This window comes from Corvus moneduloides, chromosome 5 (assembly GCF_009650955.1).
Source record: "Corvus moneduloides isolate bCorMon1 chromosome 5, bCorMon1.pri, whole genome shotgun sequence".
Lineage (NCBI taxonomy): Eukaryota > Metazoa > Chordata > Aves > Passeriformes > Corvidae > Corvus > Corvus moneduloides.
The window spans coordinates 8,874,491-8,980,223 of record NC_045480.1 but is presented as its reverse complement, the minus strand read 5'-3'; the positions used below and the strand labels follow the sequence as shown (position 1 = coordinate 8,980,223).

The following is a 105,733-nucleotide window of genomic DNA, read 5'->3' as shown; positions in this document are numbered from 1 at the left end:
GTGTCCCTACTATCTTTCCCAGACTCTCCCTCTCCCACCCTCCAGGCGTATCACACGAGCTATCTCTGAAGTACCTGTACACAAAAAATGCTGCAGAAAGGAAGAAATTGAAAATCCATGTGCAGGTACAAAGCTGTGATGTTTTTAGGAGTTGAGATATAGCGGGATAGTTTACATGATTGCACTGCTGAGATGGATGGATGGATGGACAGATGGATGGGTCTTCAGGAAGGTAAAAAGAGAAAAGTGAGACCTTGGGGCCATGTTCTTTGCAAAGACGTGACCTTAATGTGCAGAGCTTTGCAAAGCAATAGGTGACAGTTTGATCAAAAGCTTCAGAGTCAGGATTAGAGAGGAGACCAACAAGCATAATAGCGTGACTGGAGTCTGCTACAGGCCACCAAAATCAGGAGAAAGTTGATTAAATCAGCTGTCATCAGCTGGGAGGAGAAGCCTTTTGACTGCAGGCCCTGTTTCTCTCAGAGACAGGATAAGTGGACAGAACCTCAAGGTGTGCCAGGGAGGCTCAGGTGGGACATCAGGAAGAGTTTTGTCACTGGAAGGGTGGTTAAGCATTAGAACAGGCTGCCCAGGGAGGTGGTGGTGTCACCATTTGTGAAAGTGTTCATGAAATGATGGGTTGTGGCACTCAGTGCTGTGGCTTAGTTGATGGTGGTGTTCAGTTAGAAGTTGAACTCCATGATCCTGGAGGTCTTTTCCAACCTTAATGATTCTAAGGGGTTTCACCACGCCAGTATCTGCCTGGGAGGGCAACAATGAAGGGTGCAAGCAATCCCAGAGAGCTATCCTGAAGGGCACCTTTTTTCACAAAAGTTATAGACAAGTCGATTAGTACAGACACTCCCTGCTCAATCTGCTACTCATTAATGAAGATGAACTCGTTGAAGCTGTGGAAGTTGATCACAGCCTTGGCCACAGCAATCCTGAGGGTCATTTAAAAATCCTGAAAGAAGCGAGGTAGGTGGGTAGCAGAATAGAGATCTTGCACTTCAGAACAGCAGATCTACACTTGTGCAGGGAACTGGCAGGCAGGATTCCACTGGAGCTAAGGCAAAGGGACCTAGGAGGCCAGCTGATCTCCAAGAACAGCCACGTAAAGCAGAACAGACCATCAGGACGTACAGGAAGTCAAGAAAATCTGGCAGGGGGCCAGCTCCGCCCAAGGGGGAATTCCTGACTGAGCTCAAACACTAATAGGAAGTGTACAGGAGGTGGAAGTGGGGACAGGCTACTTAGAAGGAGTATGGACACAATGCCTGAGCACATAGGAAGGCAGGAAAATAAAAGCTTCTCTGGAGTGAAACATGGAAGCTGTGCAGAATGCAACAAAAAGTATTTCAGCTGCAAGGAAAACACTGATCCATGGGCAAAGAACACAAAAAACCCCACCAAGGTATAAAACATCTACCTGGCTGGGAAAGTGCTCTCAGATCTCCCTGAAGGTAGGGGCAGAGTCTATGCAAGTGCAGCATGAGCCGAAGTAGAGAAAAAGCGAATTAGGGGCCACTTCAGCCAAGGAAGCATCACGCAAGGTAGCAAGAGGCTGGACTAGATGGCCTGCAGAGGTCCCTTCTAACCTGAATTAGTCATGATTAAAATTCTGAGGGATCACCATTAACTCTTTGGCTATCCAAAGAAAAAACAAGGTAGAAGCATTATGTCAGTCTATTATCTTAACCACAACTATGCCAAAGCCAAAAAGCTGCTATATTTCAAGACAGAAGACATAACAGTGCATACCCAAAATGGTGATTTTAATTTCACTAACAGTTCTTATCCATATACACTACTCTGTCAGATGCTGACATCTCTAGAGTTATGTTTTCAGACACCAGTATCTTGGGTGAGAACAAGATGGGGCCAAACATAGTGCTGCCCTCTAAATCGGATCAGAAAAGCTGAGAGCATCATTGCTTCCCCCATTACCAAGGAGTTGACATCAGAGATTTGATGGCTGAAATGTAATCCTATAATACTCAATAAAGTCCCCAAGCACTTAGAGCATGTCAAAGCAGCCATTAGAGCAAAATAGAGGGGGAAAAGCCCCTACAGGGGCACCTTCCAGTGGAGCATAGCAACAGCCAATTAGAAGAAAAAGTACAAACAGGTATATTAGCTGTGTGAAGACAACAAACCAGACAAATATTATGAAAATAAGTAAAACATCAGTATATTATCAGGTCTCTGTAAAGGTCCCTTCACTGAACTATCAGCCAGGCAAGTTCTTTCAGACGTTCCAAATTCATGGTTACCTTGCAAACACAGAAAGCCACTGTTTTAATTATGATTTTTAAATAAAGCAAGGTCAAGCACTATGGCAAGACTGCTGAAACAATCAAACACCAACTACACACTTATTCCCAGAGCTACAGCAGGAGGGAGCTGAGCAGTAACAGTCTGTGCCTCTGGACAATAAAGCTTTTGAAGTTCAAGTCTTTTTCAGACCCTTCTTAGAAGCTGAAACATTCTCAGCTGAGCACATGCACTCATAGATGTTTGCTTTAATGAACTGAAAGTGTCAACTTCCCATTGGTGCGTCAGATGGACTTTTTCTCAAGCAGTGGAAACAATTGTCTAGGCAGCACTTGCGTGGGGCTGCAGACACCACCGAGCTGCTAAAGTACCTTTTATAATAAATTTGAAACTATGAGGAGAGACCATTCATTCTTTACCTCTGAATCAGGAAGTCCATTCATTCAAGCAATCACCAGCTCCTGTAGCAAAATACATAACATTCACACCATCTCCACCACTCCTCCTCCGGATGTTAACTCACAAAAAGCCACTCAGAGGCTTCCTCAAGCCCACCTGGAAAACGAGCAGGGGCTTTTTGCAGATGTAGTTTATGGTACTCTAAGGTCAACAGCTAACTTCAGTTAGGGGAAGCCCATTGCCATTTATTTATTATTTCCTTAATGTAACTTACACAGAGTGAGTAGGTTATAAAGGGAAAGGCATGCCACAGCTATGATGCAGCCAAAATGAAACAAGGCTCCCCATCAACAAGCCAGCCTGAGACAGTATTAACAAATGTATCACATCACATGCCAGGTTAATACAATATTCCACCACAAACAATCACTACTGCCGCAATGCCTACACCACTATTGTCACACAGTGGAAAAATCTGCCACAAGAACATGATCTCTAGGCTGATGTAAGGCAGGTGCTTCACAATGGCAATGCTGTTTTGTTTCACTTTGAAACTCTTGAAATGCATGGGTTAATCCCCACTCCTTCCCCAGAACTTCCTTAGAAGCCATAAATAAGCTTTCTGTCTCTATCGGTAAAAACAGAGACATGAAAGATGAGCCTAAAGGCTAGAAAGTAAATTAACAATAATAACAAATAGAAGGCAAATTTATTACAACCGATAAATCAATTAACAGATTGCCCAGACATGCTCCACTCTCTGTCCTAAAAGGTTTTCAAGGCCAAACTAGATAAAGACTGGAGTAACCTGATGCCATCTCAAAGCTGATCCTGCTTAGAGCAGGTGGTTGGACTGGAGAATTTCCCAAGTTCCTTCTGCCCTGAATTATTGTTTTGTATTCCTGCTACACAGCCTTTCCTTTCTGGGTTTAGCCTCTGACTAAAGAGACAATTTCTTCAAGCCTGGCAACACAGACATGTTCACATACAACCTTCAGAACTAAAACTCCCCTTGCAGGCATCCCAGCCTTAAAGTATTCAAGTGAGAAAGTTATTAACCCTCCAGCCCAGTAAAATCAAACCATCAGTTCCATGATCACCTATTGCCAGGTGGTGCAGCAGCTTTGAGAGCACAACAGCTAGCTGGGCAACAGCCCTTGAAACAACACAGGGAGGGTGCTAGAGAGTATCGAGAAGGAGGGCCAGGCTGTAACACACGTGCTAGACTTCACTACCCTGCCAGATTTCAGGGCTCACTAGAAACCACAATCCCTGTGAAGTCTGCAGCCCACACTTCATGTCTGCTGTTGGGCTGATGTACCAGCACAGCAAGCAGGGCAGCAGCAGGTGGCATCTTGCAACTGGTGTGGCCTCAGCCCGTCTCCTGGAAGTGTCAAACTAGACTGAGTCAGACAGAATCAAAATTTGAAAGAAAAGCCAAAAACCTCTGCAAAATGCCAGTTTTCTGATTACTGGTGGCTAGCCCTCCACTGGGTGCAGACCTTCCCTGACTGCCACCTCGTGTCTTCTGAAAGCACTGCCAGTGGGAGCAGGATGCTGCACTAGGACTTTTTCTCTAGAGCTATCAGTCTTTACTCTGATTAACCAACACAGGAAGCAGTGCAATTAAAATTTAAGCCAAACTTGTAAAACGAATCTCTGATATCTGGGTTTTTTTATCAGTTCCTGTTTAGCAGCACCCCAGGCTAACTGCCTTAATGAGTTGGAACTCTCTTTGAGGACCCATTGGTTGTCACATTTCTTTTGACAAGAAGAATATTTAAACTACACCTGCATCTTTATTGTTACGTGAAAATTCACCACTTTTTTTTTTTTTTTTTTTTTCTGGAGAGTGCAGCTAAATTCTGCTCAAAAACCTCCTCTGTCCTTTGAGGTGTGTCCACTGAAACACCACACATGGCATACCAGGCACAAAGAACTGGAAATTACTTAAAATTTGGATAATGTTTAAGATATTCCTGATGCTGATCCCTAAACATCTAGTATTGGCAATGGAAAACAGCAGTGGAGGATTACAGTGAACAAAAAAACAGGAAGTCCACTTGGCCACAAAGCACAAATTTCTGTACTGGCCACACCACTCTCACTTATAGGCAGAGCATTTCCTTTCCTGGGTGGCTTCTCCAACAAGGGACTGCCAGAATGCCACCATAAAAGGGAGCAGGAGTGTTTTAGTGACTCATCCTAGAGGAAAAGCAGGCCATAACTTCCACACTCCAAAAGAACAAGAACCACACAAATTATTTGTGTTTCCAACCAGTGAAATTTGGATGTAGTATGTTTTGAAAGCTGGGCTTTCAAAGTAACCAGGCTTCTGCCTTGGTTACACAGAAAAAGGCAACCAAATTCCACCTAGGTGAACATTACCCTGAAAAGGCACTTTAATCTTTCAGGTTAAACTTCGGGTCTCATCACCACTAAAAACAGTTACCCCTTTTACAACTCTGGCAAAGTCCACTTTAGCTGAAACACAGCAACTGATATGACTGATGATCTGCATAGATAATGGCAAGTCTTAAGTGATACAAAAGTACCACACACTCCTTACAAAATCTAGCATCCAATATCCTGTCTTGTTGGTTATAAGGAAGACTATTTTCTCACCTGAAGACCAAGACATGGGAAAGCTGGTTATTTTTTTTTTCCAGACAATGTCAAATTTCATAGTGAATTCTCATTAAACAGCTTTAAGAGGCAACTTTTCATTCTATCAGAAGTTATCCCACCAGACCAAGATGCTTAAACATACTCAGCCAAGCTCTCCACATATACCTGTTGTCCTTCCTCTGTATTTGCACAGCAGATAATTTCAGCTCCTTCTACACTTCTCAGCAGGAAATGGCATGTAGTACCTCAATTAGCTGAACCCATTCTGAGCTGATCATTGGAAATTAGCTCACTCCCATGCAAATAAGTACATCTGCTATGAGACAAGGATCCTCACTCAATGCAAAACTTGCTGTTACTGACGAAAGCTCTCAGTTTCTTTCTATCAGCAAAAGTAAAGTGAACCAAGTAAGTCATGTGCTTTCCTGGAAATTAATTCCTAGTGGGTAGAAACCATTGCAATTCTACAAAGTCCACAATCACTGCTGCAGATCACATTTATACCATAGCTGAACTACTTGAGGTCTTTCATATTTAGAGTTTCTTAAGCATTAAACGTGTAAGCCAGATAATTAACTTCCTCATACCCTGGACGGTGATACTGCACCGGGTAGCCAGTCCATGCAATACTGACCTCAAAATGCAACCTACACCATTAATTAGCATTTAATGTTTCCATCACCTCACTTATTAAATGTTTCTGCTAAACTTCTATACAGCACCTTTCAGATGAAAATTCTCCCCATCAGCCTGTTCCATGATCTAAAGACCAAACACCCTTCAGGGGTATAAAAGAAGTATTTAGCAACAACTGCCATATTTTAGAAGTACAAAAGTGATACCCAGTTTTAGGGTCACTCCACAGTTCTTACTCCCACCAAGAAATGTGGCCATGTATGACTGAAAACAGCAACCAGACTAACCTGATATGGTAAAACAAGACTGCTTTACTTAATCCCGGAGCAAGAGGCGAGATCAATCCATAGAAAACTGACTACTAAGGGTTTGGACTACAATCTGGCCACAGCGCGTGAGGTACACGCTTCTTGATTTATGAGAATTTACCAAAAGAGACTACTACAGACGAGGAAATCCACAGCTCCTATCCATCCCAGTGACTGCCTCCTCCAGCAGAGGACATGCTGTTATTGTGACAGGAATGAATGAGGTAAGAGAGAAACACCAGACCCCTCCTCTTTCTCTCATCCAATGCTGTTTAGAGAACAATGAGGAGTTTTACTTTGCTCTGACCCCATGGAGGTTACTCACAACATGTCTGACTACAGCACAGGGTACTCCGTCACTTTTCAGTGATGCCACTGTTCACACATGGGAAGAAACGCTATAGCACGATGCTGGCACTTCAAGCATGCATCAAGTAACACTTTAACTGAACAAATGAAGCCCCATAGCATTAACTCTGAAGTTCTGCTGTCAAAAAGCCTGAGGAGAACATTACTGCTTACACAACCCAATCCTCAGGCATTTCCAGGCAACCTCAGCCACAAGGTCTGTAGGAGCAAGAAGATTGATGTGATGATCTGGGAGGTGGTGAGAGTAAACGGACAAGGAAGAGAACATGTAGTGCAAAAATCACCACAAAGCAAGAGGATAATGCTTCACAGTGCTCCTCCTCTCTTTTATCCAGTGACAGTTCTTTTCTAAATCCTCATGACATAAGACAGGCTTGTAATTCAGCCATAGACTTAAGTCTCTGAATGTCAGTGTTCAGGTTCCAGCTCTGTTTCAGAGGTGCACTGAGCTGAGGCAGCTCTGAGGCAAAGCTGTTTCAGCTCTATGCTGACGCTTCTTCTGTAAAATGGAGTCAACCCGTGTTTGCACAATGTCTTTCCTGCCTCACCTATTCCCATTATACATCAATGTGGGACACCAGTGCCAGCCTGAAGACATCTTTACCACAGTTCAGATCCTCATCAATAACCCTCCTAGGAAAGACCAATTCTCAGTGCAGTGATGAGTTACTGGATTGCAAGGACCACAATAAACCAGAAATACTGTCAGGTGGTTAGGGCAAAAACCATTTAAGAAAGTAGTTAAATTAGAGTTCATCACCAAAAGTAAGTAACACATTTCCAAAGAGTCAAAGACACAAAACCTTGTATAAAAACTTACAACAATCTTTTCTACATGCTTTACAAAACAAGTTAAAATGCAAAAAGGAATTGCAAAAAACCTTATGATGAAAAAAACAAAATCTTTTTTTTTAAAGCTACTTTAAAATAGCTATTTTTTTCTTCTTCATTTACCCTCAGCTACCTAATTTCAGTTTTCATACAAGATACAACACCTGAAGCTGTGCAGAGCACAATACATGAAATGGCACATCTTATTAAGTTTAGGCCTATGGAACACTACCACAACACAAAAAAAAAAAATTAAAGAGGAAGTAGGTCATCTCTATGCAATGTTTAAGCCTTATGCAATTAAAACAATGTTACCTTTAAGACCAAAACTATTTTAAATCATTACACATTAAAACAGGGCATCAATATTTACATGTGTAACAGAAGTAACATGCTTGTTTTTCATACTTATGCTGCATTATCTCCTGCAATCTAACACACAAAATGCATTCCAGGCTATACCCAAAAGAATTAGGTTTTGTGGTGATGGGTTTTTTTTTTTCCCTCACAGTCATTTCAAAACACTATCACTTCCACAATTTCTCAACCAGCTGCACTGTTTCCTTATTGGGCGATTTTTGTTTGGGTGATTCTGTATTACAGCAACATTCAAGCTTGCTTAAGTTGCCAACAGCTAAACATTATGAAGTGTCCATTGACATCAAAACCAAATCCAAAGTAGAGATGGTAATCTCCCAGTCTAAATACGTAAGAGGTGCTAGGTTCACTTTTTTAAAAGACACTGTGCAATAAACAAGATCAGCCAGCCAGCCTGGAGACTGTGATCTGCAACTGTATTTGGGATCCAACCGGTTTTAATAAATACTTCACCCACATCATCAGACCATGTCATGCTGATACATTGCTGGTGTGAGAAAAGGGAACTGGCAGCAGGTCATGCCAGACTTTCTCTTTCCCTACACCACATCATTTAAAGGATTCCAACGCAAAGACAAACATACCTTTGTATGGAAATTATTTCAACATTTTAGGACTTCTCTTCCATGTTTATTCTATTTGCATGCATCATACAGATTAGCATGTCCTAGTCCAAGGCACTGCCTAAGTCTACTGCCAGTGCCTAATCCTTTCAAGTCCCTGACTCCTACACCTAAGATGTTCCAAGGCACGTAGTGATGACACTCCTGTTGCACAAGTGTAGATTAGTGTCCAAAAAGGCATCTGCATGAGGAAAGAGAAAAAAAAATAAATCCGGCTATATTGGTTAACTGTGATAAAAACAAGACACAAAGTTCAGACCACATGAGAACAAGCCAACTCTCTCCAGCAACTCAACTCTGACCAGCCTGGATTGACCAATTGTTAAGATGGGCTAAAAATGGATTTCAGAAGAGTAGTTACAGTAATGTTCACAATTGGTGGTCTTGGAGTGAACTGAAATTAAGAAATATCTTGGAAGAGATTAACAGTCCTGATGTGGCAAGATGACTGACCTGCTTAACTCCTGCGTTTCCACTTACCTCCCTATCAAGCATTACAACCCCAGCTGCAGCCCTGCAGCAAATATAATAAACATCTGAAACATCTTACAACTTTATGCATGTATTTACATAATTCTTTCACTATCTGTTATGCTTCTGTACCACTTAAAAAACCAGCAAAAGACAGTATGGAGAAGCTGAGTGATGTACTTAAAACCTTCTCTGGCAGGCTGTTCAATGAATTATTTTGCTTCATGTTAAACAAAAACTCTAAGTAAGAATAAGGAGCATCGCATAACAGACTTAAGCCTTTTACCTCATAATTCTATTCTTACCTGTACAGTTTATTAAGCCAGCTCCTCCCACAATTACACTTGAATACTGCAGGCAGTCTCAGAATTTTTTATTACTATTATTATTTTAATACCCCACCCCCCCAGTCAATACACAATTTCATGCCTTTTGACTCAAGGAGCATAACTCATGATACAGAAAGGATAGGATTTTCTGCAAGACTGCCTTCGGAAAGCTTCCCCACCTGGGGAAATATGCAAGTATGACCAATGTCAATGACAAAAAGGCTCACAAGGCAGCTGGGGAATGAATAAAAGAAAGAATTTCACTTTAGACCACAAAATGGCTTGGGCAAGTGACATGCACCACAATTACATTACTGAAAAGGTTCATTAATTCTTCAAATGGACTTTTCAAACATGAACTCAGAGTCTAAGAAGGAATGAGACATCACCTTTAAAAGCTTTTAAAATAGATTGATGGCAGAAAAAGGAAAAGGTAGAAGGCCCATATATGATAAATGCCAGCAAACTGCATTTTCATTTCGCTCTTCAAATGGAAAAGTTTTTTTACTTGCTAACTAGAAGACAAGGACTTTATCTGCAGACTGTTACAGAAAGTAAGAGTACACCCAATTAAGAAATCTCAGAGGTGACCTTGCATTAAAGGATAAAGGCGACAGTACTGTTGCTATGTTAGGTACTAGGGTATCAGGGCACTCTTCCCCTCCCACTTTCAAATACTTCTAGCCATCACATCTTTCAGTCAGCAAGACTACACAACTATGGCTCTGCTTCCAGCCTTGAAATTTCACTCCCAACAGCAAAGAGCTCATAGCCTGATACAAACAACATATGTAAGTGAAGAGGCTTAGAACTTGGCTTTCCCTGTTACTCTGTTAAGAGTGCTCCAAGACGGCCTCTCTTGCAAGCCAGTTATATCTAATTTGCCCTCAACTTAATTGATTTGAAAACAAACCATCCAAAAAACCATGAAAACCTCAATTTAACTGCCTTTAGCAATACTGTGGAATTTATTTAGTGGTCAAGCAATAGTTGGACAAAAACCAGTACCAGGTCTTGAAGACAGACTGTATGAGACAAGTATGTATGGTCAAATATCTGACTTCAAGTGACTTGATTCCTGTGTTTTTTCCCCTCTTGGTAAAAGAGGGCTTTGCTGTTTATACATTTCCAGCTGAACCACTCTCCCATGAGCTGACACAGATGAGTGGATTGAAGCATGAAGTCTGTTGAAGCAACAGCAGGCAGCAATACACTCATCTGGTCTGATGAGTTTGGCATTGCAGCTTTACTACTCTAAACCCCTGGATTCAAATCTTGTATTTCAGTCACAAGCAAAACAACCTTGTACATCATCATGTTGCTTGCATGCAACTCCCCCGCTCTCTCAAAACCAGCACAAGCCATTGTAGCAACTTGATTTGAGTGAACAGGCTGTTTAAGGGAAACCAGAATGGGACAAGTCCAGACATCTTTCCTTCAGAAAAATCAAACTTGTGTAAGCTGGTTGAGTGACATACTTGGTGTAGAATGCATGCTAGTTTATGCAGTATCAGTGACAATCATTTGTGAGTACATCGGTATAGATTTTTATTTATTCTTCCATTTAATACTATGTGTCTCTTTCTTCACAGATATTGCACCTGCCCACTGCCTCGTCTCTTCGTTGATAGCAAACTGGATGTAAGTACTATTTACAGCAAAAACATTACCTTGTCATGTGTTCCTCACCAGTCAATGAATATGAAATTTTCAGCTTATGGGTATTACAGCACTGTCCGAGATCTTCGTATTACTTTTCTGTTCAGCTTCCAGAATAAAATGGTAAAAGTAAGGGAGGTTAAGAGTTGATACGAGATTCCTGAACGCTCCTCACTGTCAGAGAGTTTGACTTTGGGCAATTTCTAGAAAACAAGTGTCCAGTAGATCCCTCTTGACACATTGCATCTATGCAGATCTGTGGACTGCTGTACTTCTGCAATACAGACAAACTGGAAGGAAAAATTAGGTTAAAGAAACATCCTCTCCTCTCCTGGCAACTCTGCCCAAGGAGCCATTAACAACACAAAAAAAGACTGCTTATTTCTTGTGAAAGAGCAAGGTTAAAGGCTATGGACCTGTGATTCAGGTGAGATCCCACTTCAAGCCACTCTAAAATGAGACATTTAAACTAGTAGGTTTAATAACAATATTTTAGAAGAACTTATCAGAGAAGACACAATCAATACAACTCCTTTGGGTTTTCACAGAGATAGAAACTGGACACCACCTGTTTTAAAATCCCATTTATACTTATCTCTATAAGCAAACCAGTAAAAAACTCAGAAGTAGTTACAGGAAAACATAGGTTTACCTGGCATGTTTTTCAACAGTGTATGTAGATCCAGAGTGCATCAATAAGTTGCTTTCACATCTCTAAGCACTGAGCTAGGAGAGGCGCAACTCTCCTAAAAGCAGCAGCAAAGCTGAAATCAAATACAGACCTGTGAAGAACAGAAATGAGGCCCACCTCCCCCCCCCAAAAAAAAGGGCTGCCATTGCTACTTCTTTGTTCATTGGGGAAAACAAAGAGAAAAACATCTCCCTTTCAAGTGATGTTCACTTATATCAGGTGCTTGTAGCAGCAGTAAAAAACATGATATTTTTATGCTTAACATTTTCAGTAAATGACAAACAAGGTAACAGCTGGCAGACAAGTTGTTGGCCAGTAGGAAGGCACTTAAAATCTGGAAAACTGGAATTCTTCTTAGAAGTCTTTTCTGGTGGGCAGGAAGAAGAAAGGAGACATCTCAAATCAACACTTCCGTGACTTCACTTCAGAGAATTCCCCTATCAAAGGTTTGAGTCTTCAGATTTCCTGGAGGTTTAAATAGAAAGAGCCAAAGATAACAAAGATACTACACTCCTAATCTTGCTCAGATGTTACAACAGAGCAAGTAGGGGTTTTGTTTTGGTGTTTTGGTTTTTTTTTTTTGATTCTGCAATTGCAAGTGGCACACCTTAATTTGTACTGGGAGATGTGTGAATATTAGTGTAAACTTTTACTCCAGAAACCATTGCATTTCTCCATTATAATACAACAGAATCCATACTAAAGTGAAGGAAAACTAATCTTTCTCTGGAACAGAAGGCAACTTGCAAAGCCTTTTTGAACAGCAGTGAGCACAACAAACACCCACACACTTAACAGTCACTATATGAATTAGTTTTTAACACATGAAATCATCTTTTTAGCCTATGGTAAGATCTGTGTTGCCAGCATGCTGAACACCTCAGCTACACAGTTTTAAGCACCAATGATGCCACACCAAAAAGACATCCTGAAGATTACTGAACTCTCAGTTACATCACCTCAGGAAGCAGCAGCAGTGAATGCCAATCAGAAATAAGACATCCCTGTTTAAGAGTTGTCTTAGAGCATCCAAAATCAACACTGTTCAAGATAGACACATTTTGTGCAGTTATGCCCTCTTCTGTCAAGTAAATGCATGACAGTACCACACCCTCAGATTCAGCAGCAGCACTGGTATGAGCAGAAAGGCATAAAATAGATATGCCACCAGCCACCTCCAGAACTTAAGACACCCATCTTTCATACAGTTTAACACGAGTAAAGAATAGGGGCATAAACTACACTACTGTCAAAGTTGGAATTATTTCCCCTTCCAAGTCTCATGAGAACTCTTAACTTACTCAGTAATGATATATTATTTACAGAGATCACCTCTACTCAAAGTTAGCTTGAAATGTATTTTATCTGAACTACACAAATACCAATAAGGAACATTTATGCTTCCAATAAGTTGTACCTCAACAGACTTCACAAAGCTACTTACTTAATTTAGGCATTAAGAAACAAGCTCATAATTCAGCAAATCCTTAATAAAACCACTTAATGAATGGAGTAACAGTAACTAATTTGCCCAAGGCCACGGTGTGCTAGAATTGAAGCCAGTACTTTTCATAGACTCATGGAATCATTTAGGTTGGAAAAGACCTCAGAGATCATTAAGTCCAACCTTGATCTAATCACTATCATGTTACCACTAAATCATGTTCCCAAGTGCCACATGCACACATTTTTTTAATACTTCTAGAGACAGTAATTCCACCATCTCCTTCACAGCCTGTTTCAATGCCTGACCACCCTTTCAGTGAATAAATTTTTCCTAGCATTGAACCTAAACCTCCCCTGGCACAACTTGAGGCTATTACCTCTTACCATGTCACTGGTTACCTGGGAGAAGAGACCAAGCCCCACCTGACTACAACCCCCCTTCAAATCTCCCAGACTAAACCATGCTTATCTTCACTGAATTATGAAATTATTATAAAAAAGTATGATTTCCCTTTAACTTCTTGTCAAGGTACACAACAGCAGATCCATGGAGACTCATTCTTGGCGCTTTCCGTTCAGAGTGTGGGAGCACATTACTTGTACCAATATACCACAGTGGAGCACATGGCACATAGCTTTGAATGATACTACAAATACATACATACATTCCTCAAACGCAAAAAGTACTTCTGTTGTCTGAAGCCAGGATTTTAAAATAAAAAGCAGTCATATTATGTATCACTCTTTAAACTGCTTTGTTAGTAGGGAATAAAGCCAACTCTCTTACCCAATTCCTAGTGAAAACAAAAGTTATGAGTTTTCTAGCACCATTAAAAGTCTCAGTACCTTCAAAGCATTCCAACTCTAGAGAAGGTGTGATCTGCACCAATATTCACCCATGTGACATCAAACAGATTTCCCAACCCAGGTCTCAATTTCTTGAGATCCTTGATGACATGCACTGCCATCTTGTGTTATGGTTTAGAACTGAAGAAGTCTGAGAAGCTGGGTTTCACACATGCATCCAGCTTCCGCTGTTTTAGCAGGAATTTTTTCCCCAGCCACTGTTCCACATGAGGAGTCTCTCCAGTAATGTTGTACATACATAACTCAGATCTAACTCAGGCTGCAACAGATGCGAGCCTCCATGATTCCAAGGAACAAAGTTCATTCCTTTCCACTAACTGTTTCAAGAGCACATAGTTTTGTAGTTTTGCCGGGACAGCTGGTGCTGAATGGCATGGATATTACCTTTTAGGTTTGAGCTGCTATTCTTCTAGCACAAGCAAACAAATCCATTGACAAACACTACATTGACAAAAAAAGTGAGTCTAAGCTATTAATTCCTTCCTCAACTTTAATCTGAATAAGAATAATAGATGTCCCTTTTATGTCCCTGAACTCTATTTTGGAAACAGGTATTGTTCTCAAAATCTCCTCTGCAAGAGGAGACTAAGGGTTCATTTACCTGCAATGTCTGGGTATTAGGTGAGCAACTGTACCAGGAGCACACACTGGGATAGGAGCTCCAGAACAAAAAAGAAGGATGTGAAGTTGTAGGTATTTCAGTGGTCTGCAGCCAACCCAATCCTGCTACATCCGTGCCTCACAGGGGACATGAAAGAAATCATTTGTTAAACTCTCCCAAGTCCAAAGCTGAGTGTAATTACACTGTGTCTTGCAATTCAGTCCCAAGCCCAGGGGGTGGATCATAGAAAAATATGTGCTAACAAGTAGAAGAAAGAAAACTGTGGAACAGTTCTGGGAAAGGACATTAATGGGCTTTGAAGCTGTATTGTACTTTTAAATATGTGCTGAGTGGAAGATCAGTTTTCTTAAAAAAAAAAAAAAAAAGGAAGACTGCCTCCTTAAATTTGGGTATGATCATCTGGAGTAAAAAAGCTTCTGTTGTCTCTGAAGAGAGTATCAGAAAGCTTCTACAAGTGTGCTACCTTTACACACCTCAAACTCCTAAATCACCCATATTTTCTCTCACTAGGCATACTCTGGAACTGTTATTGAACTGTAAACCACTACTATATTGTTAACCATTTACCTGAGAGCAGTACTGAACCTACCTACTTCACTTCTGCACTGATATTAAACTGGAAATTTTTGTATTACATTGTTTCTCACAATTATCCACTGAAATAGAAACATTACAGTAATTCACAGAAACTTAGTTCCAGCATTCAGGAGGAGTCTTTCTTGCTCTAGCAGATAGTTTTTCCTATCATGTGAGCTGGCAAACAGAGAATATATTAAAGTTGATAAGGCTTCACTGACCAATTTTGACACAAGCTGAAATTCAGTTTACAAAATTTTTTTGTATATTTCTTTCTTCCCTTTCCCCACCCAAGCAGAAAAAAGCAAGACACAAGTCATCTGCCATACTAATGTATTCCATCTTTCAAAAAGAAAGACATGATTTTAATATCACTTAACAATATGTTAAAAAAGTAGCCAGTTAGGCTTCAGTGTTAATACAATTATACACTCTATAACAGATTTGATAGTGTGAGTACTGTTCTTTTTTAAATTTTCTCATTCTGCAAGTATTCTTACACAAGCTGGCTACAAGTCAGGAAGAAAAAAATCAAAACACAAATAGCGTAACTTGTACACTCTTAAACAGTAGATTGTGAAAGAACTGAGGGAATACTTGTCCCATAAGAGCCTCTTTTTCATGAAGTCCTGTCAGGAGAATTCTGGAGCAGATGAAAGCACAACTGACTAGGTCCATTCCTTTGTCAGGAGTCAGAATGACAAAACATAGCTAGATGCAGAAGTGACAGGAGCCACTGCAGATGATGCAACCTAGTATTTTGGCCTCCACCCAAGCCTAAGCAATTTAAAGTCTCTGAGGCCAAGGCATTCAGAAGGAGATGGAAAAGAGCTATTGTTCCAACTCCAACGGCATACAGCTACAATCAAGTAAGTCTCACTCACAGACTACAAGCACACAAGCTAACAAATTCAGGTAGAAAGTGGCAATTTTTCAGTCCGCAAGAATTATCAGGCCATAGGGTTCAGTGCAGATCCACACAGCACTGGGGACAAGGCAAGGCAGCACCGGCTCAAGACCAGATAAGCTCTCAGCACAGCAGGACAGGTAAGTGGAGTTGTCATTCATTGATTCCTGCAGAGTTCCCTCCCCATATTGTGTCATTTCAATGTGCAGCAAAGGTGGTTTTTTTTAAGCTAAAATTGGACCAGTTGATGGAAAGTCTCTGCCTTGTCTGTCTGGCAGAATCCAAGCAGAATCTGAAAAGAAAAAGAGCAATAAAGTGAAACCAATATACTTAAAATCAAACCATGTGTGTTATCCCTCTTTTGGAGAGTAGCTCTCATTCAGAAAGATAAAACCTCTTAACAAAACCATACATAAAAAAAAAAATATCACTTGTCCATCACTCAAATACATCATAAACCAGTTACTTTTAACACCACTGCATTATCACAACTAAGTGAAGGAGGCAGCAAAGAATGCTGCACATTCAGCAGCACAGAATATTGAATGTTAACTAGGAACAGAAATGGCATTGCTGTATTCACCAAAAGTTCTGAAAGGGTAAGAATGAGTGGTCGATGGTGTGCAAAGCATCATCAGTAATGGCACGGGACACTGCTGCTTCTCTTCTTAATACAGCAAAGCTGCATTGGAGACAAAGACCTAGGAAAAGAAGGTCTCTTTATAGTACAGCAGATAAGTAGCCCATGTGCCTGGAAGAAACACCTCTAGAACAAAAACCCTCTTATTTGCTCTCACTGACCACAGTTTATGCAATAACTGTGGAAAAGGCTGCCACATGCAGGCTTTTCAGGGACTGTTAAACTGTGCTGAAGAACTTTATCAAGGCTTGCTTAGGCTAAAGGCTGCATGACTGCATCACAGCAGTGCAAACCTCTCTCTGGAAGGTTACAATGCTTCTGTAACAACTGAAAGCGAAAAAAGGGTGACAGACAGAAGGAGCACAATAAAACAGGTACAGTGGAAGGTTACAATCAGACTTATTTTGTTCTTTCTGTGCTAAAGTTAGAAGCAGCATACAATATTAATCATGATGTCAGGGTGTAATTAAAGTATCCATCTATTACACCACTACAAAGCAGGAAGAAAAGATGATGAATGAACTACGAGTAAAAAATATGAATTCAGTAGGCCTGGGCAGTTCACTGCCATGGAGGGTTACTAAAACAAGCCATGCTACTAGCCTTCCAAGTATTATGCTGGGAATTACCAAATGGTAGAACCTAGGCATTAAAGGAGCCTTAAAGGCATTAAGTAGCTGTTTTTCCTTCTCTAAAATAGCATCTATCAGGGCTTTTCAGACACCTTTTCTAAACAGGCATATATAAAAAAAATGAGACAGTTGCACACTCTTCCTAACAGATGACAGCAAAGGAGTACATTCTGCCAATTACTGAATGGATTACTAAATTGCATGCTTTAAAGTGCTAACTCTTCACTTGGAATCACATTTGTCAAGTTCATCTCCAGAATTCAACTGCACCTCTACAAATGTAAGACACTGTTTCATTCATCCTGTTGAGAGTAAATAACTGATGAACGTAACTTTTCTATTTACTGCAGATACTGCAAACTTGAAGGAAGCTAAGAATATTCCATAACAAAGGCTTATGCTATAGCAACACTAGCAGTACCTAACACATGCCACATTTCACCTGTAAAGCCTACATTCTGATTTAAAAAAAAAATCCTTTAATTGGCACCACTCAAAAAATAATTTTTGAGACTAGAGACCATGTACCCATGACAATTTCATAGTCTTGCACATTGTTACTCCAAAAATAACCAGATATATGCATTTTGTAGCAATAATAAGCAGCAGTTGCACTCAGTTCTTTGCAAGACCCACACACACATTACATCCCAGGCATGTAGGCTGTGAAAACTATATAAATTTAGAAAAGAAATACGTACTGAAAGCCCTTTCTTGAAACAAATGGCTTGTGTTGCTTTGTGAAATACTACTGCTGTGTCCTAAGTTATGTAATTGCTGGAAACTGAGTTACTTGTAACATTTCAGATTTGACTACCATAATGAAAGGCTCACTAGATGTATTCATGGGGCACTAGCACAACCAGACACCACTGAAGAACAAATTTCAACAGATTTCTGTACTGTGGAAGAACATGTGCTACACTATTTAAACATAAGCTCATATTTGAGGAATACAGAGGTAACTAATATCACAGAATATTCTGAGTTGGAAGGGACCCACAAGGATCATTGAGTCCAACTCTCAATATGATGCACAAATCCTAAAATCAACCAAAGAGTACAGAAGAAAAAGCTTTCACAAGCACAAGTTTATATTTTTCTTTTAGTGTCGCTGTACTAGGTCAGGTTGAATGGGGCTTTGAGCAACTTGTTCTAGTAGAGGGTGTCCCTGCCCATGGCGGGGGGGTTAGGACGAGATGGTCTTTTAACATTCCTTCCAATCCAAACCATTCCATGATTCCAGGATAAGAATCTCCTCTTAAAGACTGGCATAAGCTACTATCCCACAGTTATACACCTCTACTTCATGTGCAATATAAAATTCCCAACTAACAGTTTCTGTAAACAAGGAAGAAAACAAAATGAACAGACCTTTCTGAAATATCTGTCTGCAAACTTATACCTAATAGCTTTTTTTTTTAAACACTAATCAGTATTTGGCCTGTGTGGATAATAGAAGAAATATTCACAACAACTTTGCTTATAAATAATGGTAATTGAGAATATTCTGAAGGCCTTGATGAGAACCTGGGGGACACACAGATAATTCTGGCGCTCACTTCTGAATATGTGCTATTCAGCTATGAGCTGTGCCCACAGATCACAGCTCTGGTGATTGTTACAGTGTTCAGAATGTCAGCTGTAAAAGGATTTGCTTTGTTACAACACAGGCTTTTCTGTCAGGAGTTAGTTATTAAATTGTGGGTTGGTGTTGTTTTTCCTTGTTTTACAACCATGACATATGGAAAGAAGCAACAACAGCTTTATGTACAGGGATTACAGCACTTTACCTTTTAAAATACTCCACTTCTCGTTCTGTTTCATCCATTTCCACGCTGTCTAGATCAATGTCTTTGGGTAGAAACACATCATCTACAAAGGAAAAATGATGACATTGTGTTAGATTCCAAGGGGAAGGGGGAAGGAGAGAGGAAGAAGCTGCATTAAAGATGTCTTTGGAGAACTGACTGAACCATGTAGACTATTTATTATTCATATTTACACTGGATTAATATACACTTATAATTAAAAAGACACTTCTTAAAAACCCTATACTAGTATCTCTGCCCAGACTTGAAGGAGTCACATTGGTAAAAAGGAAGAGATGAATCAACAGTAAACTTCCTGATTGCATGGGCGGCAAAAGATACCATAAACCTGAAATACACGTAAGAGTAGCCAATATACAGAGGGCTTGATGAATCAGATAGCTGTTGAATGCCTGAAATTTTTTGGTATTACTACTGAAAAGGTAGCTCTAGAAATATTTTTAAAACAGTATTTATAAAGAAAAATACTTTGAAACTTCTGGGTTGTAGAGCTGCTGTACGCCCTCTGGGACATGATGATGAAGCTGTGTCTGCAAGAGTTTGTCATAATAGTAACCATTAGACTTTATTAAAAAAACCCCAACCCAAATATTAGCACATTAATGTATGACTTGAGTTGCATGGCCTCAGCTATCACAAAGAAGTCACTGTAGAGCCTGTTGGTATATTGTACTGCCTTGGGGTGATTGTATCCCATATCGCTGTTCTATGCCCAGAAATTAATTTTGTGCCTTTCTATACCTTTAAACTGAGCCTGAGAGGGGAGAGAGAAAAAAAAACCGAGCAAACTCTTCAAAGCAGTTTGCAGTTTGTTTTCATGTTTCAAGGACACACAGAGATCCAGACTCCTCTCTGTGTTCTGCTGCAGCAAGAGAGAGGAGCGGGAGGAAGCACTGCTTGCTTTCCAGCCAGCCTTCGGCTACTTTTTCTCCAGAGAGAGACAGAGTTGAACTTTTGTTTTCCTGGGACTTTGATTTTTTCCCTTTTTCTCTGCTGGACTGTCTTCAACATCAGAACACATCGGGAGTTTTTCCACCGAGGTGGAAGCCCTGGAGGTGGGCCCATCATGACCCCGGCTCCAAGGCGGGGGAGAGAGGCTACCTACAGAAGGACTCTGAAATTTTCCCAGGTTTTCTCTCCACAGTGAGAGGTTTTATTATTTAGCATTATTTTCCTTTTCCCGTGTGTTTGTTAAATAAATAGTTTTATCTCTTTCACTTTCCTTCGAGGAAAATTTATTTTTTCCCAAACCTGGTGGGGAGGGGTGGTTGTAACCTGCCTTCTCTCAGAGGATATTTTCCGCCAAATTTGTCCAAACTAGCACATATCTCAGCATATGGATCTCTTTGGTACTTTAAAAAGAAATGCATCAGAAAGCACACATTTTTGTAGAAACCAATTTGAACGTATTCCTCTTGAAGTTTCCTTCTCACTACATATACACTCCAATCTCATTCCTGAAGCAGCTCTACAATACATTCCAAAAAATGGGTGAGACAAAGAAAGTAACCAAAACCAACAAATACACACCTGGACTCCAGAATCCTTGAGATTAGGAGAACAGACAACTCATGGTAAAGACACTTAAGGCAGTTTAAAAGTTGCATGTATTTGCCATTCGACTTACTTCTGAAGAAGCAGAAAGTCCTACAAACACTCCTAGCGTTCTTCAGCCTCTTTATAACAAGTTAAAATACTCTTCCGGAAGAGATTTCTTTAAGAAACAGAGATTTCACCAAAAGCAGTAATATTCACTGCTTTAACACTTCATTTTAAAACTTAGCTAAAACCCCCTAGCTTTGTTTCCCTCTTTTCATGTTCTCTCAATTATCCTAGTTCTACTTGTTTTTTTCTTAGTTCAGTTTCTGTGTCTTTGCTAATTTGGTACATCAACCCTATATCTTAAAAAAATTATAACTACATGAAAAATCATGTATTACAGTATCTTTCTTGTAGCTCTCAAGTCAGAATTACTTAAAGTAAAAATCCAGTCCCAACTCTACAGAGAACAGCACAACGTTTTCTTGATAAATTTAGAAACATGTCCCTGTATTTTTTCACACTTGAACATTAACTTTTGGAAATTGTAAGTATACCTGATTAAAACAGGAGAAAAAAAATGGTGGAGGCAGGGAAGAGGACAAGATGCAGGAAGGTACCTGCATTCTCCTACAGTAAACACCCTCCACCACCTCCCTCTTCCATATTTTCTCTTTCAAATGTCTCCAGTCTTCTTTTTCTGCTCCCAGTTCTAGAGTTCTGTCTTGCTTCAATCACTGGAGTACATTCTTCTTGATAAATTAAAAGAGCCAAAACCCAAACACCACAACAGAGTATGCACAAGAACTAATATCAGAGAAAATGGTTCCCTACTGTATTGCTGCTCGACTGATATAGAATGGAAACATCAGGCATCAGATTTAAGAGCAAAGGTAGTGGGCTCACCCAACCCAACAATGAAATCACAAAAAAAAAAACCCCTTAGCACTTCCAGCAACCAGGAATTAGGTTTACATTTTTGTAACAAGGCTTAACAAATGTAAGTATTTTGAAACACTGGCAGCAACTGCCAAGGCATGAAGGTCTATCTTATTGTGCTTACCAGTCAGAACAGCAGCGTGATTTGGCGTACATTGAATTTATGCAACATTACCACTCAGCTACCAGGTGATCCCAGGGGAATGACCAGGTGCTCTGAGCAGACAAGTGTCCATTAAAAAACTGCCATCTCAACTGGTAGTCCCAGTAGGGATCAAGGATGTGCAGGAATAAAGAGGTGCCAGAGAACAGCAGTTTGATTATTGTGCTGACAAAGCCAAGGGGCCAAAACTGCACACGCTTTTCAGCTCTGGTATTAGTTGTTGGCTATGTTCAGGCAAACAAAAAAGTAAGTTGGAAATAATTTTATTCAAGTGCAACTTACTTAAGTCAATCTTCTATGGTTTTATTATTTCTGTCTGAGAAATAAAAATATGCTGTTTACTAGAACAAGCTAATATGGAGAACACACTCAATTTGATCAACTAATTAACATCCCGCTGCAACTTTTCACTCCGGCAAATAAAAAATAGTAAATTAGTTTTTTGTATTCATTTACTTAGCTGCTAATGTAATTAATATAAGAAAGGAATTATTTCCACTCAAAAAAATGCATATTTATGCATGAATGACCATTCTTTGACTGCAGAATCCCCTTACTTCCCTTGCCTAAAGACCAACTTCATACTATACTCTTAATGCTGCATAAGAAACAATCTTGCTTTTAAAGAAATTCAAAATGGATTTCAGCATACTATTGAATTAAATGATGTATTTATTTTAAGCAAGAAAAAAAAGCGAGACTCCTGGAAAGTCTAACTGACAAAACCCCCTACAAAACCTACAGCACATGCTCGTTCATTTATTTTTGAAAGCATCCTACACCTCTTTACTAGAACACTATCTCTTAATTGTTATAATTCTGATGACTTGAGTTTTCCTGGCACCAGTTTTTCAGTTTCTCTAATTTACATTGGCAGGAATGCCTAAAGATAAAGATGTCAGACTTCTGGAATTAAATGGTAACAACAGAAAATAACCCAAGTTCTTCAACTTTTTTACACACTTACCAATGGAACTGTTGACTTTGTCCCCTTTTTTCTTCTTGTTTTTCTTGTTCTTGCCTTTTGGTTGAGGAGAATCTGCAAGTATTAGCTTATTATTTTGCTGCTGTTCACTTGGTGATGGGGATTCACTTGTTACAGGTGCTTTCTCTTCCTTTACATGGTTCAACTGTTTTTTGTTGTTATTGTTTAATTTCTTCTCATCTTTTTTAGGTTCTGCAAGTGTTGGGAGCTCTGCTGCTTTTGCTTTGGATTCTATTTGGTTTCTGGTTTTAGTCTGAATCTCAGCTGCTTTGGGGGATTCAGCAGGCTTTTTCACTTGTTCAACACACTGTTTGTTCATCTGTTTTAGCTTCTGTTTGCTGTTTCCTTCTTTATGTTGATGCATAATATCAAGCAGAAAAGAGAGGGGCTCATGCTGCTTTACACTGCCCTCTTTCTGATAAAGCAGCTTTGAGTCTCTAGTGTTTACAGCATTGGACAGTTCACAGCCCGTCTCTAGAACCGGCCTCTGTTCAGTGTGGTTCACATGTCTTGACAGTGAACCGGCTGAGGTTTCCATCTTTTCTGATTGCTCAAGGGTACCATTCTGAATGTCTTCAGGTGCATTTGGGACAGGTTCCTTCACTGCCTGGCAGTTCCTAGTGAGCAGGTCCACCTTCGGACAGTCCTTACTTGTTCGCTCTTTCTTCTTTTTCTTTACAGCCCTCAACTGCTGAAGCTCTTGGAGTCGTTGTAATTCCTGTTTCAGTCTCTCTTCTTCCTCTTCCTCACGCCGCCTCTGCTCCTCAAGCAACTGGTGATGCTCCCTCTCCCTGGCTTCAGCTTCAAGTCGAGCTTTTTCCTCAAGCTGCAAAGTAGTAATAGGTTTATTGAAAGTGACAAATATTTTGGAAATTTAAGAGTCTTAGGGATTATTACTACTTTTCTTCATGAACGTTATAAATCCTAGGATGTGAACATATGAACATACTTAATCTGTAAGTCTGCAGAGCAAACAAATGAGTATACAAAGGCTGCCCTTTTAAATACATTACAATCCTTTATTCACATTTTCTATGTTTCTGTAACTCATTTGACCATTGTTAATACCAGCTGTTGATCTTTTCTTCACTACTGCTAAGCCTAACACAGTCAAAGTTTTCTATTTCCACAAAACACTCAGTTTCTTTCTCAAAGACTGTGTGTATTACTAAGGTAACTCAGGTTTGCATCAGTTGTATCATTTACCTGTTCTCTTGCTTTGGTAGCAGAGTTGCTCTGTTTCAGACTTCAGGAATGTTAGGAAGAACAATCATTAAAAACAGTCTGCACCAAAATACTAAGCAATTAATAGTTACATCAGAAGATGTCAAAAATTCTAAGGATGGCAGTTTTCTATTGTCAGCCATTAGTTCATTAACCAAAACAAAGTCACAAGGGATTTTTGCCAGCCATTGCTGCCAATGCCTAAAACTTTGCTGTGCAGCACTGATCTTGCAAGCATCATTAGCAAAATGAAACAGTCATACAATGAGAACAATCACGACCATTTATTTTCTTGCACATTTAGAGGTGCCTGTATGGCATTACTTTTTCACAGTTACGGAAGTCATTCAAAAAACCCTATGAGAATTTTCCATGTCTTATGCTCAAACTGCACTGTAAGAGCAAAGTGAATTGTGCATTGCAAATTTTACAAAGTTAGTTTTATTTATAAATAATCCACTAAACCCTCAAGATGCTCAATATTGCTACAACATGAACATAAAGAATTTAACTTGTGAACATTAGGTCTTGCAAACCCATGGAAGCATTTAAAGAATGCGAAAGTAGTGCCAGAAGAAAATCCACAAACAAGAAAATATTTACAGTGAGATCACATAACACGCTTAGCAGAAACTAAAAACATTCAGCAACCAATCTCACTGTGCCTTGAACTTTATACTTAAGGCTGATACTTGAACTGCTGTAAGAAAAGGTCTCCTGCTTGTTCCAACTCAAAAAAAAAAGGGTCTTTCCTCTATTATTCCTCTTTCATATTTTCTCTATCTTATCTTCAGCACATACCATTTCCAAAAAATAATTTCACTGTTAGACACTGGAGTTTTTTAGAAACCTTTTTTGCCAATTTTTATTTGAAAGCAACCTGTAATTTTTTCTTCCCTTACCCCCTCCCTGAAGCTTGCCACTCCAGCTTGGGATAACCCTTTGCATCATCACGTGGCACAGCACTTAACCTCTGTCAATCAGGACAGCAAGGTGCTCAGTGCAATTATTCTAAAAATACCAAATCACAACTCTTCCTCTCTCATAAAAGCACTGACCTACGTTTTCTGGCTTCCTACAGAGATACTTTACCAAAACCTATATCCCAATACAGCGACACTGACTTTCTAACTTTGCCCACTTTTACAAGTCAATGCTACAAAACTGTAAAATTTGTTACATTTCTGATACTCAGAAATAACCTTCTGAAGTGTGGAAAATTCCAATATAAAGCTGACTTGCACCAAAACACATGACAATGGCATTGTGAGGAATCCTCCCAGTCTAGTACATAACTCCTCAGGTAGCACCAGAACAGGTAAGTCAGCTGTGTAAAAACAAACTGGCAGTGTATCACAAACGACACAGAAAACAATTACAGCATTAGGATAAATCAGTATACTGTTTTATCCTAATGGCATACTTAAGGAGAGTGCACAGATTTAAAAATGTGAGGTCTAGAATAAATACATTTTTATGTCTTACCTTTCTTTGCTTATGCCTGGCTCGCTTGGCTGCACGAGAACTGCTTACTGGTTTGGTTTCAGAGCTGTTTATAAATTGTAGCAAGTCTTCCACCTTTCGATGGTCAACAACACTTTCCCTTTCAGAGATCTGATCTGGTTTCTTCGGCTGTTCCTCCTTCCTTTTTGTTAAACGTAAACGAAGCTTTTCTCTCATCTCTGCATAATTTCTACTGGTTGGTGCAGCTGGAGGCTGAAGGACACAAGAAAAAATTTAGTGACTAAATGGAAAAATTTCACTGACTTAATGCTTTTGAGATTTTGAAATTTCAGAGACCTTCAAATAACATGGGAGGTCCAAACCTGACTGCCAAACTCTTTGTTTGTATGTGAACCTAAAGTATATTTAACAGGCAACAGACCTGCCAGACTTGGTGATGGCTTCTGAACTACACTTTCCAACTGAAAGAATAGCTGATCTTGAGGAGGATGGCATGAGTGAGAAGACAAAGAAATAACCTCTAAAAGCAAGAAAAAAATACTGTGACTTATATTTCCATATTTCCATATTCTCTTGTGATTGGTATGCCGTATTTGAAAATTTCAAAGGAGCAGACATTTGCTCTGTTTTTATTTCCTATGAAATCTGTTTCAGAGGTTGGGCTACACAGGCCTCTGGGCTGTACCTGTGAAGGGCTGATTATCCTGCACTGAAGCCTGCCAGCACACCCTCCAGCAGAGTCCCATCAATAACTTAACACTGCTGCAAGTGGAATCCTTGCATCATGTTTTATATCTGTATTCCCAACCGCTGCTCCTGCCTCTCAACTTCTCATTGCTTCTCCCCTCCTGATGCCTTACCCCCTCTGCTCCTGTACCAGATCTGGTGCCCATCTGTTCGCAGCTACACCAGTTCAACTCACTAAACCAGCAAAAGAAAGCCTATTAACTTAAAAATCCTGTCGTGTTCTGCCACTTCAGCGAAATGAGTAACTTACTGTGCTGTCAGATAACTATCAAACAGATCAAGCATGGACATAGTGGGAACATGCAAGGAGAAATGGGATCCCCTCCTGGCCACTTTAAGCCACAGGGCAGGGGCTTTTATTTCACTTGAAGCATTAACATGAAACGGCACCTGATCAAATACACGGCAAAAAAACTGAGCTTTTACTTCAAATAGGAAAAATGCCAGCAACTCAAATTGTACCAGTAAACTGATTATTAAAACTGGTCATACATAGATTTACAAGTTAAGAAAAAATTAATGTGTTACATTTTAGCTAAGAATCTAGAGTTTTTTCTCCTTTTTAAAAATCATATTGAAGTGACTACTTTGAGGATTGCTATTTTTACAGATAGCAGACTAGCTCATAAATTGCCATAAAGATTTAAACTAATACCCTATATAAAGTGTACTCTTACCCAACCTCATCACATTAATTGTAACTACAGTACTACAGAGGAGCAAATGAATTTTGTGAAGTTACTTAAATGGCTCAATGCCACTGTTTGCAGTTTCAGTCAAACATGGTACCTATTATTCAAGTCAGTTGCTTCCTAAATCTTTTAGTCATTTTTATTGCTCTTAAATGCTTTGAACTGGAAACGTTTATTTCAATCCTTCATTTCAAAGAAGAAAATTACTTTTTAACTCCTTTTACAACTTCTTGAGTGAGTTCCAATGCCATTCCCTTAGATGCAGTCTGATAAATCACATGCAACTGATGACACGTAAGTGACAAAAAAGCAAACAAAAGCAATTTAAAATACAAAAACTTACTCCTCCATGGCCGAAGAACTCACAGTAACAGCAGTCACAGTATTTTCCTTCCTTCTGATTTGTAGAAGTTGAGGTACTGGAGCTATGCTCTGAACAGCTATCTTCATCCTGGCTCTCCTCTCCATCATACTGCTGATGATCGTACGTGTTACTGTTCTCACAGCGATGGCCCTCACAATCAGGATCACTATGTCAAATTAAAAAAAAAATGCTTATAAAACTCTAATGGTAATAAATAAGATATATAATGTTATAATTATATATATATATGTTAAAAAAACAATAATGAAGTTTTTTTTTAAAAAAACATATACAGTTATATCTGCATCTTCCAGGAATAATGGTTCTCATTGGTGGTGATATCAGCCACCAGTGATGTATCAAATCCTAAAGCCTTCATCCACTAGCTTGCAAATGGAGACATTCAAAACCAAGCAGTAGGATAAAATGATACACAGGAAAGTGCTTTATAGAAAACCAGTTTAGTGACTCCCTGAAAAAGCAGCCTAGAGAGTGAGTTTTGAAACTGTTTTTCCTGGCTTTAAACAGGCAAACTATTTTAGAAGTAGCAACTCTAGCTTTTTAAAATGGAATAGTTTTGAAACTGCTGCCCATCTCACCACTTATGGTGAGTTTCAAATGCAGTTGCAATTCCCTGGTTTTAGATAGATTTTCAACCTCTTGACTTAAAGAAAAAATCCAAGGTCAGCTAAAACCAAAAAGTGCCCATTATCCTGTCTGCAACTTGATTCTGAAGGGGAACTACTAGCACATCTCTTCAATAAGAAGGTACATGGCAGTTGATTCCCCCCGAACTCTGTGTAACTGTGCACACAACTTTTCCACTGTCCAGGTCTTCTAAAACTCATGCGATTTTGCTTCAAAATAAAGTATTTAAAAAAAAAACCCCTCTCATCCGTCATTAGTATTTCTTTGTTCTCATGCTAGAAAGGTGAAAACAGGCCATAGTGTCTTATCTAGCAAATATGTATAAATCTTCTCTCTAACCTCACTTCCCCTCCCCAGAATGCAATCACTGCTTCTGGGTCTCTCCCAGTTCTTTTTTTTATTTTTATTTTTTTTTAAATAAAAATATCATGTTAGAACCTGGAAAGGATGATAAAAAGTTGGATTTCTACAGTGTCCAATAGTCTATATTCAATTATTTCCCTGCGCTAGGTAAGAAAATTTCTTCACAAAATTGCAGTAATTTCTCAAGTATGAAAGAACACTTATCTCGAGATATCATCAATAAAACCAGTTGATAACATAAATAAGGGCATTTTTAAACGTATTTACCAAATTCTACCCAAATCTCACATCATCTTCTGAAAACTTACAGCAGCCAGAAGACTACATTCACAGCATCCACGATCACAGCCTTACAGGTCACAGAGGGCTCAGAGCAATGATTCAACTGCTTTTCTGTTATGCCTCCCCCCTTCAGACACATCAAAGAGCTGGCACCATTGTCAGCCTGCCACAGTACATAACACTACCAGAAGACAGCTCCAGCAAAGTCCTTCCTACCTCCAAGACCTTTGAAAACCTTCAGAAATCACAACATCCTTCCACACTATAACCACTGCATAAATGTTAGGACTGATATCCAAGAAGTCTTAGGTGGAGTCAGGAAAATGTGTCACTACGTGGCAGGTTTCAAGACCATGTATGACCTCTCTATAGTTTTAGCTAAACTGCAGACCAAGTTTTCACAGCTTTTAATTCCTGCTTGCCATGTAATGCCAAAATGATAGAAAACAGGTATGTTATAGAAGAGATTTGTGTCTCAGCAGCAGCAATCGTTACCAGCAACAAGAGTAAGAAAGATTAGTTTGACTTGTATATCCCAGGTAACATTTCTAAAAGTGAACAAATGTTTGTTTGCCTCTAAATTCAGTAACTGGACTTCACCATGGAAATCATATTTGTGAAGTCTCACACCAAGTTACATACTAAATATCTGCATTTGGTTTCATTTGCCGAACACAAACACAGCCTTTATGCTACAACCAGTGGCAAAGGAGATGAGGTATCTGTATTTTCATTTCCCTTCTATTGTAAAAAAGAATGGCAAGAATAACAACGAACTTACCTGCAGACACTTGGTGGGGCACTTACAGAGCTGTCTGTGGTTGAAGTAGGAGGTGCAACTGTAGAAGGACAAAGACCTGAATGAGGATCCACAAATCCAGGGGCTGTTGCAGCAGTTTTGGGGAAAGGAGGAGCAGCAAGATTTGGAAGATGTGGCGTAGAGGCTGGAGACAATGCAACAGGAGACAGTGAAGGGAGGGATGCTAAACTGGTAGGACTATTTCGTGGTGCAACTGGTGCAGAATGTCTATGGTCCTCTTTATTAATATTGTGGAACACTTCACCTAAATTGGGGGAAAAAAGAAACCACTTACAATTAAAAATAATTAGTAAGTCCGCATAAACTATCCATAAAATCATACAAAGTACTGTATATTCTCAGTTTCTGTAAAAATCAGTAATATTTCAACACATTTCTATTACCAATTTCAAACCCTAACATCAAGATCTTTCACAAAGTTATTTAGTTCAGGAGTACAGAGACTAACTCAGGAGTAATAACAGCAGCAATTAACCAAAATCATCAAGATACATAATATTACTAAATTAAACACTTACATAAACCCTTATGGTTAGCTAAAAGTACTTGAGCCAGTTACTGATGCTGTACGCGAGTTACAAATCCTTACCTATCGACGAAGGTCTCTTGGATGATACTTTGAACTGGTTGCTGCTTGACTGCACTGTAGTTGCTGTGCAGGAGACAGAAGAAGTGGCAGAAGAAGTTGCCATGACAACTTTATTAGCTTCCATAAAGGCATCCTGGAAATTATATAGACATTTCTTCTTTGCAGCATTTTTTTTCTCTTTGCTGTCAGTAACTGCTGTTGTTTCATTGCTAGATGTAGTAGGAAGTGCTTCGGGTCTCATTTCTGAGAGTGCTGGTGCTAATATATCACTCCCTTCAATTGAAACACACAGAGTAATTAAGAATCACATAATTACTGAAGTGTCTTTATAGGATTTAGAATTACACATTCAATAATTCAGATGCAGACATAGGATATATTGTTAATGTTGGCTTAGTAGGATTAGTGAAGGGAATCCTCCTTTCCCCCTCCATCCTCCCAAATAATGTAGTTGTAACAAAATGTGCTGGGAAGTCTCAGAGCAGAATCACAAACCCTAAAAACACAATTTTAAGGATGTTACTAAATATGTTAACAAGTAGCAAATGTGCTACAGATATCTTCATCCATTTATTATTAAAAAATTTAAATTGCACACCATTTTACATGCTATGTATATAATCTTCACTATCTGAAATCCAGGCTGGCCACAAAACAATTATAAGATGGAACAACATATCCTTTTATCAATACAAAATGATAAACCATTTATTTATTTATTTGAAATTCCAGTTAACAGAAAGACCTTTGTGATAGACCTTCCAGATGAGTCTGCCACCAACCATCTGTTGGAACAGCTACCCATAACTACATTTGTAAATGGATGAGCTGTCCTACTGGGGAAGTTTTCTGGATGTTTTTAATGCTTTTCTTTTTAAGTATCACTGTAGTAGCTTGACACAACTTAGCAGCAGATGAGTCTGAAAAAGAAAGCCAACACACAAAACCCCCAAGCCTCCTTTTTCATACAAGTCAAATAAATCAAAAAAAGCTTTTTAGTATTTGCTAGGATGTGAAGGGAAAGATCTCTCTCTCATTTTCCTTTTATTCTCTTTCACTTTAACCATTAGGATTTCCAAATGCTTCCTGGCTTAAATTAATTTTTTTCTTGACTTATACCTCTGTCTTCCTGAATGACAATTCAGTTATCTGTGTGCATTGTAAGAAGTAGGACACAGTACCACGTTACTAGTGCTCTTACTACCCTGTAGAAGTAAGTCAGGTTTTTGTGGCAGAAGTCTAGAAGCTATTTAAGTTTCCCTTTACTTGCCATTTCTCTACAATACTAAACTTCTGAAGACAAACATAACTCTACAATGACCATAGGTGAAAAGCAGCATGCTATTTGTTTGCCTTTAGCATCTTCTCCCCAGTATGTAAGAATTTATTCTTCAATTTTCAGCCCCACTGGAGTAGAAGTGGCAGCAAATCTGCCAGAATCCCATCTTTAAAAACCATGGTGATAAAACCCACCATTCCTAAAAAGAAACATAAACCAGAAGGCTTTTAACTAGTCAGTGTGAAGTAGTAACAAACCCTCACCAGGAATCGTGTCAGGCAAAAATGTAGCAGGATTCCAGTTCTTGTCATTCATCACCTCTGAACCCCAAAGACTTATAAATTTAGAGCTATTCCAATCTGGAGTGCTCCCAAAACAGCTTGGATAAATATGATCTTGGAGAGATGCATTGAATACTTGATGCTTGTTTGTATGATTCTGAACTGGAGCTGGTGGTAATGCCTACAAAAACAGAGTATTTTCTCCATTAATATTCTGTTTGCTTACACAGTCACTCCAACAGCAATATTCAAATCATAGTGTTTTAATTGCAAAAAGCATTATCAAAAGCATAATAGAGAGTATTTCCCAGAATGATAAAAAGACTGATTTGCTGATAATTAATGCAGATAATATATTACGTAGATTGCATGTACACGTATATATTTTATACTCACAAAGCATTGCTTTCAGAAGCAACGAAATGATGAATACAAATATCCAAATCTCAAAAAATATTTGTGTTAATATATAATTAAAACCAGTATTTGTATGAATTTAGAACTTGTTAGGAATTACTACTTTTCAAAGCACAAGCTACCTAAACAAACTAATCTTCTCTGACATTACAATTATTTCCACAGAAGACAGTTGTAAAAAAGGGATTACAGACACTTCATCATTGAAAATAAGGACAAGAGAAAAAGAAATAAAACACATAAACCAAAAGTTTTTCTTCTGTTTTTTTCATTTTCAAGTATTAAGTGGTTCCTTACTTAAAATCAACAGGCCAGGAATACACCCTTTCCTTTTAAGAATGAACTGGTGGAAAAAAAAAAAAAAAAAGGGAAGCAAACACTTTCTCTTGTTTTATAGAAACAAGTTGTTCTGGCTCACCCCATTTCTTCTGGCTGAAATTGTTTACACACATTCTAAAATAAACTTTCTCCCAGAGACTTCATGCAACACAAACATTATATTCAATTACTGCCACCTTTAAAAAGGCCAAGGCAAAGCAGGTTTGTTCTCTTTTTACACTAGATTTGATGCACATTAAAAGCTATGCAGAAGTATAGATATTAAAAATATCAGTTAAGTCCAGTGACATTTCAGACATGAAACTCCTGGCCAAACAACTTACATACCCAGTCTCCCTTTTTTATACAGAAGCATTTTCATTATCTGACTAATGGTGAATGTGCAAGGGGCTGGAATAACCTGCATTAAAAGAAAATTCATATACATGGGTGCAAAGAAATACTTATCATGGTTTCCAAAGGACAGCAGTGGGTTGTTGCTGGTACATTGCAGCTATAGAACAGAGGTAAGGAAGGGACACCCAAGGCAGGAAAACCCAAAGTGGACGTTAAGAAGGACAAAAAGTGCAAGGAACAGTCATCTTGGTGAACTATTCTACTCTCTTTGCAACCACAGGATCACTGGATCAGACCAGGAGATGGACAAAGATGTACCTAATGACAAAGACTTTGCCCCTCTCAGCAGCACCCACACTTCAACCACTTTAAACAGTATGGGAAACAACATCCCATTAGCAGGAATGGCTTGGTTTTGACTCGTATTTTTGAAAAGCTGTCACTTGGTCCCAATTCTTGTTCCACACCTTTCTCTCATTTATTACTTACAAGTTTAAGGTCAAAAGAATTTTGCAGAACCTGCAAAAACTCAAGTTCTTTTGAATGACAAAAACCCCTTATAACTATGAAGACTCCTATGTGTTTTCTCAAAAAAACCCCAACAAACCCCACCAAAAAGAGAGAATAAATCACTAACATTTTGAACCACAAATCTTAGAATATTATTGCCAAAATGGAATACTAAATTTTTCTTATAAGAAATGATGATTTAATTAGTCCTTTTACACTGACTGAAGTCCCATCACTGCTTCTACCACTGAAGACTCATTTCACTCAACATGCTTTCTAATCACAGTAAAGGCATTATCAGTCTTCCTGACACAAAAATACCCTCAGTCATTCTGTACGAACCTTCCAGTATTTCTGAATCTGTCTTACTCCCTACCCCTCACCGTTCCTTGCAAAAGGAATACTGTAACCAAGCCACAATTTAAAGCAACAGAATTTTTTCTGGGATGAAGATGCATCCATCTCCTTGGTCAGTCTTACCTTATTGTGTGTGAAGGGAGAAGCAGTGTACAAGGTGGGATGGATAAGTGGACGAGGCAGATGAGGAATCGTATGCAATGGTATATGTCCATGGATGTGAGGATAAAGATGAAGTGCAGGATGTGCAGGTTTTTCAGGATTCATAAACTGGTGCCCAGCAGGCAGGCGTCCAGTTGCAAGTGCAGAGGCTGCTAGTCCTGAGGCTTCTTGTTTGCAAACATGACATTCACAAGCATTTGGACCTTGGTCAGCCTGTAAAAAACCCCAACAAAACCCATTAAAAAATTCAATCTACTCAACAGACATAAAATCTTAGTAATCAGTAGTATTTGGCATATATCAATTAATACTTTCAGAGCATCCACAGAATTTTTTTCTAGTACCAATAAAAAAGCCTCATAGTGAAGCAAAAGCACTAGTGAAGAATCTTTCTTACTTAAAAGAATACCCTAAAACCTGAGAGCATTTCATACCATACAGAGACTTAATGTCCACTATCAGTGACAACAAGCAAAATACTGATACAAACCTTGACAGCATTTGATCACTACTAGACAATTACCCCAGTACAAAAAGAAAAAAATCAAACTAGCTAATATTTTCCACAGTTTTTCAAGCATATGGAAAAAAATACGTGTAGGAAGTAGTGGTAAGGGTTGATTAGCTGATAAAATTGGAAGCAGTCCTCAGCTGCATTAGGCAGAGCACAAACAGCATGTCAAGGGAGGCAATCTTTCCACTCTGCTCAGTACTGGTGAGACCAGTGCCAGGCTCAGTTCTAGGCTACCAAGTACGAGGCACATGGATGCACTGCTGTCAGTCCAGTGAAGGACCACAAAGATGGGAGCATCTGTCAAGGAGAGAATGAGAGCACTAGGACTGTTCAGCCTCAACAGAAAAGACTCAGTGGGATCTTATCAGTGTGTGTTCCCTGGGTGGGGAAGTACAGAAAGGACAGATCCAGGCTCCTCTCAGTGGTATCCCATGAAAGGATCAGAGGAAACGGGCACAGACTGAAATACAGGAAATTCCACTCAAACTTAAACCGTTCATTTGTGAGAGTGGCTGAACACTGGAATGTATCACCCACAGCAGTTCTAGAGTGCCCATCCATGGCAATATTCAAACCCCAACTGGACACTGTGCTGACCCCACCTTCTCTAGATGACCTTGCTTTGACCAGGAAAGCTGGTCTAGATTACCTGCACAAGCCCCTTCCAAACTCAACTACTCCATAAATATGTGAGGCTGACATTTCTCATAAAGATTTCATAATTGCACCAACCATGAAAAATCCACACTTTAGAAACTTGTACTGATCTCAAGGCATAATCAGCCTCTCTTGCCTCAAAAGAACTGAAGACTTTAGAAGAAAAGCAGCCTGGGAAAGAGAAGCTCCATTTCCCTCTCAGCTCATTACTTTTTCCTGCCACTGTCACCTGACATTTCACTGGTAGATAATTTTACCAGAAGCAATACCAAGAACACTTCCCAATTTCTGTTTTTCCCACCAATGTGACAGTTCACATTTTTCCACAAGTGTAACATTAAGTATTAGCTTTCTAGAGAAGAACTGACAGGTGATGCTCTTCTTAAATACGCCTTCCTCTCAGAAACAAGTAACTCATCATTCTCACTTAAAAGCATTACAGCCTCCAACACGAGGTATATTTTAACAAATAACAGATTTCATAAATCAAATACAAAGATTGAATTAATTTCATGTATAAAGAAAACAACCCCTCCCCCACCTTTATAACAAAAAATTTAGTACTATCCAGAAATCAAGACTAATCAACTGACAAATGAAAACAGAAAAAAGATTTCAAACAAACTGTTGAGACTCAAAACCCAATTCTGACAAATTGGGTACTGAAAAGGAGTCCAAGAGAAATAGAGATCCTGAGTAAATTAGCAATCTCAAGAGGTGAATTTGAGATTTTTTGGCATTATATGACATGTACCAGTGAAATCGATCACTTAAATACAACACTACACTACTCAGCTCTGATTAGAGGATTAGACTAAAAAAAGAAAGTCATTAAGAGTTCCTCAGAGTCATTCTCAGAAAATTCTTATTCCTCAAAGAAAAAAAGAGAAAGGCTAAATCCGTCTTTTTATCCTGCATTTTAGTTTGCTTCCCTAAGGCAAGTAGACTTATATAATCTCATTTGATTTTCCACAACAAATACTGGATCTCTTCACCAGTTTCAAACTAGTCTGACAGAGGCCTCACCTCATGTAATTTTTATGGCATTGGTCAGCCATACATAGAAAAAACCCTCAACATATTTGCTGAAAGAAAATTAGTTTAATACTCTTAACACATGAGAAATTACTTCCAGTGGAAGGTCTTAAAATATCCTAATCAGAGGATAACATCTACTGGGAGATGACTGCTGTCTAAGCTCTCAGAAGTGCACCAGTGTGGATTCTCTTGTGCAATAAGACATAAAAGTGACAGTCTCTCTCAAAGCAGGGAGCCCACGTTGTAGCTGCAGCGTAGCTCAGATTGAAATCCATGTGGTTACAAAGACAAGTCCATCAGATACTTTGCTTTGGTGCTCAGCTGCTAAACCAAACACCACTACTTGCTGAGCAGATCATCTAGGCATGGTTCTCTAGGTGGTCTGATGACCTTACAGTCAAGAGCTTCATAATCTTAAACCACTAAAAACAAACAAAAAATCAAACACCCCAAGAACCATGACATAAGTCACACAATGGATTTAAATACACAAGGAAAGGTAGTCCTCAAATAGAGTATGAAAAAAAATACATTAACTAAGTATTCGTAACATCCACCCCCCACCCTAATTTATTTCAAATAACATAACATTAATATTTAGCAAAGTCCAGGCTGATCTTCCAAACAGACATGCTTGTTAGTTTGTGTTTCTAATTGACACAGGTGGGAATAAGCTTTTTCCCCTTTTCCTGAAGCCACTTTCAATATAACTAATATATTTCAGGTTTTGACTAGAAGATTATTTGACATGACAATGCAACAATTAGTTATTTTAGGTATCATACTTACCTACTGACAACTTAAAATATTAAGTTAAAAAATCAATTGACGACATAAATGTCGTCTCATTCAAACAGACAAATTTCAGAAACTCATCTACTACAAGATGCTTTTAGATGACTGTACCTGCTGAGTGGGGTAAGAAGGTGGTGGACTATCCATTTTTGTGTCATCTTTCCTTAATGCCCTTTTTCCTAGAGACATTTCCTCCTTTTGACTCCCTGGTGGCTCACCACTGCTCTCCCCATCTGCTTCTTCATCATCTGCTTCTGAGGAACTGCTGCTCGTACTGCTCACCTGAGGAGACTGGACAAGATTAACTCATTAACATGGGGACATTAACAAGGACAAGCATTTCTCCAGTGAGCACATCCAAATACCAGAAAAAACTAGAACACTGTGAATGCTGTACCTCATCTTTCAATGCCATGTTTTCACCGCCGCCGTTTATCTCGCTGTGGATTCCATTCATGTTGGCTACAACCTCTGCATCATCATAATTATTCAGTGGGTAGATATCAGCAAATTTTGCTGATAATGGTGCAACATCATCATCATCACTACCACTGAGGGGAAAAAAGGCTTAGATAAATCACAGTGCTCAGTTATAGTGAAAGCAGCTAGAACACCAAGATGAAATAAAGCTGAGGGTATCCCTTGTATAAATGTTCCAATTAGGAGTCAAGGATGGTCTTCCAAGTTCAACTGAATTTACTTTTTCAAGTAAGTAAAATCAAGCAACCTGCCACATAATCCTACTGAATGCAGCAGTGACATGCCTGAATGTGACAGGCTTGATCGAAAGTAAGATTCTCTCCTGGCTTTGGGTAAAAGATTTTTCAAACACTGTTTTCTGACCAAGAATCTATGGAATTAGTAATTCCAGGATATTGATGACCTTTAATTTGATGAAAAAAGCCCTATGCCAATGTCTTCCTTCACAGAAATTGCAAAGTGGAAAAAAACACAATATAAAATTCAAGTTTTTCCACACATCAAATGTCACACCAGTGAGAAGGGAACACCGAACACATCACAGTACCTCTTAAATTTCTCAATGCAATTAGTCTGTAGACAATCCCACATCTTCCTGCTTTTCAGAATATGCACTAAAACACTTAATGGAATTTTTTGCTGTACAAACAGATACTAAAAGAACATGCACATTTAATTACTCACTCCAGGGAAGTGTTGCAAAGATTGGTTAGTTTATGTTGCTACAATAATCCAGAGCTCTTAAACTGTGCACTTTATCTTGTTGCATTCCATAAAATACTGAGCCAAAATTTAATTACATGATGGCACCATTAGGCATATTTCAAATGTGCAATGAAGAAATAAAACACAGCAGATAGTATGAGACATAAAATGGCACTTCCCCAAGGAGCAGTGGTATTTCCCTAAAAATAGGCTTCCTACAGTAAATAATACTTGGATTCAACTGAACTAGCTTCTGAAGAGACAAATTGAACAATTTTTGACATTTCAGCACCAACACTAGTAAGAGTTTATAGAAATCGCAAAGCGCACACTTAAGAATATGTAGCTGTTTTCAAGTGCTCCCCGAATGGGTTCAGAAACTAAAACTCTGTAATGAAAGATTAAACATTTATCTACTACTATTGGTGGTAGTAGATAAATGTTTAGAGGAAATGGAACTTAGTGACTGACAGTCACCAGACACATCCCACACATCTGCACTCTCCTTGTTCATCACACCATATTAACATGGAACACCAAAGGCAAATTTCCTTGACTGTACCTACAGCAGTTATTTAATTATTTCAGTGTTCCCACCACTCAAGTACCCAAGCTGGGGTTTTTAAGTATTCCTTTAGAATGTCACATGATAGGGGAGCTGGTTAGCTGTACCCATAGTGAGTAAAAAGCCAGCCCACCAAGAAGCTTTAACCCTTTGGAATTATGAAGGGGCAGAAGTCCACCATTAAACTTATGTCTCAAATCTGATGGTGACTGAATGGAGTGTAAGAAAGTGGGTGACAGATACTTCTGATAGGGACCGTAATTTTTGATGCAAGACACATATTAACACAGGTTCAACAATCCTAAAAGCCATACAATAAAGGCTTTTTGGAACTAAAGCAATTCATATGAAAGGACAATACTTCAGAGAAAAGAATGCCAGTTCCCTTGCTCAGTTTAGGAAAATCTGACATTTTAACACAACGCTCCAAAGTAGATCAATATCTGATGTCCTTGTAATTGCAAAGCAGGAAAGCACACACTACAAACACTTCTGGCAATACTGTTAATGCAGTATCTTCAGAAATTTTCAGAAATTTGGCAGGATTTTTTTTATAGCATATATGTTTGCACAACATACAGCACTGCAGTTGTGGTCAGCTGAATACAGCACCACTATTAAATAATTTTCTGAGGCAAAACTAGCATTACATAATGATAGCCTGCCAATGTCATTTGCCTGCTTAAGTTCAATTCACTACAAAAACTTAAAATGGAAAAAAGAACTTACAAAGTTGGTGCAGAACCATTATCTGTGAGGATCAGTCTGGGATGTTGCTGAATTGTGATAGGTGAGCTGGAACCCGATCCTGAACTTGCTGAAGACATACTGGGTGGGCGGATCTCAGATAAATAATCCGGAGCAGAATCAATTTGTAGTGGTAACTGGTTAATGTGGATATCATCCGTTATGGGAGAATCCATGATGCCACACGTTAAAATATGTGAAAGACTGCAGTCATCACAAGTACATCTGTTCAAGAATTAAATTACAGATTTTTATCACCTTATTTAACTAGCATTTATTTAAAGTAACCACACTCTTTGTTCCAATAATGTTTTCTTTTTGCCTTGAACAGGAAAGTAATGATTTATTATGATTTCATACTAAAAACATCAGCTCACCTTCTTCTATAATTACAGTTGGGACAGTCAGGCATGCTCAAACGTGATGACAGCATGTGTCTCATTGTGTCTGTGAAGTTGTTCTCCCCAGATAGTGCTTTCTTGTTATTAAGCTGCAGTAAATGGTAAAGGCAGTGTTTTAGTAGTGCAAGTCTTCCCGTTAAAAATTCAATGGCACATAATGACAAGTTACATAACCAAAAAGGGTTCTTTGGACAAAATAATTTAAAAGCAGAATAATTCAGAATTTCATGAAGGTGGCATTTTGATCACGAGGAAGCTTTGAGGAAGCTCAAAGTTACAAACAACAAACATTCGGCATCAATACTGTTCAAATAAAGTATGTTTCTACTATGAAATAGGAAAGTAGGCAAGTCCATGTCCTTGACTCATTCATACATACATCTTGCATGGTATATCTGCTGATGCATTCTGAACTAGAGCAGTTTTTGTCTTGGTTCATGGTATGCACAAAAGGACACTGCTGACAAACGGAGAAAGCAAACTGATCCTTAACTTGCAAAACAAAAAAATTAGGACTAATTTGGTAGCTACAATGGTATAGAGTCAAGAGTAGCTGCCCAAAACAGGACTTGACTGCATTAGTGAAAAAATGCTATCCAAATAATCTCCACCTGGCAGAGGCCTAATCCTGAAAGCACCTAATTTCATTAGATACCTACAAGCCTTAGGTTAAACAAGGATGTGCCTAAGCTCTACTTCTATGGATGCCCAAACCTGATCCTTACCTAAGCAGCCATGGTCACTTAAGGCCAATTAGGATCAAGGAAAAAGAGGATTCTTCCTCAAGTCCTCTGAGGAGACCTGTATACCAGATGTTCTGAAGACATGGTTAACACAGGCTTACGTTCCTTATAGGAAAAAGTACTTACTGATGACTGCTCTGAGACATTGCCAATTTTAGCTTAAGATTAAGTTTATTAAAATGTACTATCATACTCTCTCTGGCTCATGACTAGCATTTCTTTCTGCATCCTGGTACAGGAACGGAGAGGCTCTCCATCCAGAGTTGACTCTATCCGAAGCCCACTGTACTCTTATGGAAAGCATGATGCACACTTGAACACTTCTAGGCTGCAGAAGAGAGTACTGAGTCTTAAACAGCAGTTTTATAATAAGGTAGAAACTTCTATTGGCCCCTCTCTGGCTACAGCTTGAAAAAAGGAACACAGTTCTGCTCAGCCTTTTCCCCCACAAAACAGATGCAGGAGCTATCTCCAAAGTCTCAACAGGTGGAATTACCTGCCCTGATACTGTGGCTCATACTCCTGCACACACACAGGCACATGTTAAAATCTTGAGCACAATACTCCCTACCATGTACATCAAGACAGCTCCACACTCAATGTATTGGCTGCTTTGGATCCCACTCTAAGGCAACAAAAATCCCCCTTTTTTTTTGTACAAAGATTTTTAAATACCTGGCATTCAGTCCTAAGACTACAGTGTTTATGTTTTACCTTGCAGTAACTGACATTACATACTTTTACCTGCTCTTCTTGGATTTCACTTTTCTGTATTTTAGCTGAGCAAATTTCATGCCCAGCGTAGTTGCAGAATTAGATTGCACAGAACTAGTACAACATACTACACTCATGTTTGCATCTTACAAATATATGTGTAGCATTAATATAACTTAGAATGGAATGAAAAAAAAATCCTACCTGCTCTTCAATAAAACGCCTCTGTTTAAAAAATTCCCAGTCTTCCTTTAGCATGCGTTGTTTTGTTTTCATTGCCATCTAAAACACAATTTGAGGAAAACTCATTGATTTAACAATAAAAAACCTACTTTGTTGTCAATTGGCCATCAGTTACATTAAACCTAGCTTATCTATACTATTCTGCAAGTACTTACACAGTCAATATGAAATGTATTTTACTTGCTAATAATTTCAGTCACTTAAAAGATTTGATATGCAGTGACATGATTTTTCACTCTGATTTTTTCCACTGTTTCTCCTTATGTTAACCTTTCTTTGCATTAAATAGTTTTGGAACATTTTTAATAAAATGTGATTAGTATTAAATACTCGACATCTCAGATTCACTAAAATCCATTAAAATCTAGAGATATCAGACTTATGGCAAGGCCTTAATGCAGGCTCAAGTGTAAACCCTGAAGTCCCACATGTGGAACTGATCAGCCAAAGAGTCAAAAGAATCAGAAGTAGTGACCTAGACTAACACTATTTAGCACATTTATTCCTCAAAGTTTTTCATGCCCCTTGGTTTTTCTCAGGCTGGAAAAACACTTTATAATTACTTGTCTCCTGAATCATATCGCCATAAATGCACAGAGTCACTAATTTTTGTACACAAATGATATTTTTCTGATTTAGTAAATAAATTGACTCTGACAGAACACAAAAGCTTTTATGAACTTTAACACAACAAAATGCAAGAACAAAGTTCCTCCTGTGGTACCTTACATTTTAACAGCATTACTTCATCAGTGATGGTAAACATCTACCTGGGTTATCTTTTACAGTCCTTTTTTTTATTTACCTAAATAATCATCATCATCATCTATCACCTTATAGAATATAAGAAATTGCTTCATAAAAACAGGTTAGCGAGCCGAAGACCAGTAGGTTACACCGTTCGCAACATTCTTTTTATCTTCAAAAGCATGCCTCCAGAAATTCATACTTGATCAAAAGTTTAAAGTCCTACTATTAAGCTAAATATATTACTGCTATTATCATTATTTAACTTGGGAAGATGAAATTTTAAGCTGGGGATCTGAAGCAGTATTAAGTGGTAAAATTTTGCCTAACTAATTTCTAAAACTATCAGCATCATACTTTAATTACTACTGTGGATTTGGATTTCCTTTGCTCCAGTGAGATTACACTAACACCAAAAAGGAGTTTACCATGTCCATGTGTGTTTAAAAATAAAAAAAAAAAAAAAAAAAAGGCACCCACAAAATAGTCTTAAATCGCTCCTACCATTTCTTAGACACACTAAAAGGTACTGCAGAGCCTGTGGCAAGCAACATCAGAAATTTCATCCTGGGTGCACTATCAGCTCCTGAGAACCCTTGAGCTATATTTAAAGTCAGCAATACTCACTGGTTTAGGTGCCCTGACACCTGAACCCTCACCATCAAAGTCAGCCACCCCCATTCACTATACTTTGTAAGAGAAGACTTTTAATGCCAGAGAACAACATTTAAAACAGCCAGTGCATTAACTGGGAGCTGCCTGCTCAAGCCTGCCAAGAAACTATCACAGCAAACAGGATGGGATAAGTCTTGGTACCCATGCATTAACAGGAACAGGAGCTGACACTCAAGTTTTCCTACTTCTACCTTTGCAGCCTTTCCAATACTCCATGTCTGTAAGTGTCTTAAGTTAAGGATTCCATAAATAATAGAAACCCACTTCTCTCCCTTAATTCTTCTCCCCAGTGAATATTTATTTCACCAGAGCAAAGCAGCTGCAATACAAACCTCGTGAATCATGCCCAAGAACTCTGCTAGGGAGTGGGAGATAAATTCAAATGCCATCAGAAAAAAAAAAAATTACACTTCAGTCTTGTACATCTGTACTGAGTAAGCTACTACCACTGCCCAATGGAGAAGAGAGGGCCACTACCACCCTCTTCCTTCCTCCCTGTTTATTTGAGGCTAAAAAGTATTTGAGCTCCATCAGACAAGCGAGACAGACAGGTAAACAAGTATTTTTCCATTCTGAAATGGATTTACTAATGAAACAAAGCCAGCAGTCTGGTCAGAACAGAAACATAACATTAAGTCATCTGTGAAAACTCTGATGTCCATACATATATCACAGGATGCTTGTTCCTTCCAAATTTTAAAGCCTGCACCAAATGTGAATCGCAAATCTCAGCTACCAATTTCCATGTATGAATATATTTTCTTATATTTCACTAGAACTAATAAAAATAATTCCTCCTATCACAAACTCTTAGCACACAAAAATACTGACTGCTTCAATTATCTACACAGCCACCATAAAGACAAAAGCCAATTAAACTCATACTACTTTGCCTACTGAATTGACCAGGACTGTAAAAAAAATAAAAATCACACACTAATATGGAGAGACAAGCAAGAAGTTCTCCCTGGGCAAAAACATTTCAGTTAAAAAAAACCCCAACAAACAAAAAAAGGAAACACTTTTACACAAAGTATATATGACTATCTAGTCATTAACTTGTTGAAATAACCCAGGACCTCCTCAGGTAAATGTAGTGTAAGTTTGGTAAGGAAACTAGGATCTGGAGGTACAGGATGCATACACTTAAAACTCTCCTGTGCTCCAGACACTCCAAAGATCTTCCTCAGATTTAACATATGATTAATACAGGCACTGATACAGACGACTCCTTATTCTAAACTTTATCACGACATAAACACGTGGCCCACCAGTGCATTAAGTTATATGTCTGTACATGACACAGATATCTTACACAGTCTTAAACAATTAATATTTGTATTGCTTGCAAGAGCTATCCACTTTTTTTACCAACAAGTAACATAACACACAGTAGTGGAGGGTCCATTAATTATCTCTGCCAATACCCTGTTTTGGGTATAGTTCCCCAACAGATAAACGAGAACCATTCTTCCATCTCCTTTTCTTTTTAACCTTTCAAACACTACCAACAAAACCTCGTAACTTTGTTAAGCCAAGAGGCAAGCAACTAATGAACATGGATTCACTAGTCAAGAGCCACAGTTTCTATAGCAGCAGGGCTTTCTGATTCCTACCTTGTTGACAAAAATATCACTGCAAATTCAAGTATGATGGTCATACTGAATGACGTATTTTTAAACACGAGAGTATAACCAGAGGTTATCACCAATGTGGGGTTTAAGGCATGATTGTGAAAATGCTTTTTCCTATATATAAACACCAATATAAATATCAGTATCTTCTTTAAAATTTGATGGTTTAAGTTTTAGAATTGTTTCCCCTACATACACCCCCTTGCAGGTATTTTCGGTCATTCGGAAATAAGTTATCACATTAAATTCCCCCAACTGGGAGAAGGGTGCCTGTTTGCATCAGGATACAGGTTTCACTGAGCAAATTAAAAAAATGCTACAAGATGGGACTTGTGGCAGCTGCATGGTCACTTGATAAAAAAAAAAAAAATACAGAAAACTCAGTTAAGAGCTGTTTATCAAGTGGTGCAGAACAACCAGTCAGAAGCCAAATATGAACGTGACTCTATACTGAAATGCCACTTAAAAAAAAAAAAAAAAGCTGAACGATGAAGTGAAGTGTGCTTCCTTTCTTACTAGAGAGGCAATATCAGACAGCCATGACACCCTGACACCATGGGAAAGATGACTTCTAGTAGCATAGAATGTGAGATGGTGACATTTTACTGAGCTGCAATATTTAGGTGCACAAAAGCAGCCAGACCAAGATAAAACTTAGTAACTCATAGCTCACAGATGCAGACCCCAAATATAGAGCAATCTGTAAAAATAAAACTAGTTCTATCTTGTCTCCATCTTGAAGGCACTGGAATTAATGGTAAAAGTTCACTTAAATCTTCAATGCAAGGAACCACTTCTGAAGGACATTTACAGTGTACTGTAAGACTAAAGTATGCTTGTCATCTATAGAAGCAACATAGCATTACTGAATCTCAAATTAGTTCTCCATATTCCTACTGCTCATAAAACTTCAAAACAGAAGGAAAGTTCTATAAAATTCTCTATCTTTGGTTATTTCCAAGACATTTTTTCTTCCAGTACACTTATGATTCAGCTAAGCAAACTTTAGTTCTTATCCTGAGGTGCTTTAAAAAAATTAAGTTTTTCGAGCGTGAGACAAAAGCCACAGGAGAAGTTTTTGAAGAGTATAAACAACCTCTTGCAAAATAAACAGCTATTTTCCTGAAAATGAAGCTCTCAACAATGTTGGAGTTAGTACAATAGCATGACTATTTTCTGAAACGTAGCACAAATTCAGAAGAATAAGCTATCAGATCATATGCTTGATTAAAAGACTACTTCAGAGGTCTCACATTTATGCATTGAGACAAACTGCAGCTCCTGTTTTGACAACTGTACAATGATCATCAACACACTATGAAACATGCCATAATTTTTAAAAGCTACCTCTTCCTCTGGATTACATTTTGTTCACTTACTATTTTGAAAGATTAGGGAGTTTTGTGGAATGGGTTATTTTTCTTTCCTATGGCTCATTTATTGGCTAATGTAATTAAAAAATGTTCAAAGACCATCTCTAAACAACAACACACCAATCTGCTTTAACAATTTGAATATGTCATTGTACAATCATCACTAAGTATTGGTAAGTTAGTGCTTCTCTACTGTGAATGACAAACATGAATGAAAGAAGTTACATTTTGTTGCTTCAAAGCCCTGGATAAAAATACCCAAGAAATTATTCTTCACTGAAGGCACAGTCCTGCATGGGCTGCTCCCTACATAATCAGTCTTGAGACTGTTTGCATGACTCTTACCTGTTCATCAACATAATCATCTATTCTTTTCTGGCATTCAAGCCATGCTTCAGCAACTTGGCCCATTTCCTGTTCCAGCTGATGATACCTTTGTAGCAAGGTACTATACATATCTTCACTACAGGAATCGTGTGTTGTTCCAAGCCTAAAAGTTCAAATAGCACTTGTTATGGAAGAGACATTTCACTGAAGAATCACACTTTTAAGTTCTGCCAGCCAAAAAAGAAGGTTGTGAAAATGTGATTATTGACACACCTAGGCCCACGTAGCTGCTTGTATCCCAAATATTGAGTATTTTTAGTAGTTTTTCAAAAATTATCCAAACTCTGCTTATTCCAATCTTCTGCAACCAACAATAGCGAGAATGTGGGAAGTGCCACATTGCTAGAGCCTCTTTCCCATGAGCAACAAGATGACAAACCTATTTGTTCAAATTTTGTTGCTTGATATATTTATCCTTCCAAATTCTATGGGCTAAATATACACGTTGACAAACCACTGCAGAGCTACATAATAAAAATAAAGCCAGAAGCTTGTTAAGCAGAACTCTCATGACCAGTGGTAAAAAGATTACTGGATGAGTTGGAGTTCCAGGTGGGAAACGTGCTGTAGAATGAGGCAAGTGAGATACTAGCAGCTGTCTACTATCACTTGAGCAGCAAGGAATTCAAAACATGGGTATGCCAGTCACTGATGACTGTCTCTGTGAGGAGCCCCAGAAACAGGCAACAGACTTACCTCCCTTCCTACTCCTGCATCTTTGCACAGCATAATGCTTCCTAAGTAAGTATGTCAACTTCCAGTACACTGACTTTAGAAATAATAAAAGACAAAATTCTACTCAGTAACATGTGTTTAAACCACACTGAACTGTAATGACCTGTCAATTGACACAAATAAACTGAAGCTTTACAATATTTTTCTACTCAGTAATTAAGGAGAAACTGTGTGATAATTAATTAGTCACAGAGGTTGTGTAGCAAATCAAAGCCAGTTCCAAAATAAACCAAAATTGAAGCATCTCAAAATGTGATACTTAAGCCCAGTTCCAGCATTTCAGGGAGGTTTGTTACATATAGATTTTCATTGCAACAGGATGCCAACCCAACCTCAGAACCACATAGTCCTGCCTGTCACCTAGCAAAGAACTAAGCCCTTAATTTTAACTTGGCAACTAACCATAATGAAGAGCTAAGCAAACAGACAACTCAGTAAGCACCAAGTTACTGCTGATAGTGTGACTTTGCCAATAAATTCAAATTTGTTTTGTTGTTTTTGCCCAGAACCTGCAACACAATCACTTATGAAGGGTGCACAAGCAACTCTGTGCATTAAAACTTGGGATGTCCATGGTTTGAAGAGTACAAAAAGTTTCAAAGGATACAGTGGCTTCAGGATACAACACTTCCTTACTATACTGCAAACACTGTCAACTCCTGTTACTAGACCACAGTTCACTACTTTTTTTGGAACCTGTTTCTGACATTATGAATTTATGTGAAAATCAGATCCCTACTGTACAGAAATCAGTAATTTGTTCTCATATCTGCTCCTGAGTAGTACTAGTCTTTCAAGCAGTAGTTGCACACAGAATCTTTTTTAAAATATGCTCTAAAGTTACAAGCGAAAGAAGTCAATTAAAAAAATTTTGTATTAGCAATACAACAGCATTTACACTTTAATTTTTTATTGTGACTCTGAGTAAAGCTAATGTGATACTAGTAAATACACTTTCACCCCCCAAGGCAAGTATAAAGTAACAATCTAGGTAACATTTCAGTCCTCTAGACAGAGGCAGAATATATTCCAGGACACCAGTATAAAAAAAGGTAATAAAAAGAATAACACATACATAAAAATTAACAAGAACTGCTCACTTTAAAGTAACCAAGACTTCCAAGCCATACCTGCTGACAAACTGTATGCCTACATATTTTGATCACGAGCACAATTTTTTTGAACAGCATTTAACCACAGCTCTACTAATATCCTCACCACTGTCCCATCCCATGCTGGGAAAGCAAGGGGGCAGAGAAGCCCCACGTATCAGTCACTCCATTACCACACCCCAATAAAGCAATCTGGTGAATGCAGGAGGCATATCAGAGGCTGCATATAATCAGAAGCATCTTAATCCAATCAATATCATTTAACCTCTAAAAAACTCTTCATATTGACACCTTCATCAGGAAGTACTGCCCACTCACATTTGAAAGGACTGGATTTCCTTAAATAATCATTATGAAAATACATCCTTATGAAATGCTGTGTCTGACCTAGAAGCCCTGATGACTAATTAACTCTTGCTAAGCCAGGACAGCCCTTACAGCTGGTCTGCAGATTGTGCCGCTGAGCTGCCTCCTAAACAAGCCACAGCTGCTGACTGTGTAGCCAAACAGGATACAACACATTAAGATCCTGGTAGTTTACCCCAGCAGATGTCCCCTGTCAACTGTGGAATACTGACACAGCTGATCTTGTATCAGTGAAGCCATCTCCATCCCCATAAAGCTGCTGTTTAAACCTCCCTATGCGAACACCTTTTCTAGTCAGACATCTGATAAGCACCCTTGGAACTAACCACAGAACACCAACTACATGTGCTGAAAAAGCCAGAGATTAACAAAAAAAATTTTGTGATTTAAGCAAAGGATGAAAGAAAGGATGAACACCCAAAATCTAAGTAAAGCTGAAATGTCAAAATGCCATTTCACATTTCTCCTCAGGAAGAGAAAATAATGAGGCCAATGCTCTTTTGTAAAGAAACTCTGGCAATACTTGCTCTACTGCACATAAGCGATTCTCTGTTGACCAAATGTCTAGAGGCCTAGGCTGATCCCTGCTTTTCTGTGTGAGGCTTCTGTGATAGAACATTTCTCCACCAATTTCCAATGGAAGGCAGAAATGTATCCTTCCAAGAGAAATCTAATTCTGTCACTTCAAGACACAGAGAACTCAACAGTAAAATCCTGAGAGTCCATGAATACAAACATAGATTACGTTTATCAAAGAAAAGCAGGACATACACTATAAAACCTAGAAATGGGTTCTGCTGAACCTTTCCTATCTAAAAATGATTCATGTGAATCAAACTACATAAAACAGTAAGTTTAAGGGTGTTTCACATAAGCTACCTAGCAAACACAAATGCACTGGAAAAGAAACTCCTGCAGGAAGAGATTCTGATTTCATCATATTTTAAGATTTGAGGGTGGCTGTCACCACAGTGACAGCAGAAAAACAACTTGTGTTGCTCCGACTTTAATTGCAGTAGCAGTTGAGAAGAACAGGTAAATGAAATGAAAAATGCTTTTGTTAAGAAATGATCATAAAGCTCACTTAGACCATTCTTAGCTCTGCAGATGAAGGCAATTTAAACATTTTTATATAGTCAGGAGATGAAGAGAGGCCTTGTCAAAAAGCATGGACATGATGGAGAACAGTGACAGAAAAAGAAGCCACAGACCACTGGAAAAATACACAATTAAACAACATGTTGTTGAACATAGCAACAAAATTAGCTGTTGGGAGGGGGGGTAAGAAAGGTTTTCAGTATCAACCCAGTTTCATCTACATGAATTGGGTAACTTACAAGAGACCTTAGACTTCTTGCTGAGTCTGGCAACAATTAAAGTTTTTTGTCTTTTTTTGTTCTCCTTTCTAGTATCTGCTAGGAGAAGGAGGACTCAAAAGAAATTTCTTCATTCACTGTGAGCAACATCACTTGTGACAGAATTAGATGAAGTGCTCTTGTACCGGGGAAACTTATCCAAGACAATACCTTTAAAACACGTGTACACAGATCATAAATGCAACTTCATCACAAAGAAGACTGAGAGTTCAAGATGAACTACCTATGACTGTATGTTAAAAATGTTCAGATTTAGGGTAAAGAAAATTTCTATTAACACCTCTTCCCTAGAAAAACCAAATGCTTTGGCAGTACACAAATTACAAGCAGAGCAACCCTACTAAGAAAAAATGCAATTTAATGCCTCAGGAGCTTTAAAGCCACAAGACCTACAAGCATACAGCAAGCGGGGAGTGTATCTTTTGCTTTCTCCAATGAAAAAAGGTTTAAAACTCCAAATTCAGTTCTGCGCACTATGGGAAGTAGAAGACAGTGAGGCTTTAATTTACCCGTAGAGCTGTAAAAACAGCAGCAATGCCTGATAATTGAAAACAGTACAATTCAGTCATACTATCAGTATTTACATAGGATGCTGTCATTTTACTGGGTAACCTACAACTAAGCAAATGAGAGTTGTAATTTTCAAGAGAGATCCACCAAGATTTTTACCAATTCAGTTGTAGCAGCAGATTTTTTTTTCCCCTGTGGTTGCAAACATGGGTTTTCATTTCTTCTTGAAACCACAAAACAAAAGTTAAACTCTACCTTAGCTGTGACACCAACGTTGGCAAGCTATTCTGCAAGAGTGGCTCAGAAAATACCAGATTTTCAAATAGATGCTTGTTGTGCAATTCCCATGTCACCTGAAATTTCTTCAAATGTTCGTTTTCCTGTAATGATAAAACAACCAGAAATAAGCCAGGGTTAGAGAAAAAAAAAAATTTTGTCCACGGCAAGATTTTTTTTAAAAGTCTAATTTCCAACCTAAAGGCTGGATGAACCAGCTCAGATCTTATGCAGTTTTAATACCCAAAACCTCAGAATTTAAGCAATTTTTAATGACTTAAATAACCATAGCATCATTCCTTCTAAATTGTCATGAATTAAAAAAAAAGTCTACATTATTCAAAGTTCCCATTCATTTCTGCACCAAAAGATGTATTTTATGATCTGAACCTGTAATTTTCACGTTTTCTTGTCAAGCAATTGTCATTTCTGATTATTTTCAGTTTTTCGAACTTATCTTGTAAGACACATATGCAATGTCACCTATAATCTTTATTCAAAACTGACATAAAATCAAATAAACAGTTCTTCTCAATTACAGCCTAAAAAATGAAGTTCTCTAAACAGACAAGACCAACAACTTACTTCTCTAGTAAGCAGAACATTTTTGTATTTGAGGTTACTTAACACATAATTGGATGTAATTTCAAGAGCTAAACCTTAAAACTACTATAATTAAAACATAAGAATTCAAAACACTTATATTTTTCAAGGCAGCAATTTTTCCCACATATAGCCAGCAGTATGGAGGTTTTCTACACCAGGACTCACCCACACAGCAGAATTAAATGCAAGCATTCTGGCTCTCAGATCAGCAAGTGGATCTTAAGCACTATAACCCCTAGCACCCAGAAACACCATTATGCTTCGGAATTTTATAGTTTTTTTAATCATAGTAGGTTAAAAAATAAACCAATCAAACATATTTATATCACACCTGAAGACAAGACTACCAGAATTTAAAAAAACAATTAAGTTTGAAGAATTATTATTAAGAAGGGTGGGCAGCAGGGTTTTTTGTGGCACAAGACATGTACTTTTGCATTTTGAATATTATATCTTCAAAATATTTTATATTTCTATAAAATGCTAATAATTTCTCAAGGGTCACTGAGGCATTTCGATTTCTTAAGGAATTTCCATATTATGCTGTGAACAAAACTGTCAACACTTATCTACAAAATCTTGAGTATGTTTGCACAGATTATGGTGTTTCTCACGAAGAAATACCAGGCAAGTTTTCCTCTCTAGTCTGCTATGCTGTGGACTTGAGGGCCCTTCTGTACTGACCACAATCTTTCCAAATTGCTGTCAGTAAAATCTGTCATTCCCTACATTGGTAGGGCACATGGCTTTAGTTCCTGCTCTTGAAGTCCTCTGAAAGGAAGGACAACTGTTCATAATTTCATTGAGAAATCAGTTTCTCACAGGTGGAGGTTCAAGGGATTATATGCCTTTATACAGTACACTATGTGCAAAGCTTTTATCTTTAAAACGAAGGCAGCACTAAGTTTAGAGATCTTGGCTGCCTTTTATGTTTTCAGCTGAAAAGATTCCTTCTTCCATAGTGCACTGGTATCTTGAGAGGAAACATCCATGCACGCTGAAAAAGCTAGTGACCCTACCACCTGTACTGAAAGCTGTGACATACCACTCCATTTAATAAAAAGGTTATTTAATAAATCGAAGAAATGTATGACAAGAGACAGTATCCTACATTCTCACATTTCAGTTTCTCAATGTCACAGCTTAGTAGAAAGATGTTTTCAGTACTTACTTGCAGGGTTGCAGAAGGAAAAAGACAAGAAAAATCTGGCGTACTTTGTGTTTTCTTATACTTTGTTTTTTAAAAGACAAGAGGAATTTTATTTTACTTTTAGTTTTGTCACAAAAGGGGTTGACTAGCAAAGTTCAAGCATCTTCTGTTTTCTCATGGCTATTATTTCAATCTCCCATATCTACCAAGTTTTCACAATTACTAGCTCACAGAAATTGCCAGGGAAAAGGTATAAAATGGTTATTTTCTGATCAGCTGTGTAATTTTGGCACTAATGGGTTCATTATTGGCAGATCCACCTTGAGAAAGCTAAGGGGTACTGCAAATCATTCGTTTTACAGCTGAAGAAGCTGCAATGCAAATCAACCTGAAGAGCAATTCTCTCTCAAGCACCTTATTAGAAACTTAATGACTGTTAAAAGCAGCCAATAAACAGGAGATAGCAGTGACCTCACCTCTGTATCTAAGTGATAAAGCTGGGGAAGATAATACAGACAACAGCAAATACAGAGCACTGACAACAGAAAAAAAAGCAGTAGATATGCTCAAGCTTCTTAATAGAAACATCTTCCTGTTTTGCAAGTTTAATTTTATGAACTACCTCAGTAATGAAACTCTGCTTCCTCTCCACTTTATAGCCTCACCTGCAGCCATCATAATCTATGTAGTATCTATTTTTTCCTCTCTTTACCCATTTGGACAGTCACTTTCACCTAACTGGCAATAAAATCCAAATTCCCCATTTTATCCACCTTTTTTTTTCTACTTGCAGAAAGTTTACACAAGAAAAGGGTTGGACAGGATAAGGACATTAACAAAGGATGCACAAGAAAGGATTAATAACAAAATAGGATTAATAACCCTCTAAGACCTTAAACAAATAGAATTACAGAACTTGTTTACTGTATTACTGACTCAATGGACAGTTACTCAAGAAGAAATTTTTAAGGCTACTGCCTCTTTTATACCCAAAAATGTAATCCCAAGTCTAACATCACAATCAGTTGACAAAAAAAAAAAAAAAACATTTATGGACGAACTTTAGAGATAATAAATTACATAGCAGTTTAAGTCTGAGGCAACACAATCTTTTCAAGTAGCCATCCTAGACTGTGAAAAGTTGAACAATTTAAGTTAGCACTACACACAGAAGTTGGTGCGACCTAATCATGGTTGTCAAGAAACCATTAAAGATTAACAGAGAAGTGTGTTCCACATTAGAATATCTAGTACTTGTAAATCTGCTTAAAGATTTGTTTCAGAGTAAGTGCCACAAACAATTTCCCAGCTTCTTCTCTGCGAACAAGATAATTTCATCAAGCCACTCTAAGAAATGCCTACTCCACACTTCTGAATATTTAATCTGCATTTTCAGAATCTCCCTGTCTCTAAGGATGAAAAATGAACCTTACAATTTACAACTACAGAAGACACCTGAAAGAGCCCCGAAACAACTCTGTCAGCATTAGCCCTGGCAAGCAGGAGCACACAGGCTGTTTTTTCAGTCTTACCAGAGTAACTAGGAAGGCGCTGATTGTACACGCTGCCTGACAGAGTGCACTGTATTCTTCAAGTAGGAGTGAGATGAACTGCTGTGCCTGGGGTGGCCCTTCTGTCGCTAACGTTGATGCAACCTTAGATCCCAGGGACAAGTGTCTGAGCAGACGAACCTTCATTTCAAGCACATATTCCCTAGCCTGCTGTTCCAACCGTTGATAAAGCTGATATGGATCTCTTTCACAAAGCCTTTATTTTTAGAATATTTGTGACAAAAAAGAAAAAAAAAGAGAGAGCATGTAATCAACAGTTTTCATTTTCCTAGAAGTATTTACCAGTTACCATTATCATCCTCAAAAATAATCTCAGTGGCTCAGGTTTAGAGAACTACTTTAAACCTCAGAGAACAAGTCCAGTCCCCTCCTTCAAAACTACAGAACTGAGCTCCTTTGGGACTAGGATGCTTGCACACGTGAGGAGCAAACTGATTTAGGGCTTTACAATTTCATTTCAACTTGCGAGCTCAAAATCTTAACTTCATTTGCATCCAACCCTACAGGCACCCAGACTCTTCAGATAAGGCTCTTCACAACTGCTCCATGTTCTTCTTAACATGGGACAAATTTGTGTCTACAGAAGAAAACTGAACACGATGGCTGCTTTGAGCCACTTTAAATAATTCAATTTCATTCTAAATTTCTGTGCATGGAGTTTAAGCATGCACAGAACGCTTTGGTTTTTTTACAGTACAGGGAGGTGGGGAAGAAGAAATGAATGGGGTAAGTACTTAAGAGTTAGGAGAATAGAAGTCTGCAGCTATCTAATCCATGCTTTTCCCTCACCACTCAAAACCAGTCCTATTATATTGCCATCAAGTATTCCAACATACAATAGGGACATTACTTGGCACCACTACTTATTCCAACAAAGATGACTAGACGCTCCATTTTTGCCAGCAGTGTCTAACAAGAGCTGAGCATGGAACTGGGAACTTCTGCCTTTTAAACCCAATTACTCAGCTGTAACATGGTCTTCTGCATACTACCTAAATGGAGGATTTTTCTGGGGTTTTTTTATGCATTCAATACCTACAGTGACTATCTTTGTGAAAAAATTCTGCATGACATTAGCACCACAGACTGGACACACTGGTGCCTGCCCAAACTGCATCCTTTTTTATTTTACACTTTAGAGACCATAACAAACTCAAGTGAAAAATAATCCAACTGACATTTAAGGTTTCCTTTGAGATCCTGTTTCTGTCTTTGTATTTTAATAATCTCTCTCAAAAGTGAAAAACAGTTCTGAGTAATCAAAGCTCCTGAGTACATAAGAAAGCTACACAGTGTACGTTTTGATTTCCAAAGTTTTTCCATTAAGGAGAAAATGCATAACGTCAACAACCATTTTAGCTGTGATTCCGTTTTAATTACCAACACACTATGCAACATTTGAACATCTTTGATTTCCAAGCCTATATTGTGTGTTTTGATCACTTACAAGTGTGACTAATAGGGAGGGACACTGTATTACTCTGCTTGTACACAACTCATGTTCAAAACCAAACAGTTTTTATATAAGCAATGTGCAATACGCTTATTTAATTATCTCTTCAAGCCAGTTCAGGTGTACAGTCATATTAAGAGTAGTGCTAGATTAATTTCTCTTTCAAACGCATCTTTACCTCACCAGAATTTGGGTTCAACTAGAAATTGCACATATGAGAACTACAGCTGGTTACACTGGTCAGATCTCAGTATATTAATAACATGTGAAACCACGGAGAACAAGAACTCCTTGATCACACACTGAGTTAGACAGAAACTGAGATGATCCTACTGGAGCCCTTTAAGGTTTGCCACACTACTCTTAAAAAGCAAAAAACCCACCACTGAGGATCTCATTAAGCCCATCTTCAAATTCACTTCAGTACCTAGAAAAGTTACAATTGAGACTTCTAAAATAAGAATGAAATTCTTGGACTCCACCTAATCTAGTGATCAATGTCCAATATAACTTTTTTTTATTTTTATGAAATTTCTTCCAGGTGATACAATCACAGTAAGGTGCAAGCACTAACTACTACTACTAATTCAGGCTAATTCCACAAGGTAAGACTTCCACGTGGGGCAATTCAAACTTAACACTGTCTTATGAATAAGGTCTTCTGAAGAATAAGATTCTGGGACCCTTTCATAATTATACATTTATATTCCTATTGCAAACAGCATATGAATTTAATAGCTTCCCATGCATCCAAACTAGTATTGAAAAATCCTGAACAAAATAGAATTAATATTCTTTGGAGTGATATACCTATCCACCAGCTCCTTCATTCCTTCTTTATCTGGTACCAACGACTGGTCTTGGTCATCTGCCAAAGGGGTCCCAGCTTGGCGATAAATACACCGAACCATGTATCTGACTTCGGACCAGTAATTCTGAAGCTGCTGAGGTTCACGTTCAGGCTCTGCTGAGTTTTCTCTGCATGTGAAGACAAAAATAATTACCCTCTATTTGTATACATCACATAGGTGTATTGATTCCTACTATTCCAGAAAAAAGAAAGTACATCTGAAAATGCCTAGAATAAAGTATTAAGTTGGGTAAATACTGCCATCCAGAAATTACTGTTACTGTCAGACAACTGGTTTCAAGAGTTTAAGCATACATGTACAAACAAGCTACAATACTGCCAAAGTCTGACTACAACAACCATGCTGCTGAGGTTGAGTTCAGTTCTTACCTGCGTTCATTACAGGCCTCACAGTTGCACGCTATGTCTGAAGGAGAGGAATTGCTAAGATCTGCAGCAGGCACCGTCTGTGCACCAACAGTTATTCTTCCTCCTCCTACAGATTCCTGCTGTGATCCACTGTTTCCAAGAGGCATGTGCAAAAGGAAATCTTGGCTCTGAAAAAAACCCAAAACCAAGCAGGTAGCCTTCAGTTTGTAAGGTCTGAAATGTTATTAGGTAGGCAAATATTGAAGTGGCAATTCTTAATGCTGCATGTATTTGGGAGGACACTCAATCAGGCACAAAGAATTAGTCTTCCAAAAGCCTAATAAATGCAAGATATGGACTGAGACGACCGACAATACAAACAGAGCTTTGTTTCTAATGACCAAAGTATGCTGGTTATAATTATCACCTTTATGTGATAAACGTAAACATAAACAATAAACTAAGCTAAAGGAAGGCTTGCATCATCCACACTTAATCATAAACCAGCACTATTTCTTCAGTCTTCATGTAACAGTATGCTTGGCTTCCAGAGTGTAACAATCCATTCTAGCAAAAATTATAAAATCTCCTTGTTTGTACAGCCAGACACAGTATTTCATAGCAATGGATGTTAGAAAGCTGCTGCCATTGGAAATGGATGCCATCTCCTGTGCACAGTGCTGTTCAAATCTAGCAGATGACACAGACCACTTGCCCAAGACAGCTGCTATTTTTGTCTCCAGTTTCTCTCCTTTCTCTGTGCTCCAGCCCCAGGCACACACCATGCTTCTCTCCTGCACCCTCCCAAGTCTGCCACCAGATTTCTCTGGCACCAGGCAGAGACCTCTCCCACATCAGTAGTATGACTGAAGATGGTTCTTTTTGTGCTCCAAATCCTGGATCAGGATGCAGACATAGGTAAGAACAAACCTGCATGCAGTTGCTACCAAGGAAGCTAATGAGAGCAAGAGCAACCTGAGCACAGGAACATCTACAGCAAACCACCTGTACTCTGACTTGCAGTCACTGGTAACAATTTTTGTTGGTTTGGTTTTTTTTTTTAGCTAATTTTGGCTTTTTTTCCCAACTGGCTTCTCTAATTTGACTAGCCACCTAATTCATATAGTGATCTTTTTATGTCAAGCTTCCAATCTGGAAAATCCATTTGCTGTCTACTTTTAAAAATTCCTCTTTAAAAAAGAAAACAGTTGCCAAATTAAAAAAAAAAAATGCAAATTTTTATTTACACCTGGAGTATCTATAACTTAACAAAACACTTAGAAAGCAAATCCTGCCTTCCTTGCACATCTAGGACACTTTTTTTTTTTTTAACTAGTTTCTTAAACAGAACTTAAATGTGTCAAAAATTTTGACTCAACTGAACAATAATGTGCCTCAGTCTTTCTGTGCTTTCAACTCTCTAGGATGTGTTTACTACCACACCACCACTGTAATTTCCTTAGATGTAACTTCTTTTGATTAGTTTTACTACCCTTGTTAATAGCAACATTATCTGTAAACACAAGTTGTATACAAGTGATACACTCTTAAATTTTCCTCACAAAAACGTTTTTAACTATGCTTTTAACATGAGCTTAATGACACCCTCTATACAATCCCTCTTCACAGTGATTTACTGAAATGAAAATCTGTATGTGCACAGCCTATTAGCTCTCTGCAAGGAGATGTCAGCTGCAATCTTCAGTACTTCCAATTATCCCAAGTGTGTGACTTCCCAGGTCAATCCTGAAGACTTGGTTCTGCAGTATAATATAGTTTACTTCCAATGAGGTTTTGCTGGACCTGTCAATGAACTTTTAGTATCTTCCTGCAACACTAAGCACAGCTCTTACACGAGGCTGAATTTATGACTTGAAATATTAGTACCACGTATTAAATTGTTGCTTGCAGTGCTACCAAGACTAGGAAACTGTTACATTCATGCTATGCAAAGTTGTGCTTCTTTATTAAAAGATACAGGAAAGAAAAGACAATGACGCTCAGAAATCTGCAGGGAGGTGTCAGTGCCAAGTGCAGTGACTCAAGAAATCTACTGAAAGAACAAGGAAGATTCAGATAGTTTACCTATCACAAAGAGAGGAAAACACAACATGAGAAGACAGAATAGAAAAATGCGTAATGAGTAAGGTCATGTTGGAAAGAGCAGAAGAAACTGAATTTAAGTAAAGTGGATAAGGACAAAGCTTGAGATCCAATGAATTAAAAGCAAAAACCTCAGTAAAAAATGGATCCAAACCTTGCTCTACTTAAAACTCCACAACTTAGAACCAGAACTCCTCGCTTTTGGAACAACTTGCCTGTTCAGTTTATCTCATAAGAAAACCAACTCAGAATCTCCTAAAATGCTTTTTAAGCATTTACAGTTCCAGTGGTTCCAAGGCACAAAGTGACATGTAGCCCATAATTAAGCATCTTCTCAGTCTACTGAAGAACTTACCACGAGAGATTGCTCTATTGTAGCGTGCCTCTCCTCCTTTTCGACTGTTCTTCGACAGTCTGGACACACCCACAGTGGAAGATGCAGCATATTGTTTGCTTTTGGAGATGTGGAAAGTGCTGTTTTGCTAGAATTTTTTATTCCGCTCTCTGGAAGCGAAGTATCTTTTCGTTCACTTCTACAAAGAAGACAATGCTCGCCAGTTGTATATGGTGCCCTTTGGCCCAAGCCAAAGGTAAATGGTGTCTGCAAACAAGTGTTTTGATAGGTAACTGGTTATTCACAGAATACATACCAGAAAAACTTATTCTGACATTTGAAACAAACAACAAAACCCCCAAAAAACAACACATGTATTTTACTAGTCGTTATAAAACGGTGAATATTTGGAGTGTCCCAAAACCAAACACAGCAGTCTCAATATCCATGGGGCAAACAATTCTGACTACTAATACACTCCCATTTAGAAAGAAATGTTTTCAGGGAGCACGGCCTACAGTCTTTCCCCCTAAAATATTTCAGCCTAGATGTAATAATCTAGTAAGTAAAAATAAAAAGGGATAGTACAAATTCCTTTTACTGTCATCCTTTACAGACAAAAAAGAAAAATAACATCTTTGAAGCTCTGTGACACTTCCTTTTATAATACTGAAATATGAATGAATAATACCTGAAACAAAGTAACTTTCAGCTAAGCTTATTACAAAATAAAAGTTTAAATCAGTTTCAACAAAACAAATCAGTGGGGTCCTAAAATCCACTATCAGCTATTGAATAAAGTAGACTTGGTAACATAGGACAGAGGTAGTTCAAAATCTAAATTCTTTCCCAAGATGCTACAGTGCATGAAACTATGGTTCAGCCATGAAATGCTGATTCTTCACCAAGACTGACAGTCAAAAACAAGTCAGACAGCACAAGGCAAAGAGAACCCAACTTTATCAGACGTAAGAGAAGACAACTGGAACAAAATATCATTTAATAGCAGGATCACAGAGTTGCCCAGTTATATTAGAACTACTAACTCTGCCTTAGTTAGCAACATATTCTATGTGCATCAAAACAGCTAAATTCTTTCTCAAAGAAAAAGTAAACTTTAAGTAGTTCAAGCATTGCTCTCGATGCTGCTCCAATCTCAATACTAACAAAAAGACAGCTTTAATGATCTTGTAAGGCTGAACTGCACAAGGACAGGTGAACACTTCTTTAGGGCAAAGGACCAATTAAAGCTAAACCATAATTCACTCTCTTTTTGTCTTAACAACAACAAATCAATTCTCTATTGCTGACATCTAAAGAAAAACAGCAGAGCATTATAAACTGTGATTTTTGTGCTCTTCACATTTGGAAAACTGACAGACTCAGCAATATGGAAAGACAAACTAAGAATTCTAGACATAAAAACCCAAAAGACACACTGAATTCATCTCCACAAGTATCTTCCTATCTTTCAGAAGTTCATGAGAAATTTAACAGATTTAGTAAGAACAGCTAACCTTTTCTCACTGTTACCACTTCTAGAATTTACACCTAAGCACTAAGGCAGGAAAAAGAACACCATTTCTCCAGGAGCCTGCTGCAGATTTTCAGGAAACCTTCTCAAGCAGGAAGACTCCCTCTGCCACCTGAAAGGCTGGGATTGACCAACTCCTTTATTGGTTCTACAAGCACCAACAGATTTCTCAAGTTAGACATTCCTTTTGGCTGACCTGCACTCAACTGAAGATCTCATTCATGCCTAAAAACCCTGCATGCAGGAGGCCATGGCTGCTCATGCCTTAGCCTTGAAAGTTTCCTTCTTAAACGAATTTTTTTTAAAAGCCAGATTAAGACCCTGTAAGAATGATGACATCTTCATAGCTATTTTGCAGGCAAATCCTTATGAACACTATTTGCAGGACATCTTCCAACAAGTAGGAAAAGAAGAGGACAAAAATGTAAAAGTTCAGAACTTAAGACAACCTGACACTTTTTTGCAAAGGTAAAGGTCATGGCAAACACACCTCAGCTACTCTGCAGGGACTTCTAGAAGTTGTGTTTGTGTAACTTGGTTAAAGCTGCACCACACTCATTAAAAAGCCATGGCAAAAACAGGAGGAACAATAATCTTTGTTCTGGCCAGACTCAGTGAAACCCTAACAATCTCCCCACTGGGCCCATATTTACGACAAATTTGAAGCTCAAATTAAAGCCTTTGGTTCCTAGAGCACAATGCAAACCAAGAATGAAAATCGGAACTTTGACAAAATCTAGACCATAAGCATCTCTGATACCTGTTATGATTCTGTCCTACTAAAATGAAGCTATAAACTGCAGTTTCTCATTTATTTAAAATGTGATGAATGCAGTGACTGTTCATGTGATCATTTCAACAGGAGCAGTAAACTCTTGCTGGATTAGGAGAGCTTGCAATTAGGTCACATTTGTATGTCTCTTCAGCATCATCAGAGCAAAGTGCAACTTTTGGGAAAAGCAAGATATTTTTCCACTAGTCAAGCTTCAAAAAATGTGGGCTGCATCTCTACAAGAAAAAACCCAGTCTCACTCACACTCTGAAACACATTCAGATATAGCATTCATAAATGAAAGCTGGAAGTAGGACAAGTTGGAACAGAAGTAACTGCATCTCTGCTATGTATTTAGATTTATTTGCAAGAATAACTTTATTACCATAAAACAGCATAGGTTTTTTTAATATCCATGTCCAATTTCAAGCATACTACAACAATCAAATTTTACTTTAAAAAAAAAGCTTCCACTGCTTTTTGAAGCTTGAATAGGGAATCATCAGAAACTGACTTCAATTAGCAAAGTCCCAATCTCACACAGCATTCTTTTTGAAGAGTTTGCTTTAGTACCTTTAATACTGCTTAATATCTCCCATCAGTAAATAATTCTGCTTTTATATACACCCACAAAATTTGACTGCACATACCTGAGAAACACCTGTGAATTCTGATCCAACAGAACTGTCTGTAAACTGTGTACCATTTAGCGAAACCTGGGAAAAAGTAACAACAGATTGGTGACAATAGTTTATTGTTAAAAGAGCTTTATAAAAATTAAACAAAATCTTCCTCAGTATCTTAAGACTGATACAACAGCTTTTGCAATTTGAATCATTGTTCTACTGCAGAGATGGAAATCTCCTTTTCTTCTGTAAAAAAGTTCTACGGATGCAAAAGTTTGGATTTTAAACTTTTGCACTAAAGCTATTTCAGTAGTAACTCCGAGCTGAAATAACTGATACAGGAAAAGAGAAGAGTCATAAGAAAAATTACATTTTTCCTTCAGTATTTGATTGTTTGCATTTAGCTTTTATATTTGTATTGTAAATCAGAACAATTAACAAAGATTCTTGCATTTTGAAAGTTCAATACCATACTGCTTAGAAAAATAGGCAGTGTTAACCAGAAGAGTATTCCACACCAAGCCTCCCAATGGCATTGAGCTATTCCACTGCAGCAGCTTTCCTCCTGCCCCAGGTTATAACTCATACAGAAACCTCCAAGATCTCATCTACACAAGTGCTACAGAGACTACACCGGATAGCAATGAAGCGCCTTTTACAAGCCCCAAGTGTTCTCACACAGCATTATTTGAGGACACTAAATCAAGAGTAAAGCCAAGACAATGTATGAATTCAAGCCAGTGACAATGAAGAGCTCTAGATCACACCAAGTTGAAGAAAAGGCATTTCATTTTTGAATAATGAGAAAGGAGAAATAAAGTCAGTCAATTATTTTAGTCTCTCTCTCTTCTTGAGCACTCGTTGAGGATTTGAATTTCAGGTATTAATTACTTCATGCCTCTGTTCCACCTTTCACATGTTTTTGCTAAACTCTTTTTGCCCTCCAGTTTCCCACCTATTGCTGTTGCATATTAACGTTTCTAAGACTGCTGTAAAGAGCACAACAAAACCAGTCTGTTTGATGCAAGAACCCCGACATCTTGTGTGTTGTATTGACAGAATTCAGAAAACATTTCTGCCCTGTCCCCAAACCATACTCTGACTGGAGTCATCCTCAGTGCAAAGGAGCATCCTTCAGGTTTTACACATCCACAGCATTACCAACTGCTGGGTTTAGAGACAGGGAGATTATTGCAAAGTCACTGCCTTCAGCTGAATTTTTCCAAAGGCAAAGAGGTGGATTGTCAAATCACTGCTAGAGAAAATACAAATAAGAACTCGCACAACTTCACTTCCATACCCTATGCTATCTTTCCAGAGTAGATATTTACAAAAAAACCCCTCATACGCAAGGCAAGCATCTCAGGTCTAAAAGTATGGGAACAAAAACACTTGCTGTGTTCCCTATTTTTACTCAGACACTTTCCAAAAAGTGGAAAAAATAAGGGTTCTTTGCTTAGAAGAAGTCTACTTCAACAAGAAAAGTTATCCTCCAGTCCGGAGGTCCACTGGTTATTGGCATGCATATACATTAAAAAACAAAGAAACCAGTATGAAAGTTTAGAATGAAATAGTTATCTGCAGCTAAAACCATTTTTTTGGAGAAAATTAATGAATAGAGAAGTTTATCTGAAGACATTACTTATTCATTAAGAGAGTACATTTACCTTCTTTACATTCAGGACAGTGATAATGAGAAATACACGAGCCATCACATTGAAACATGCAGGCATTGAGTGACCAAGCTAAAGGTACTCAGAAATGTTACAAAAGCAAAGACAAAAACAATGGGAGGTTTTTCTTATGCACTAAATGACACATGAAGCCATGAACACCAGGAAAGACTCCTTCATGGAACGAGCTGTCAGAAAAGCCGTCTCTTGATCCTAAGCACTGTGCAGAATTTGCTTAAAAATATTAGAGTAACCCTCCCCCAGAATTTAACAGTGATCTAAATATCTGCAGGAGCAACAAACACCAAGGAATTTAATGAAAGGAATTAAGACAAATAGGAGGAAACAAAGAGAATCATCAAAAACTAAGTGTCTGTAGGCAATGAGATATAAGACATATGTGAGGCCTAGAGGAAATATAAAAATCACAAAAAAAGAAGGATTTTAGTGGGGATGCATAATGACATGACAGGCAAGGAAGGAGATGGCTAAATAACATTTTAGAGAAAATATTAGAAGAATTTTGTAAAAGCTGTCCAAATGAGGCTCAAACAATAGCAAGTTAAAAACAGACAAAAAAAAATTCAATGAGACAGTCCCGCAAGTAATTTAGGGAAGGAAAAAAAAAAGTATAAAAACTACAACTAAATCCTTTCTTGAGGCACATGAGAAGCAAGGAGCCTGTCAGGATCGGTAAGGCTAAAGTAAGTAAACTAATAGAAGCATTAAAAAAAAGCTTATATAAGCTAAGGTCAGGGCAAAATGACCAGAATTATTTTTTGCATGTTCATGTTCATTATGGAGGAACTTATTTTCCCAGTAAAAGGCTTCTTTACAGAAGATGCATTAGAGGATCTGTTTCAAAGCAAAGCACTGCTAGAAGAAAAAAACCAGTACAGAGAAAATGGACAAGAGAAAAATTAGCAAACCACCAAGAGTGGATGACATTCAGCCAAGAGTCCTAAAGAAGCTCAAGGACTTCAGAGTTGCACTAATAATTTCAGTATGTTAATGCTTGCTTTGTACTTCACTAGTACTAGAGGAGTAGATTATTTTTTTAATTATTTATTTATTAAGCTTTCAAAAGAGAAATTGCTGTTAGCCAAAGTCTGTAACAAGAAAGTGCCTCAGATGACAAAGTTAGCTAATAGCACTAAATTCTTCATGTAACTAAAGAGACTGAAGAATGGCAGAAGGACCTTCCAAGATCTAGTTACTGTGCCATATGTTGACAGATATAATTCTGTGTGCAGAGAATTCTAGTGGAAGTGACAAGCTAGACAGCTGTCACTTCTGGATAACCCTAACTTTTTTTATTTAATTTTAAAAAGCCTTATTTTTTCATTCCTTAGTATCCTTTTCAACGATTTTAAAGTTTTGTGTTTTAAAAAGCTATTTTATGAAGATAAATGCCATAAGGAAGGCTGACACGGATCGATCATCAGGAACATCTGAACCTCCACAAGCACTTTTCACCATAATGAAAAGCGTGTGTGTGTGTGAGGTATTTCTGTTCTTACTATAAATGTTATTTACAATGGAAAATATACAGAGAAATATATCTTGTGTTCCTTGGAAGTTACTGTCACACTAACCTACCTTCTCCAAAACATTGATTTTTCTGGAGAATAAGGCATGCAACATTTTGGCACAGCATAATTCATACCAGAAAGCATGAAGAAAGAGGGAATCACAGTTTAAACAATACTGCCTGATTACACCAGAATGACCTTGAAGAACCAGTTGAGCAATCAGAAAATAAGCACTCAGAGACTACCACTATTTGCTCTAATAGCCTGTCACTATTAGACCTTCAGGAGGCTGACACATTACTAGACAACACACCCCCATCTCTCTTGCAACTGAAGCCTTGTGATGCCACACAAGCATCATGAAAGTGAGAGTGATGCAAGATCTCAGGAGAGCCCAGGAACAGAAAAGCACAGGAAGGAAATTTAGACTCAATTCACCGTCACTGAACCTTAAACGGTTCAAAAGAAATGTGATGCTCAAAAAAAACAAAAAAAAAAAAAAAAAGGCAAAAAAAGACAAAACAAAAAAAAACCAAACCAAGATTGAATCAAATTTCTCCCAGAGAAAAACAGCAAGGATAAATTGCACTGATTTTCTCAGGTGCATTAAGAAAGACCAGAAAAAAACCAATGTTACCAAGAGACAATTACGGCCACACTTAATTCTACAAGGTCCTAATATAATAACTGTATTCCATACCACTAGAATCAATTAGTTTATTTTTATATAGGGAGTTGAAAAATTAAGTTTGTTGAAACATCTGTAAGTATCTGAGTAACACTAAAGAAACTTTGGCCAGCTACCCCTCCCAAAACCCATCCAGATGTCTTGTCCATGCCACTTGTTCTACTGCCTGCATTTTAAAGCCAAAACCCATTTGCCATGGCTGTCCTGTGCTCAGCCTTCTCTCAGGCACCTCCAGCAGCAAGCCCACCCCAACACTGCTTGGAGCAGCTCTGCCTCACCTCCCACTGCTGTCACCCATCACCCTACGGCAGCAGCTCTCTCAAGTCCCACTCTCTGCTCAAGACCTCCCTCCCTGCAGCCCCAGTGAAGCTCTGACTTGGGCACGCTCCAGTCGCAGCCTGAACTGTTCCTCTCTTCTCCCAGACACAGCTAAATTGGTGACAGAACTGCTGCTGGCAGATGAGTGATGCTTACAAAATCCTAAGTGACTTGCAGATATGAGGAATGATTTCTTTATGCCTTTACTTCAACAGATAGCAAACAATCTGATTTCAGTAAGTGAAAATTTAGGATCCTTCCCCCCTAACTCAAACGGATTTAATGATAAGCCATTGTCAAAGTCAAATGCCTGGTGCATGAGGGGAAAGAATGATAATAAATGCATCAGAGAGACATTCAACATAGTTAACAAACAGAATCTGATGCAGGAGACCCCTGGACTGGTAAGACCTGTGAAAGCACACAGCAGGAGGATTATTCTACACATGCAGGCAGGTCTCTCCATTCTCTAGCAGCGAGTACTGTCAGACAGGACAACGTGCTGGCCAGACCTCTCGCACGGCAGGGCTTTGAGGTTTGCTTTAAAAAGCACTGCTCCTGAACACAGGCAGGAGTGACCGCAGCCTCTGCAATGACAGTAGCCTGTGCAAAACATGTATTACACTACCATAGAGATATGATGATGCAAAACACAGCAGTAAACTATCAACACTTAGCCCTTCCTTAATCCTTTTTTAAGTCCACATTATACCCAGTTAACATCTGGTATAACCCAGTTTTTCAGAGGAAGAGCAAACTAAAACAGTTCTACTTGGCAGTGTCATCACTCTTGCCTATGAAATTTCATTTATTTCAATATACTGATTATTTTTCATCTGCTTTAAGAAACCCATGAGCATTTTTAAAGGCATTGGAAGTATATTACCAAGAGACTAAGCAAAGTACTGCCTGGTTTCTCACAGAAAAGGTTGTCTTGGCCATACTCTGGACAGGCCAGTGCCATGCACCCACCCACTTGAAAGCAAGAACAAACTCCTCCACCAAAATGCCATAAGCCCCTACAAGATATCAAGTACTGCAAAGCTGAAGCAAACCAAAGCATATGCCCAATAAAGCAGAACATACTCTACAAAAAAATAGTGTCTTCTGTCATTTTTTCATCAAAGTACTTGTTGTTAAGGGTGGTCTAACACTGAAAGAAACAGTCCAGGGAGGTCTTGGAATCAGATAATGATTACCCAGAACTACATTCAGGAATCCTCTTGGAGAGGATGACCACATCCAAATACTTACGGTCAATAACAACATGGCCAAGAAATGCAGAAGTGCCCTCTATCACAGCATGCCTGGGCCTGCTGCACTCCAGCTAGGCTGGCCCAAGGTCACAGATGGTCCCTGTCCACAGTCATGAAAGTCTGACACCCAAGTGGAGGTGAACAGGAAACTTTTCTAATAGAAGGGAAGATAGAAGTCTGAGGAGTTCTTATTTTTCGTTTTTAAATAACCCCCAAAAATACAAGAGCTTTTGTAGTAGAAGAGCATGATCTCTAAGAAAAGAATACTAAAATGATATTTTTAAAAAGATTAGAGGTAAAGGTTTTCTTCCTAGAAACCTCCACTGGAGTAAGGAGAATGCAAAATTAGCATGCCCAACAGCAGGCAGGAAAATAATCAGTACTGTGCAACACATTTACAAGTTCATTAGCACAGCAACATTGAAGCAGATTTTAGAGTCTTATTATTCATTTGGAGGGGAGGGAAAAAGTCTTTTGCCATCAGTTATACAAAATTTAATTTCTAAGAGTTTTGAATCAGTAGCTTTAAAATAGGTAAATATTTGATAGGCAAAAGGGAAAAGCTTGGAAGTTCCTACTCCAAACGTAGCTATGGTTTAGCATGAGGCAGTAGTGAAACGTGTCTTGGCGGGGGAGGAATGTATAGACCACCAATTAGTTTTATTAACTATAAAGATAAAAGATGAACGAACTACCATAGTATCCCTCCTTGATCTAGGAGTGTTTTGATTAAGAAACTGACAAATATCTAAATTTTTCATGCCATAATCACACACATCTCTAGTGACACTGAACAGAATGTAGTTGTACATCCTAACATAGACTTGCTTGCCAAGGAGTCTCAGGATTATAGAAGAGAAACAGATAAAGTGGTTATTAATAATCTACAACCGTCGCCAACAGGGAAAGTTGTGAAGGTTTCCTACACAAAAAGATCCTTGATTTTACTAAGGGTGCCAAAATACCGAATAAAAACCAGCGCAAGCAAAGACAAGGTGATAATAATTGAAGTTCAACTATCCACATTAAGGCAGCCAACACTTGATCTGGCCAATTGAGTAACTTTGCAGACTATCAATTCATTTTACCAAGTGTTCTGTCCTTGGCATTAATATTCACAAACACCTCAATTATCCTTTCCCAGCCTAGCCTGCATTATTCTAGTGTAGTCCATACTCTTGAGATTGAAAACATGTCAGTGAAGAAAAAAATACACATAAACAAGTCAGTGATACCATGAGTCAGTCCCCTGGTACTCCTTTGAAAAGCTACTGGACTACACATAATTTCCAACAACCTTTAAATCTTTATGTCAATTATCAGGGATATAAAAAAAGTGAAAGCTGAGAAAGAACAGGCATTCCAAGGAGTGTTAAAAGGCTTTTGTGACTCTCTTGATATATAGATTTTTTTTTAAATTTTGATATTATTTTCAAATATAAATAAACTACTTTTTAGATATTAAATAATTCAGAAGCAGGAGAAACGGAAGTTGTCAGAAGCTGAACAACAGTCAAGAGTAAAGCATTCATGACAAGCCTGTCAGAGGCTCCAGAGGGCAAAAGCTCTGCACATGAATACAGCCAACATGTTGACTCAGCCCTTATATTGGCACCTAGTGCAGAGCACATCTATGTTCAATAGCTTTAGTACTTAACAGAAATCATTAAGAAGAGATTTGCTGCAGAACACCACGTGAGATACATCAACTAGCTCTGAAAACCAACACATCACAGATTCATGTACCATCTTGTGTATATGTATTCGGATAGGGCAGGGTGGAAATCCTGTGACTGTAGAGCACTCCAGCCAATTGTACCATGCTCCCTCCATCATGCTTCACCAGAGGGAATTATACAGTCAAGGGCTAAACACAGGAAATGACCTATGAAGATGGAAGGAGGAAGAGAGACAGTGCTGGCTCTAAGAAAAGGTTGTTCATCAACTTGAGAATTCACACTTACTTTGTTTGTAAAGACAACCAAGAAGCAGAAATATGCAGAGCAGAGAGCAAGCATTACACTCAACTGCAAACCCAAATAATTGCAAGGAGCTAACAAGGCTACTGTTGAGGCCACTCAATTTAGCCCTCCAACAGGTGAAGTATGATATTACTTCATATTAGGGACAACATATTGAGATAAAGATATACCTGGCAATAGACAGCCAACATATTAAACCGAAATTAGGTACTCCCTATCCAAGCATCTTCCCAGAAAATGCTTATGAAAACTGTTTCTCTCTCTGTTGAAATGTGCTACTGCCAAAATAAACTTTGTAAGATTCCAGGTTAAATCCTCTTTAGCCAATATAACAAACATTCTTATATGAATAATGAGGAAAATAAAAATAAAAACAACATTATGAGACTTCAGTAATTTTAGTGACACTTCTATTGCAATGGTCATATTTTTTATGTAATAACATTGAGCTGCAGCGTTTTCTTTATTAAGTCAGACTCTTTATTATAGAATCTGACTAACCTGCAAGACAGGTTCTCTGAAGGCTTCCCTTCTTCAACAAGTCATATCATTAAAACTTATCACTGCTTTAAGTAAACATAACACTATTTTCATAGTTTAGTAAAAGCTAGTCCTAAAGTAAATTGCTGATGTCAAGCAAGCCAACAAGCTGAGGGTGCGGAGGTTTAATCTAGAAAGCTCCATCTACCTTGCATGTAGGTAACAAAGCAAGTGTACTATAAATGGCTAAAATCCCCCCAAAATTATTCCTCTCCCCACACCCACAAGATCTCAAATCTGAATTGCTTCTTTTCCAACAGTGAAATCCTTTAAGACCTTTGATAAGAAGTCAAAATGTCAATGGAGTTTTCAGCAGAAACTGAAATTATTTCATATTATACTTTTTCCAGTTGAGGTCTTTGTTTTTACAGAAGTTCAGTCTAAGGAGAGGAATTATAAAATTATAAGTAGCAGGCATATACAGGACTTTTTCAAAAAGACCAATGCTTTCTGGTTTAGCAACAGTTTTGTATTAAGAGTGAGATCAGGGTGGGTGGGGAGGCTGTCCCCATTTCACCCATTTGGGGAGATACCCTATAACAGAACCAAGATGACAAGTGCCTACTACTTCCTGCTAAAACTCATGTCTAAGATATTTGGCCAACAAGACTTTTTCCCAAAGAATTTTTTTAAGAAGCAAATATTTATAGCTAATTACAGGGATGGAGGAGGAAGGAGAATAAATCACCTGTACCCAGAGCTGTTTTTCAAAATGAGGCATAATATTAGTGGTCTGAGAAAGTTAAAGGTATCTTTTCCTCCACATTTTGCAGAAGTGCTCATCATGCACTGTCAGCTTCTGGCAGATCAAATACATGGATGACTTTTAAAAGTCTGTGCAAAAAGTATACATAATTAAGTTTTTGTTTTGTTTTTGTTTGTCCAGACATACACAAAACCTTTAAAAACAGAGCAGGGAGGAAGGAAATCAGACAGCACTGGACCATGGAGAAGAAAAAGAAAATCAGTTTTCTTTCTACTTCTAGTTCTGTAAGACTCAAGACCTCTGAAAATTAAGTAAAATCACCACTTCTGGTGGATTTACACAGAACTGATTATTTACCTGCTACATTTATTTTTCCCTTGGATTCTCAGTGCCAAAATAAAACAATTCCATTGTAGCACAGTAATCAGAACAAACTGAAGTCTAAACAGCTATTTAAAATTCACAAGCCCATCAAACCTGGACTGACAAAAATCTATACTCAGAAACAGAGCCATCTTAAATGACACGATCTACACTGCAAAGAACAGCACATGAAGCTCCCCAGGGCAAGTTTTTTCTCTGTAGTACCTCAAAAAGACAACTTTGAAGTAGTACTTTGAAAAGAACACAGATACTGTTACTCTGTAATAAGGAGGCAACATCTATATTCTGTGCCATTCCTCCCACGCATTCTTCAATAGCACACTCTGTTTTCTTTTAGATGAATCAATCTAAATTCAGGAAATGAGCACCTGTTAGGAAATAAGGAGTTCACAGGTTATATTTCACAATATGAAAATGTCAGCACACACAAAAAAGCCATGATCTTTACAGGAACTGGGAAGAATTTATAATCCAAAATTAAAAAGATGAAACCCCAATCTGTATCCTGTTATAAGACAGAACAATCTACAATCATGTAACTTTTTAAATGGAAGTTAAAGCAAAGTTGTACTCGAATAATGTTTTTTTAATCTATTTCACTTTGTTGAACAAATGACTTCCTTGGCCGTTAATTTGAATGATGCCAACTTTAACTATTTATTCCATGAAATTTACAGATGGGTATGTTCAGCTCTACCTCAACGACTGCCACAGAATTCACCTTCCCTGTTCTTTTATTTTAAGAAGTCTCATGTGACAACTGATCACTATCAAATAATACTCTAAGAAAAAAAATAACTAAGAAATAAACAGCTGCTTTGTAGAATGGAGTGTACAGACCCCACTAGAAGTCCCTTCTGCGCTCCGTAGATACTGTGAATTAAATTCCACCATTAAAATGAAACCTACATAAGCTGTAATTAAGAAATATATCTAGGCACTGCCTGGCACATGATCTCATGAAATTTGTCTTGACAAAGGCCAAAGACCTTCCTGAACTAATTACTGTTGGGGGCTTTTTCCATAAGCAACGATCTGGGATAACCCCTATTTAAAAACTGCAAGTAGCAAATAATCTCTAAGAGAATTCATCTAGGCTCAGATTCAAACATAAATAGTGGTCTTCATCATCACTTTTCTTCTGTTACATATTCAGATGCTTTTATCTGATGAGCCATTTTCTCCTTACATTCCAATAAAGTGGAAAGGGTTAGACAACAGGCCCTCGGAAGTCAGGGACACAGACAATTACATCATCCCTCCTACTAAATACTCACAAGAACTGGTAATTCTGGAAGAAATCCCTGCTGGATACCTGATAATCTCCCATCTGACACCACTGTGAAGAGATTAAAGGACCAGGATTGTCTTTTTCTTTTTAATTCACAGAATATTGTGCAGCCAGACAGAGGCCATCAGCACAGTCATCCTAAAGGTCACTCTACCTAAGTCACATGAAATTTGGCAATGCTTCCATCAATACTGTTTGCAGCATACGAACAAGTACCAGGTTTTGTCAATCAGTCAGAGTTCTGACTGTCCCTTTCCAAATCACTATATCCCCGACAAGCTTTATCAATATAATTTTATGTTTTCTTCCAACCAACACAAAAAGAAAAACAGCATTACCACAATTTCCTATAGCCTACTAGCAAACCCATTACTGAAGGTTTTCCATGACAAAAAGCTGGAAGATCCATGTCATCTGGAAACAAAAATACTCCTATTGCATTTGAACCTAACAAGCTGAAGTCCCCCATACTTTTTCAAAAGCAGTGAACAGTAGGTGCAGTGCTGCCCCACCCTGAAGATAAAACTGCCCAGCTGTCTCCGTGGCCCTGCCCATGCTCCTTCTTAAGGAAGATGAACATGTCCAAGCAAGTGTTAATAATGCCATAGCGGATCTGACTGCAGTCTCTGGTGGTTAATGGTTAATTGCCTTCCAGCAGAGAAGGATCACTACAGGAGAAAGCAACAGATCCCTGATGCCATGAAAAGTGTCTATGCTTGCAAATCCCAACTTGTTACTTTATCTTCCTTTGAAACTAAAACTGTCTTACCTCACAAAAACTGAGAAGTATCAGAATCTCAATTTCTACCATGCTTACATTTATAAACATATACTAGAAAAATATATAACATCTACCATACAGAAATACATGTTGTATTGCAAGAAATGAAAGATTTTACCCTTGGAGGGGCAGGAGGGGGAAGAGAAACCTAAATTTACACTTTTGTCCAACTGTCAAGCTTTACTTTGCAAACTGCAGCATCACTATTTGTACAAATGGCAGCTGCAGCTGATGATCCATTTCCTCACAGCATCATAAGTAGAGGAAAAATTCACTTCCACAGTAAAATAAAATTATTTTGGTTATTAAAACTAATTTTTAAAAATCTACATTTAAGCTTGAGTAAGTTAAAACAGCACTTAGCATAGAAATATTACAGCCTACTTAGCGTAACAAATAATGACACTACAGCAAAGAAATGGTGAAGATAGTAAGAATCAAAGCCCTACATTTTGAAGGAAAATTTAAATACCAGTCAGAAAGCTGCAAACCATAACATAAGCTTGTGTTCATCTTCTTTATAATTATGTCTTCATTTTTCTCAAAGAAAAATGCTTTTAAACAGAACAAAACTCAACCAACTACAATACACAGGAGGCTATCAGCTCTTAAATTGTGGGAAACTAAGACAATACAGCATGCCTATACTTGTGCAACCAATTACTTGGCTAAATAAGACCATTTATTCAGATTAAAGACAGCAGAATTAATAACCTTATCTCCTTAATATTTTGCATTGCATTGATCTGAGGTACTGCATGTAAATTAAGAATACATTACTAGAAATTGGTTACTTTTTAAGTATAGTCGTGCACATGCATATTTAATTATTTGTATTGATGATTCCATAATTTCTTCTCTTTCATTATATTCAACTCATTATTCATAGTTTACATTTCCAACTGTCAGAATTTTTCAATTCCCATCTCCAAATCAAAAAACTGCACATCTTAAAGGTGCATTGACACTGAAAAGCGTCTCGTGCTGTATTTGCAACCAAAGAGCCTTTCTCAGATTAATCCTCTATCATGACTGGAAGTGAACGGGGATTTTGTTATACCAGTGGCTGATGCTCATCACTACAACTGTGAAAAGGAAACATGATTCCAAGATGCATCACACTGTTTTCAAGAGACACTGGGAAGGATGGATTAGTGCTGCTTCACAGCTCTCTGGAGGAGACCTCATTTGATCAACCACCTTCAAGAAATGCCTAACTGGAACAGACATGGTGACAGCCAAACTGGGTCGTCAGCAAGAGACCTGGCTCATTTAGCTTAGCAAAGCAATGCTGTTCTCTCTGAGGGTACTGGAGATAGGCAGAAAACAACAATTAAACTGAGCACAGGGAAGCAGAGTCAAGTGTCCTGGAATACATTCAAACTGAAGGACAAGACTATCAGTCACAGCATGAAGGATATGAAGCAGAACTGAAGATACAGACAGTGAAGATCTATTTCAAATGAAGTTGAATCAGTTAGTGAAAGGCATTTTACATATTTCTACAGATAGGCAGAATCAAAACAGCTGCCCAGATCCCTTCACATTTTTGTCACCATTCACATGAAAAAGCTTTGCAGCCACCCAAATACATCTGCAACTCAACTATAACATAAGAGCTGCCTTTGTCTTCTGGGTGGTTTTTTCAGCAACAGGGGAGAGGAAGGGAAATTTGTCTACCAGAGTTTTTACAAAGCTCTTGCATACCTTTTAACACTGCATTTAAAATAAAAAGCAAAAACAAATTAGTATCTTATGTAAAGGTATGGATAATTTACAAGGTAAAGCAAACTTGAAAACCTGAAACCAAATTAAAATCATAGGGGGAGGAAATCAGGTCTTTTACTGGTGGATGTGCAGGAATTAACTGTATTTAATGAGTTTTAAGCGCAGCATTAAATGCTATCCCCTAGCTGACAAGTGAAATGGCAGCAAGTACACAAAATAACAGAACTAATTTAAGTGCAGACAAGCTTAGACTTGAGTGAAAACATACTTGTATCTGTAATACTCGCATGTGCAGCTACCAAGAACCAAGCCTTTCCAGTGGAAAAAGAGAGGGAAGGAAATTTTGTTTTAATTACACACATTACAAATTCTTTAGAAGCACATATCCCTTCCCACATGCAATACTTCCCTTCTTTGTAGCTAAATATGACACAGCAGAACACAGCCAATCCACCTCCTACCAGGATTCTGCCTTTTCTGTTCTAGGAATATGTTCAACATTTTCCCAGTGATTTTGCAGCCGAATGTGCTAAAAAAAGATATCAAAAGCTAATAATGAACACGATTCAAGCATTCATTTTCCCAAGCACAATGAGCAAAGTGTTCTGAGCAGGTAGTTAAAACACCCCAAAATTCTCTCAACTAGCCCTGACAGGTAACAACCATGCATACAATTTTTTTTCCTAGTCAGAGTTGTTAGAGCTTTAATCTGTTGTTTCAACTTCAATACTAAACATAAATATGTAAAATTAATAGGATTACACACAACCAACCCAACCCCAAGATGTGCTAGCAGTTTCTTTATGAACAGTAGAAAGCACTCATCCAAAGGCAAGCTTAAGATGTGTAAGACCACATTTAGGAATTAACTACCTGACTATGTATATGTAACTTCAATGCAAAAACTGTAGATGCCCTATTCCAGGAATTATGCTACAAGAAAATGACCCCACCTGTTAACTCTTAAAGAGTTAAACATACACCCTCCTGGCAGCAAAATCTCGTAAAGCATTGAGGAAAGCCACATTCTGGACATGGGAGAGGCCATTTTCAGAATGATCCACCAAATGCAATTTCTAAAACTAGCCATGTTTTTCCCACAACAGATAAAAAGAAATGGCAGGCAAATTGCATATGCTGTACTAGAATATGACACAGAGTACAAGCCAGAGAAATAATTCTCTATTTCTAAGCTGTTTCAATTCTGCAGAAATCAGCATCAGTAAGAAGCAGAATCCTAGTTTAATAGTTAAGAGCAATCAGCAAAATTATGGGAGAAGATGCAGCAAGTAAGCTTTAACATCAGAACTGCACTCAAAGGTTGTGTTTCTAACAATTCACTACAGAGTTAATAAAACTCCAAGTTAAGCCAATATCCACAAAAGATTACCTCAGTCCTTGCACTTCCTTATCCTCAAACTGCTGAGCTCTCAATGCTCACCATACACACATACATCACATCACATATTACCTTCTTATGGACATGTGAAATACACTACTGAAACACATGTTTTGCTTCAAGTACCACCATGGGAGGGACCAGACACTTACTGAATCAAATGAGGAAATGTATAAAGCTTGAAGTCCTTTGACCCAAATTTACTGCTGCAACTTAAGAAGCAGAGATCAGAGAGTCCAGGAGTTGATTCAGCTATCCCTCACCAAAATGCAGGGGTGTAAATGGCAGGAAGACAATCATGATCCCAACACACATATAAGGAACAAAATATGAAAGTGGCATCTCCAAAACTTTCATCTGAAATGTTCCCTGACCCAAGAATGAAAAGGTTATAATGAGACAGAGAGACAAATTTATATCTTGGACTGGATTTGTAGGAACACTTGCCTATATTTCCTGTATCAAGGAAGATTACAAAGAAAACAGACAGCGCACTAAGTTCTACATTACAGATTCTTAGAAAGTGGTTTTGAGATTTGGATTGTGTGGTTTGTTTTTGGGGGTGAGGCATTAAGGAGAAGCAGGAGGCAGCTGAGCTGAGACATCTGTGACTGCAAAGTCTTTAAGGCAATTCAAGAGGAGAGTGCAAAAGACAAAGCCAAGTAAACAGCTGTATCAGAAAAAACACCATAGAGAACAAGCTGTATACTGGCCCTACTTGGGTGTATACTGCTCCAGATGTTCTTTGCTTCTCTCAGACCCAAGAAAATAAAAGCTGTTCAATGTTCATTCATCACACCAACTGCTCTTTATGGATACTACTAACAACAACTGAGAACAAGTAAGATGCTCACAATCAGCTCTCCACACCCTAACACTGTCAGGAACAAACTCTCCTTGCAGATGACCCCATGAGCTTGAAAATGCTATCAAAGGACAGCTTTGGCCCCTCTGACCATGTGATGAGGTTCCATGTTCTGGTAGTTGATAATGCAGAAGATTACAAGGAACTAACATACAAAAAAAGCCTTTCCTGGTCGTTAACTTGAGGGAAGACTATTTTTCACTAGAATCATGAGCAAAACATCAGGAGTCCAAAGATGATATACCAGGGCAAGAGCCTAGAAGCAAGGACAAGTAATTATTCACAGAAGTTCATAAAATCCAAGTAACCAATCCATCAGTCTTAGACAAATGCATACTAAGGTATAAAGCATAAGAAAAGGAGCTAGAATTCTGTGAATGAGATTGAGACTATGATCTACTCCGTAAGAGTCCCTTTCCCACTGGAATATTAACACAAAGAGGATCCAGATAGTTCACAGAAAAAAAACCACAACAAAAACCTAAACACACAAACAAAAACCCAAACCAAACAAATCCAAGTGCTGAGGAGTGTTAAGCCCTATAGCCAAAGGATACAAGCAGAAAAAGGTATCCTGAAACTCTGCAAATAATAAAAGGAGGAAAGCACAAGTGCTATCAAGCTGCAAGCTTACTAGAGACCATCAAAAAAGGCCAACAGACAGATAATACTCCTTCTGAAAGGGGAAAAAAAAACCACTCCTCGTTACAAGGAGATAACAAGAACCTAGGCACCTACTGGGAATGATTCAAGGAATTTAATTTTTAAAACACAGAAAGCAACTGGAGACACTTCCTTTAGCTGTAGCTGCAAAAAAAAAAAAAAAAAAGTAATTGACAGTAAACAATAAGAGACAGTTTCACTGGAAGTGAACCATCAATTCAATGGCTACTAAAGAGGGAAAGGAAGGAAGAACAGCAAGAGACAGATTTCACATCACCAAATAAGAGTTCACACAAGACAAGTCTACAGCAAGGAAGAGCTAATTCTCAAATGACACAATAGAAACAAACAAATTCAAGAAAACCAAGCACAGCAAGAGAACAGAAAACATAGCAAGAGAATAATGACTCAGAAAAAGGACACATAAAGGGAGTAACAAGCTTAACAATGGCAAGAGAATAAGAGGGACAAGTATAAAAGGCTAAAGGCATAAAATGAAGTAATTCTTACAAAACAGCTTGAGGCTACTAAGAAATCATTCTATCACTATGCTACTACTACTACTAGCATTTCTCCATTACTGAATGAACAGAGAAAACAGATTGATGAAGAAAAAGTCCTCACCAAAGAGATCAACTACAAGCAGGTGATCAGCACAATTAGCACAAGTAAATGAGTAAAAATATGCACCCAGATTCAGCTGACTATTGGAAACAGCCATACTTATATTTTTTCCAAGTAGGCTAGATCTGATAACATTCAAGAAACTTCCTCAGGAAATCCTTTGAGCCACCTCAAAATCAATAATCCTATCTTTGAAAACTTAGGGAGGATGCCTTAGATAATCAGAAGCTTAGAAAAAGGTGAACTATTTAAACCCTTTCTTTAAAACAAAGAAACAACCTCACCCCTCAAAGAAAACCCAACCCTCCACCCAAAAAATATTTTAAAAACACCCAAAAATTGACAGAGGAAAAAAAAGGATAGTGAAGATAGAAACACCTGAGGAATGGTTTGTCTTCACCTCCCAGGAAAGTTAAATACATCCAAACAAAATTTTTAAGCACTTAGATGATATGGAGAGCAGGAACAGCCACCTTGCTTGTGGTCAAACCAGTAAAATTTTCTTCAGTGAAAGAGTTACACAGGGGAGGAAGAATAAATGTCATTATTTACTTGATTAATGTTCTTGACAGCCTTAAGTACTGAAACTTTCTCATGACCAAACTAAATAGTAAGATCTTGACAATTACCATGAATTTCCAAATAGACTTAAGTGACTGTATGCAAAAGAGCAGTCAACAAGGTCAGACTGTTGGAAAAAGCTAATGCTACCTTGGGATGCATAGCTTATGTGACACAGGACATAATCCTTTCACCTAATACTGCTCCAGTAAGTGTCAGAGGGACAACTGTAACTCATTCTGAACACAGGTCTTCAAGCCAGACAGGGACAGCTAGAGAAATGCCACAACAGAATTACCACCAGACACAGACAGTATCACCTGAAAGGCTGAGAGAACTGGGGACACCAACCTTACAGACCAAAATACTGAGGGGAGAGAGGAAGAGTCAGTTCTGTCTATCCACAGCAAACAGAATAAGCAATAAAATGTTTGACTTGCAGCAAGGGAGATTCCTATGCAATAGAAAATTAACAGCAAAGTAGTTAAGAGTGAAAATAGGCTGCTTCATGAGGTTGTGGAGTCTCCATCAAATAGGTCATTTTAAGAGCAGGTTATACAAACAAGTAACAAAAGTAGAATCAGTACTGTCTCCACTGGCCAGAAGACAGAGATGAACGAGATAAAAATAAGGATGGAAAAAACCTTGAAGTTAAGACTTTATAGCACTGATAAGATATTCTGGAATATTATATTCAACTTCAGTGTCAGTTTTAAGGAGCTGGTTTAAAGATAGTTGCTTGGATTGTGTCTACTTCCTAGACTGCAATTAAAAAACCCCAAAACAACAACAACAACTCAACAAAAAAACACAACAAAATGATCTTAAAGAAAATCAATTGCATTTTTCAGACAAATCATCCACCTTTTAATATGTATCAAGATATATAATTACAAATACTAATGTGCTTTAACATTTTAAAAGAAGATTAAAAGCTCAAGAATTAGTGGAGTCCACCTGAGATGATTCACAAACGGGAAAAAACAGGCCCAAAAAGCTCAACTTCCCTGGAAGCTACCCAGCTCCTGATACACCGTGGTGGTCAGACTACCTCCCTACTCAGTGCCTGCTCACCAGTTACCCACACATGCGCTCTTCTCTCACAAATGCACAAGTGTGATTAAGAAAATGGAAAAAAAAAGACAGCCTAATTAGGAGGATAAATCCACACAGTAGCAGTGCGACACACATCCTTTCTGCCTCTCCCACCCCTATTTATGGCAATATAGTGGAGTTGTAAGCCTCTCCAGTATAATTTCCCTCCACGTAGGCCAACTAGCTCAGGATGTCTAACAGCAAGGACTGCAGGTTTTCCATGAAGAGGAGCTACTGACATCCTCCCTGTTCAACAGTGTCAGTCAAATTTTGCTTAAGAGGAAAAGAATCCCAACAGCATATTGGAAGATCAGACACAACAGGTGCCAGAAAGACATCATCTTCCAGTGATCCTCTCATGCTTTAACAACAGGGATTCGTGCTCCACTAAACCCCAAGAAAGCCCACTAAGCAGAGACACCTACAAAAGAAATAATCATCAGACTTAACACCTTCCTGATCATGTAATAACACTCATTAATAGATTACTGCTATAGTTATGCAAACTCTCTCGTGCCACAAATATCCCCCTACACAAGATCCATTTTGGTGAAAAAGATTAAGACAAGGACACTAAAAATTTACTAGTCATAAATAAAAAGTCTAAAAAGCACCAATAAAGGCAGTCCATTGCATTAGCTAATTTTTGCTGATCATGAGTTAATACCAACGCTAAAAAAACTTCGCATGTAACTTCAAAAAGTTACATTACTCAAGCACACTATACAAAGAATATATTTGTGGCAGAAGTGTCAGAGACAGGACAATGCAAGTAAAATAAAACAGTGAAGACTAACTTCCTGTTATAAAAAAGAAGGAAATACATGAGTAACAAAGAAACCATAGAAAAATTTGTTTCCATCAGAAGAATTCATCCCTAACTTGGGAAAAACAAAATATAAAAATACAATTATTTGGGAATTATTTTTTAATATTAGGGCAATACTTCATATACTGAGGGTTGGAGTGGGAGTGTTGATCTGCTGGAAGGTAGGAAGACTCTGCAAAGGAATCTGGACAGCTGGATCAGTGGGCCCAATGGTCTGAGGTTCAACAAGGCCAAGTGACAGGTCTTGCCCCTGGGTCACAACAACCCCTGCAGTGCTACAGGCTGGGGCAGAGTGGCTGGAAAGGGCACGGTGGAAAAGGACCTGGGGGTGCTGGTTGAGAGTGGCTGAACATGAACCAGGTGTGCCCAGGTAGCCAAGAAGGCCAAGGGCACCTGGCCTGGATCAGCAATAGTGTGTCCAGCAGGACCAGGGCAGTGACTGTCACCCTGTACTCAGCGCTGGTGAGGAGGCCTCACCTTGAGTCCTGGGGTTCAGTTCTCAGCTGATCACTACAAGAAAGTCATTGAGGTCCAGAGAAGGGACATGGAGCTGGTGATGGGTCTAGAGGACAAGTCCCATAAAGAGTGGTTGAGGGTGAAGGGGTGTTTAGCCTGGAGGAGGCTCAGGGGTGACCTTACTGCTTTCTACAACTACCTGAAAGGGGGCTGTAGCCAGGTGGGGGTCAGTCTCTTCTTCCAGGCAACCAGCAACAGGACAAGAGGAAAAAGCCTCAAGCTGTGCCAGGGGAGGTTTAGGTTGGACATTAGGAGGAATTTCTTCATGAAAATGGTTGTTAAACATTGGAATGGACTGGCCATGGAAGTGGTAGAGTCACCATCCCTGAGGGTGTTCAAGAAATGACTGGACATGGCACTTAGTGCTATGGTTTAGCTGACATGGTGGTGATCAGTCAAAGGCTGGACTCCATAATCTCAGAGGTCTTTTCCAACCTAATTGACTGTGTGATTCTGTATCCTCCTTTTTGTAACATTGCACACTATTTATAAACTGTTTCACCAAGTGAAGACTCCATGTAAAAAGCTAATGATAAGGATGTTGACTTTCTCAGGATTATCACAAATATAAACAGGGTTGGGAGTAACTTTCTTTGGGTTTGTTTTTTTTTTTACTGTTTTCAGTGCAACAGAGCTCTAACACCAGTTAGGATCCTCTAGTCTTTAGCAGATGAGACACAGACTACCGTGGACTTTTGCAGCTTAGTCATCAAATCATCAGTAACACCTTACTGACTGAGAGGATGAGCCAATCTCACCAACAGGTAACACCACCAGGTGCAACCTGCTAACTTCAGAGTTTGTTTCAAAACTGGCTTCACCTTTAGACGAATGCTCATTTCTGTGACCTTAGTCCAAAGCCACAAAGACAAGCACACATTCAGACTTGTCTGAACGTTCTACTTAAAGAATAAATTACCACAGGCCATTACTACCAATGTTTTAAATTTCTAGGGATCAGAACAATCACCTAAACCTTATACAATCACTAGATTTTTCACCTGATTAAAAATGAAAACATAGGCTCAGAATGACTTTAAATGTTGACAGAAGAATGTTCCTCTTCATTTTTTAAGATACAGCCATCAAGTTTACAAAAAACCTACAAGCAGTCAAAATAATATTCAATATGTGATTGTCGTAATTTCCACATAATTCTGAAAAGCAGTAAGGTCACCAATGACAGTACTTCCAAATACATTAAATAATAATTAACATTTAACTTAGTTCCTATGCAATGTTTCTCAGTACACAGTTCCATATCCTTCTACATAAGGTTTCAAACCTGTAACTAGTGGATACTGTATAAGTATGGCAGCCTGTTTTCCACACAGAAAAAAAGTAACTGTAATTTTTTTCCTTTGAAAGCATAAGAATCTTTTTTGAAAGCTTCTTTATATTAAAAATGATGGAACTTTAATTTTAATTATTCTTGTGGTTCAGACTCTTATGATGCTAAAAAAGCCCCAACCTAGTCAGCTTCAGGCCATTGCTGCAAGCTGTCTCAAATCACAGCAGACACCAGTACAATTCCCTGCAGACTCCTTTAAAAGAAGTGGAGAATGACAGTATAGTGGAGACAAATCTTGGGAGTAGCCAGTAAAAAAAGTGAAGATAAAACAAAGATGATCACACAGATAAAACTGAGAAGTTTCTTTGACAGTAAAGGAGAGTTCCATCTCTTGCTGGGTGATAAAGTAAAACCTTAATTCATCTGAAGCTTATTCCAGTGAAGGTTTGGGTTTCAACTACACTTCAGCTACAGCCACATAGATAAGGCCATTTAAAAAAAAATTGTGAAAAACATCTAGTGAACCTCAGCTAAAACACTAGCTTGCCATCTGTTGGGGCAGCAGCTTATTGAAGATAAGCAGCCTGGAAGCATTATGGCAATTAAGAAATCTTTTGGTCATTAACTCCACACCAATTAAACACTAAAGGCTGGTAGAACCATTCTGTGGCTCAGAACTGCATTTTAAGGCAAACTCTTCTGCTCCCAATGACTGGTTTCATGATGAGACACGGTGTGGCAAAGAACCTTTAAACATTTACTGAGATACTTCTTTGTCCACTGGTAGCCCACATATGTGCGTGTTCTCCTACTCAAAAATAATTTCCATGCACACATACAAAGTACTTACTTCATTCCTACATTTACATGGCAACCTCTTTAACCCACATTCAAAAATACCATGTTTCAAAAAGCCTCAGTTCATGTACACACACATCCTCACTCACTGCATCTGTCCATATAAGCGTCTCTGGGCTTGCATCACCATTAGTGTTATCCAAATTCAGAACCTCATATCTATCTCTGTGAAATATTCCCTACAATACGTTTGAAATAGTCAACTGTTGGGTTTAATATGGTTATAGAATTTGAAAGAGGTTCCTTAACTTGCTGTTATATTTATAAACTAACAAAAGTCTGCCTATGACAACATGCTTTACTCAAGGCATTCTTAAATTAAACTACCAATCTCAGTGGATAAAAACACCTAATATTAGAAATATCTGAAATACCGTTCAGCCTCGAGAAGAAGAGAAGACTGACAGGGTACATCTTATCAGTGTCTATAAGCATCAGAAAGGAGGGTGTCAAGCAGATGGAGCCAGGTTCTACTCAGTGGTGCCAGGCAATAGGACAAGAGGCAAGAGAGGCAAGAGGTGGAAACTGATGCATAGGAAGTTCCACCTGAACAAGAGAAAGAACTTCTTCACTGTGTAGGTTACTGAGCCCTGGAACAGGCTGCCCAGAGAGGCTGTGGAGTCTCCCTCACTGGAGATATTCAATCACTATCTGGAAACAATCTGGTGCAATGTGCTCTAGGAAGACCCTACTCGAGCAGGCAGGTTGGACCAGATGACCCCACCAGTGGTCTCATCCAACTTCAGCAATTCTGTGTACAATTCAATGGTATCATCACATTCCCATCTTAGGAAGACTTCTGCTCTGACAGCTAAAGTTTCTATTTCTGCACACAGGGAAAGAAACAAACAAACAAACCCAAAAACACCCCACCACCAAAAACCAGAAAACAAGCTTTGGTATTAAAAAAAAAAAAAATAAAAAAATCTTAGTTTAAAACCATAATTATTTTAGCCCCGAAACACAGAAGAAATCACAAATTTGCAGTGCCCACAGTTAGTGTACTGACTTCAACCACATCAACAAACAGCTGTTTGTACTAGTTCTCTCACTTTGAAAAGAGCCTCAAAGAGAGAAGTGGGTGGCAGAGTGTGTTCAAGTCTGGCACCCCTGCCTAAAGCCGCATCTTTTGCTTGTAAGGAGCCACCATTGATGCAGTTTGACAGCACAAAGCTGAAAGCTGACCAGGAGTCAAGGTAGTGCCTTACCACACTTTAGAACACTACGTGTACATTACGTTTAATACTGTTTCCAACACATTTCAACACTATATACATAATGAGATATGTCCTAATACACAGACTTTAGAGTCATGGCTTGCATTAATTAACAGACTTTCAGAAAAAGGATTCAACTGACAGCCTTCTTTTCCTTACCTCACTTTACAATGCTGGTATCATGACAGACACTCAAAACCTGAGGGACATGACCAGAACTTCTCAGACAAATTCAAAAAACAAGTCTACATCATGCTGTGCTTAGCTAGCATGTTCAAGAGTCTCTTTCTTTCTTGAACTCGCTTGCCCATTTCAAAAGGCCAAGCATAGCTCATGTAACATCAATAACGCTTGCTCTTTTACGGCTTTCTCCCCGCATTCACATTAACTCATCTCCTTCATCCAAAAGGAAAAAAAAGACCCATTTTAGTTTTATTCTATCCTTTGAAAGACCCCACCCTCATTCACTACCCACACACTTCTGTTAACTTACCAGGCCTGTAACTGCCACCTGTTTCTTCTGACATACGAGAATAAAAGCAGACCAAAAAAGACCAGTCCCCAAGAAAGCAGTGGGTTTTCTACATACGAAGTACATAAAAAGATGCTGCTTCAGGGCCTTGCTCATGTGTCAGTCTAGCTGGCAAATATCCATGTTTATAGCTCCTAAATGATTGTTGGTGGTAAAGAAAGAACATTCAATGGGTAGAGCTCAACACTAACACTGAGTTATCCTGCACTAGCTCTGGCAGCAGCCAGCTCTGCCAGCACACAGCTGTGCTGAGCCCACCTGAGAGGAAAATTACTACCGTAAATCCAGATCATGTATTAGCTTAGATGACCAATTTTTGATAACAGCTGGCTCAGGAGATAGATGGTCATAACACAACACGGATATGCATTTCCCCCCTTCTCAACAGCTTTATGAGTGTTACAACTAAATGAGATTCCCAGTACTGTAAAACTTCCTTCACCTTCTGATGCTGTAGAGAAACATGCCTACTATACTCTTTACTCTCCAGTACCCTTTCTGAGGACTAATTTCAGAGGCTACTTCTGCTATGCCTGCAGGTTTCCTAAAGGAGGTGAAACCTTAAGGGGGAAGGGAAAAGATAACTACAAAAAAACATATCTCACAATTAATTCACTGTTGTCCACAGAAGTCTAAGTAGTAAAACCCTTAGTGTAGACTTCAGTTGCCAGTGTTTCTCTTCCTAATTCAGAAAACTACAAATAGTTATGGGTCCATGGAGCCCTTACATTTTTAAATGGCAATTGCTGGATTTAATTACTACAGATAACTTATCAACCATATATTATTTAATAAACAGATATCAATCACTAGAGTTGTATATGCCAGTGATACATGCATGTGTTAATACCCCATCTTTTAAAAGTTCATGTCTACAGCACATGTACAGGTTTGTGACATAAACCAACCACTACCCAGTTCTCTACACAGTTCGGTCTTGCTTTAAGTAGAGAAGCTACTACTTCCAAAAAGAGCAACAACTGACTTAAGAATCAAAGTGAGCAAAGCTGACATTGCAATGCAAGCCATGACTAAACAATCACTTTCGCTATTGTAGGCATAATTAATATCTAAAAGAATAAAGATGGGCATCTGAAAATTTACATCTAGAACAGTGAAGTCTCCTGTGCTGCCAGCCAGACGCTTCTATCCAGCCTGCTACCTTTCCCTGGAGAAGACAAGAAATAGCTATTTAGAGCAGCAAACACTGCCCCAACAGCTGATCACATCCTCCATCTGTCTGCAGCTCAACACAGACCACTGAACTGCTGCCAAAGCAGTTAAAGGAAAAAAAAAAAAAAAAACCAGCAGCTTTTTCCTAAGAGCAACTGCCACCCATGCACCCTCCCAGAAATTAGTCCTCACTGCCTGTTGTGGCCCCTCCTGGACCACAAGACCCCAGCCACATTCTAAGAGGAGTAGGAGATGAGTCCATAAGAGAGCCCTGAAGTCCAGATGCCATAACTGATAAATCTGCTCAAGATCCAGGCAGTCCACAGATCAGGACTTCAAAATAATTACTTCTGTGACCTTGTAAAAATTACTTACCTGGATGATTGTGGTCTCATGTTTTTGAACATCCTTCACAAGTAACCACCTGACAAAGCTGCCACAAGACCACTTCAACAGATCAGTGTGTGAAAGGAGGACAATTGTAAACATCTACTGTGCATGAGGACTTAATGTTGTGATGTTCCGCCCTAAGTAACAATACAGAGGCACCTACAACCTATTGTGTTTTATTCCTCTAGGCCTGAGGAGGGACTGTGCGTAGGAATATTTCATGGAAGTACCCAAAGATTTTCTTCTGAAAAATGTACAGTGGAGTAAATCTTTTGTTTCCTCCTTATAAAAGAACAAAGTTACTCCTTAAGTTTTAAGATATGACCGGAGGGGCCACTTAACATAACCTTTTTGAGCTCAAACTTTCTTTTGTTTTTAAAGAGGAAAAAAACATAACTGAGTAAGCAGCTAGAAGCTACGCATGGCTTCCTACGTAGATTTTTCATCACATTATGCAACTTCAGGCACTCAGCTTGTACCAAAATCTTCCAGGCTTCCCTTCATAAAGAGTGGAGAGAGATGGCCACTCTACAGTGATGCAGAACAGGAAGGCCTTCCTCTCAGATGCCTGAGTGGGTTCTATCATCACTAGGAATTTTGAGATGGAGAGAACTATCTTTGTGGCTTTTGCACAAGAAGGCTGATTATTTAAGAACATGGTTAAAGTACCCACCCCAAGGAATTTTTTCACCAGTGCTATCACCAGTCCAACATGAACAACTTCAGTTCAACAGCCTGGAACAGGCTCATAGGCAGCCCCATTAATTTTCCCCCTAAAATCCACTTTGCAAAACAGTGCCTGGACTAACTTCTGCATCACTAAAGCAGCTGTACATTCACTATTAAAAAAACTAAATATCAAGAAAATATTTAGGAAAAAATATTTACCTCAGGTAAATGCTATGTTGCTCAGACCTATCTTTAATAGTATTTCTGGTGTGTTTTCTCACAGGCGAGGAGGTGAAGGTCAGTAATGTCATAGGCTGCCTTGAATTTTTACAACACAAAATTAAGTAATTATTGTGTCAAAAAAAAAAAAAAGGCATATTTATTCAATTGCATTTTTAGATAAGCCTCAAGTTGGGCAGTTCCCATAATACCTTTAAGAGTAACATCAAAAATGTCATTTCCCCGTTGAACTCTTCATTTGCAGCAAAGAAGGAACCAAACTGCAGTATTCTTCTAGACATTTAACTCAAAATTTTCATTATGTTTAATTATCCTAAGAAAATTCCACATATGGAATATTCTTTCTCAGAACAGACTAGTCCAAAGCCACCTTGGTCACCATTAAAATTTAAAAAAAATATATCAGAAGAAAGTAAAATGTAGGGACTGTTTTTCATTACCTTAATAAAAGGGGATATATGACCTCCCTTCCCACCAGTGAAGGAGCCCCAATAAATATTAAACCTTCTTTGATTACTCAGATCCATATAAACCCAGAACACTACCCAGCACTGCCCATTCATGAAGTCCTGTACATCCTAAGCAAAGCAAGTTTATTTCCCAGTTATTTCTCCCAATCACTTCTCCACCACAGGTCTTCAGCGGACCTGAATTTGTTCAGGACCAGCCTTGCTACACACACGTATCAGGGTCTAAACATTAGTCTCATAGGCACCAAGCACCACCAAATGAATCTCCACATCCACTCAGCTCTCCTTGCCAGGCCAGAAGAGGCTGATTGGACCTCTCACTGTAAAGGAGAAAGGATCCAAGACTCCCCCTCAAGATGGGACACCACTACAACATAATAACAGGATAAATGCCGTAACTGAGAAAATAATGTAATATGAAATACCTAAATAAAGCTTGCAGGAGAAGAACTGGACAAGAACCCTGAATATTCTCATCAATATACACCTATTTCAGAACCAACTTTTCAAACTAATCTAGCTCCAAATTAAATCAACAAAGTTTTGCTTTCACAGTCAGGAAACAAAAGGGAGGAGGGAAGGGAGTCACTATGTATTTTAGAGTAAAAAAATCTTCTCTCTCTCAGTCTTTCACAAACATTTTGCAGCCAATACAGCAAGGGAAAAAAAATCGTCTGCCTTCACACCCTGAATCGAATGTCTCCTAACAAAGCCAAAGGAGGATCCTTACCTCATATGGATTAAGACACCACTGAACCAGATGCCATTTTTTCAGACACACTTTTGGTATGTTTCATTTAACAATCCACAACCAATTATTATTATCAGTTGACCATGATTTTGCAGGTGCAGGAGGTGGAGAGAAATGGAGTGCTCAGGGACTGGATATACATCAAGGTCATGACTGCACACAGGCACACACTTCCCAGGAGCAGCATTACGAGATCTGACCCAATCACCGGTACGTGTGCCTGTGGTCTCAGGTCTATTAGCTGAAAAATGCCTTAACTGAGCATGGGAAGAAGCTACGAAAGAACTAATCATGTGAATGTTATGTAACCACTAAGCTTGCTTTTTAAGTTTGAAATGTTCTGTTTAGATTCTCCTTCTAAATTAGCAAGTTAACTCAACCATACCATCTAAAGCAAATCCTAATAGTTTTATCCCATTCTGTTTCATCTCCTTTTATTTAAAAAAGCAGAGCATAAGCTCTTCAGGGCAGGCACTGCATGTCTATTAAAAAAAAAAAAATTAAAAATGAGTGAACTACCTTTAGTCAGAGGAACAAATTTACTACCTGACTCTCAAAAAGGCTTACTTTTCTTCAAGTCAGTGTTAAGAGTGTTTGTAAGAACCTGCTTCCTCAGCCTGAGGAGCAGAGGTTATAATACTGTTTTATTAGTTGGCATTTATCTAGTTTACCTGAGCCTTGACAAAAATTGGCCAAAATAAGTTTGCTTTTGGAGAGGAGGCCCTCCAAAAGCACAAAAGCTAGTTATTTGCTGAACTTCTGAGCTCCTGACAAAGCTCCTTTTTTGAATGTTTCCTTCCTTTTGAGTGTTAGAATCATGGAAGGAGAAGAGAGAACAGGGAAAATCTCCAATCACAAATCAAACACAGGTATCAGTAAAATGCAACAAGCTAAAAGGTTCTGAAGAAACTGGCAATGGATAGTCTACATATAGACTCTCTATTTAAAATACAGTACCCCATAATAAAGAAATAGTCCACTGAAGTATTCTATAAAATTCTAAAACAGCTCTCAAATGTAAGAAGATTTAATACATTACTACACTTGACATACAATACTTCGAAAAATGCACGTGAGAAAATTGTAAAATGGCTACTAAATGACTCCCTTTAATAGCACAAAATTTGTCAGGCCTGTAACAAAAAGTACTTCTGCAGCTGATCAGCTACTGACACACCACTCTTCACCCCAAAATACCTGAAGATAGCAAAGAATGACCTATTTCACTATAGCGTATGCATGAATTATGCAGTGGTTGCTAAAGATAATCAAATGCCTCTCACAACATCAATAATCCAACTGTCAATCAAAAATTTATAGGATCAAATTAAGAAAGCCTGATGCAATGCATTACTGAATTAAACCAAGACCAAACATAACAGAAAGTAAGATCTATTTCTATAAATAAGCATATTAGAAGAAAAAATGCTAGGAGTCCTGCAGCAGCACTGGACAACTAAGTGACTTGGTTTCCAGTTCCAGTTAAAGTTGACACAGTTACAGGTTTCCAAACTGAGACTCCCTTGCGGTGATAGACTGCCAAAGCACCCTTAATTTCACTATCATTCCAAAACATCTGACAGTGCTTCAGAGGACGAATTCAGATGCTATAAAGCATGTGCATGGAATAACATACCTTCCAGGAAGATTCCATTAGAAGTTGCCCAATTGCATCCCAGAACAAGACTTAGCCTGTACTCTAAGGCAGAATTTAGCCTACAGTCTTAAAAAACCTCCAGATAAGATGTATGAAAACCTCAATTCAAATATATTTGTTAGCTCTAACAGGGTTAGCTAGAATTACAATACTGGCACATGAGCTTTTAGTTTGAACCATAAATACATTCATTTTTAAACTATATTTGATCTGTTTTATAAAGCAGGTTCAAGTATACATTACTCTGAATAATTACTGACACACAAGATAGGACCATTCCTTTAACATCCTGTTTCATTCTGTCTTTTAGACAAGTTTTGGAAGAAACACCTAACAGAACACTAGCACGAGGATGTGCCCACCCCATCCAGAATCGCTGCCCTAAAACCAGGTAAGTGACAAAAGCTGGAAACTACATGACAGCAATGAGAGCATGCGAACAAGTAGAACACGCTATGCTGTGCAGCAAACACTCAATTGAGGGGGAGCTCATGGTTATATTTTACATATTTTCAAAGATTAAACATTTAAGTTTGTTCAGCAGAGAATTGGCTGATGACTTCTCTTATGCACCAAGGGAACTTCACAATATTCTGGGTAAGATGAAAGCAAAGCAAGTCTGGTTACTACTTTACAGCTATTAATGTGTTGCTTACTCTCCATCCAGCTAAAATAAACATTGCACCTAATTTAGAAGTGATCTGCCACGTAAAATACAGCTTTCTTTCTCAACTTCATCCAGAAAAAACATCTGCTAGTCTTTCACTTATAAAACCAAGTCTTGTTTTGACCATCTACCCTTAACTATCAAATTTTTACATGCCATTAAGGCGATTGTATTTTCACAACAGCAAGAGTCATGTAATGATGCTTTAAGATTTCACCTTTGCAACAAAATTATCACTGAACTTCTATGTAATGGCAATTTTCATGTCACAACCGTTGGAAAGCTATTGACAGTGTCAAGAAAGAGGTCACTGAAACCACTATGGAGGAAGCAACACCAACTTTTAAGGAGCATTATGGGGTATAAGCATTTACCTTCCAAAAAACTGAGCACAGGGATTTACCTATCCTCAAAACCGTATTCCAATATGCTTACTGTTTGATTGATCAAGGTCTGTGCTGCAGGCTTATTCATCTACCTCATCTGTTTGTTTAACTGACTTAACTCCCCACTTGCCCATCAGTCTTCAGAACCACTTGTACCACACTACAAAGTGAAATTTGACAAATCACATACACATCTAAGAGTAGAGGCAAAAAAAGATTAATTAAGACAAAGTTACAAATGCATTAAGTAAGTCACATGTTGTGTGCACTTACAAAAGTATGCATAACACGTAAGCAAGTGTAATAGACAGATGTATTCTCCCAAAAATTTAGTGCTGAAACACTGTATTTAATTTTCAAGACATGAGTACCTTCAGAGAGACTGAGAAATTTTATTAGGAACTACCTAGTCTGAAAGAAACAAGAAACATGAAGTAGGTAGACTAGCAGTGATTTTGGCTTTTAAGATAAATTTCAAAAAGATCCCATACGGTCTGATGAGAACCAAAGTTCTAGACTACACATAATGCCAAGACACAAACATCAAAATATTGGGGGTAGTGGAACCACATCAGTGTCCCATTTTGAGCATCACTTCACTGCTGGTTTTATTTCCCTTGGCATGATGTTTAACAATACCTAGGAACCTGTGCCTGTAAAAGCTTGTGATCTAAGACGTAAAACAAAACAAGATGCATCTTCTCGCTAGAGGTTTAGTTAGAACAGTGTTGAGTGATGACTTGCAAAGTTGTAAATAAAAACTTGCACACTTCTTTGCCATTATGTGCATCATTCTTCTGGATATTTAAGTCACATAAAAGCTACTGTCCCAAAAGGAAATTATGCCCAAAGTAAGTATCAGATTAGGACAGACATACAGACATAGTTAATCTAAAGTACCTTGGAATTTGGGTAGCCAAGTATGAAAGAGTATGAACCCAAGTTTTAAAGGCGTGGGGGGGGGAAAAGTCAACCTAAACCACCAGATTGATGACCCAGCAAAATAGATGGGCACAAAACTACATGGAGAACAAAATAAACCCATTTGTTATATCATGGTATTTCGGACACACTACATCACAAAAGCCAATTCTTTAATTTCCCCTTCACGTGCTCAACAAGTTTATGAGAGCAAGAGGAAATGGAGCAGGTGGTATGACATGCTCATGGAGGCCTGAAGATGCTGTCAGCAGGAAATGCTGCTGTAAATATGACACCTGAACACAAGCTCTGTGTTGATAACAAAAAACTTGAGGTAACCTTTATGAGAGAAAGGAACATGAACTTATTTGCTCTTTTGCTACTTGAACCAATACGATACCTTTTGAAGGGCTTAATCCTTGAGTATTTTTTCTTGGGAAAAAAAAATCAATGAAATTATACAATCTGCTCCCAATAAGTTTCACCGTAATATGAAATAATATAACAGATCTGAATTATTCCGAGGCACCAGAGTGCCAACCACAGTCCAAGCTACAATGAACCTTCTATGCTTAATAACGAAGTTGACTACCGCAAAAAGGGCTTAATGGTGAAAAAAAAAAAAAAAAAAAAAAAAAAAAAGAGATATACAGGTGTATTTTTGCTTTCTCAAGGCCTGCCCGCCTATTTCTTACAGCTCCTCCATTAAGGTGAGACCCCGGGGATGGGGACGCTGGAGCCGATTTCAGGACAAACCCCAGAACGACACGGCCCCGCGCAGCCGGCGCGGCCCTTCCCCCACAAAGGGTGGGGAGCCGAGGCCGCTGCCGAGCCCCGCCGCCCCCTCCCCGCCGCCCCAGGGCCCAGCCCCGCGACCCCCGCCGGAGCCCGAGCGGGCCGGGGGCACGGGGGGATGGCGCGGCGCAGCCCCCCGGCTGCCAGCGCGGGTGTGCGATGTCACCGCGCCCGCCCCGGCCCCGCTCACCTCGCCGTGTCCCGCCGCGGCCCCGGCGCCGCCCGGGGCTCCGTTGCCGCCGCCCGGCGCTGACAGCAGGGCGCCCACCGCGCCCGGCGGGGCGGGGGCCGCTCCCACCGCACCCCCGGCCTTGCCCAGCCCGCCGGTGCCGCCGCTGGGTCCCGGCCCACTGGTACTGCCGAGGCCGCCGCCCCGCTTGTTCTTCCGGCGCTTCGCTCCGCGCTTGGCGTCGGCCGGACTCATGGTGCTGACACCCGGGCACGGGAGGAGGGAGCGCCGGGGAGGAGGAGGAGGTGGGGGGAAGGGGCGCGGAGTCGCGCCGAGCGCCCGGGGGTGGCGAGGCCGGGCGAGGCCGGGCGGGGCCGGGGCTCCCCGGGCGGCACGGGCGGAGCGGGGCTGTCACGGCCGCGGGCACTCGCTCGGCCCCGGCGCCGCTGGGCAGAGTTACCGTCCAATATGGCGGACACAAGGGGAAAGTGATCCCCCTTTACGTCGGGGGGCTCCCCCTCGGCGCTGACGGGAACCCGCCGCGCGCGGCACGCTGGGAGGCGTAGTTCCACGCCTCGCCATAACCTTTCACCGGTCCTGACGTCGGACTACAATTCCCAGCGTGCATCGCGACGCCCGCCTGGGCGCGGCGGGTGAGCTCATCCGTTCTCGCGGTGGCTGCTGGGAGTTGTAGTCCCCCGCGCTGCCGTTAGCCATGCCGGCCAGCGTTGCCACCCCGGTCAAGGGACTACAGCACCGCCCAAGAGCTACGTCACGCCTTAAAGGGGCCGCAGTGCTCGGGGATGAGGCATGAGGGGATGGTTTAGGCAAAGCCCCGCGTCAGGGGCCGCAGCCTGCCCGCCGCTCCGACATAACACAGCCCTTCAGTGGAGGGCTGCTTTGTCATCCTGTCTCTATGCAACCATCCCTCAGAACCACAAAGGCACCACCGTCCCCAAATCCCATGCAGAGCAGGCTGAAAATGGAGGTTACACCACGCAGATTGGGGCTGAGGGCACTGCTGTGCCCTGAAGTGCCCTGAGGCTACTGCTTGAATCACCATCCCTGGAAGTGTTCAAGAAATGCGTAGACGTGATGCTTCATGATGGTTTAATAGCTTGCCACATGATCTAGTTATGGGCTTGGCAGTGCTGGGTTAATAGTTGGACTCAGTGGTCTCAGAGGTCTTTAACAACCTGAAAGATTCCATGATTCCGTGTTGTTCCTCACAGTGCACCAGTCACATGCAGGCCCAGGAAAGGTGAAATGCTGTAGCTCTGTGCTTTGATGTGACGGGGTGGAGTGATGCAAAAATCATAGATGTGGGTACATTAAAACTGGTGATAACTTCACAGGATCATGGAATCCATTCGGTTAGAAAAGACCTCTGCAATTGAGTCCAACCTATGACCAAACACTACCATGTCAATTAGACCATGACACTGAGTGCCACGTCCAGTCTTTCCTTAAACACCTCCAGGGACAGTGACTCCATGACCTGCCTGGGCAGCTCATTCCAATGTCTAATCACCCTTTCTGTGAAGAAATTCCTCCTAATGTCCAACCTAAACCTCATCTGGCACAGCTTAAGGCTGTGTCCTCTTTTCCTGTCATTCTCCTGAGAGAAGAGGCCAACCACCACCTGGCTACAACCTCCTTCCCTGTAGTTGTAGAGATCAATAAGGTCACCCCTGAGCCTCCTTTTCTCCAGGCTGAGCACCCCCAGCTCCCTCAGCTGCTCCTCATCAGACTTGTGCTCCAGACCCTTCACCAGCTCCATTGCCTTTCTCTGGATGCAATGAAATGCTTTAACTCTGGGAGATGTGATGCAAAATCATAGGTGTGAGACACCTGGTGATTGCTTAGGGCAGTCTAAAATCTCTTTTGCAGCATTAAAATTGTGCAGGCATTACATGGTTGTGATGGTGGGTCAGAGGACAGTTCAGGAGCGCTGCCATATTTGCCTTTCATTCACCAATGACCATACTCACTTAAAAGGTCACGGGAAAGACAGCCTCAGGAGTTTTGGGAGAGCAATGGAAGAAGGCACTAATTTCAGCGTGTCCTGATGAATGGTTGGCAGTGCCAGGAGAAGCTGCCATCCACGCTGAAGCTGTTCCAGGCTTAGTTTGCCTCAGTACACATAGAGGAGCTTTGCTTGTACATGCAGACAGCTGTGAAACCAGGAGAACATGTTTGTTCGTTCTGTGGTCTAGTAAATGGAAAGGGTTTTTTTGGGGCAGGGCCCTGGTCTTCATAAATGCATTCAGTGCTCAGCACATACAGCACTACATAAACAGCAAATAGCAGTGGCAAAAGTAGCTGTGTACACATAACTGTACACAGCCTTTTGCCACAAAAAAATAAATTCCAGACCTTGGAGTACAAATTTGAAGTCGACTTATCTTTGTAATATATGGCATTATTTTCAGAGCTAACATCTTTCACTTGAAATGGTGACACAGTCTTATATAGGGCTGTCTTAATCTTCCTTTCCGAATTATATTTTCACTTGAACCCTGTTCATTTAACACCATGCTTCTGAAAGAAAGATTACAGCTCTGTCAGTCTCGCCTATCCCCTATGTATTACAGATAAAAAGCATTATTATGAGAAACTATTATAGTAAAATCACTCAACCATACAGGAGCTAAAGTAATGCTACTTAGCCTGACATCACAGTATTTAATTCTACAGTCTTATTGTAGAAAAAAATGTTTCCTCTTACCCTTCAGAAAATAAGGGACATCCTGATGATTTTTTTTAATCAGCTTTCAATATGAAAGAAAATTCGCAGTGCAGGACAGTAAGTTTTTATAAACTGTGCAGGCCAGAGTCTTTTTTAAAACCTGCAGGTAAATACTCAGGGAAATGAAGTACTCTTATGGTTTTGCACTGAACTTAGCTACCACACCTTGTTTTTAACTTACAATTAGCTGCTGAGCCAGTAGGTTGTTTTAGAAATGAACTTGCTACTTTGATGGTGGATTTGAATGTTTGTATGAACCAGAACAAAAGGCAGAGGAAATTAATTTGACTGATGTGAAGACCTACAACTACATTTCTTGTCCTTACTTGAATTAAATTACTTATAACATTCCACCCCATCCCTAAGAAAATAAACTCAGTCATTTGAACAAACTAATTTACCTAAAGCATGGCATGACATTTCAAAATCCTTTTGGGGGAAAAATTATTTATACTCTGAAAATTTTTCACATTTTCCAGGGATGACATATAAAAACTCACTTCATAAACAGTGCAGCTCTCTGCAGGGCTTTCCCATGCTCTTCCTTTGAACCAGCCCAGTTTCAGCAGCATTGTAATTTTCCCTTGTGAGCCGTTACGTCAATAAAAAGCTGAAAAGAGAGCTGTGCAGGTCACAGTTATCTTTGAGTTCTGCCTTCAGGATGTCAAGGTGGCTGGAAAAACTCAATATGGTTTTACCACCTCAGTGGAATATTTGTACTGGTCTCCTGTTGCACGTAGAATGATGTAAGGAGTCTATACACTGAACTGCTGTTATAACCTCAAGTAAAAATTAAGAGACCTGTTAATCATTCATGTTCCTGAAATAATAGTCTCTGTGCTAGGGAGGTTAAAATTTATGGTTTCTTTAGTTTCAAGGGGTTCTTAATTATGAATTTAGTTCCCAGTTTTGCAGGTGCTACTTGATGACATTGGTAATAGACTGAACTCAAAGGAGCAACTTGCACACAAGGCAGCACCATGAAGAGTTTAAAGCACGTCCAGGTTTTGAGGAATCTTCTGGCCTGAGTTGTTAACAGCTGTGTGATGCTTCCAGTTCATTTCTGGCAAGCTGAAGTCCCTAGTAAGGACAAGGTCAGTTGACTTGGAGGTGTCCCTTAGTTCCTCAAAGACTGATTTGTCGGCATCATCATCCTGGCTATAGGTCTACAGCCAACTCCCATGATGACATCCACGTTATTTGTTTGCCACTTGATTCTAATCTAGAGGCTCTCAACTGTGCCATTGCCAGCTGTGAGCTCCACACACATACAGTGCCATCCCTCTGCTTCTTCTGCCTATCCCTCCTGAAGAGCCTATAGGTATCCAAAAGGGTACTCCAGTCACAGAACTCATCACACCAGGTTTTATTTATGCCAATGATGTCAAATCTCTGGTACTGGGCCAAAGCTTCAAGCTCCTTGGGTTTGTTCCTTATGCCTGTGTGCATTAGTGTAGAAACATTTCAGGTGTGGTACATTGTAGCCACTACCTTGTAAAGCAGATTAAGGGGTTGAGGGATCCCATTAATGCTCATTTCCTCAAGTTTTTGGCCCATGGTCACTGGTGAACCTGATTTTATCCCTTTTTCCCTTCCAAGCTAGTGTGAAGCTCTGTCAAGGAACCCCACGAGCTCCTGTGCTACAACTCTTTTCCCCCTCTGAGACAGGCACATCACATCAGGGATCACTAGCCCAGGTGTTGAGTAGATCATCTCAGGTCAACAAACCCAAATTTTTCCAATTCCACCAACCCTGGAGCCACACATTGATGGATTTGCCTGTTCCTATCAGTATTATTTCGTATAACCAGAAGGATCAAGGAAATCAGTACCTGTGCTCCTGATCCCTCTACCAATTGTCCCAGGGCCCTGAAGTCTCTTTTGATTGCCCTCAGACTTCTCTTTGTCATTTCATTGCTGCCAGCTTGAACAATCAACAGCAGATAGTAATCAGAGAGCCTTATTAGGCTGGAGAATTTTCCAGTAATGTCCCTTGCCCAAGCCCCTGAGAGACAATGAGCTGGATCCAGTCTGGACAACTTCAGCAACTAGCACTAATTTGTCTTTGCTGTCCAAAAAGCTGCCATTTTAATAGAAGTTCATTTTCCTCTACAGGAGAGTGAACATGCAGGTGCGTAGGTATAGGGAAGAATGTATTTACACATAAGTGTGCAGCATCACAGCATATATGTATACTGTCTGCCTTTTAATCACCTTACCTCGAGTTCTCACACCCAATTCCAGAGTATCTGAGCTCCTTGCACGTATGATAGATATTGACAGCAAGTTCCTGGACGGCCTTCATGTAGTCTAGGCACTCCCTCCTTTTCAAACAAAGCAAATGTTCTCAGGGTGAGGTTATTGATTTTTTGGCTTTGGTTGAGTTTCTGGTTGCTTGGTGGGACTAAACTGAAGAATAATAAAAGCAGCATCATTCTTCTAGCAAGGCTTTCTGTAAAGCAAAAGACTGCAGGTTTTCCTATAGATGCCCCAAATTAGTTTCACCTAATCTCCTCTGGAATTTGTTTCACAGCCAGATGCCTCAGCTGAGAAGATTTTATCTAATGCTGAAGAGGTTTAGAGCAAAATAAAAGGAATCTCACATGTTGGATAATAAAACTTCATTTCAGGAACTTTATGACCCCTTTGATTTTATGGTTCTTGGGGTTTTTCCTGGACAACCTTCACTGGTCCTTAAACGATGTGTTTTTTAAAGCCATAAGTATAGAAGTCTTGCAGAAAGTCAGACTTACTCCAGGGCATCCACCATGAGAACAGTATCTCAGAGAAACCTTGACTTGGTGCTTGCTGTAGCTGGGAAGATGTGTGATTCCTGGCTTCTTGTTCACAGTGCCTGTACTGAAAGACTCTTGTGTTGTGCTGAACTTACAAACAATAAATGCAGAAGCAGAAAAGCAAGAAAATAATTCTTTCCTTCCAAATGACAGTAAAAAACTGAACGAAGGATGGTTTCTCACAATGTGAATGCTAGAATGTATATGTTTACTGAACTGATCTTAATTCAGCGACTTTTTCCAAACATTCCTTTGATTCTCAATTTTTCCCCATTTAGAGTAGACTCTTTCAGCCTATTCTGAAGAATGTCTTTTCAAACATAACCTGCATTTTATAAAGAATTACCTAATTCTGGCCACTGAAGTATGGGTTATATCATGCAATGTTGCTTCCCTGCCAGCTGGCATTTTACATAATGAAATATGGTGCCTTTTTGGGATTAAAAATCAACATTGCTGTCCACTTGTTGCCCTCGTGAAACAAAGAAACATTTTGCACATCAGTACTAGAACAGCAGGTAAGACTGTACTGGTTCCAGTTTTTCCTATCTAGAGCACAAGGTTATCCCTGTATGAGGGAAAGGCTATGTCTGCAGGTTACTGGCACACAGCTGGAGGATGCCCTCCTACCAGCAATTCCAGCAGCAGTTCAAAATGAAGCAGAGCAGCTCAGAAAAGTCTGCCCTCAGATGCTTTCAAACCCTCAAAATAAAGTGTACAGGGAATTACGTTTAGGCTCTCAGCTAGTGTTTTGGAAGAAAATCCAATTTCCACCTTTCAGAATAGGTGTTAATCTACACATTCAGAGCTTTGTTGGTGTGCTGAGGGAGTGAAGAGGAGATTTCCATAGTGTGATCTTCTCTATTCGCAGTCCTGCGCAGGAAGAAAATACAGCAGCAGTTTCCTTGTTCACAGTTTCCAGTCCTGCCTGCCCAGCCAGCTCCCTGCCTTCAGGAGTCCAGGCTCTCTGCTCCCTCTGAAGGCCACAATCACCAGGGATGTTCAATTTCCCTGCCTTTTCCTTCCATCGTTATTGCCATTAACCCTTAAAATTAAGCATTGGCAGCCATTCACTGAGAGGTCTCTTCCATTTTTGGTTGGTTCTAGATGTCAGGTTCCAATTACTCTAGTAGTGTTCCTCCTGTTTCCAGCTACTGCTGTATAACAACGTTTGGGACTCTTTTGACCCTTTCATTTCACCTTCTAACAGATGCCAAATCTATCCATCAGTTCTAATCCAGAATATGACAGCTGAAAGATCAGAACCTGCCTCCTGGCAGCCATTAGCACCTACAAGCACATGTCCAATTTCTTTGTGAGTTGTACCAACAGAAACATGTTCTGCTTTTGCACTCTTTTCATCTGGAACTTTTTAACATTATCAAAATGAACAATGCAGCTTATGAATCTTTCTTACTGTTTATCTTTCTGCTTTGGCTTTAAAATTTATGATCATGGGAGGAAAAAAGAAATAAACTGTGAAAGTAGTTTCTACAAGCTGTTTATAGCTGTAGTGTGCAAAGGAGACCAAACCAATGCTACCACCTTGTCTCAGTGACCTGACTAAGAATTTTTTTAATCCACCAGTCACTTTCAGTCCCATTTGACAGAGGCAGCGATCCCACAGGTATGCCATCCTCTGAGTTTTAGGCAGATACTAGCTTTCACATCCCAGGGTAGTCCCACAAAGGGAAAAACACTTCCAGTCTCTTACCAGCAAGGCAAGAACTCACTGGCCAATCAGCCCATGTCAGCACAGCATAAAAGATGCTGCCTCTTGCCTGGCCAGGCAGAGAGGAAATGAGAGAGCTGGGAAGGGTAGGGAAGGACTGTGAAGATGCAGAGTCCAACCCCACGGGAAACTTCATTTCCACCCTTCACAGAGCAGAATATTTCCATGAAGACTGAGATTTAGAGGTGGCCTCATGGAGATGTTTCCAGGCGTGGGGTGTTGAGGGCTCATTTTGGTCCAAGATCAAAGATACCAAAACCAGCTGTGAAATTCCAGTCCAGACCAAATTCCTTACTACAATAAGCATCTGTACTTCAACTTAAATATTTAGTTTGCTTGATGAGATTATTGCAACTGACTGGGCTTGCCCCTGCATTGTTGAATCATTTCCATCTTGTCTCCTAAAGTCCAAACCTGGTCTTTTAATCCTCAGAAAATGAACAGTTAATGTAATGATGCATTCCAAAAAGAGTATGCTGAGCACCAGAAATCTCATAGCAGCAAGTATAAATACATCTGGATTTCAGCTGCAGGTCCATTAGGAGGTACCTGTTATTCTAACTAATTCACATCATTTGCACAGCGGGGCTTTTTTCTGGATTGATAAGCAGTACTCTGTAAACAACCATTTCATGGTATTTATATGAATACAGGGTGCCATAATTCTCAGCTTCTCTCATCCCTACAAGAGAAATTATTCAAGGAAACTCCCCAAAGGGCAAGTCACATTTAGATAAGGCTGGCATCACTCCAAGAGTGTGAGATTGCTAGAGAAAGGGAATTTACTTGAGGAAGAATGTGAATATAGCATTATTTACCAGCTAAGAGCTGATCCTGCAGGGAGTGGAACATCATCTGCCTTGGTATCAGAGGAGACTGAGGCCGCTCCACATCTCAGCCCCAGATTTAATAAACACTGACATGTTTGCACAGTATGTGCTTGCAAGAGGCATTTGTGTAAGTGCAAGGAAGCAGTTTGTGCATTAGCAAGGCTGGCAGAGGCATTTTCTGTGCCACTTCAGTATCAGAGTTGTCAAGTGCACTATCAAAAGCTTCAGCAGAAATGGGCTTGTTAATGTGCACTGTTTCAGGGCACAAACCATTAGCAGAAGGCTACAGTTGCTGGGTTTCAGGGCCTTTGCTAGTCTATCTATTTATCTATCTATTTATTTATTTATTTATTTTGAACTAGTAGAAATTGCATGTGAACTGACTTGTACATGAAAGAAAAAGGAACATTCAGCACACATATTTAAGCATACCATTATTTTTAACCTCAGAGAAAAACCAGGACTTTTAAAGCATCCACTTTCATAGAGTGCATCATACCATCAACCACGTGCCATTTGTTTGTGAAAAGGGTGAAACAAGGAAAGACTGGGCATTGCAAACACTGTACCTCACACAGCCCTACCAGTTACAGTGAGCATCAGCAGACAGCATGTAACCACAGATGGGGCACAAAAACAGCTCGCTCACTCCCTTCCTTCCTTCCTTCCTTCCTTCCTTCCTTCCTTCCTTCCTTTCCTTCTTCTGGACAAGTCCTCTTCCTATTTGTTCCAAATCCCTCCAGGATGGTGCCCAAATGATTTAGAACTACAATGAGAAGCCCTGCAACTTTAAATAGTCAGAAGTCATTTTTCAAGCATAAATTCTTCCCATCCTGGCTAATTGAGGCAAGGCTGACTGAGAAATTATAAATTTTCTCTTCCCACTTTTAAAATGTCTACATTATTGTAGATAATTCATGCCAACTGAAGTCAAAGGATACAGGCTATATTTGGGTTTGGTTATGATAACTTTATTTATACCTATTTCTATCACATTTCAGCTTCCACAAGCCATCTAACAGCTCCCTGTCTTTGGCTAATGAAGCACTTCTAGTCATCTCATTCAAAATTAAAAATATGACATTGCTGTTGTGCCAGATAAGACATGGGTGTATTTTCCTAATTCTTTTATTTCTTGGTAACTAAATTGGAAACAGACTGAACAAAGAAGAGATTTTTCATTACATGACTGCAAATAAATGATATATAAAACCACTACATCATATGCTTCAGTAAAATAACTTGCTGCTGTGAGAAATACTCTCTGCTAAAGATTTACTTGAAGATCCTGCACTTCTCAAAGAAGGGTTACCTCTCTACATTCCAAGTGATTATATTTACTTAAAAGTGCAAAAGAAAAAAAAAAGTGGAAAAATGTTTTTATTTAAGAGTATGTGGTAGCCAAATGCATTGTAGATGAAAATAATGGATAATAACTCAAATCCAGAAGGGACAGCAGATTCAGCCTGAATTAATTCTAAAGCTTTGTCAAAGAGAGCAATTCATTTTTGGCAGCTTGAAAGCTTAGAAAGCTGGTAGGGGAAGGGCTGCCAGAAATGTCTTTCTTGGAAGGAGACTTTCTACTGAGGATACCCGTTAGAAATCAATCAAACCCAGGTTACCCACGGATGCTGCTCGTGCTCTGGTTTAGGAAGTACAGGGTCTGGGTGGAGTTTCCTTTCTGCCCAATGCCCTGATCTATAAAGGAGATTGATCTACAAAAAAATCTGCCATGGTTGGACTAAACCCTCATTTTCTCTTAAAAAACACATCAGTAACATCATATAAAAAGTCAGTGAAATTACAATGGCACAGAACAAATCACTGACCATTTTTGAGTTCTGCCTAAAATTGGAAAATGCTTCTCCTGGTACTGTTAAACTGCAAGAGGTCTCATCTGCTTGGCCTAGTTAACGTGGGTGAGTTTTCACAGTGTTTTCCTCCTGTTATCCTTGGAGGTCTGATGCAATGAAGACTTTGTCTAACCCCAGCTGTAATTATTGGTAAGAACAGAAATAAGAGGGAAAGTGGAAGAGAGAATAGAAGGGCATCCCTTAGGGCAGAGTCCCACTGTGACGTGTAGGATGTGGTGTCAAATAGCTGCTGGTTGTGAATCAGGTGTGGATTTGCTTTCTGTCTAATATCAGAGATATGAGAGAAGAAGGAGAGGGAAAAAGTGGTGAGATCAAAGCTGTCCCATGTCAGAAGAAATAAGGAAAGATGCTGTTTCTACCTGGCAGCAGTGGGAGCAAACAGCTGCCAGGTCCCCAGCTGTCACAGGGCCAGGAGTGCAAAGTGGGCTTGGAGGTGGTGAGGAATAAATGAAAGAAACACAGCAGCTGTGGGAGACATATCCCAAAAAAAGGCCAAGAAACTTGACCTCACAGAGCTACAAGTCAAGAACAGCTAGGACATGGGCAGGGAGAGCAAGTGAGTGTCCCATGAGTGTCACAGGAAGAGAGGTAGTGTCTGGAGGCAAGAAAGGAAGACATGGATTTTTGGAGATGTTTCTGGGACTTCAGCTGTGGTGAGGGTCTCCTGAAAAGCCTCCAGTAAGCTTCTTCAGCAGCCAAGAAGGGAAGGGGTGAGGGTGTGCTAGCAGAAACCAGAAGAAGATGGCACAGAAAATGCAGTTCAAACAGAAAACAAAAGGCAAAGGGGACTAGGAAAAATATTGAGGTTTTGAGTCACCCTTTCTTTCACTGTATCAGGCCCATGTGCAAAATCAGCCCATGAGCAAAGCACCTTTGCAGATCTGTGCATTATAGTTAAGTGTAGTGGCAATCTGAAAACACCATACTGCAAGACGTGTGAGCTCATCCATGTTCCCACTGCACAAAGGATGAAACCTCTTTCTTGAAAAAAACCCAACTATGTTCTTAAAAATTAATGCTTAGGGTGCATACCAATTACTGTAACCTCCTGCTCTTCCTCAGTAAGTCCAGGCAATTCTAAGCACCCATTTTCTTCTTCCCCCCCACACCCAGTTATGATCACTGTAAGGGAAGGAAGTCCTGGCTTTGCCACAGCACTGGGGAGGCTTTGTATGGCTGCACATGTCTTCAAGCTCAGACCTTCAGCTGAAAAAGCTAAACATTTGTAAATAAAAAGGTTGTTTCCCTCTTGTTCATATAATAGGGTTCTGTTTCCCCCAATTACAATGCTAATTAATGCTTTTCACTTCATTCCTGCTGTGACAAGCAATCACTTCCCAAAGCCTGAGGCCCTGTTGGTGCCTCCATCATCTTGAGATGCAGGTGAGCTTCTTTTCCCAGACTCTCAACCAGCACCAAAGACAGATGTTTGTGTTTTTGTCATTTTCTTCACTTTCTGTGGATCATTTGATTTTCTCAGCCCGAGGCAGCCTTCAAGAGTTAAGGTTGTAAATGAACCTGTCTGCTACATGGTCTGTAGTCGTCCCGCCTGGCTGCCACATTGCTCTGCGTGGCCACATCTTTCCTTGGAGGCTGATGGAGATCCAGAGGGACCACCCACACACACGCAGCCCTGGTAAATCAGCTGGTGGCAGATTCCCGCGGTTTTAGCTCCACAAAATTGTGCCCAGAGTCCTGAGTCCTGTTTGCCTCCATCCATGGTTAAAAATTGTGCATTGGGTTTTGTGTGGCCACTGGCACCAGGAGGCATTGCCTCTCTCTTTGGGCAGCTGGCAGTGCTGAGCATTGAAGGCTGCATGATGTGAGCTCCCAAGGTGGACAGTAAAAGCAGTAAGCAGGGAAAAGCTTGATTTCCACTCCAGCCTCTCCACCTTTGACCCAGGTGACTTCTCTGTCTCATCAAGACCAAGCAGGAAGGTAAATGTCTTTTCAGTGTCAGGAGTGTTCTCAGTATGTCTCACCTTTAGTAAAAGCATCCTTCTGCCTGCAAGCTGAAGAGATCATTATTCTTACAGCATCCCTGTATCACCTCCAGAAATAAAGGTGTGTACAAATATCACAGGTAGCTGACAAGCTGAAGACAATTAGTGCTTACTCCTTCTGACCCTCAGTCACACATTCTCTGCTGACCTTCTGCCTTTTTTCCAGCTTCAGTCTCACCAGAATCCCTAATACTGTGTTTTGCAGTGTAAGAATTATAAAGAGCAGCTCAGTTAATGATAAACACAGTGCAGTCGGGAGCACATGTAGCTTTCATGTCACTGCAGGCTGCAACACTCCCTCAGCACAGGGCATCTCTCCCAGCACTCCATACTTTTGCACAGGGTAGCTCTTGC

At 39.3% G+C, this 105,733-nt stretch overlaps 1 protein-coding gene across 2 annotated transcripts; it reads right to left on the bottom strand.

Annotated features, from left to right (window-relative positions):
* Positions 1-15,423: 15,423 nt before the first annotated feature.
* Positions 15,424-93,745, bottom strand: FAM193A (family with sequence similarity 193 member A). 2 transcript variants are annotated; one of them, XM_032109344.1, is made up of 23 exons: positions 93,418-93,745; positions 61,804-61,869; positions 58,869-59,114; positions 56,432-56,598; positions 56,002-56,169; positions 53,700-53,934; positions 50,391-50,515; positions 45,995-46,139; positions 41,182-41,259; positions 40,457-40,591; positions 39,497-39,609; positions 39,102-39,344; positions 37,020-37,173; positions 36,734-36,913; positions 33,580-33,831; positions 31,480-31,678; positions 29,938-30,210; positions 29,310-29,592; positions 27,215-27,401; positions 25,454-25,684; positions 22,727-23,570; positions 19,080-19,161; positions 15,424-16,306 (listed from the first exon to the last, which is right to left on the bottom strand). In XM_032109344.1, exons 1-23 carry the CDS (start codon positions 93,649-93,651, stop codon positions 16,213-16,215), a joined length of 4,734 nt encoding a protein of 1,577 aa, XP_031965235.1. In that variant the 5' UTR covers positions 93,652-93,745; the 3' UTR covers positions 15,424-16,212. The 2 variants fall into 2 exon arrangements, with proteins under 2 accessions (XP_031965235.1, XP_031965236.1); XM_032109345.1 differs by lacking the exon at positions 40,457-40,591 and having other exon boundaries at positions 16,213-16,306; positions 93,418-93,744.
* Between the last annotated feature and the right edge of the window lie 11,988 nt (positions 93,746-105,733).

What these genes read in the sequence shown, in the direction of transcription:
- FAM193A (XM_032109344.1), bottom strand. Translation starts at nt 93,651, where the DNA reads ATGAGTCCGGCCGACGCCAAGCGCGGAGCGAAGCGCCGGAAGAACAAG. An exon ending in AGTTCTTCGGCCATGGAGGA is followed by an intron (nt 25,685 to 27,214) that starts GTAAGTTTTTGT and finishes TGTGTCCTTCAG; the next exon opens with CCTCCAGCTGCACCAACCAG. An exon ending in GAAGTGGAGTATTTTAAAAG is followed by an intron (nt 16,307 to 19,079) that starts GTAAAGTGCTGT and finishes TTTTCTTTTCAG; the next exon opens with ATTCTGCTTGGATTCTGCCA.